Source organism: Canis aureus, chromosome 36 (assembly GCF_053574225.1).
Source record: "Canis aureus isolate CA01 chromosome 36, VMU_Caureus_v.1.0, whole genome shotgun sequence".
In the NCBI taxonomy this organism is placed as follows: domain Eukaryota; kingdom Metazoa; phylum Chordata; class Mammalia; order Carnivora; family Canidae; genus Canis; species Canis aureus.
Window position 1 is genome coordinate 12,171,194 of NC_135646.1, and position 144,179 is coordinate 12,315,372.

At 36.0% G+C, this 144,179-nt stretch overlaps 2 long non-coding RNA genes and 1 pseudogene across 4 annotated transcripts; 2 read left to right on the forward strand and 1 right to left on the reverse strand.

Moving 5' to 3' along the window:
- Positions 1-18,492: 18,492 nt before the first annotated feature.
- LOC144305906 (uncharacterized) lies at positions 18,493-58,802 on the reverse strand. Of its 3 annotated transcripts, none has more exons than XR_013372930.1 (4): positions 58,724-58,802; positions 50,042-50,226; positions 48,633-48,728; positions 18,493-18,632 (listed from the first exon to the last, which is right to left on the reverse strand). It is a non-coding gene; the product is annotated as an uncharacterized LOC144305906 (long non-coding RNA). The 3 variants fall into 3 exon arrangements; XR_013372928.1 differs by lacking the exon at positions 18,493-18,632 and adding an exon at positions 30,733-31,450; XR_013372929.1 differs by lacking the exons at positions 18,493-18,632; positions 58,724-58,802 and adding exons at positions 30,733-31,450; positions 51,156-51,311.
- Positions 26,245-29,633, forward strand: LOC144305907 (uncharacterized). Its single transcript, XR_013372931.1, has 3 exons — positions 26,245-26,356; positions 26,961-27,141; positions 29,388-29,633. It is a non-coding gene; the product is annotated as an uncharacterized LOC144305907 (long non-coding RNA).
- A 1,425-nt stretch (positions 58,803-60,227) lies between the features above and the next one.
- On the forward strand, positions 60,228-62,311 carry LOC144306257 (60 kDa heat shock protein, mitochondrial pseudogene; annotated as a pseudogene).
- Positions 62,312-144,179: the final 81,868 nt, after the last annotated feature.

Genomic DNA, 144,179 nt, shown 5'->3' on the forward strand with positions numbered 1-144,179 from the left:
TCTAAGGAATTTTCTGTAGTAAAATTCCCTCCCCTGAACTTCAGCGTGGATGGGATGCCTGTTAAACTAACCCAGGCCTAATTTTTTATTAATAAAACTATTTATTGCTGGGTTTATGTACCCAATGTCCATAGCCACAGACCATTTAAAAACATTAGCCTCTACTACTGTCAATGGCAAATCTTTCCACTTACACAGCCTTCTTTTTTGTTCTAATTTTCGTTACCACTTCCTATGTGTCGGATTGTTGACTTGTTCTTTTAATTTGGTATTTTAAGGAAGACATTGATTAACATACAATGAAGCACAGGTATGGCAACGATGCCTCTGTTGCATCACTTCTTCCTGTCTCCGATTCCCCCACCCTATCCCATAGCTCTCAGTGTATTTTTCATCCTGCCATGATTGTTTCTCATAACATCAAAGATAATAATAAGAAGAAATAACCTTAACATAAAGTGACATGCAATTGATAAACTTTAATAAATGACATCCACACACTTGGTGTTTATGTGCCAGAGAGCCCTAAGATAAAGAAATAGGAAAACTGCTGTCATCCACAGAGACCTCTCTAGGCTGTTAGGCACCTTCAAATGATGATATATATATTTTTTAATACGGAACATATTTATGTTGTCCCTCACTCCATATCCCTAGTCACTCTCATTATTTGAGTATTAGCTGTAACATAAGTATATAGAAAAATAGTCACTCCTGTGGTCCTGCTCTTGTCCTCAGCCATCCCTACCCTCAAAACAGAACAGGAAGAGGGGTGCCTGAGTGGCTCAGTCAGTTTAGCTTCCAACTCTTGATTTCGGCTCAGGGTCCTGAGATCTATCCCACTGGGCTCCACAGCTCAACATGGAGTCAGCTTGAGATTCTCTCCCTCTGCCTCTGCCCCTCCCCTTCCTTGGATGTGCTGTCTCACTCTCTCAAAATAAATAAAATGTTTAGAAAAAAAAGAAAGAAAGAAAGAAAGAAAGAAAGAAAGAAAGAAAGAAAGAAAGAAAAGGAAGAGAGGCAACAGTGAGGTTCAGCCTCCACTTAACTTCATCGTATCTCTAATAAATATCATAATTCATCTATCCATAGTGGTCCATAAAATAAAGGTGTACCTTGTAACCAATGGCATGTGAAATTCAACAAAATACAGCGTTGGATCTATTATTTCCTCCTCTTTTCTCTCTCCACCTACATCTCCCCAGTGACATTAACTGCAAAGCAACCTCACATTGGATGGAGGAGCTGTGTAAGTGAGCAGTGCACTGATTCAAGAAAAACGCATGTTGGAAAAAAAATGATACAGCAACATTTAAAATATATATAAATATGTAAGTTAGCTTCAATTTAAATAGTAGATCTGATTGGAATCTAACATGTGCTTCTTTATAAACACTGAGTTTGGTTAAGATGCAGTTTTGAAATGTTTCCCCAGATTATGTATTTCTAAGAGTTTCTGAAAGGGCGGTTCAACAAGTCCTATACGGTGGTACTGCCTTAATATGTGAAGGGCTTTGGGGTAAAAGATGAATTATTCTGGGGAGTTCCATAAATGTAACTGAGAGAGAGAGGCACATTAGCTATGAGTAAGCAGATTGCCGATCAATATAAAATGGAACTTTCTAGCTTTCTAGACAAGGCAGTATAGAGTGATCTTGTGAAACTGCGGGGTCCTTATCTCCTCAGGCATTTGTAGCAGAAGCTGTCTGTGCTTCTCTCAGAGATTACGATGAGCCGATTCCTGCTCCCGTGATGAAAGTAGGACTAGAGGGACTATCCCTTCCAACCTCAGAATCAAAGATTGTGTAGCATGACACTAGGTAAAAGGTCATACATTCCATATTTAAAAAGCAAGTCCAGACCATGAAAGCTATGCGTTTGCCATTTCCGGAAGGAAAAACTAAAGAACACAATCAACATTTTTTATTTTTTTATTTTTTTGCTATCTATGTCACTCTGTTTTACATTCAAATATGGCCTGTTTCCTCCATATCTAACAAGAGAAAACAGTAAAGTGTTAAAATGTACACCATCAAAGATGGGTCTTTAAAAATAGCTTTAGGGTACTCTGTAGAAACTGTTGACTTCACCAAAATAAAAATAAAAGTAAAAACTATGACTCCTGAAGTAGGAGCAACTACTGTTCAGAATACTGCCTTGATGTGGTTGGGGAAAAATTTAAAGTGTGTATTACTGTGAAGAAAACCCAGTAATACCAAGATATAGAAGAGTATATAACTCTAGTGGCTAATAAAATTCTCCCAAATCCTGACCTGCATTTACAGCCTCATTCACAGTTTTCCTGGTTCATTTCGTTCAATATAACAGGTGAACTGAGCTCTTCTGTATCCTACCTTTCTAGCTTCTGTGCTGTTTGTATTCGTATATACTCCTCCCACCCCACCTCCTGCCTTCCGTGCTTAGATTCCTGTGTTTATCAAACGTCTGCCACCGGATTTGCTCTCTGAAACTTGTCTTATTGAATACACCTTATTGCTACACCTTCAGATTTTTAACTTGACCTATTCAAGTGGAAATGTGATGCTGCTCAGTGTGGGAAGAAAGCACCTGGATGAAGACAGCTGGCCACGCCCACAGGTCAAGCACCATTTCCAGAAAATCCCAGTTTTGTTAGCAGATGCAACATAGGGGAGCTGAGTCACACTGACCAGCCCCCGAGGAATCTGGCCTATGCACTCCAATGTGAGTATCTGTATTTATAAGGTCATGCGTGGTTGTAACCTAAATCCCTGCTAAGAAGTTAGAATGTTCTATTCTGTTTTCTGTAGAATGCCCAAAGGGCAAAATACCTATCCTGAAGGGTTTGTTTGTCTTTCTTGATAGGATCTATAAAAAACAAAACAAAACAAAACAAAAAAACATGATCTATCTACACCAAATTTGTAGTAAGTGTCATCAGCCCATTTTGTGGATCTCTAGATCCATTTTTCTTTCTTCTTTTCTCTCAACTTTTTACTGCTTCTCCAACATCTTGTACTGAATCTGATTGGTTGCAGGATTCTCTCTAGGATTTCCAAGCTGAAACTTCCCTGATTTTGCTGAAAGGATCAGCCCAGTCCACCACCAAGCATGCTGCCAATAACTGAATGCAACTAAATCCCCTCCACTGTACCCCAACTACTGGTTCATCCAAAACCTTGCTTCTCTGTCTCCAGAACAAGTCCTCAGAGTGGTTTGTTTACAAACTAGATCACAATATGAATGGGATGATTGACAAATTTTTTTAAAAATTTTTAAAAATTTTTTTAATTTAAAATAAATAAAGAAATTAATTAATTTAATTTAATTTAATTTAAATTTTCTAAAATTTTAAATTTTTTTTAAAAAAATTTAAAAAAAAATATGCTTTAAAAGCATGGAATTCAGGTGTTTCTGAGCCCCTGTAGGGGAGTCTGATGCTTACCCACAGAGTGCCGTATCTGGGGTCAAGGTGAGATGTCTTCCCAGGCATTGGTGTGTGTAAGGACAGTAGAAGCCCACCCATGGGAGGGTGGCCGTCCCGCTAGAGATCCATAAAGGGTAGGCATGTCTGGCTTGTGTTAAATCCTGACTATATTTGGCTCAGGATGGACTGATACGGTGGGCTTTCCTGCATTTGCATTTTACTAACTTGTGGGGCCTCCTTGAGGGGCTAAGAACCTAATACTGACTAGGGGTGGAGTGTGGTTGCTTTGGAGCAAGAAGTCATTTATGGTTTCCTTGAAGGTGTGGTGAGCCTGGCCCAAGTCTGCTGATAGCAGCAGCCAGATCTTGGTTTTTTGGTTCTTTTCTTTCTTTCTTTCTTTCTTTCTTTCTTTCTTTCTTTCTTTCTTTCTTTCTTTCTTTCTTTCTTTCTTCTTCTTTCTTCTTTTTTTAACGTTATGCATTTGGGAGTCTTTGGAAATGCTGGTTAATTGTCTCATTTCTGTGGCAGTGAGTAGTAGTAGCTCAGCAGGTATTAAACACTCTCAATAACCGGTTGACTCCTTTTTTTCTCTCTTGCTATACAAAGCTTTTTTACAATGTTTTGAATCTTGAGATACTTAGATTCTTGCATTTGAGGTTTTAATTTTCTATTATCCCCCGCTGCTGATTTGACCTTACAAAATGTTACTGGAAAGATCTGAAGTGGATGCCCCCGATGGCTGGACTCCTAGACAGTGGCTTCATTCTCCAGGGAGTCAAACCGACCTCGCTGGCATTAGGGTCGGCTTCTACCAGTGCAGTGGTGGCCTGACCATCGCAATGGGCCCTAAACCCCTGTAGCGGTTTGGCAGTTGGTGCTCTACAGTGCTGAGAGCTCCTAGGCCATGTCTATGGGTGGTCTACATTCAGTGAAGAGCTTGTTAATTTCTTTGGGTGTTTTAAGAGGTACTAGCAATAGGTGCTCACGCTGTGGAAATCAGGCCATTAGATCTTGTGCTACTACATGTGGGACCCATAACATCTCCAAGAATATGAAGATACAGTGTGACAACAGCAAGGTGTGTGACAACAGAGGGACTGTGGGCACAGGCTGCAGTTGCCTTTGCCAGGAGCCTAAGCTTCTGCAGCAAGGGTTCCCTTAGCAGACAGGTTAGAACTCAGAGTCCTGGTGCCACCTGCACCAGTCAGGGAAGGGGAGTCTTCCTCTTCTCCTTCCAAAGGCACTGTCCTAAATGTTTATTTGGTGGCCCACCCTTGAGTAGGAGTTGCCATTTGCATGTTCCAGGCTGTTGACTAATTCAATGGGACCTTGTACAGATCTTAGCCAGTTTGGCTAATGGTCAGCTCCAGGGGCTGTGCTTAGTTAGAACATCACACCAGAAAGTCTAGCACACACTGGGAAAATTTACCTCCCATGAGGTGTTAGCAGGTGGAAGACACATCTGCAGCACCACAGTGTGCAGAGTTCGGAGGTTCTGGAGGACTCTGGTGGCTTTCTTAGCAGCTGCACTTTGGGATGGGAAGCTATGGGGTGCTGTGCATAGACAGTACGCTGCAGCACAAAGTAGCACAGAGGAATGCCAGCAAGCAGTGGACCCCTTCCATGTAGAATGGTCCACCTGGGAGAGCCAGGTAGTCAGCTATTTACAGCTAAAAGGCATTTATTTCCCCAGGTCAACTGCAAGCATGACTCTACCAATCAGCTCAACACCAGTTATTACGACTTTGTTAATATTTGTTAAGTAGAAATGGGATGCTGGATGGTGAGCCTCCTTCAACAAAAGACCGTAAGAGAAATTGAAATAAAGAGATTTATTACTCGCAAGTCCTTAGAAGAAGTATGGGCAAACCTGGAGGGCTCGCGTGGAGAGGTCAAGGCAGAGTGGAGAAAAAGAAAGAGCCTGGGGCACATGCCTTTATTAAGGTTTGTAGGAGGAGTGCTTTGGGCTTCCTACTATGGCCAGACTGATCAATTCAGACCAAAAAGAGCAGTTTTGGTAAGCGTCACAGGGTCTTATGAAAGGAGTGTATATGTTGGGAAAGGGCTGTGAGGGACTGTGGCTCACAAGGGTTTATGGGGGAGTCATATCAGGAGCTGTTTGCTTTTTGCTTATGATTCTGCGGGCTTTTTGCAGGGCACGAAGTTGCATGGAGCACTAGTGTCCACTTAAATTCTCACAGGCCACTCGGCCAGACAAAATTCATGCCGAGGCAGCAATACCATGGAGCAGCTTAGCAAAACTCTGGACACACCTGTTTTTATAAAGTTGCATTGTAACACAATCTTGTTCATTGGTTTACCTACTGCCTATGGATGCTTCGGTGCTACAGAGAAGAACCCAACAGTTGTGAACGGTTTGCTAAATCCAAAATAGTTACTATGAGGCTCTTTCCAGAAAAAGTTTAGCAACTCCTGCTCTACAAGTAGGGCATGAGACTCACACCACGAGCAGAGTGGGTGACACAAAGCAGCTGTCAGCCAGCAGAGTTGTCCAAGCCAGCAGCTGAAGAGCCACTAGCATCAATCCAGCAACAGCAGCCAATCTTCTTGTCCACATCTTGCACCAATTTGCCTTCCTGTTCATTTTTCACCCTCGATCTGCTCTGCTCTGGATTGCGGCACCCCTGCCAGCTTCTGAGTCAGCTAGCTCTCAGCTGGGTTAAGACAATGAAAACAACTAGGGGGGAGGTTAGAGGTAGACAAAGAAGCTTGGGTGTTTCTCTACTTCGACTCTGCTTCTGGAAGATTCTTGAGCAGTGGCTGTACTCTTCCATGGATCCAGCTCCTGACGGAGGCTCCTGTGGTTGCAGTTTTCACTTCTTAGCTTCTTTCTCCTGCCTCCATTTAGACGTACACTAACTTCTTGTTCTTGCTAATCTTAGGGTTGTTCATGGTCCCTTGTTGGATTCTCAGCCCTTATGTCACCTAAGGAGCCCCTCCCTTACATTAGATTCCCTTTGTTGTTAATAATTGAAGTGATAGATCTACTTTTCTTGACGAGGGTCAGCAGCTGAGAGGAAACAAAGCAGGTCTGTTTCGGTGCTCGTGCTCCCTTTGTGGTGCTGCCAGGATTCTAGCAGCTTCGGGGATCTGACTCAGCTACTGGGGATGGTGAGTGATAACCAGGCTCAGTATAGGATACATTGAAGTCACCTCTCAAGGACTCTCAGAAACACTTGTGGAATAATAACATCCCCGAATGAGCAGGTGGGAGATCGGTTTCAGTGAAACTCAGGCACGAGTATTAATGCCACCTCAGTTATGTTTATGGAGTGGAAAAAACTGGGATGTTAAGGTTACAAAAACTTTCCATCCTGCACTGTAGTGCTATAGATTTGTCGTTATGTCTAATGCCCGTCAACATCTTCCTTGAAGATAATTAACAGGGATACCATTTCTTCTGTGAAAAACAAGAGGAGAAACAGAAGGGATTTCAATCTGATGGTATTTTTCATTATTGTCATTAAAGATAGACGTGAACTTTCAGACACCAAAGTCTATTCGTAGTTCTCCGAGTCTAGAGAAGTCTGGAGACCTGCAGAGGCCGCTGTAATTTCAATTCATAGTTTGATAGGAACAGTCAGCCCTAGTTAAATGCCATCAATAGCTAATGCAGTTTGGACAGTTTAATTATGTACTTGTCTGAACACTTGTCACACTTCTGGTGACTTCAAAGCAGCGTAGTTGTCTTTGGCACTAAAATTTGCAAAGTGTTTTATAATCATTTTATTAGTGCTTCCTCACATTAGATGGCTGGACAAAAAAAAATGATATATGAAGAGGTTAAGTAACTTGACCACGACCAGACTGAATTGACAAGAAAAAAAGTCGAGAATTGAAACGATTAGCTAAATGGCTCACCTAATATTAAAAGCACATCTTTTGGTTTTGGGGAGGGAGAGGTGGGAGGAGTTTAAATTACTAAGCTAATTATCTGGTAATCACTGAACTCTCAGATCTAAGGATAAAATTCATGATCTCCAGTCATTGTTAAAATACTTAGTGTATTGCTTAATGCTCTGTTTTTTGTTAAAATTATGAGCTTTGTATTTTTAGAGTCAGATGCCTTCTTCTGGAAGTGTAACATATTTATATCGCCACCTAGTGGGCTCGTTTATGAGAAGGCAGGCATATGGCTCAGGGAGAAAAGGGGAGGAACAGATGCTTCTCCAGTCATTCATCCCTTGTGGACCCCTTATCTCTCAGTTGCTTCACCTCTAATGTTGAACCTGAAAATTTTGTCTGAATATCGACTCCCAGAGAAAGAAATTCAGAATCATGTTATTAACAGACATGTCTTGCCTCCTCAAGGAGAAACAGATGAATGAAGTTCCCAGTGGCCAGGAAAACATGAACATATGTTAAAGTCATTAATGGCTGTGTTGCTTCTGTTTAGCAGCAAGGTATAATGACACAACTAATTTGCCTTTTCCTCATTATGAGGTGTTAACAAGGAGAGTAATTATGACAGAGAAGATAGAAATGGTGGTATTCTTTAAATTAGAGGTAAAGGGTAAATCTAATATACAACACATTTTCTTTTGCTAGAAACAAGACATTTTACTTAAAAAGTGGATTTCGTATTACCATTATGAGATATATCTATTATGTCCTTAGAGGTTAATTGGGATTCTGTTTTTGTGTATCCTTTCTCATTTTCCTATGAGCACTTTAGGGCAGTGGCTTTTACTTAAATAGCTGGCTTGTATCGGCCTGTTTCCACTTTAGACAATTTTTCAGGTCATTTCTGTAGGATACTTTTTTAAAATGCAATACTTCTTGTAAGACAGTTTTTCAGGGTCATTTCTGTAGTATAGTTTTTGAAATGTAATATTCCTCCCATGTTCAAGGTACTAAGAGTTTATGCCTTTGCCTTTAGAGACAATAATGTTCTTGTAACTGATAGTCATCTTTAAAGGAAACAAACCTCTTTCCTTTGAATCAGCCCCTCTACATCTGTTCCACTCCTTTAGGTTGTAACAAGAATGACTAAGGGTATCCTACGTATCATGTAAAATTTCCCAGTAATTATGAGAGCCAATAAAGGAGCCCAATCCTCAACATTTACGTTGTGATTGTTAGGTTAGTACAAAATTTTGTCTTAAAAATGAAATCTATTTTGCCTCATTACATTACCATTTTACACACCTTTTAAGAAAGATTTTATTTATTCATTTGGAGGGGGAGCATGAGCAGGAGGAGGGGCAGAAGAAGAAGTAGGCTCCCCGCTGAGCCGAGAGCCCAATGTGGGGCTGGATCCCAGGCCCCTGGGATCATGACCTGAGCCGAAGGCAGATGCTTTAGCTTAACCCACTGAGCCACCCAGATGCCCCTACACATATTTTTTTCTCCTATATTTTTCACTCCTTTTCTAATTATTAAAAATTAACTAAGAAGTATCTGGTAATTACAAGTTATATAGAATATTGAAAATTTTAAATTGGTTGAGACATCAGGCAAAGATTTCATACCCAGCAGTTTCCTTCAGCGTGCTGGCATGAGATAAATACAAAAAGTGTGCATTTGCATTTGGAAGTACTGGCATTTGCTACTAAGTAAATGACTTTTTAAAAGGATTGAAGTCTGACAATGCATCTACTTACAGAGGTATCTACTTAGAGATATATCATTAATTTTAGTCTCACCCATGAAGACATATCTTGGATAATCTCACATTTACTATTAGAGTGAAAACAGTTCTTTGGGCAATATATTTTTTAAAAATATATGTTTATAACAAAGAATTCCACAGGATGTGAGACATTTAAAAGAAAGTTGGAATACATAAAATAAATGTTTGATACTATTATTTGGCATCCTACTAACTCACACTCTGGTGATATTATATTTTTCCCTTTTTATCTAAAACCTTTAATTTTAGCCTTAACTTCAAACAAAATTATAGCTGTGAATAATTTAAAACAATGAAAAGGATTTTTTAAAAGATTTTATTTATTTATTTATTTGAAAGAGAGATTGAGAGCACAGTGGGGAGGACAGAGGGAGAGGGAGAAGCAGCCTCCCTCCTGAGCAGGTTGCTCAATGCAGGGCTCAATCCCAGGACCCCAACACCATGATCTGAGCCAAAGTCAGACACTTAACCGATTGAGCCACCCAGTTGCCCTCAAAAGGATTTTTTAAACCAAAATATGACACTCCCCTACTTGCTTGCTTCTATTTCCTTTTCTCCAGACCACAACCAGTTGATCTCCTGTAGATGATAGTTTTGATATTTACATTAATGTCTTCAAATACTGTAAGGTTGTATAGGAGCAGGTCATCGACAAGATGGTCAGAATATATGGAAAGACATTTGAGTCCATCTGCAAGAATCTGAGACAGTCTTCACTGTCTTGCACATCCCAGATAAGACACAGACACTGTCTGGCAATCAGGAAGCTGATGCCCTGCCTTGGATATGAGCCCTGGCAAATGACCCTTCAGTAGATAGAGCAGACTGAGTGCATACAAAGAGTGGCCATCCTAGTGTCCAGGTGCAATGACATATTGCCAAAAATCCTGGACTGCCCTTGAAATACAGTGACTTGATTAATGCAGTAACAGCATGTCTTGTGTGCTCTAAACGAGTCCAGGACAACTGCCAAAAGGAATCAGGGGCCATCCACTGGAGTTCCCAACTGATAAGGGATTAGTAAATTGATTATATTGGTCCCCTCCCTGTAAATGAAGTTTCTAAACATGTTCTGGTTTGTTGGACACTGCATCTGGTTTAACCCAAGCTTTTTCCTATTGCTGTGCAAACCAGGCTGCCACCATTAGGGGATTAGAGAAGCTGAACAGCATGTACAGATACCCTCATGGAACAGCGATCAGGGGTCACAGTCAAAGGTCATGACGTATAAGACTGGGGGAAAGAACATGACATTGAATACAAGTTCTCTCTCCCCTGTAATCCTCAACAGTTTGGTTAGTACAAAAGAAAAATGAAATATTAAAGGAACAGAGTAAATAACTAACATGTAAAACCACCTTGACTGTGTGGACTAAAGTCCTGAGTCACTGTCTCAGGCTTTACCACAAATGAATGCCCAACTGTTAAGGAATGTTGCCCCATATACCAACCTGGGGCATCCAATACTGTAAAGGGGTAGAAGTCTTGGGAAAGAATCATTGGTCCGACTCACCATAGATCAACATACGATGCTGCTGAGAACATGCATCATGCCTAGGCAAGGAATTATCTACTGGAATTTGCAAGGTGATGCCCCTTGGGTATAGGTGACCTACTTTACACCTTTGGGTGAGAGGGAACGACTCAATCTCCACTGAGACCTCTGTCTTACTGCCAGGTGAACCTGCTGAAATATACTATACCTGGAAGGGAGCACGCACCATTGAAAGAGGGGAGAAGGTGGGCACCCTGGTCTGGCATATCCCATCCTCAGTCCCTCTCCTCACACCTGATGGTGCTGCCTGTCCCAGCCATCTGGCATGGTGTACACAACCAGATCAAGTTCCTAACGCTGCCCACCTCCCTCTCCTCAAGGCCGGGTGATCAGGTTCTGTTTCCCACGGTCTTTGCTCCCTCCAATGGCCTGGAGGATATCATAACATACCTAGAAGCCCTTAATAAATTCACCCAGCGAGCCTTAAATGATAACCAAGAAAACCTGTTTTTCCTGAACACTGAAATGTCTCTAAACAATAAAACTGTCCTCCAAAATAGAATGGCCCTTGGTCACGACGACCGCCATGAAAGGAGGCACCTGTGCCATTATTCAACTAGAATGTTGTGTGTTAGGGCAGCCAGGGTGGCTCAGTGCTTTAGTGCCGCCATCAGCCTGAGGTGTGATCCTGGAAACCCAGGATCGAGTCCCATATCGGGCTTCTTGCATGGAGCCTGCTTCTCCCTTTACCTGTGTCTCTGCCTCTCTCTCTCTCTCTCTCTCTCTCTCTCTGTCTCTTATGAATGAACAAATAAAATCTTAAAAAAAAAAAAGTTGTGTGTTCATACTTGATGAGTCTGTTAACTTGCCATCTTTATCAAATCCCATGAAGACCCAAGTGAATGCCTTGAGCTATCTGCCTCAAGGGGACTTGGTAAATCAATGGTTCAGATCATGCAGCTCTGGGTGGAAAAATTTGTCACTGATTTGAGGAATTATTGTCTTAACCTATGCTTTCTCTTGCATGTACCTGTATTTTTGCTATAGCATCTGCCTCCAGTGTAGCCAGATAACTGCCACAGGAGCCACTTCCCTATGAGTGTAACCCCTTGCTGACTACACAGGGCACATTTTGGAAGAGGGTGGTCATGAAGGATGTCATCAAAATGATGTGACCACCCATTGACCCATAACCCAGACCTGGGCATTTGGAGGCCCTCTACCCCCTTTCCTGTTCCTGAAATGTGTGTTCTGCTTGTCTTCTCTGCTCCCAAAGGCTGCCCCAAGAACACAACCTTGAGATAGTAATGTACCATTGAGATGACCTGGACAGTGTATGTATCTAACTCAGTTAAGGCCTCTATATGAACTTTTAAGATTTGGTAGGCCGGTGCAGAGATCTATTTGTTTTGTGGCTGCCTAAGACAATCCTTTCACAAAAGTTCCCTTGCTTTTACTAAAACCTGCCACCTACCAATCTGGAATAGTCTGGCTTTCTTTAGTCTCTTCCTGCCCTCCATGTAACGGCAGTTTCATCTTACACCTGGAAACCTCCGGAGGTTGCAAACCCACAAATTGATCTCCTGCTATGGAAGCGAGAAATCTGTCCTTTCCTTCTCTCAACCCCACAGCCTGGACTTCCTTCCCATACTCTACATGCACATTCATAATATCCGAACATTGTCATTTTGTATAGATCATTTTCCAAGCTCACATTATGCTATCTTAATTATAATTACAGCTGAGCAATGTGGTAAGAGATGATGACATTTATTTTCCTGAACAATTTTTTTTATCTCTCTCCAGAGAGAGATTAGTGATTGCCTTATTTCTTATTAGTTTAATTTTCTATGATTTTTAAAATAATCCACCTCAAAGCCTTTAGCCAATTGCCTATATATTCTCTCAAAAGCCCATATGCATCAGGCATTCTACTGAGTGCATCTTCCTAAAGAATTCTCTCCAGAACCTTGGGCCCTGCCTCAATCTAGCATCCTGAAATTTCCCTTCATCGCCTCCCCAGGCTTGGATCTTGAGCTTTATCTAACCCTGGCTTTCTTCCTGGATTACTCTATTTTGTGTAGTGTGCTCTAAGAAAGGATACCGGGAGGTAAAATTTGGAGGCCTTGCCTGTCAAAATACTTTATTGTTCTCTCACATTTGATTGATAGTTTGGCTGTGTGTATAATTCAAGTTTGAAAATGAATTTTTCTCAGAATATTGAAAGCATTCTTCCATTGCCTTCTGGCTTCCACTGTCCCTAGCGAGAGGTCCAAAGGCATTATGACTCCTGATCTCTTGTATAAACTTGTAGAAACTTCTTGTTCTGAATACTCTGGATTTATATGAAAGTAGGCTTTGTTGGATGCCAGTTTTAATCTGCTGGGTGGACATTTACAAGGCCTTTAAATCTGAGAAGTTATTTCCTTCTGGGAGAGTTTTCTTGAACTATTTTATTAATGTTTCCTTCCACTTTTTCTCTTATGTTTTGATGTTAAACTTCCTGAATTGATATTCTGACTTCCTTATATTTTTTAAGTTTTCTATCTTCGTTCTTTTGTTCTATTTCAAGGTGATTACTTCCATTTTATCTCCCCAAACTTTTATGTTCTCAGAAGAAATCTTTACTGTGTTCTTCTGTTCTCATATTACAGCTGCAAAATCTGTTCTCATCACTCTAAGAATATTAGTGACTTACTATTTTTTCCTATGCATAGCCTTCATTTTTGTCTAATGTTTTATTTTTTCCCTCTACTTTTAATGTTAAAGGATTTCCTCAAATATCCAGTAATCATTGGTTGCCTGTTTATATATAACACTGGGACACCAATTGATGAGAAGGTCACAAGTGGAGCTTGCAATGTATGCTTTGCTGTGGGATGACTTAAATGAGCCTTTTAGCTGAGGAATTTTGATGTCAAACTTTGGCTGATTAGATTCCTCAGAAAAGAATCTTCGTGTCTCTTGCTGAGAGGATATACTGCACCCTGTGTTTTGGAAGTTAAGGGGGAAGGGAGGGCGGAGGAATGTCAGCATCCAGGGCATATGCATTTACTTAATCTTCAGTTTTCCCTCTCATACCTTTGTTCCTAATTGTGTTGATGTTTTCTAGACAAGTGAAGAGATGTTTTACTCTTTCCAGAAAATAAAGCTCTACTCTTTTTTTATAGTAAGGGAGAGGCAACATCCTAGCGTGTGGAACAGTGGAGAGTTATCTTCTCCATAAACAGATCTTTTTTTTTTTTTTTTAAGGTTTTACTTACTCATGAGACATGAGGCAGAGAGAGAGAGAGAGGCAGAGACACAGGCAGAGGGAGAAGCAGGCTCCATGCAAGGAGCCTCATGTGGGACTCGATCCTGGGTCTGCAGGATCAGGCCCTGGACTGAAGGTGGCACTAAACTGCTGAGCCACTGGGGCTGCCCAGATCCCCTCCCCCCTTTTTTTTTTAAAGCAGTCCCCTCATTTCCACTTTTAGAAGTATCTGATATGGCAGGCCTCCCACTGAGAGATGAAGCTCATAGGCTCTCTCTGAATCTGAGTGGATTTGTGATTGATTCAACCAGTAGAGTATGAGAGATCTGAGAGCTATGTGATTTCCTAGTCTAGATCACAAAAGGCTTTGCAGCTTCCATTCTGCTGGCAAAAAACTATTCACTCTTGTAGTCCTAAATCATATAAAAAAAGTCGAACTTCCTTGAGAACACTCAAGAGGCCATTTGTAGACATTCTAATCAAATACCCAAGCTGAATCTGTCTTTGTCTAATCCAGCTCAGTCATTAGGCTGTAAGTGAAGAAGTCATCTTGAAAGCAGATTCTCTAGCCCTGGCTGTTGTGACTTGCAGCCATTCAAGTCATCCTCCTTTTGGTCCCAGACAACATGGAACAGAAAACAGCCATCCTCACTGCACACTTTCTGAATTCCTCATCCACAGAATTTGTGAGCATAATGAAATGGTTATTGTTTTCTACTACTATGTTTTAGAGCTGTTTGCCAGGCAGCAATATATAACCTGCATGCCCAGGACTTCTGATTCATGAGCCCTTGAGAATTCTCGTCCAAGACAAATGGATTCTTGGAATTCTTCACACAGGCTTAGATTCTGTTTGCTTAGGTCTGTTAAGTTCTTTGCCACTAGTGTAAGTATGGTTTCCAAAGTCTCTTTTCTTGTACTCTCAGTCTTTGTGGGTATAGGCTTTTAAAAATAAAATTCTTCACTCTTACTTTAGAAGAAGGTCTAAAGAAAGGATACATATAAGGTACATACATCCACACTGGCATCTCACCCAAGAGTCTACTATATTTTTATCTATAAATATCTAATCTGGCTCAGAAATAGTCTACCTAGTTGAGCTGCGCACGTAAAGCCTACCATGAGATTTATTCTCTGTCCTATTTGTGGGATTGGGTGCATTTGGTACCAAAGTAATTCCCTATGTTCCTGGTAGGTGTTGCTGCTGATAATCCTGATTCCCTACTTACTATTGTGAATAACCAGGGCTTTCTTTATTTGAATTATGTCTGAAAGTTAGAGATATATTATGCCTTATAAAATTATTTTAATTTTGAAAAAAATTATTTTAATTTTGAAATAACCATCTGAAAGTGTATCAGAAAATAGTATCATTGAGATGATACTATGAGGTGTCCCCTTGTTTGTTCTTTTTCACTAAGACCGTAAAACACCTTAAGCGGTATGTATATTGATTTCATTATAACTTTCTTGTAAAAGAGAATCTTAAAAGCAGTGCGTAGATGCCACCATTTCATTTTCTGGAAACTTCCATAAGATCTTTTTCTCTCAGGTAACGCTTCAGCTTGATAACCAAGTTCTACATCAGCTAAGTTCATTCATGAGATTTAACCTGAAATTTCACTTCTGGTCAGATTGTGTCATAACTCACCTATAAATAGAAACAGTGATCCCTTCTTCAATGTGTGTGTGTGTGTGTGAGAGAGAGAGAGAGAGAGAGAGAGAGAGAGAGAGAATATAGTGGAAAGGATAGGGCTATTAAAACATTTGTATGCATGTGTAATGAATTATTTCATTTTAAACCAAATACGAGGTGACCAGTAGTAAGTGTCTAGATCAGTATGCTATGTATATCTATCTCACATCTGGCTCCATTTCATATTTTCACATTTGTTTTACTTTCTTGCCTCAAAAAATTCATGTAAACATGTTTTATTTGATATGTCCTTGGAAGAGTTTTGATTAAAGATGGATGTAAATTTTAAAATGTATTAAATTCTTTAAAGAAACATATTTCTAGACCCTAACTAGGCATATTTAAGAGAATGAATACATTTTAATGTCTGTTGTGTATCATGACATGTATTTATTACATGGTCTCAGAATTATTTCCTAAATGTATTGTATGAGTATTGTATTCCCAAATTAATTATGATCAATTTGAAGATAGAGAAATTGCCTCGTGGACGTTGTTTTGTCTTTCTTCCAAATCCAACTGGTTTCAGATGGGCAATAAACAATTTTTAAATGCACACAAAAAGTTATTTGGCAAAGCATTTCCCAGCAAAATGCCAGGTAGGGAATTCTAGGTAGAGAAAATCGTTTATCTTACACTTCCTACATATGACTCAATTTTACACCAATCAGGGTTTTACCATTTTCAGTTAGTGCAGTTTCTCCAACTTTCTTACCAAAATATATTTTCTACTAAATACATTCTAGTTTTATATACAAATATTTACTCTGGCCTCAAGTGAGTCATTTTCAACTGGTCTGTATTTGCTTGAACATTTGCTTGTTGATTCCAAAACAACATCCACCACAACTATCTGAGTCTGTCCATATTTTTTTCCACTGAATTTGAAGCTGAGTATTGACACTGGTCTGTAAATTTGAAACAAAATGGTAGCTGGCAGAAGTTTGCAAATCAACCACAAAATACTATAAAAAGGAAGAAGTGATCCTAATATTTCAAGATAGTTAACATCTAGCCTTATCAGCATAATGATGCATTGTCTAGATAGCTTTAAAGTGGGTTATCCATCCAAGTTAGATTTTCCAAGCTGGAGATTTTCCTTGGAGCAAATTCGCAGTCAAGAATTGACAAGAAATGCTTCCATAATCTTATTTATGAAAGAGAATAGAGCTACGAATCTCAACAATCACAGAAGCTTAATATACGATGCATATTGGTTCACTTTCTGGGTGGCCAGCCTTAAAAAGTGTTTTCTTCTCCCAAAACATGTTCTATTTTTCTGACTCCAACTTTCAGAATGGAGAGTTTCAACCTCAAAACAAAGGCTATTTGAGAAAGCATCTCTAATTATTATGTATCTTGTGAAAGGCCCAGTCTACTCTTATTTTAGGAATGTAATTTTGATATTCACACATTTTTTTTTGGGCAATAGGTGACATGCAAATACAAAGAAGCATGAACTGCATGGCATAGATCCATTGTTAGTGCCCTGCTACACCACTCATCTTCATCGTGGAAGCCTCCAGGCTTAAGTGGATTATAGTACAATAATCTAATTCAATTAAAAGTGCATCTGGAGAACAATGTAAATTTACATTTAGTGTTCCTAACTTGTTATGTAGCTTTCAATATTTCGTATCATGTACTATTCATGACCCTCTTTGTACTCTACCGCTCAATATTTTGCTGTTTCTCACATCGGTCATTCAATCTAAATTTTTAGCCAAGTGTTTATTTCTTGTTTGTAGCATTGAATGTGAAGAAAACAAACCACATACCTATCTCGCTACCCAGATTAGATTTAAGCTTTTTCCAGATCAATCCTTGTATAAGATTAATATTTAGTTAGTGAAAGGTATGATTTTTTTCTATCAATAATTAAAAGAAAAGAATTTGACTCTGCATTCTATTCCCTGATAATTAACACTCACTTTGATATTGTAGACGAAAGGATTTTGTATTCATTTTGTCGACAGGATGATTTGAGACCAAGGAGGAAATGCCGGTTGACAACCTCTGCATATTCTTCATTCTGGGGAGAAATGCATTCTGCTAGCTGTCCAATCAATTATGTAGACAGAATGAATTTCATCATAATTCTGTCAACAAAATGCTAACTTGGTTAAATTATTCTCTCCACAAAATGAATTAACTTAAAAATCCTTTTGTCCACAAAATAGATTTAAGCATTTAGTGGAGCCTTGTAAATACTATCGTCTGTTAGTTTAGTATGTGTAATGCAAATATGTGGACTGGCTATGTCAGCATTTCTAGTTCTTTAGAGGTTATGGACCTGTGTGTTGTAGCTTCCCTTTTCATTGAAGGTCAAGTGGAGAGCAAAGTCAATTATCCAGAGAATAGCATATGGTAGATAAATGTAGCACTGTCCAAAACTACTATAAGTTAGATCCATTTCAACACCATGCATTTTTATAAAGTATAATTTAACAAGCTTGCCAACTAATTAAGTCTTTAATTAGGGCTTCAAATTCAACAAGTCATTTCAGGGATAATTCTTCATAAAGAAAAGAAACTGATCGTTCAACTTCTTGACATGTTGCTGCTAAAGAAAATAAACTGTTAAATGTATTACAATATATCATTTAAAAATTATTCAGTATCATCTTCTATGCTTTTGTTCTCCTCTTTAGGCATATAAATATTTTTAAATAAATGCTTTGGTAAATGTATGAGATGTGGATGGTGCAATGTATTCCTTTTAAATAAAATTATTAGTTGGCTTCAGCTTACATTACTTGATAGCAAGTTTTTAAAAGCACTTCATCAATGTGATGTCGAAGAACATATGACACTCATTTATTTTAAAGCATTAACTTTTTCATTAAAATGTGAAATAGTAGTATAAGAGTAATAGTTTTCCTTTTGATTACTCTATTTAACCAATCATATGAAGTGACGTGCTGCACCAAACCTAAATCCAATTAGAATACAGAGTTTTAAAACTATTAAATTTTGTCTTTGATTTCTATAAATATTTTATTAGCTTTGGAAAGATAGTATTGTCTTGTCTCATTCCAGTATTAGTCAAATTATTTAATTTGAAAGATGATCATATTTCACATCACATCTTCATAAGATTCTTCTTTTATTCAATTGGAATAGAATGAACTAGGCAGAAAAAGAGAGGTAATAGGAAAATTAATAAGGTAGTTTCTTTTTTAAAAAAAATATTTTATTTATTAGAGAGAGAGTGCACAAGCAAGGGGAGAGAGAGGGAGAGGGAGAGGCAGGCTCAATTCCAGGACCCTGGGATCATGCCTGAGCAAAAGCAGAGGCTTAACCAATTGACCACTCAGGTACTCCAATATAAGATAGTTTCTTACACAAAATATTGTTCATCATCAAGAAGCATAAGGCTTAGGGGAATTCTAATTTGTGACAATATGAAAAAGAAGCAACTTTCCTGAACAATGCTTTTTTAAATAAATTAATACAGTCATGCTGTTTTTAAAAGCAAAAAATGGTATCAAGGTTTCATTGTCAGAGTCAAGTAGACATATTGCTAATAAATGGTGTAGGGACCAGTAGATTTTTTTCCTGATTAACAAATAAGTCATAGAGCCATTTAAACAGAAAAATGAACTGAATTTTCCCACCGAGTGTAGAGTAGGAGCAAAATGAAAATCAATACGGGAGATTTTTAAAAAAAAATAAACAACTCCATTGCTCTATGCCTAACGTGAGAAGAGTGGCTGGCACTTAGATGATCAGCCATATTTGTTTAATAATCAAATAAAGTCTCATAAATCTCCCTTCCTCAAAGTACACAAGATTTTATGTAGCTTAATCAAGATATATAATATTTTGCTTTTCCCTTAAGATGTTGATCTCTTGTCATAAATGGCAGCAATGTGTGAAGAAAAAGTAACATAAAAAAAAATGTATTGCTGTACTTGTCTATTTTTGACAGAAGTGGCAAAATTCTCATTTACAGAAATAGAGGCTGGAGTTCTAATGTGATTTGCTCCTGTTTGGGTCATATGTGTGTATCTGAATAAAGGTCTCCTTAGTTTTCAGTGACATCCTTTTGTAATCTGTTTTGTATAGAAGACACACACTTCCTGAACTATTGGATTTTTTTCTTTATTATTTTTTTTATTGGTGTTCAATTTGCCAACATATAGCATAACACCCAGTTCTCATCCCACCAAGTGCCCCCCTTAGTGCCTGTCACCCAGTCACCCCAACCCCCCGCCCACCTCCCTTTCCACTACCCTTTGTTCATGTCCCATATTTAGGTGTCTCTCAGGTTTTGTCACCCTCACTGATATTTTTTTTTTTCTCACTGATATTTTCACTCATTTTCTCTCCTTTCCCCTTTATGCCCTTTCACTATTTTTTATATTCCCCAAATGAATGAGACCATATAATGTTTGTCCTTCTCCCATTGACTTACTTCACTTAGCATAATACCCTCCAGTTCCATCCACTTCGAAGCAAATGATGGGTATTCATCGTTTCTAATGGCTGAGGAATATTCCACTGTATACATAGACCACAGCTTCTTTATCCATTCATCTTTTGAGGGACACCAAGGCTCCTTCCACAGTTTGGCTATTGTGGACATTGCTGCTATAAACATCGGGGTGCAGGTGCCCTGGCGTTTCACTGCATCTGTATCTTTGGGGTAAATCCCCAGCAGTGTAATTGCTGAGTCGTAGGGCAGTTCTGTTTTTAACTCTTTGAGGAACCTCCACACAGTTTTCCAGAGTGGCTGCACCAGTTCACATTCCCACCAACAGTGCAAGAGGGTTCCCTTTTCTCCGCATCCTCTCCAGCATTTGTTGTTTCCTGTCTTGTTAATTTTCCCCATTCTCACTGGTGTGAGGTGGGATCTCATTGTGGTTTTGATTTGTATCTCCCTGATGGCAAGTGATGCAGAGCATTTTCTCATGTGCTTGTTGGCCATATCTATGTCTTCCTCTGTGAGATTTCTCTTCATGTCTTTTGCCCATTTCATGATTGGATTGTGTGTTTCTTTGGTTGTTGAGTTTAATAAGTTCTTTATAGATCTTGGAAACTAGCCCTTTATCTGATAGGTCATTTGCAAATATCTTCTCCCACTCTGTAGGTTGTCTTTTAGTTTTATTGACTGTTTCTTTTGCTGTGCAGAAGCTTTTCATCTTGATTAGGTCCCAATAATTCACTTTTGCTTTTGTTTCCCTTACCTTCATAGATGTATCTTGCAAGAAGTTGCTGTGGCCAAGTTCAAAAAGGATGTTGCCTGTGTTCTCCTCTAGGATTTTGATGGATTCTTGTCTCACCTTTAGATCTTTCATCCATTTTGAGTTTATCTTTGTGTTTGGTGTAAGAGAATGGTCTAGTTTCATTCTTCTGCACATGGCTGTCTATTTTTCCCAACACCATTTATTGAAGAGACTATCTTTTTTCCAGTGGATAGTCTTAAAGCTATTGGATTTAAGAGAGTTCCAGAGGATACATAATCCAAGTCATACCACGAAGGGTAGCAAAGTTAAGGGACATTGACAGAGAAAAATATGCAAGTGTTTGGTAAAGCACAGACCATAACAATGGGCCAGTTGAGTCAAGTCTTATAACACAGTTCATAAATTCTAGCAAGAAAGAATGACCAGCTAGAAGGTCATGGGCAAGGTCTAGATGTACATGGAATAGCATCGTCCTCAAACTTGAATACTTTGAAACACTGTTAATTCTAAACTATTATTGTGACTCTCAAAATCTTTGCTAGAAAGACCGTATCCTCTTTTATTATTTATAGCCACAAGTTAAGAATTAATGAACTGTATAATACAGATCTTCCTCAACTTATGATGGGTTTACATCTCAACTGAAATCATACTTAGCCTCATTTGCCTTCAAGATGCACAGAACATTTACATTAGCCTACTATTGGGCAAAATCATCTAAAACAAAGCCTATTTTATAATAAAGTGCTGAATATCTCATGTAATTTATTGAATACTGTACTGAAGGTGAAAACCAGACTGGTTATATGGGTACAGATTGATTATAAGTATATTTATTGGTTGTTTACCCTCATAAACACTGGCTGACGGGGAGCTGCAGCTGGCTACTGCTGCCCAGCATATGAGAGAGTATCATACCACATATCACAAGCCTGGAAAAAGATCAAAATTCAAAAATTTGAAACACAGTTTCCACAGAATGTATATGGTTTTTGCCCCATAGTAAAGCTGGAAAATTGTAAGTCGAATCAGTAAATCAGGGGCTGTCACGAAGTACAAATGTAATACTAATTAACTACCTTCAGTAATTAATACATAATTAATATGCAATATATAATCCATGGCGATATCTAATTAATTAATGTATAATAATATACAACATAATATATACTATGTGTTCTATATATAATTTTGTCTATACCCAGAAACAAAGCACAATATAAATATATAATTACACAAAAATAGATAGATGATAGATAGATAGATAACCAAAAGTCTATGAGCCACTAATGATTAAATGGAATTATATGGTCCAGAGGCTGATTCAAAACATATCACATAAAAATTCATAATATTTTATCTTAATTTTAAACCATAGATGATCAGCATTGTGAAAACGATTGTATGATAATAGTCCTGTTTTTTGTTTAATTTTCCTCATATATTCTGTTCCCTTACAATAGTACATATTGCTTTTTAATTTTAAATAGCATTCAAAAATAAGATATATATTTTAATTAAAATATGTTTTAATAGACACATTATAGTAATATATATACAAATATAATAATACATATTTTAATGAATGACATTAACAATAAATTATTTTTCCAAGCTCTTATTTTATAGTACACACAAGTTTATGTGAGTATTTTTGTGAATGTGTTGCAGCAAGTACAATCTGGAGCACTCTGCATGCTTTTGTGTTCCATGGAATACAAAATATTGATCACCATTTTACATAGGAATAAAACCAAAATGCTTGTAAATTTTAAGGGCCACATATGTTTAATTTGTGGCTATATTAACCCCTAATGCAGGGTCTTTAATATAGTGGATGGAATGATAACACCTGAGTCTCTCTTCCCCTGTACGTACATATGTGTATTAGGGACAATACAGATCGGCACTCCTTCACCCTTGATTCAGCCACTTGGCTGCTGTTTCTCATGGTCATGTGCTTTGCTCCTTCCCCCTCACTCTCAGCTCTACTCTAGCCAGCTCCTAATTTCTTTTTGGAACTCAAGAACTTTTGTCCCCCTTTGGTGTGACTTGTTTCTGCTCTGTTAGTGTTCAGCATAAAAGTGATATTGAAAAGGTCACTCTTCTACCATTTTAATTTCTTACTTCCTCTCAAATCACCTTCTACGGCTATTTTGGCAAAGTGCAATTTATCAAGGTGTGGAATTACCGAAGGCAAAAACAACATAGGGAAAAACATACCCGAGTGTAAGCTAAACACAACTGTGACAATAGTCCCAGAGAATGGAACAAAGGCTAAAGTTACATTATCCCCCAGCCTTGTTCTTCTGTATTAAGGCCAATAAATTCTTTGGAATTGAAGAGAGGCAAAAAAAAAAAAAAAAAAAAGTCTTTGTTACAAAGCTTTTGCCCTTCCTCAGGAGTTCTTTCTCATTATATGGCTTAGTCTTAATAAAGGATTGTTGTAGGTCAGTTCCCTGGAAATCAGACTCTGAGGTAGAATTTTGCACATAGGATACTTGTGAAGAGATGCCTTTTAGAAATCAGCTTCCATAGATGAAAGGGGAGGAAGGAGGAGTGGGCAGAAGGAGGAGTGAATCTGTGAAGCAGACCTGAAGACTGGCCAACCCCACAGGAGGCTATGGAGCCAGAATGTCCTTTCAGCGTGGTGTCAAGTAGGGTCAGGACAAACTTCTCTATAATAACTTATACTTGGGCATTAGTTATTGAGGATGGGCCTCCCAGGGTAGAGACATAAACATGAGCAAAGTTGCTCTCTGAACTCAAGAAAATCCCTGATAGGACTGTCTGCTGACAGAACTCCCAGTACCTGGGGAAACTAGACCTTTAATGATTGAGGACCAGGAAGAGGCAACACAAAGTCCATAATGGATTTACCCTAAGCAATTCAATCTTTAACTATAACAATATAGAACAATAAATGTTCTAAGGACCAACCACCTTAGTCTAAAAGGAAATACACAGAACTGTGTTTGTTTGTATATGAGAAAATGTGAAGAGCAGGAGGGAGGTTGGGGTCTTTAAATATTTTAAATATGCATTCTTGAACAGGTTTGAGTACTTCAAGACCCCATACTGTCTGAGGTTTCCCAAGTTTGATGTAAAAAAAAAAGTTTCTCTTCATTTTTCCTAGGCTTCTGGGCCATAATTATTCAATTAATGATGCTTTCACACACAGTTCCCCAAACCAATAATTCATAGAGATGGTAAAGTCTAAATCCATACTGAGAAAGGGAAATATTTTTCCTAACTGTAGTATTAGCTACACCTGTTTCCACCCAAAAAATAATAAAAAAATTATATTACCATGCTCACCAGGTTTGGTGCCTTATGTTTACTTTTCTTCTTTGAGACTGTGCCTTAGAATTGATGCATAATAAATTATGTCTCCTCACCTTTATGTCCCTGGAAAAATTATATTCCTTTTCCGGGACTCAGCCTAGGTACCATGCTCTCCAGTGAGCTTTCCTTAATTTTCAACATGAATTGAAGCTCTGTCCTTTGTGTTCATACAGTAGTCAGTGAATAACTCCAATCATTTACCTCATCAGCTAAAATTGCCAGTTTGTGTGAATTTGTTACTCACTGAAATTAAAATTCCTTGAATGTAGATTCTGTATTTTATGTCTTTTTTGGCTTAATAGTAACTAGATCACTAGTTGTCACAAAGTAGGCACTGAGTCAATAGGTATTTGTTATTGAAGGAGAGAATGGTAGATCCTGCACTACCTCACTCCTGGCTGAAAAATATGCTTCCAAATAGAGGATTTTGGGGGAAAAATTGTTGTGTAATATCCAGTGTCCATTAGTTGAAAGCTTACTACTAGATAACGGGCTGGGAAATGGTGTTATATCATCATTTTGCATCCATAGGTCAATTCTATGATAGATCTGCACAACAAATGTAGAAACTGATTCTTAAAAAGGTTTTAAAAAGTTGAGGATAATATTGCAAATGAAGGGCAGATACAAAGCCAAATGACCTGACATTACATGAGGCAAGACCTGAATGGAGCTACTCAGCTACCCAAGATTGGTGAATTTTATTGTTGATTCTTTAGCCAATATGAAGGTCAAATGAAATATTGCATGTGGAACTGGTCAACCAGTGAAATTTTAAAGCTCTAAAATTCCTAGTTGAAAAAAAAATAAAATAAAATAAAATTCCTAGTTGTCATAATTATTTTTGTTATATTATTATTATGGGAAGCTTTGCACTTAAGGCTTTTATTATTGAAATAGCTTCCATAACTAATGTCCTGTTCTGTAAGAAAGGGAAATCTTGATTAGAAAACCTATTTCTATTATACTTTCTGTCTTCATCAGAAAAAGAAGCAAAAAGTGTTTCTACACCAGTGTTCTCTATTTTGTATTACAATTACATCCATTCCAGCAATTGTGTCTTTGAAAGGAGTAATAGAAAAGAAGCATGCTATGGTAAGCAAAGAAGCGTACTGGTGATAACTTCATGTGAATAGTGTCAGTCTTTTGAGTTGCTAGCATTACACAATAAATAGCATGTGGGAGCTAATATGATAACTTGAGATTGGCTACATTATATCACTAAATACCATTTCTCATCTACATCTTTACTTGTATAAGCTGAGAAGTTAATGCTTAGCAGAAGTGAAAGTGAACAATAACAGGAGCAAAATGTTGCATTAATATTTAATGTAATGCTTTTTCAGAGTATAAAGGGAATAAAACCATTCAAATGCAAAGCAATCTGCAAGGATGCTTTCAATTTAAACGTTTTGCTAGGAATACTTTTATTTTGCTGGAGTTTTGCTTGTGAGAAATAAGAACACAGTAAATAACTGTAAGCTTAGCTTCTAACATTTCAATATGAATCTATGATGGTGTCCTCACTTTTCCTATGTTTCTCTGAAACCATAGTTCCTAGAACTTTTGGATTCACATATAAATTGTAGGTTTGCAAACTTTTCATTTTGACAAATAAAAATGCTTTTTTAAAGAGCTATCATATAATTCCAAACATAGTTTTATTAAATAAAAGAAATTTTAACCCAATATTTATCCAAAACAGATAGTCCTGTAATTGAATATATCTGCTTTTATAAAACATTATTCAAATAATTATCTTTTTTCCCCTCTTATTAAAAGACACAATATCTCGGTTTGACACATAGAATAATTCATTTTCATCTCCATGGGAAAAAAAAAAGACTCACAGTTTGACTCTGGACCTGAGATGAGTGTGTTTCTATGACCTAGTCCATTTTCAGTGGTAATTTATGTTATATTTTAATTAAAAAGTTAAATACCCGAGAGATTTCACTTTGCTTGATGTTTCCCAGACTTTACTTAAATCAATATATTCTATGCCCCATCTTCCTTGATTGCGTATTTCAAAAAGTGGATCCTTACTGAAATGTTAAATTTCAATGAGAAACCAATGCTCTGTAGAAGAAATCAATCAGACATTTTGTAACTTAGGAAAATGAACTATTCTTTTAAGGGATTTGAACCAGAGGGTGCTTTTTAATGACAACATCATTGTATCTTTTTCTTGTTATTTACAGAACGAAATGAAAAAGGATGCCCAATTCCCCAAGCTATTGTATCACAACATCTGAATTTATTCATATGTTCAAAATGGCTTCACAGGCTTGCAGAGAAGGACATTAATGCCAGTGGGAGGTATGATTCACTACTTTAATATGTTCTCTGTATGGATTTCAAGACAAATAAAACATATATGATTTCCAGTAAGCAACTGGGTAAATAACACTTGAAATAAAATGGTTAATTTTCTCCCTATTCTCTGTGATTCTGTTAAACCCACTGCTGGAAACTGTGTTCATTCTGAGAACAATGAAAAACAAATAAGAAAGAATCCGAGAGATAAGCAGAAATAATAATTAAAGATTTTGATGAAAAAAAAGAGATGAAGTAAAACACACTTGGTCAAATGGTAACCAAGCAGAGGCGTGTGTTAACAATTATGATTTCTTAACAGACACACACACCAAAGAGGAAAACAAATGATTTGTCAGAGTACATGGAATCATAGGTGGAGACAGCTAAATTCTAAATGGTTTCTGAAGAAGATTGGAAAGATGAATTTTTTTCTCCAAGACCATAGAAGTAGCTAATCAATACTGAACCCTGAATCAAGCATTTCTGTTCCAGGAGATTCTGATTTCTCATTATTCACATAACACCAGCCAGGAAAAGAGAAGTCAAAGAAGTCTTTGAGCTCTTCCTATCCAAAGTTCTGAGCTGCAGTATTTATACATTGCAGGTTGCTTGCAAAGCCACTCTGGTGAGGACGTAGGCATCCAAGACCTTGCCCTTCTGCCTTTTACAAATAACTTCAGGACCAGGTCATGCTAATTGTGGTCAGTAAGTAGCAGAACTAGCTTTTCCTGGAATGAATGGGATCCAGAGAGCAGACAGCTGAAGGAACACGTCAGAAGTAACAGGTATTTGAAGGGCATGGGGATGTCAAGCTATAGAGAAAGGAAATGATATAGTCAAGGTGGAAGGTCATCCATATTTGAGATGAACAGTAGATAATGGCATAAACAGTGTTAATGGAGCAGAACACAAGATTATGACTTTTAGATCCAAGCAGGAAAACTGGTATCAGAGAAATGAAATTCCTATAAAGACACCTGATCTTGTAAGAATATAAAAAAGACTTGGGGTGGGGTGCCTGGGGGACTCAGTCAGTTAAGTGTCTGCCTTTGACTCAGGTCATGATCTAGGGATTCTGGGGTCGGGTTCCCTGCTCAGTGGGGAAGTCTGCTTCCGCCTCTGCCTCCCCCTTCTGTTCGTTCCTACTATCTCTCTCTCTATTATAAATAAATAAATAAATAAATAAATAAATAAATAATCTTAAGAAAAAAGAAAAAATATATATCTGGGAACCAAAGGAGCTGAGACAGATTTTAGGAAACCAAAGCAGTGAACTGAGGACACAAATATAGACTGGAAGTGCATTGCTGGGGATATGGGAAAGAAAACTGGGGCTTAGTCATAGGAGAATAATGCAAAAACTCAGAGAACTAGTCACAGTAATCAACAGTGGCTGAAAGAGACAAGGCTGATTCATAAGCTATTAAAATATTATTCTGAGTTCTCCTACTTGCTACCCTTCCTCCAATCCAAACTGAGCTCAGATCTGTGGTAACTATGAACCAGAAAATGAGACTTAACTGGCTCCATCTTTGAAGATTTTAATCTTTGTGTCAGTAGTGCAAAAGCTCTGTAATATTCCCCATCAATCCAGAGAAACAGTCTTCCTTCTAGCATTCGAGCTATCTATCAGCAAAGTAAATTAGACATTATCCAATTCTTCCCAGAGATCTATTGGAGGAAGGGGAAACTGGTCATAGGTAGTATGAGTAGTACTAGCATAGAAAGTACCATATAAGCAGCCTTATTTTCTAAAGCATCTATAGTAGCATGAATTGATATAACAGCTACAAGTTACCTGGTAAGTATACTGTTTATATTGGCAATATTCTTACCTCTAAAGAAAATATTAAAGAGAAATGAATTTAACTCATTTTATTCAATTTGCATTTATTTGATTATTATTATGTGATAGGCATTGCATTAGGGCTGGGAAATATAATATGAATAAAACAAAATCATAGTTCTCAAGAAGCTTGAGTCTAGCAAAGAAATACACATAAACACACATTTCAAAGCAAATGTTTATGAATCAGTTATAAATGCAGCAATAGGACTATGCACACAGTAACAAACTCATTAGCAAGCACAAAAGTACAGAACGGAAATGGTTAATTCTGTGTGAGGAATATTGACAAAGGGTCAACAATGAACTTCATCATTTGACATAAAAAATGTCCTAATCTCCTAAAAAGGCAAAGTTGAGCAGAGTCTTAATATCATAGGTTTTATTATTAATTTCTTAACCAGGTTAAGGGGTTAGGGGGACTTGAGAATAGGATGAATTATTTTGTTAAGTTTTAGAAGTCAAGAAGAACTCACTAGCATTTCCAGACTATTGCTTTCTTATTCCCTTTTCCTATCCACTCTGGTGCTATAAGTCATGATACCATTTCATCCAGAGCAAATGCACAAAAAGCTCATAGTTCATTTCTAGTGTCTAATCATAGCCCTCAGCTATGGAATAGAAAGTTTCAGGAAACAAACGAGATATTTCATGGACAAAGAAGGCAAAGCAGAAAAGGAAATCCTGAAATCCCTCAATTCTTGAGACAAAAAGAACTGATTTGAAATTCTGTTTTTCCTTTTTTCTTTAAATAAGTACAATTCAAAACTAAAAGCAAATATGATTTAAATTTGTAAGAATTTATTTATTTATTTGTTTGTTTATGTGAGAGAGGGAGAACTGGCATGAATGGGAGAGGGGCAGAGGAAGAAGCACATTCCCTGCCGAGCAGGGAGCCAGATGAGGGACTTGCCAGGATGGTGACCTGAGCCAAAGGCAGACGCTTAACCAACTGAGACACCCAAGCACCCCTGTAAGGATCTTTAATTAGAGATCTGTAAAGCTGACTAGGACCAAGTGCAGTGTTTGGTATATGATATCTCTTAATAAATATTCATTGAATTAGTTAATGGGTGAATGAGTTGAGGAAAGATTTACACTGGATAACACACACGAAAAAGTGGAGATCAAAAGGATTATTTTAATATCCCTAACCCACGTTAATGGGATTATTTTTGACCTTAGGAACACCATCAAAGTGGGGTGTGACTACAGCATTTTTAACAGCGGAAGAAAGAGCCTTCTTTAATTCGAGGAGGTGAAAGAGACGATTATGCTTGCCAACCTGTTGAAATGAAGAATGCAGAATTATACTCTGACCTGTTGCTGCATTGTTTTGCAAACTTGTTCAAATCGCTTCATCCCAGTTTCCTCACTGGGGAAAGTATAATAGAATTGACAAACAGTTTAATATTCGGGTAGTTTCAGATCTCAGTATCTATGCCTAAATAAATAAATAAATAAATAAGTTGTCAGTGTTTTAAGAACCTCTGATGGAAAGGTATTAATAATGGCCCCTTATATCTAATTCATTATCAGTTTTTAGTTGTAAAATATGGAATTTGTTTATAAGTTCAGTATGAAGGTATAACAGTGCCAAACAACAGAATTGGTATCACCGTTTAGAAATTTTCCTCCACAAAGACTTTAACGGGGCTGTCATTTGAAGTTCATGGAGAAGTAGTCTATTTCAAACAAAAAATATTGACCTTTTGGAGGTTCAGATTAAACCTTAGAGTGAAAAAGAAGCAAACTTAAGTTACTGATGACACACTGTCACTAAAAGGTTATTTGCAATTTCTGCAAATGGACAGTGATAAGGCAAAGCATGTGTTCCACTGAAGCAGCGGTGTCTGGTGTTCAGGCAGAGATTCTCATCTCATCTTGCACTCTGCTGTTGATTGCTATTCTTCGTGTTGTGGCTACAAAACCCCAGAATAGCAGTTACAGGATGAAAGATGCCATCAGAGATTTTAAAAATGAATCTGACTTTATATAGCATCCTTCGTGCGCCCTGTGTTTTAAAAATGGAAAAGAGAGCTCATGAAAGATACTTTGAATGAAAGAAACAGAAATGAACACTATTTGTGGAACGGATATAGTCCAGTCCCATGGCAGTGGAAAACTTTCCCCGCAAGGATAAGTGAAGCATAGGCAACTCCAGAGTCATTTGTACGCATTGAAAGACCTCAGTCTCCATGAACACAGCCTTTGGCTACATTCTAAAACTGCTAATAAGAATGCTGAGATCACTTCTGCTTTATTTTTATGTGGGCAGAGTTCCACAGAATTGTTTAGAAAACACTGTTTTATTGACATCCTCATTTTCAATCAGTAGATGAAAATAATATCCAAGCTGGTTTCTAGGACTCACGACAGGACAACAGGGAGACTAAGGCAGCACTCATTCTTTGAGAGTTAAAGAATCCCAGTGACATTCTTTGGGAGTTAAAGTTTAATTGCTCATCATTGAGCCAATTATGTTAATACTTTGTAATACCCAACCATAACATTTTTAATTCTTCAGCAGGCTAGAGAGGGGTTTGGGAAGTCCCAGTATAAACTGGCTTCTCTTGTCCTTGTCTTGTAACCTATCATAGAAGGTACCTTGAGAGTAAAGAAAAACATAATTAGATGACAAATAGCCTTTTGCTAAAAAACAATGAGATAATATTGACCTACTCATATGTATATTCTTCAGGATAACCTTCTCTAGACACCACCTTCCCTCTAATGAGGTCAGGACGCCTGCTGTAGACTCTCACAACATTGTACTTCATGGCACTTGAAATGATTGTAATATTACATCTGATCAGTCTGTCTTGCTATTAGACTGTAACTTCCAGGCTTTGCTTGCCATCGTGTCACTAGTAATTAGTATAGAGTACATTCAGTTAATATTTATTGAAATGTTGAATAAATTATTTAAGAAACAAGCACCCTTTACTCCCCCCCCAAAAAACACAATTATCTGGATCTTATTTTTAAATATATCTATTTCAACAAGAAACTATCTTCATTTTAGATCCTAGAAATTTAGCCATGTTCATTAGAACAAATTCAGAACAAAGGTATCTAAGACTTTAAGAGAGAATTTCCAGTCAGTTCACTTCCCTTTCCTTTCAGATCTTTATTGTCGATTCGTGCATACGCAATTCAGAAAGGTCAAGTGCCCCTAATCCAGCTGCTTTCCAAAGGGAGACACTCTGCTTCACTGAGAGACCATATTCAGCTCATTTAAAACATTTCTAGACAGAAGGGGAAGAAGCAGTCAGTATAGCTAGGGGGATTCACCTACAAAAAGATTTCCCTGTAAGTAACAAAAATTTTAGGACAGAGCTGTGGTAATAATATTTTAAAGATGTAATTATAATTATACGGTGCTTTTCTGCCTAGGGGTTCGAGACATTATTACATTTGTCCTCCCAGGTAGCTTTTTAAAAAATTATAAATGGCTCATCACACAAAAGCCAAAGAAAAAGAACAATATTAACACTCAAGGACCATTTTCTTGATTCATGTAGGTTATTTTTCCTCCCATTAAAGCTTCATCACCCAAAAGATACCAGTTGAAAAACCACACTTGTTCCCACTGTTTCTTAAATAAAAATTATTGGAATCCATAGCTCGTTTATCCTAATAGTGATTTGTCATAATTTTCTTTATTCTTTGTCTCAGATTCTGTGTCAAAAAATGATACTGACAAAAATTATCTAGAGACTTAAGCGTATGTATGTTTTTATTCATGTTTTAAGGAGAGATCGGAAGAGAGGTAGAGACAGATGTTAGAGAGAGAGAGAGATCAATCAGTTGATCAATCTTTTAGGATTCATCTTTGAGAAAGCTTCATCTATTATAAGGTTTAGTTAGAGCAGCATAAAAAGACCTCATTTTAATGTGGCCCTCCCTGGTATAGACACTGAGTAAAGATTATAGAGAGATCAGGGTGTTTCAATTTCCCAGTGAAAAAATTAATTAAGAGTTTAAACTTCTCTTGTAGTATTCACAAAGAGCTCTTTTACCTAGATAAGGCCTCCAAGTCCTGTTTATTTGTTATTCATGTCCTGAATCTCCGTAACTTTTCTAAAGTCTTCATTGTTCTGAATGCTTCACAGTAGAGAGATCTTCTATTGCCCTTTGTTCCACTCTCCCACTTTTGCAAACTTTATGTACTTTATTCAGAAGGTTAAAATGTTTCAGAAAATTCTACTTACATATTTATTTGGAATAGTAAGAGCAGGGACATTGGTTAGGCCTTAATTGGTTAGGAACATTTTGACTTATTATTCTCCAGTTGGAAATACGCAGTTTGTTACTATGATTATAAGCAAAGTCTTTGCCAAATTTTGAAAGTGAATATATTGGCTTCTGACATCATTTTCCTTCGGAAACTTCACACCTGTTCAGCTCTTCTACTACTGAAATCATCAATGCAGAAAGTATCTGGTTCTTCCACAAATGAAGGAATGAGCAAAGTGACTAAAATTTAAAAATAGGCAAAGTTGGGACTCTTGGGTGGCTCAGTGGTTGAGCACCTGCCTTCGGCCCAGGGTGTGGAGCACCTGCCTTTGGCCTGGAGTCCCAGGATTGAGTCTCACATCCCACATCGGGCTCCCTGCATGGAGCCTGCTTCGCCCTCTGCCTGTGTCTCTGCCGCTCTCTCTCTGTGTGTGTCTCATGAATAAATAAATAAAATCTTTAAAAAATAATAGGCATTGATAATCTTTGTTTCCACAGTATGTCTACTCAGCTGGATTTTTTCTTTTCTATTCCTTAGAACTGCTACCCAATATCCTAATTATATCCTCTCGTGATCCTGATATTTTCTCCATGCTCAAAATAGAGAAGTGTACAAAATCTGTCATTCCCCTTTGATTAATATGTTGTCAAACATATTTGAAAGATTAATATTTAATTGTGTGACAAAAGCAAGAAGATAATCAAGAAGGAGATAAAACAAACAAGATCCTTGATTTAACATTAATGAAAAAGCGACACTATCTAAGTGGCAGCCACTGTGTTATGAACTTGACATCCATGATTATGTTGAATATCTACAGTAACCATGTGCAGTAACTATAATCATCTGTATTTTGCAGATGAGAAAACTGAAGTCCAGTGAGGATAAGTAAATTTGCTCAGATTACAGAGCTGTAAAATGGTTGTAAATTGTGAAATCTGTTGAAAACCTAGCATTGTGATTTCAAAGCCTGTACTTTTAGTCACTGTTTTATGCTAAATGACCCAGAGAAAGCAGGACTCCCTGTTATCTATCTAGCTGCTACTTTTTCAGTTAAAAAGAAAGCTCTTCAGGATATAAAGCTCAGAACTACATTGATACTACAGAACTGAAACCCAAGACCAGAGAATGGATCCTAAGAAGAGAGGGCTGCCTGAAATAGGCTTGTCTTCTAGGTCCAGACTATTTACTTTCTTAGGATACCAATAAATTCCAATCAAAATCACTGAATTATTTTTTATGATATTGGGTAATTTAGGATATTGACAAACACTGAAAAAAAATGAACGTAGAATGACAAGCTTTGTATTTCTAAACTTTGGCTTTGATGCTAAGCAAGATTATCTAACACTAATAGAAGGATAGTTTGTGAACAGCAAGGTAAGTAATCAGTAATTGACAGGATGCAGTAGAGGTCACATCCATTTCTACTTTTTTTCTTTTTTTTTCCTTAAGCAAACACATTGTTAGACCTGAAAAAACATGATGGGGAAGGTGTATTTTGAGCTCAGCTACATACTTGTTAAAATATGTAATATCTTTTCAGCCAAGATGGAATGATATGAGATGTTTGAAGAAAACATTCGAAAGATAAATACTTGGATGAAATAATAATTGTATGTTAGTTGAAAGAGTGTCCTATGGCTTGTCATGGCTCTGGAGTGAGCACTGCCATAATCAAAATTATCTGGGTGTTCACTGAGAATATATATATATATATATATATATATATATATATATATATATATCAAACTTAGATATGAAATAATGCTGAGATGGTTTTACAAGAGATTGAGAGAAAATTTTTATAGACTGTACTGATGAAAGGAATCCAAAAAAATGACGATTACAAGAATAAAATGGTTCTTAAAATAGAACACTACAAGTATAGAATTATACAGGTATGGCATAGCAATAGAACATGTAGGAAAAAAGAAACTCAGGGATTTTTACCCATATTAAGTTCAGTATGATTAAATAATAAAGGAGGACAGCAAATACTGATAGAGTAATTAATAGGATGCATTAAAAGAAATACCTAGATATCTAGAATGAGTCAGGTAAGAGTTCTCTTTTCTGTGTGATTCTAGCTTTGCCTGGAATATTGGGTTCAACTCAGGGTCCTACACTTGAAATAGGATTTAGATAAACCAGAAAGCCTTAAGAGAGACAAAAGCAGAATAAGGAGAACAGAACAATTATATTTAAAAAAAATTGAAACAAGAGTTTGTTTAGTTAGGAATGCAGGAAATTTAGATAGAAATTTGCAGCTATCTTTGAATGCCTTGATGAAGTGCCATACAAATGGATTAATGAAGAATTAGGAAACTATTCTATTTATGGATGTGCTGAATGCTAAGCAAGATTAGCGCCCCCCAACCAAGTTTCTAAAGATGAAGATCATGAAGCAGGGAGGAGCAGAGTGAAAGAACCCCAAGCCAACTCCCACCGCGCATGCAGAGCCCAATGTGGGCTGGATCTCATGACCCTGAGATCACAGCCTGAGCTGAAATCAAGAGCCAGATGCTTCACAGATAGAGCCACTTGGGTGCCCCTAGATATTATTTTTATTACTGATACTGTTACTATTAAATAACACTCTATTTAGTAACATCACTATAAATAGCTAGTGTTGAATTACTTTTTCTTTTATCCCTAAAAATATTTTTATATTTTCTTTGTGCTTAATTTCTAAAAGCCACATCTTCCTTATAAATCTACTACACTACTTTCAAGACTTAGTTCAACATCACCTCTTCATGCAAGCTTCCCTGATTTGCCATAAATCCTTTAATTTCACAACTATTTAGCCCTTATATATGTATTCTCATTATAAATGGTTTAACATGTTTAAAAAACAAACTGCACACTGGTTTTTGAACAAGGGGGTCAAAGAGAGACTGAAGAGATTGGTAGAAGAACATTCCAGATTGGTAGGTGGTAGGTTCAATAAACAGGGAAACTTACTTATGAGGCTTGTCCCATGAGGCCAAAGGATGAACCACACCTGCCTGCCAAAATCTTAAGTGTTTATATAGGAACTTTACCTGGGTTTAATCGCATAGAGCATCCACATAGTCTCAATGACACAGGGCTCTCTCAGAGCTCTAAGTTTGAAAACAGCTCCCACTGTGAGAATAGTGCGTAGAATATACCTTCCAAAAGAAGGGGAGGGGATGACGGGGGTAAGGACCCTCTGAGGAGCCCAGTTCCAGCTCCAGGGTCAATTGGCAGTCCTATTCTCTCAATAACCTCCTCCAATCAAGCTTAAAAAATATATATTTTATTTATTATTTATTTGAGAGAGAGAGAATGAACGGGGGAAAGGACAGGTAGGGACAGAGGGAAAGGGAGGAGCAAGGACCCTGATGTGTGGCTGAACTCTAGGACCCTGAGATGATGACCTGAGCCAAAGACAGACGCTTAATCAACTGAACCGCCCAGGCGCCCCCCAACCAAGTTTCTAAAGATGAAGATCATATCTGTATCTCTTTTGAACTTTTTCCACAAGTATTTTTTTTTCTTCACAGAAGACATCCAACAAATGTCTGTTGATTAAAATTTATATCAAGCAATTTTTTTAATAATAAATTTATTTTTATTGGTGTTCAATTTGCCAACATACAGAATAACACCCAGTGTTCATCCCGTCAAGTGCCCCCCTCAGTGCCTGTCACCCATTCACCCCCACACCCCACCCACTTCCCCTTCCACCACCCCTAGTTTGTTTCCCAGAGTTAGGAGTCTCTCACGTTCTGTCTCCCTTTCTGATATTTCCTACCCATTTCTTATCCCTTCCCTTATATTCCCTTTCACTATTATTTATATTCCCCAAATGAATGAGAACATATAATGTTTGTCCTTCTCCGACTGACTTACTTCACTCAGCATAATACCCTCCAGTTCCATCCACGTCGAAGCAAATGGTGGGTATTTGTCATTTCTAATGGCTGAGGAATATTCCATTGTATACATAAACCACATCTTCTTTATCCATTCATCTTTCGATGGACACCGAGGCTCCTTCCACAGTTTGGCTATTGTGGACATTGCTGCTAGAAACATCGGGGTGCAGGTGTCCCGGCATTTCACTGCATCTGTATCTTTGGGGTAAATCCCCAGCAGTGCAATTGCTGGGTCGTAGGGCAGGTCTATTTTTAACTCTTTGAGGAACCTCCACACAGTTTTCCAGAGTGGCTGCACCAGTTCACATTCCCATCAACAGTGTAAGAGGGTTCCCTTTTCTCCGCATCCTCTCCAACATTTGTTGTTTCCTGCCTTGTTAATATTCCCCATTCTCACTGGTGTGAGGTGGGATCTCATTGTGGTTTTGATTTGTATTTCCCTGATGGCAAGTGATGCAGAGCATTTTCTCATGTGCTTGTTGGCCGTGCAATTTTATACTGGAATTGTAGACCTTACATTTTTTCTTCATAAGATTCTTTTTTTTAATATTTTATTTATTTATTCATGAGAGACACAGACTGAGAGAGAGGCAGAGACACAGGCAGAGGGAGAAGCAGGCTCCATGCAGGGAGTCCGACATAGGACTCAATCCCGGGACTCCAGGATCACACCCTGGACCGAAGGCAGGCACTAAACCGCTGAGCCACTCAGGGATCCCCATCTTCATAATATTCTTTATTAAGAATACTATATCAACTCCCCAGATAATTGAATGGTTTGCTTTTCAAAGAAGCAGAGGAAAAAAAAAACAAAGAAGCAGAAAAATAGTTGCAGATGAGTGGAAAAATTTACCAATAATAAGACAAATAAAATTAATTTCAGAGTAAGATTGTATGCAGTCAAGCAGTAAGTTGTCTTGACATGAGCAAAAGAAAAAAAAAAAGGAAGAAGAAAAGAAAAAAAAAAGCTTGAGGAATTAGATCTGTTGAATGATAATCCTTAAACTAAAACAAAAATTTAAAGTTATCGATATTCTTTTATTAAATTCTAGAATTTATTTTTTCAATATTCAACAGTTATTGAATTCCCACTCGTTTTCAACTCTATTTTGCTGCTCTTGTGATTTACAGCCCTTAATCTCAAGTTTCTCATGTTTTAAGACATAAGAATCATAATAAGTAATATTTTGGCATGTAATTTAATTTGGGAAGTTTTTATTAAGGGCTTAATAAAAACCTAATATCAGCCTAACTCTATGCTAAGTATATTGGAGATAGAAAAGAATTAGAGTCCGTAATACCAAGAACTTTATTGTATTTTGGAAAAGTAAGTCTCACATAAAGTAATTATAGTAAAACAAATAGAAATATTGACAAATTATGATATAAGGCAAACTTTAGCAAAATTTCATATCTGAGATATAAATTGGTTGCTTATGAAAGAGAGTTAGCCACGCTGATAAGTAGAAGCGAGGTGTCCTATCGATGACAAAACCAGACATATAGTTCTAAGTTTCGTTAAGATTTGAAAAAGCAGAAACAAGTGAATATGTTAGAGGTAGGCTAATTCCACACGCTAAGCACAAAGACCCAAATGACGTTGATGTATCTGGGAAAATGCAAGGAGTTTAGACTGACCGCAGACGTGGTAGTGATAGGAAGGAGCTGGTTCACCTGGTGGGTGGGTAACCTGGGTCAGAATATGAGGGAGAGATCTATTGCTGTAGTAAAGGCCCCGCACAGTCTGGGGGCAACGAGAAGCGAATGGAAAGATTAAACCTTTCAATTCCCCCACCTCCCCAATTGCCAGTAGTTTAATTGGGGATTTCTGTAATAAAGGGGGAGTAGCCATAAAGAGATTTATGATTTAGGGATGAATATTTTTGTTATTCCCAGGAGATCTAAAGGGAGGGAGTGAGCTCTAGGACAGGTGGGATTAAATTTTCTTGGGATAAAATACAACATACTAACCCCATTGTTTAAGAGATGGCTTTAAAAATACCAGAACACATATGAAAAGTTTCTCTTCCTTATTAGGGATTTATGTGTTGTATCTGAAAATTAGTTTTGTCCTTGTGAGGCATGTGCAGTGACAAAAAAGGGGAGGGTAGCCTTGGAAATGTGGGTACAACACATTAAGAACACCCCAGGAGGAGTTACCTCTCTCCGTGCAGTGCTGGACCTGACTTATTAGCTGGTCAAAGCCCACTGGTGGCGAGTTGTCTCTTTCCAACTCGCATTAAGTGTTAGCACAGTGGTAGGTTAAAAACAGTCACAGTGGGAGGATTTGGACCACAGATATGGACAAGTCCAGCAAATCTGGGTTTTTTTTATTTGGAAATGAGTTGTTAAACATTTGCCATCATAACACTATCTCTCGGGACTTTTCTCTTGGACCAGGTCGGCGAAAGTCATATATTGTGGATTCCTTTGCACATTGTAATTCGGCCACTGTCCTTAACATTCTTGTATAACATTTGATAACGTCCAAAAAACGTGGAGGCTGTGTTGTGGATATAAACGAGGAAAAGGGCAATGCAGGTAAAGCCTATGACAACCAATATTAAAAGAATCAAGAAAAACACCTTTGTAGCTGTTCATTCTGGTATATCGTCTGTGTACCTCAATGCTGGAATGATTACATGAACCCTTAGGCAATAAATAGTCTTTTCCTCATCTGCTTCTTCTTCCACCAGCTGTCAGTGTCTGCTGTTTGCTTCAGGGTACAAAAGGAAAGGGCACATATGGAAAAAAAAAAAAATAACATGCTTTTTCTGCTCCTTGGAGCACTTGGTCACAAAAACTGAGGTAGTCATTATCACTCTTTCTGGATCTTCACTATCCCATTTTGTGTTGGGATTGCATTTCCCTGTTTTTTTTTTTTTTTTTTTTTAAGATTTTATTTATTTATTCAGGAGAGACACAGAGAGAGGCAGAGACATAGGCAGAGGGAGAAGCAGGCTCAATGCAGAGAGCCCGATGTGGGACTCGATCCAAGGACCCTGGGATCATGACCTGAGCCAAAGGCAGACGCTCAACCACTGAGCCACACAGGTGTCCCTTCCCTTGTCCCTTGTGATTAGGAGTAGACAGGTCATTGCTTGTGTGACTAGTTCTGGGCAATGACATGTAAACAAAAGTGGCTTGTATCACTTCCATGTTAGCACACATCATTGTTAATGTGGTACTCTCTAGAGATTTCTATCCCAGTGGCAATGTTCAAGATGGTAGATGTTCCATTACCCTGGATCCCTAAGGGGATTTAATGTATATTTCCTTTCATGATTGATAAGATATCATCTTTGGCTCCAAATTGGGAAATATCTTGATAAAACAATGGGCTTTTAAAAAAATATGACTTCAGTAGCTAAATGACAATTTCAATTATATATAGAAACATTTGAACTTGGAAAATTTTCTAAAAGTCAAGATATTTGGTCTTCTGCAGCTCTTGCTATAAACACAAATGGACAAGACTGTTCTGAGTGCATTGAATAAGAGTCAGGGCTTCAAGATTTCAGCAAGCACAGTTCATTTTAAAAAGAGAGAATTTTTTCTAAGTGCTTTATAAAAACTCAAACCTGTTGAGTGGTCTTAAATTATGCAGTTTATAGCTGATAATTGAGACAGCACATCAACATTTACTCTCAAAAGTTGTTTAGTCAGCCTCAAAAAAACAGCTTAAAAAATCACAGGTTAATAGTTAACAGACTCCCTAGAGTAAAAAAAGAAATACGAAATATAGACATAGGAAATATAGTTTAAGGTCTCTTGGCTATAACTCTCACATTTAAGAAAAGCTTAATTAAGGAAATGACCACATCATTAAATAACAATAGCTCCTGCTTCTAGGCCCCTGGCTTCAGGGATTTCCCAGAATTTGACATATTTTTGAGTCAAGAAACTACCGTGAATGATATCAAGGGCAATAATTATTTTGTTTAGTTTGAAGAAATCAATGTACTTGACATTGACAGAACTATGTGTATGTATATATGTACGTGTGTATGGATAAATGTATATTGTACTTACAAATTAAGAGATGCTAGATAGATGGATGAATAAATTGATCTCCCCATGACAATTTGATTGTCCAGACATAGCAGATGCGTTTTCTAAAGAGTAGATCCTTTTATTCTCATTTTATAAAAATGAAAACAGAAAAAAAAAATTTGCCTAAGATCAAACAATGAAGTAAATGTCCCTACGTGGAGTTGAACTAAAATCTGTCTCCAAAGTATAATGGTAGTTGTCAGGGGCTGAAAGAAGGGGTTGATGAAGAGTTATTGGTTAATGGGTACAGAGTTTCAGTTTTTCAAGATGATGAGTTCTGGAGATGGATATTGGGGATGGGTTGCATAACAATGTGAATGCACTTAATGCCACTGAAGTGTACACTCAGAAATGATTGAAATGATGAATTATATGCTCTGTATATTTCATCATGACTTAAATAAATACAAAAAGAGACAACACACAAATCTCCCTCTAATTCTAGTGATTTTCCACTAGATTCCACAGAGCACCACTAACAAATTTAGCTTGCCTCTGATTCCATGATATCTAAATAGAAAAAAAAAAAAGGGATTGCCTAGTCTATGCCCCCTCATGCATGAGAATGACACTTTGCTCTTGTATTTGATGGTAATAACCAGATCTGAACACACACACACACACACACACGGTGTGATGAGGTAGGCAGTTTTAGAGAGCACCAGGTTCCTATTTGCATGCCACCTTTGTAATTCCTTTTTACTGAGACATGGAATGGAAACATACACTTTGTATTGAAAGTATCATCAGATTAATAAAGATGGCAAATAAAGAGATAGAAGGAGAAAGGCACACATCCCTAACTTAACATAATGACTGACATACCCCTGATGCATAGACCATTCTGGCTGAAAGAGAATGTTGACATCATTTAGTCCATTCCAAAAGAACCCTCTGAGTTCTGTCATCAAATACATGTAGAGAAATATTTGCATAATTTACTCACCTTTCATCTCTTGGAGATTCATATTAAAAATTACATAGCCAAATATTTGGGAAAATGCTCTTGACAAAAACAAAAATGCAAAGCATGTTAAACTGGCCCTTTCCCAACTTTCTTTTCTTTTTCTTTTTAAATAAATGTTTACAAAGCTCCAGGTAGCCCAGTTATAAAATGCTTTCTAGTAGAATCCTCACACTTTCTAGATGAGATTAATTGACAGAGGTTTCCTGTTGTTCAAGGCAAAATATTCATTTACACTAGAATCTAATTTCCTAAGTTACAATCCATGTTATTTTTATTGGACAACACATAATCTTATGTTTTATGCCTGATGGCAGAAAAATCTAATTTTAGCAGGATTTAAGGTAAATGCAGAGAATTTGTGTTTTCACTTTCAAAAAAGTATATAATATACTTAACTGCTGTTTTACAGGATACATATCAAATAGTAACTTGTAATATTTTTTTCACTGGCAAAGATGTCTCTATACACTCTTATTTTCATTAAAATCATTAATAGAATGATCACTAGACACTCAAGAACATCATAAAATCACTAGTCCTTTTCCAGAAAGTTTCATTTTCACTAGCCTATAACAAAGTTTAAAAGATTCAATTTGTATTAATTATTAGTAAGATCATTATTATTTTTAAAGTTTTTATTTATTCATGAGAGACAGAGAGACAGATCATTATTAATATCAATTATAAAATTACTGATTTCAATTTTCATTTACTTTTACAGTATGCTACACTAAAAAGTCATAACAATTGTCAAAGGGTAAGCAGGCTTTCTTTAAGAAAGACTTTGCAAAATAGGTCAACTCTCCCCTCTGTGGGATGCTTTCTTATGGTAAAAAAAATAATAATAACAAATGTGTATAGTATAAAAAATGTAAACCTTTCTTGAATTACATAGCTCCACTGTTGTATAATACTAAGGCAGTAATTTCTGTTGGCACCTTGGTTTGGAGTTTTTCATACTGTTTTTCTGCCCTTAAATATATACATAAAGACATGCATTTTTGTGTTTATTCATGTTTTATACATACTTTTACATTTTAATGTATTTTATACATATACTTATCTATATATATTTTCTGCAATCTGTTTTTTAAATTATTTTGAAATAATCATAGATTCATTTACTTTTTAGTTTTTTATTGTTATTGTTTTTTGGCTTAAAACAATAGAAATTTATTCTCTCATAGTTCTGGAGTGTAAAAGTCAAATTATGGTGATGGCAGGGCCATGCTCCCTCTGAAATCTGTAAAAGAGAATCTTTGTTTGCCTCTTCTAACTCCCAGTGTTTGCTAGCAATCTTTGGTGTTCCTTGGCTTATGGATGCTCACTCCAATCTCTGTCTTTTGTCCACGGTTTGTGTGTTTCTTCCCTGTGTGTCTCCATCTCCATGTTCCTTCTTCTCTTTTTAGAAGTCTACCAGTCATACTGGATTAAGGTTCACAGTAATAACTTCATTTTTAAAAATTTATTTTGTTTTTAGATTTATTTTTTAAAGATTTTATTTATTTACTTGAAAGAGAGAGAGAGAGAGCAAGAGAGAGAGCAAGCAAACATGAGCAGTGGGAGGAGCAACGGGAGAGAGAGAAGCAGATTCCCCCTGCTGAGTTGGGAGCTGGATGCAGGACCTGAGAAAACCCAGAAACCCAGGATCATGACCTGAGCCAAAGGCAGATGCTTAACCAACTGAGCCACCCCAGCACCCCAACATCTTTTTTTTTTAAATTAGAATATAGTTGACACAGAATATTATATTAGTTTCAGTTACACAATATAGTGATTTGATGAATCTATACACTATGCTGGGCTCGTCACAAGTGGAGCTCCCATCTGCCCCCATACAACACTGTTACAGTACCACTGACTATTTTCTATGCTGTACCTTTCATCCCTGTGATGCACTCTTTCCATAATCGGAAGTCTGTATCTCCACTCCCCTTCACCCATTTTGCCCATCCCTCTACCCCCAACCCCTCTGGCAACCATGTCACAAATGGCAAGATCTCATCATTTTTTTTTGGCTGGGTAACACTCTAGAATGTGTGTGTGTATGTGTGTGAACCATATCTTCTTTATCCATTCATCTATTGGCAGACACTTGAGTTGCTTCTGCATCTTGGCTATTGCAAATAATGTTGCAATGAACACAGGATACATACATCTTTTTGAATTAGAAACAAACTACTTTTTAAATTTAACAGTGTGATTGGAGATTTTTCCTTAAATATATAAAATTCTACATCATCCTTATAATAGCTGAATACTTGTTAATAATTGAATTGGCTATGATTTATTTAATTGTTTTCAGTCCTTCATGTGAGAAAGACCTGAGGAATAGCACCCCTGGTAGATTAAACCATGGATACAAGGGATTGCATGCCTTGAGCTGGTGAAGGGAATGGGACATTTTAGGAACTGACCAAAGGCCATGAGACAGAAAGTAAAATACCATAAGGAGCAGAGAGGTATAAGATGAGAAGGGGAGCTGAAGCAGGGGACAGATCACACAGAGCCTTGGAGACCTTGGCAACAAATTATTCTAAGGGCAATGGGAAACCATTCAAGAATTTTAATCAGTACTGCAGCACAATCTCCTATGAACTAATTAATACATAGATATGGCTTGAACATGAAGAATAGACTGGAGGGGGGCAGGGGTAAAAGAGGAACACAAGTTTAGAAGGTATTCCTGTGACTCAAGCAATGGATGATGGATTACACTCAGGTGATAGTAGTAGAGACGTTCACAGATCAGACACATGTGCTTTGAAGGCACAACTGGTATAAATAGATTAAATGCGGAGGACCAGAAAAGGTAAAGGTCAAGAATCATTCCCGGTTTCTAACATAAGTAATGGTGGCAATAGTGCCATTTATTTGAAATATAGAAACAGTGGGAATTATTAGTTTGTGTGAATGGAATGGATGTGTCTTGTGTTCAGTGTACAAATTTGGAAGTTCCTCTGGTACATTCAAATAGGCAAGTTAGTTGTGTATATAAATTTAGAGCTCAGAAAAAAAGTCTGGGTAAGAAATATAAATCTGAGTCACTAGCATATAAATGATTCTGAAAGTCACAGAAATGAATGAGATCACCTAGCCAGAATATCATAAAAAAAGGAAAATGCAGCCCAGAACTGAGCTTAGAGTAATCTTAATGTGGTTAGTTAAGTAAGGAAGACAGCAAAGGAAACTTAGAAGGAGAAAGGTAATAGGAATAAAAAATAAGAAAGCATGCTATCTTTGAGAGAGGGAAATGAGAGAGGGAATGTTTCAAGGAGGAAATAGTGATTTGTGTGAATCATTGCTGAAAATCTAGCAGGTTGATGTCAGAAAGCATTCACTGAATTTGTAGGTCGTTAGTGATTTTAACAAGGGTGTTAGTTGAGATATGGGCATGGATACCAACAGAAAAGAAGATTAAGAGAAAATGAGAAAGAAAGAAATGGAAATTGTGTGTGTGTGTGTGTGTGTGTGTGTGTGTGTGTGTGTGTGTGGGTTTCTCATTTTAAGAAAGAGCCTAGAACTGCACCTGAAGGGGGAATTTTTTTTTAAGTTAGGAAATGTGCTAGAACACATGTTTATGATGATAGAAGTGTTATAGAGTGAGAAGGGGTAAGGATTGATGTTGGAAAGAGAGAAGATGTCTCAGGAAATAGTCTTTTGGTAAGTTAGAAGGAAAGGCATCAAAATAGGATGGCCATGCATTCTGGTTTCCCTGGAATTGTTCCAGCTTCTACTTGCTGAACTATTATTAATAACGTTCCCCACCCAACTCCCGCTATGCAATTGGAGAAATCAGTTTCCTCTGGTATGCAAGGAGAAAACGGGTAAAGGAGAAGATAAAAGCATAGATTTCATGGTGGGGAATCATGGTTTTTGATGTTGGGAAATGATGTCTCAATCATAAGACATATAACAAAAGCTGAACTTGAGGTCTGATGCCTAAGAATCTTTCCTTCATAACATCCTACCCTGTAGAAATCTGTGGACTTTATGGATTCTTAGTCTGAAAACCAGTGTAAGCATGCAAAACACAGCCACATAACCAATAGAGCCCCTGGTTATGGTGACCAGAGAAAAATGATCACTCTCTGTGTTCTGGCCCTGGTGAAGTTTCCAAACATTGTGGCAGGCAAAGACAAAAGATTCTAGAGAAATAGATACTCCAATGATTCTATTGTTTTGTAATCTCCCAGGAGTTCAATCCTCAGTGCTAGTCAAACCTATACCCTGAATCTTGAATATGTTTTTTCCAGAACACTTTTCATAGTGGTGCTTACTAATGAGACTTCACGTGACCCATGTGAGCTCTTATGAGTATATCTCCATTGATGCATAGACAGTGTAGAGGATACTTTTCCTACATTCAGCCTACCTTCTTGCAAGTCTATCTTATATATGATATAGGGATATAATTTTATTCATAGCTGCTACTTTAATTTTTGTAATATGTAGTAATATCAGTGCACTAAGTAGAGCCATTTCCAATCCACTATACATAATAAATGTGTGCTTTATCAGATATAGTTTTGGGCCACTCCATGAGGAGTCCACAATGCATTCCCTCAACGGCATCCAAAAGATCACCAACTACCATGCTGCTACGTATGGCTCAGCTCAATAGCATAAGCAGCATTATCTTTTTCAGGCTGTCGTTTCCATTCATGAACAGTCAATCTCTAAACCACAATTGAGGACTTGGGAAAAGTAGTTTTTCAAAATTGCCAAGTCTATGTGTTGCCTTAAGATAGAAAGGAGATGAAAGATAAAACAAGCTATTAGGATATCTTGCTGATACATGTTCCAGTTATCTGTCGCCGTGTAACAAAACCACCCCAGAATATAGTGGGTTGATAGAATAAAGTGACAATTTATAGTCTTGTAGTTCTGCGAGTTGAAACAAGTGGTTCTCATTTTTGGTTTTTGAAGCAAAAGCTTTCATACAGCAGCCAGATCTGGAACTAACTAAAGGCTTGACTGGGCGAGCATGACTGAGACTGCTTATTTGCATGGTGGACCAGTTCTAAATTTCTTGACTCGGTCCCAAATTCTCCCTTTTTGCCTGCTCTGAGAAATTGGATCTGAGTCTTATAAATATTTTTTGTTTGCCGGCTAGCATTGAAGCTTTGTCAGTGGAAGTCACTGGAGAGACATTGCAGGAGGAATGGGTTTTGCTTCCATTTTCTGTGTGCTTGCTCAATAGGCTTATGTAGTGTGTCCAGCTCCTCCAACATCTGGCTCCTGTAATACATGGTGGTCAGCAGCACCCAGCAAAAGCAGCTGTGTCCAGCACACCTCTTGAGTAGTTTTTTAGCAGAGCACTTCTGGCAAGACATTTCCTTGTGAAGTTTTCCCTGGCTCCCTAGAGGACAGATTTCTGGCAATTTACAGAAATTCTCTGCCATTCAGTAATTGCACATTCTCCAACAAAGTGTGGAGGTCTCAAACCAGGCCAGGGTTGGGGGGGGGCGGGGAGAGGAGAGCTGGCTCTACTTTGGGCACTTTTCCCAAACCCTAGTGGTAATTATTATTACATATATCACACTGAATAGTCAATCTGCTATTGTATTATATGTTGTCTCTGATATACTTTCTTTTTTCCTTGTTTCATACTAAATCAACCGCTCATATTGCCAATATTTTGTTATAATTTATAATTCTTTTAAAAATACTTTATTTATTTATTTGAGAGACTGAGAGAATGAGTAGGGGAGGGGCAGAAGGAGAGAGTATTCAAGCAGATTCCCACTGAATGGGGAGCCCGCCGCAGGGCTTGATCTCATGACCCATGGGCTGAAATGAGACTTGGCTGCTTAACTGACTGAGCCTCCCAGGTGCCTCATAATTCATAATTCATTATGTTAAACTTTCCCTTTTCAAATGCTTGTATGTGTGTGTGTTTCCTCTCCTGATTGGCCAGAAAGTGATGCTGCTTGTTTTTTTTTTTTTTTTTTTTTTTACTTGGGGGCTCAGTTGGGGTTACCAAAGACAGCCAGTACATGGTATCTTCATGTGTTTAGGTTTCTTGTGGCATGGTAACTGAGCTCTAGAAAAGAATATTCCAGGAAAACCAGGCAGGATATGCAATGCTTCTTATTAGCTAGCCGAGAAGTCCAAGAATATCACTTCAGCATTCTATTGATCAAGCAAATCACTAAGATGAGAGTTTCATCACATCGTGACAGAGTTTCAATGGTAAAGAAGTAGCAAAGAGTTGGTAGTCACCTCATTTGTATCTACTATTCCATCTGAGTTTACCTATGGTAGCTATTTGTTCAAGCATACATCAAGTTAATAAATTAGTTCATTCCCTTGTTGTTATTTGGTTCACGTTTCCTCTGATTCTTTAATGCATTCAATAATCTTCATCATGTGTCTTCTTCAGGCCCAGTTTTGGAGAGACTTTTCCCAAAGTAAGGATCCCCCGTCATCCCTGACCTACCCTGAGTGAGCTTTTAAAAGTGTCGGGCAGGTGAAATTCCTGCATAATTAGACCCCAAACAATAAAGTGTACCACAAAGTGTTAAATTGAATGCAATAAAGTGTCCAATGCATAAAATTGCAGTGAGACCAAGAACAGATCCCGGGAGTCCTGACTTGCAGCCCAGTGTTTGATTTACCAAAAACAAAACAAAACAAAAAACGGTACCTAATTGAAAATAAAAGGTCTGGTCGCTGAAATATTTCAGAATGGACATCCATCATTTTTGCATGTCAGAACCATGTCAAGAAGTCCCAGGAGAAATTTTTTTCTGTGGAAACATTGATTTTCTTGCCTTTGCTAAAAATTGTGTCACCATCTCAATCAACAAATACAAGAACTGTTGTGATTAGAAGCTTCTCTTGTAATCAACTGGCATCCAAGTCATGTCCATTTTTGGCAGACCATATTTTATTGACTTTATCATTTTTAGCTCAAAGGCCTGAAGGGACTAAGAACCACTATACTAGTTACAGCAATTTTAGAGATGCAGGAAAAGCAAACTGCAATGTACACCCAAACTGCAATGTATACCCAAAGACAAAATTCCAAGCATCAATAGGCACTTTTTTCACTAACAAAACTAGAATTAAAATGGGGGAGAAAGCTATTTAGTTTTGCTAAGGCCATTATTTTCTTTACATATATTTTAGAGAGTAATGAAATTCTAAGCAGCATTAGAGCTCTTTTCTCATATCAGTGATAAAAAGACTGGAAAAAATCCTATCATATGATCTGCGTCTAAGTGAGGAGATAAAAGTAAATTGTAAAATGAAAGCCTCACCTGAGACTCCTGCTAGAAATAAGGCTTCTCTGAGTGAAGAGCAGGAAATCATCTTCTACTAAGGAAGCTACCTGAATTCCACTCAGGGAATTTGTTCTAGGAAACAGTTGTAAGAAAGACACATTAGCATTTAAAGAAGGCCTTTTGAGTCGGAGTGCACAATGCTACCAAAGAATGATTAAATTTCTCTGCTATACATTTTTGTGAGTGTGGGTGATGAAGAAAAGAATTTCCCAATATACTAGAGTAGCACTGAACTCCCCAAATGTATCCTGAAACCTTGGCCAACTTCAGATTGCTACAAAAGCTCTTTCTATCTCACTTCCTTCATCTCTCCCCACTCCCTACCTTCTGAGTATCTTAAAATACCAAATGCATTTAGAAACACTACAGCAGTCATTTATTATGTATTTCCCCCTCCATCATTAAGGGTGGCACAATTCTCAGAAATAAGCCTGAATTTTGGCTTCAAATAAGCATTCATTCAAATTCTAATTGAATTACTTCACTGAAACCAATTTGAAACAATTAGTTGCCGGAGCCAGTCGTAATCAGAGTTACATACACTGAATTTTCATGCAGGTCAGGATTTTGAATAGGTTGTACAATATAATAAAGAGGACTACATAAGAGGCATTACAAAAAATCAAATGTTTCCCCTTCTAAACTGGTATTTATAGTGAATATGATTTCAAATATGATCAGATCTCGTGTGTGTGTGTGTGTGTGTGTGTGTGTGTGTGTTGGGAGCTGGAGTGTACAGCTGAAAGACGTTTGGATGGGCAGGAAGAAAAAGAATGGAATGAAAAAAAAAGTCTGTGCGCTGTGCTTAAGGGAGAATGGAAGTGGTATGGTCAACTGAAAGCAAGAATGTGCCTGTGACAAAATGACATTTGTCAAGAGGCAATAAAACCTGGAGCAGGGAAGTGTTTCCATGATCCCACTGGAGTTTAACCATGGCTCGCTGAGAATATTGGAGTCATCCATGTTCTCAATCAGAATGGCTGCAGAACTAACCTGATGGTCTATTTTTACTTTGATAATGATAATAAAGAATGTCATCAACTCTTCCCTTCCTTCATTCTTTGGGCTCTCCAGTACTTGTTTGAGTAAGTTTTCTTAGCCGTATCAGTTCTTATAGGCCAAATTGACTCTGAGTATTGAGAGAATGAGAAGCCATTCTTTTTGTAAGAATTCAAATACGCAACTCTTCCTGACAAGAATAAGCTCTGAACTAGATATTGAAGAGTTGAGAAGATGAAATATAAGAGGGCATTTTTAGAAAGGACGTTAAAAATGAGTGAAGATAGAAAACACAGGTCTTTTGTCAAACTATTAAGATAAACTAGCTCCTTTATTAAAGATTTTATTATTTTATTTTCAAATATCCCCTCATTTCCCAAACTTACCCTCTTCATTAGTAGAGCTACCTACATGGAATCAGTTTGCCTCTCGAATGGCTAGGATACTTAATGACCACATTTGAAAATAGTCTCCCTTCTTGCTCTTGCTTGTAGCCTCTGCATTCATCTTCACTGGGCCTGTCTGTCCGATAGCTCTAGATGTCTCTGAATTTATCCAGAAAGATGTAAATCTGATTGAGATAAAATCAGAGTTACTTATTATGGGTCAATGATATCCCACAATGATGAGGTGTCATAAGACGAAATTTTGTTATCATAGAATTTTTCACCACTGTTACAGTCACATTTTTATAAAAATCCTATATTTTAGCTAGCTAATCCCATATGTAAGTGGAGAGAGAGATTGAGGGAGGGAGGGAAAGAAACACTCTCTTTAACATAGTGATTCCTTGAGACACTTTCTGTGAAATACATCTCTATGCATCTTCCATCATGTTTGCTGTTACCTGTGTAATATTCTTTTTCTTTTAACAAGTGGTCAAGTACTTCTTTGCTCTAGTAAGTTCCTTCCTTTAAATAAGCTTTGCTTTTTTTTAATAAAAATATGGTCATGTGTAATGCGTTTTGAGATTTTGCTGCATCATTTCTCTGATGTATTCTTTGGTTAAGACACTCCTGGACTTTCTGAGAATTGCACTTTTGAAAGAAACAACTGTCAACTAAAGGCTCCAACTGAAACTTTTCTGCCAGCAATGGGAATCGAATACAATCTAAGAAACATGATAAAGTCAAAAATAGTGGGAAATTACTGCTACAAACGTCACAGAGATTGCACAATCAGAGTGCTTTCTGTGAAACCCTCACATATAAAGATGTTTGCTAAAAGTCCAGAAAATGATGAGACAATGATTTGTGGGACACCCTCAGTACAGCTATTTTCAAGAATAACCTTATCGGCGAGCTTCACCCCTATGTCTCCTCATTCACTGGTTGTGGCTTTTCCTTCCTTCAGACTCAAAAGTGAAAAGAGAAAGCCAACTCAAAATTCCAACTGTTCAAGGCTCAAGATCATGAAAATGCACTGAGTCAGCAATTAGTAAACAGATTATGTAAATACAACTCCTGAACCAAGTGCTGACATTCAGGTACCGAAGCTTACCTAGCCTTGGGCTCTTCAATTAATTGCAGCAAACTGAAAGGTAGCCTGCTAAAACTTCTCATTTCAGAGTGCCTCATTGGTTTATCCAGAGACGATATTAACTTGTCCATGAAATTATTTATGTCTCTCCATTGAAAATGTTTGTGTCACTCCGTATGGCCTGGCCAAAAAAAAAAAAAAAAAAAAGAGAGAGAGAGAGAGAGAGAAAGGAAAGGAAAAAAAGTGGAAAAAAGAATAGCCTTTCATTGAAACATTAATATCAGAGGCTCCCTACAGACAGCATAAAAGCAGTCGGCTTTTTAAAGGCAATTTAAAGGTGACCTGTTCTTAAAACACTTTCTTTGCACATTTCATACAGATTTCTGCCATTTCAGGAGTTACTTTTTCTGGGGTTATAGTATTCAGCTGTGACTCTTTGTCATCTGGAGCATGCAAATCTCTTCCCTTAACACTATTTTCGGTCCATGAATAATTATAAATCATCCACCAGGAACCTGCACCATGCCTGCATCATAGGAAAGAAAGACATTGTTTTACACCATTAAGAGCCCTCACTTTTTCTCTTTGAAATCCTAGAAGATTCTATATTAAGGATGGAAAACATATTCCTTAGCTACAGAAGAAAGCCCTATTTCTTAACAAATGATGATTTATCATTTTTGAACAGAAAGCTGCATTAGCAAACCAATGAAAATGGCTAAGAGTGTAACCACTTTGCCTGGCAATTATATATGTGACAGATTCATTTATCTACCTGTATAGAGCCTTAATTTACGCCGGCACTTAACAGCTAATTGTTGAAGTGCACTTTTCTGCAATAATAATGGAATTTTTAGAGTATCCCAAAACAGAAAACACTTTTAAATAAACACCTATGCTATTAATTATCCGATCAAAACAGCACTGAAAACTGCCAGAGAAAAGAGATAACAGAAATAAAAGAGGTAAAATACCATTTGTGTAAGGAAATTAAAACGTCAATTATTGAATGAGTAAATGATATCATCATGTTATTTCTGGACCAATGGATAATGAAGTTTACCAACAAACACCCTTGCAAGAAACTTCTTAAAAAGTCTTTATAACAATGGTATTATTTTTCTTGCTCATATTAATTCAGGATTAAAACATTACTAAAATCTTTAAATACAAACCAAACCTTATCAGCATTTTCAATATTCTATATTCTTCTTTAGATTTCTATGTACATTTTTTATATATACTTTTTCCATATATTTTATGTTTTTTTTTTGCTGTTACTCAATGAAACTCCCTTACATAAATAGATGAATGATAAGAAAGGTATTCCATCAATATTAGCAGCTTTTATGCTGCTTGCCTGGTGAACATAAAATATGGGGCAAGAATTTTATAAATTCTAAAATTGTTTATGTATCAAGTCAGTAAAAATTATAATCAGAAGAATTTGAATAAGATAAATATTTAGAAGTTTTTCATCATATTCAGAAGCTTCATTATGAATTTTAAATAACACATTCCCTGGGTATTTAACGAATACCTTGGAAGAAGAAGAGGGATTCCCAAGGTGATAAAGGATGGTCATGGGGTGCCTGGGTGGCTTAGTTGGTTAAGTGTCTGTTGTGGCCTCAGGTCATGATCTCGGGGTCCTCAGATCAAACCCCAGCTGAGCAGGGAGCCTGCTTCTCCCTACCCCCCCACCCCTGGTCTTGCTTTTTCTCACTCTTTCTCTCACTCTCTCTTTCTTGAATAAATAAATAAAATCTTAAAAAAAGGAAAAGGGAAAGAGTGGCCTGAAAAACCTGCGGCCAGACAACGTTGAACATAAATGCTGACTTCAACTTACTTTCTGAGTAGCCATAGGCAAATAACTTAAACTCCACAAGCTTCAATTTCCTCAACTCTAAAAAGAAGTTAATAATGCTTTCCTCAAAAGTTATGTGAATGTGTGTGTATGTGTGTGTCTGTGTGTCTGTGTGAGAGAGAGAGAGAGAGATAGAGGGATGAGCTCTAATACTGCAAACCTCCCATTACAGTCTCAGCTGCTGCTCAATACAGACAATAACCATGGCCTCCCCCTACCACGTCCCTCAGATTTCCTTCCTTTAAGATTATCAAGAATTCAAGCAACAGATAGAAAATGACACCTATGAGCCAGGAGTCTATTAAGTGTTACAAAGATTAATAAACCATTAAAAACACCATCATTTCTGTACACAAAAGACCCTCAAATTTTGTCCCCTGCTCGTTTACCTTTTTCCCTCCTTCTTTGCTACCACTTCTGAATGTACTTTCCCCACATCTTTCCAAACTGTCAATTACTCCTACTGTTTTGACTGTCAGTGAGGAAGAAGTGGCCTCACTGCTTCTTCAAATACTTGAGGTCCTCTTCTCTTGATCTAGTGCTTTACAAGCACAGTCTCCACACTACCATTCAGTTGTTGCCTTTGTGAGTCATGCTTCACTCTGATCCCTCCTCCTCTAGGGGCATATGGATGTACCAAGTGCCCCAAGGATCAGAGATGCATTTTTCTTGCCCAGAGCCATTATATCAAAAGCAGAATCCAAAGCCCTATCTAAGGAAGACAGATGGAAACTGTGAATGGCCCACTTGGGGATTTAAAAGAGCACTAAATTTTCCTGCTCTTGAATATACCTCTTTCCCTAAAGCAAGCTTTTAATATGGGTCCCAAGAACGCAATAGATTTGTATATCCATAGAGACTGAGCTCTCTTATTGATTTTTTCTACCATCTTTTGATCTACATATTTACTAAATTGTTCTTGGGTTTTAAATCAGGATATTCAAACTAGATAGAACTTTATATGTCATCTGAAATACATGCTCATTGTACAGTTTTAATTTTACTGTGAGGAGACTGAGCTCAAAGAGATAAGAGAGAAAGAAGCTAATATTTTTTAAATACCTAATTTGTATAAAGCATTAGAAGTCTGACTTATAGAAACCTTCATTTTACAGATAAGAAAACTGAGGTTAGGGCACCTGGGTGGCTCAGTCAGTTAAGAATCTGCCTTCAGCACAGGTCATGATCTCAGTGTCCTGGAATGGAGCCCATGTTGGGTGCCCTGCTCAGTGGGGAGTCTGCTTCTCCCTCTCCCTTTGCCTGTCCCCCTGCTCGTGCACAAGCTCTCTCTTTCTTTCTCAAATAAATAAAATCTTAAAAAGAAAAGAAAAGAAAAGAAAACCAAAGTTCATAGATTGAGCTTCTGGGACATCTCTAAAGTCATACAACTTAAACCAATAAATACAAGAATTGGAATTGCACAGAGTGATATTCAAGTATTTTTGAGATTGCCTTTTGACATAGGAGAAATTTGCTAACTAGACAAGTAAACATGACTTGTCCTCATACTCTAACTAGTTATGTTAAGAGATAAAATCCATAAATTCAATCTGCTCTTCTCCATTGCAGAACATGCCAAAGTGCCTGAAACTTTTTTTTTTTTTTTCTGAAACTTTTAATCCGGAAATAATTCAAAAGCCACAATCACCATACTATAAACTCTAATAAATCTCTTTATTTTTTTTCTTTTCGGGATTTTCTTTACTTGATTTATTTTATACAAGTTTTAGAGCATAATTTTTCAATGTTAATTTGTTTTTAGGTTTTGTAAAAAGGATTACTTAAAAATTCAATTACGACTAACTTTTATTAGACCTTGAGTTTTCGACATGAAGAAAGCTACAAAATATGCTAATTTTGGGGATCTATGGTCCTTATATATCTTTTGTTGAGGCTAGAAACATATTACAATTGTCTAGACAAAAATGACTATTAATGAGGTATTTACATACATTCCACTAACTTATTTTTTTTTTAATTTAAATAGCTCTAAGTAACAAAAGTCTTTTTAAAATGAATTCTATTGCAATGGAGAATTTTGAGGATTTTTATTTCTGATTTTCTGTTTATCCAATGTCTTATAGATTTATTTGAGGAATAAATGAGAATATGTAAAGCTTTTAACACATTGGCATGTCTATGGTGCTCAGGAAAGTTTGGTTTCATTCATTTATTGGCTTACAAAATATCCAGGATACCAAATTATGATAACACAATTTATTAAAAGTGAAATAAATGTAAAAATCAAGCCATACAAAAGAACAAAGCTGTCTGCATCATTATCTCACTTCATATGCAACAATTAAGTCAAGGGGCACCTGGATGGCTCAGTGGTTAAGCATCTGCCTTTGGCTCAGGTCATCATCCCAGGGTCCTGGGATTGAGTCCTGCATTAGGTTCCCCACAGGGAGCCTGCTTCTCCCTCTGCCTGTGTCTCTGCCCCTCTCTCTGTGTCTCTTGTGAATAAATAAATATTTTTAAAAATTAAGTCAAAATGGATCAAATACCAAACTGTAAGAGCTAAAACGATAAAGAAGTTATGGGAAGAAGCAAACAAAAACAAATCTCCATGATCTTGAATTTGGCAATGTCACTGTTAAGTACAAACAGCAAAAACCCAAATAGATAAATTGGATCAAAATTTAAAACTGTGTATATTAAAAGGCACTATCATAAGAGAAAAAGGATAACTCACAGAAAGAAAATCGTTTACAAATCATATATCTGAGAACATGATTTACAAATAATATACCTAATAAGACTGTAGTATCCAGAATATATAAAAACTCTTATAATTCATCAACAAAAATATAAGCAATCCTATTTTAAAATGGGCATAGGATTTGAATATATATTTCCCCCAAAAAAATGATATACAAATTGCCAAGCATGTGTCAAAATGCTCAATGTCACTAGTCATTAAGGAAGTGCAAATCAAAATCACAATGAGATGGATGCTACATCCACTAGGATGACTATAAACAAACAAAACAAAAGCAGGAAAAAATAAATATTGACAAAGTTTTGGAGAAACTGAAACCTACCTAACATTGTTGGTGGGAATGTGAAATGGTGTAGCCACCGTAGAAAAACAATTTGACAGTCCCTCAATAAGTTAAGCATGGAATTACCATATGACCCAACAATTCTACTTCTAGGTATATACCTCTAAGAATAAAAAATTTTAAAAAAAAAAGGAAAAGAAAAGAAGAGAAAAACAATCGTAAAGAAAAGATTTGTATACATACATTGAGAGCGCAATATTCAGGATAGCCAAAAGGTAGAAATAACTCCTATGTCCCTCAACTGACAAATGGATGAACAAAATCTGGCATCTATGTACAATGGAACATTATACAGGCTCCAACAAACTATAGCATCAACACATGCTACAACGTGGATAAACTTTGGAAAGATTGTGCTAAGTAAGAGAAGGGATCAAACGCCACATATTGTATGATTCCATTTACTTGAAATCTCCAGAATAAATAAATGCATGGGAACGGAACACAAATCAGTGGTTGCCCGAGGCTGGGGGAGAGGGAATGAGGATCACTGTTTAATGGGTACAAGTTCTTCCTTTGAGCTGATGAATATGTTCTGGAAATAAATCGTGGTGATGGTTGCATGACATTGTGAATGTATTAACCACCATCGAATTCTACACTTTAGAATAGTTAAAATTATATATTTTATGTTTTGTATTTTACCGCAATTTTAAAGCACACACACATGCACCTCTTTATGTATGTAATATACATAATATAAATTATATATACTTTCTGTGTGCATATGTGTGTGAATGCAATCCCCTATGATAGTTACTGATAATTTGATAAGGCTATTTTATCATAACAGTTCATTATTTCTCCATTTAATTGATGACATGCTGTGATTACTGACCTTTCCAGTATAGCTAATCTAAGGATTCAGTTATGAGTTATAACGTCCTGTTAATACACTTATTTACATTTAAATACATGTCTCAGCTAAGTACCAAAGGCAACAGCAGAGTTTTGAGAATTTTTTTTAATTTTTAAATAAATACTTATTCCTGCCATTTTATTAATAGAGACATACAAAAAGGAATATTGATAAATTGAATATCCACAAATAAAACTTTGTTTTCATCTATTCCTCACCTGATATTTTTCCTCAGGTAGTTTTACCAAATATTATCTGCTAATATTCTGTTAGGAGTCAAACACATGCAACATAGTACCCTATTTTAAAATATGTGAGTATATTTTATACCATAAAAGCACAGCTCATGACTGTAGTTTTATTAACTTAATCTTAAACAGGTATATAGGGAAAATCTGTAAATGCATTGCTTTTGACACTCATCCAGCTAGATATTTTTATTATTAGATTAAGAAAAAATAAAAGCAGTGCATGCTTAAAAATATCTTAAATACAGAAGTGTTTGTAGTAAAAAAATAAAATAAAATGATGTAATGAGCACTGAGTATTATATAAGCCTGATGAATCACTGACCTCTACTTCTGAAACTAATAATACATTATATGTTAATTAATTTAATGTAAATAAAAATAAATTAAAAATTTAATAATTTAAAATAAAACATTTTTAAAATAAAATGTACTTCCATAAATATACACCCATCCACATGTAATATTTTTAAGCAATCATTGTAATAATGATGAATATCTATCATTTATTACGAACCAAGCACTGTTCTAAGAACTTAATATAACTATCTGACTTAATCTTTATAACAATTCTATGAAGTACTTAGCATTATTTTCACTTAATTTACAGGCAAATAGAGTCAAAAGAAAGTCATGATACAAACAAATTTCTGAAAACTGCTGTTTTTTTGGACTCAATTATATTTCAATATTATTATTCCAAGTAGTATACCAATAGCTATTTTCACTATGTTTGGCAAAGGTTGTTAGACATTCACCAGTATCAAAAATCCCTTTGTTTAAAGTAATACAAATTTTAATTGGTCAACTGACCATCAAGAATATTGACTACACTCTTGGCCATGTGACTAACTTCTGACCAGGAAGATGTGAACAGACATATTTTCCTGTAGCTTCTAGATCATTCCTAAGACAAGCCTTGATCCCTTACCCTTTTTCCTCTTCACACATTACTCCAGTCTACGTATGGAATGTAGTTATTTCCAAGCCAAACCATGAGGGTGAGAGGCAACACCATGTGGATAATGGCAGTGAAATAGATAGAGTTTGTCACACTGGGCAATTAATAATTGATATATAGATATATATGTAGCAAATATGACACATATATATACACACACACATATACATACACACATATATGACAGAGGAATCCATTTCTAACTTGTCCATCCATTCTAATTTTATTTTTGTTTCGTGTTCTTGCTTTTTTGTTTCCTTCTACTTGCAGTGGAATTCAATTTTAAACAATATGAAGGTATCAAACTTTTATTCAAGGGACATCTTGGTGGCTTAATTGGTTAAGCAGCTGACTTTGGATTTCAGGTCAGGTCATGATCTCAGGGTTCTGGGATTGAGCCCCACGTCAGGCTCTGCCCTCAGCAGGGAGTCTACTTTAGGTTTGCTCTCTCTCCCTCTGCCCCTTCACTCTCTCTCTAAAATAAATGAATAAATCCTTTTTAGGATTTATTCCTAAAGGCTCCTCATTAAAAAAACAAAAAACAAAAAACAAAAAACTTTATTCAACATTCCTCTGCTCCTGAATATGTTACCTTAAGTCTTCTTTTTTTCTGCTAGAACATACTTGGAGTGAATTTTTTTCACTTACATACTAATACAATAGAATTCTAGTAGTCTACTATTGCCATTATCTAGTGTTCCAGAATGGATTCTCAGAAGCAGAACTACTAGGGTAAACAGAGGGCAATTTTTAACAATGTAATAGGTCTGTTCTTTGAAAGGCAGTACCAGTTCCAACAGTATATGAGATAAATCCACTTCCCAGGCTTTATATATTTTTAAATTTTGTTTTCATTTCTGTGACTGACAGATAAAAATCTATTTTGTTTGTTATTTTAAAATACTAAATACTAAATTAGAAACACTCAAATTACTTGTAAAAATTAAGATTTCCTATATTGATACACATTTTTATTTCTTACTCTATTTGCCTATTCACCTCTATGACTATTTTTATATGGAATTGCATTTTTTGAGATAAAGTTATTAAAGTTTATTTTTTTACTTATGTGTGAAATTTTTATATTTTTAAGCTTTCTTTATATATCTCTTACCATGTTAATGTCTTGGATTTGTATTTGTATTTTTTTCCTTTATAGCTTTCTGTCAGGCTTAGTAGAAAGAGAATTATAATGTTCTCCTACATATCTCTCAGTACATTAAATTTATTTTTAAATGTAGACTTTATTGAATGGGGGGGGGGGGTAAAAGAGCAAGACTATGATCTATTTTTTCCCTTCATTAGGTAGACACTTACTCCAGCACAATTTAGTGACCAGTACCTTTGTCCCTACAGATTTAAAGACCTCACATATATCATTGTACAATGATTTATTACTCTGAACAACGCCATGTTTATGGATCCTTATAATATGTTTTGAAATCTAGTGAAAGAAAAAAAGCTTCTTCCTTGTGAATCTTCTCATTCCATTCTTTCTTGGTAATTCTTGAATAATAATAAAATGTAAATATATTAATTATTCTCCATGATCATCTACATTTTGTACTTTTCTTTATTTTAAAAAAAAAGTACATTAAAAATATCTCATTACAATCTATTAACTTCCAGAGTCCAGAACTTACTCCTCAGTCTTGGCTTATTGATCTTGTAGTTCTTACCATATGTAATTATTTTCCATAGATATGCCAAAATATATGTAAGAGAAGCCTCTCAATTTACTCCTTCATCTGGCCATGGTGGTTCTTACAAGAAGGGCCACAGTTTAAATAGAAAAGCATTTGATCCAAGGTTCTCCTCTTCTTTGACCTCTTCTCAATTTCCAGATCCACATCCTTCTAGAGAGACTATAGCAGGAACGAGGATCCTGGCCAACATCTCTGAAAAAAACTTTGGCTTTACATGGACACTCAATATCAGCACAATACTAATACTCAATACTAATACTAATATTAATACTAATACTTCATAATACTCAATAATAGAACAGTTTTTTCATATTATAATGAAAAAATAGCCCTCAGTTTCCTCCAACGGCCTGCCTTGCCACCCGCACGCTCTGCCACTGTCCCACAGAAATGCTTCAATTACCCGCAGTCCTCCACCAAATTAGGCCAGTGTCCAGAGCACTGGCTCTTCATCTCACTCGGGCCTATGCCAAGGATATAAAATTTGGTGCCGATGCCCAAGCCTTAATGCTTCAAGGTGTAGATCTTTTAGCCGATGCCATGGCCGTTACTATGGGGCCAAAGGGAAGAACAGTGATTATTGAACAGAGTTGGGGAAGTCCCAAAAGTAACAAAGGATGGTGTGACCGTAGCAAAGTCAATTGACTTAAAAGACAATACAAACTTGTTCAAGATGTTGCCAATAACACTAACGAAGAGGCTGGGGATGGTACCACTACTGCTACTGTCTTGGCACACTCTATTGCCAAGAAAGGCTTTGAGAAGATTAGCAACGGTGCTAATCCTGTGGAAATCAGGAGAGGTGTGAGGTTAGCTGTTGATTGTGTAATTGGTGAACTTAAGAAGCAGTCTAAACCTGTGACAACCCATGAAGAAATTTCTCAGGTTGCTACGATTTCTGCAAATGGAGACAAAGAAATTGGCAACATCATTTCTGATGCAATGAAAGGGTTGGAAGAAAGGGTGTCATCACAGTAAAGGATGGGAAAACACTGAATGATGAATTAGAAATTATTGAGGGCATGAAGTTTGAAGTTCGAGGTTATAATTCTCCATACTTTATTAATACATCGAAAGGTCAGAAATGTGAATTCCAAGATGCCTATGTTCTATAGAGTGAAAGGAAAATTTCTAGGATCCAGTCCATTTGTACCTGCTCTTGAAATTGCCAATGCTCACCATAAGCCCTCCGTCATAATTGCTGAAGATGTTGATAGAGAAGCTCTGAGTACACTTGTTTTAAATAGGCTAAAAGTTGGTCTTCAGGTTATGGCAGTCAAAGCTCCAGGTTTTGGTGACAATAGAAAGAACCAGCTTAAAGATTGGGCTATTGCTACTGGTGGTGCATTTAGGGAAGGATTGACTCTAAATCTCAAAGATGTTCAGCCTCACGACTTAGGAAAAGTTGGAGAGGTCATTGTGACCAAAGATGATGCTATGCTTTTAAAAGGAAAAGGTGACAAGGCTCAAATTGAAAAACATATTCAAGAAATCATTGAGCAGTTAGATATCACAACTAGTGAATATGAAAAGGAAAAGCTGAATGAACGTCTGGCAAAACTCTCAGATGGAGTAGCTTCGTTGAAGGTTGGTGGGACAAGTGATGTTGAAGTGAATGGAAAGACAGTTACAGATGCCCTCAATGCCACAAGAGCTGCTGTTGTTCTGGGAGGGGGTTGTGCCCTGCTTCGGTGCATTCCAGCCTTGGATTCAATAACTCCAGCTAATGAAGATCAAAGAATCGGTATCGAAATTATTAAGAGAACACTCAAAATTCCTGCAATGACCATTGCTAAGAATGCAGGTGTTGAAAGATCATTAATAGTTGAGAAAATTATGCAGAGTTCCTCAGAAGTTGGTTATGATGCTATGCTTGGAGATTTTGTGAATATGGTGGAAAAAGGAATCATTGATCCAACTAAGGTGGTAAGAACTACTTTATTGGATGCTGCTGGAGTGGCCTCTCTGTTAAGTACAGCAGAAGTAGTCACCGAAATTCCTAAAGAAGAGAAGGACCCAGGAATGGGTGGAATGGGTGGAATGGGAGGTGGTATGGGAGGCGGCATGTTCTGATTCCTAGAATAGTGCTTTACCATTCTTAATGAACTGTGAGAGGAAGCTCAGGCTGTGTTCCTCAACCAAAACTTCAGAGAAGTCAGTTGAAGGAAATGACTGAAGAAAAGGCTGGCTGATGTTTAAGAAAATCACTATAACCATCAGTTACTGGTTTCAGTTGACAACATATAATGGTTTACTTCTGCCATTGTCCATGCCTACAGATAATTTATTTTGCGTTTCTGAATAAAAAGACATTTGTACATTCCTGATAACTGAGTGCAAGAGCCATGTACCAATGTACTACTTTCAACTTAAATCACTGAGGCATTTTTACTACTATTCTGTTAAAATCAGGATTTTAGTGTTTGCCATCACCAGATGAAAAGTCAAGAAGCCTTCCTGTGGAGAGTAAGAAAAATCGTTACAAAGTAGAAAAATATCCAATTATGTGACAACCTTTGTGTAATAAAAATTTGTTTAAAGTTAAAAAAAAAGAAAAAAGAATATCTGGGTTTCATTCCTGGTTCTGTCACTTGCTAGTTAAGTGAACTTGTAAATACTCAAGACTCCTTAGAGCTTCAGTTTACTTATCTATAAAATGAGAATGATAATGCCACTTTGTCAGGCTGAAAGTGTGCTAGATGAAACAAAAAGCATAATTGCCCACTGTAGTGCCGGGCATATGTCACACTCAATGGTTATAAACACTGATATTATTGTGCACTTCTTCCCAATTCTATGTCTCATATATAAGTTTGGACATAGAATCCCAGTACTAGTCTCCAGGAAAAATAAGTTAAACAATTTTATTATCACAATAAATAAAATATACATATAACATCTATAAGCTATAAGCAAAAACTTGAATTTTCAAAGCAAGTATAACTTTTAAGTCAGAATTCTGTTAATTTCTAAAGAAGATTTTAAACTCTCAAGGTTTATGAAGATCTAAACGGTTTGAATTCAACACCTAGTAGCAAAGAATAAAGCTTAGCTATGGAACTGATAACTGTACTATACAAAATTTCACAGAAAAGAAGCAAAATATATATTTTTTATTGTGATGGTGGGGCAGAGTACAGATTTTCCAGAAATTGATATTGATTTGGAAACAGCAAGAGATCCTAAATTGAAAAATTTAGCTTCAAATAAAAATGTACAGGTTAAAATACAATGTATAGGTTAGAAAATTTGAAGCAACTGAACCCTTCTGAGATTTGAAAAGGTGAACTTAAATGATTTGCTTTACATCATTCAAAATGATTCTCCTAAGGATTTTTTTTTTTTAAAGGGAAACTTGGAACTTCTTTTTTTTTTTTTTTTTTTTTTAAGATTTTTGTTTATCTGTTTGAGAGAAAGAGCATGAGCAGAGGGAGGAGCGGGAGAGGCAGAGGGAGAAGCAGACGCCCTGCTGAGGAGTCTGATTTGGCTCAACCCCAGGGCCCTGGGAGCATGACCTGAACCGAAGGCACTTAACTGACAGAGCCACCCAGGCACCCCAGAAACTTGGGACTTCTAACCAAATATATGTTTATAGGGGACTAAACAGTTATTCCAATTCCATTGTGCATACTGGATAGAAGATACACAATGAATAGATTATAATAATCTAAGCAAGTTTATAGAAACTAAATCAAGTGCCTAATGAAGGGTTCCCAATATTTCTTAAAAAGAAAAGAACATTGGTGCAACATTCAGACAATGGAATATTAGTCAGCACTAAAAAGAAATGAGCTATGGAGCCCTGAAAAGACATGCAGGAAACTCAAATGCATGTTCCTAAGTGAAAGAAGCCAATCTGGAAACACTGCATATGCTGTATGATTCCGGCTATGTAACATTCTGGAAAAGGCGACACATGGAGACAATGAAAAGGTCAGGGGTTGGCAGGGCTTGAAGCTGAGGGGAGATGAATGGACAGAGCACAGAGGATTTTTAGGGCAGTGAAAATACTCTGTAGGATATTATAATGATGGATAGATGTCATTACACATTTCACCAAAGCCATGAAATGTAAAATATCAAGAGTGAACCATAAGGTACATCATGGACTTTGTGTGATTATAACATATCAGTAAGCGATGCATCATTCTGGCGAGTGCTGTAGGGGAGGCTTTGCCTTGGGGAGGGGGGCAGAGTTATATGGGGAATCTCTATACTTTCTCCTCAATTTTGTTATAAATCTACAACTTCTTAAAAAATAATATTGGGAAAATGCTATAGAAATAGAAGGCGAAGGAAGAAATCACATTTATTTCTTAAATATATCAGTGGGAGGTTTTTTTTGTTGTTGTATGTGGGAGATACAAACAACTTGGGTTTTCAGATTTTCACAGAAAAAGAAAAAAATACTCACAAAACAATAACCTTGAGAGACAGGCATCAAAGCTTGTGTTTTTCTTTTAGCTCTGGCATAATATAAATAATTAGTGTATTCCCAAGGAAATGGGATTTTGTTTCTACTTGTTTGTTTTGTCTTGTTCAATTTCCTCAGTTGAACAAAAAGCCTTCAAAAATCTTTTCATTTTCACTACTTACAAAAAGAATAATCACCTATAATTTTGCCCCTGTTCTCCATAATAAGGTTAAGTTCAGTTCAAAATACTTATATAAGCAAAGTCGGTATTTCATTGTCCAGCTTTTGCCCATAAAATCGACCTGGATAGTCTCTTTTGTAACACATGTCAGACCAAAAAAAAAAAAAAAATTTACTAACATTCCACTGATTATCATGACCAAGTCTTTACTTTTAATGAGATGTTTTTACAAACATCTTCATTTTGCTTTGCAGAATTACATAGAGTATCTGTATTTGAAAAAATGATCCTATTAACATTTTCTTAGTAGATCTTAAACCCCCTCAAATATTCTCCACCTCTCCTTTCATCATGCTTTTGTTTTATTTTAGTTTTGCATTACCCATTTTTTTTAACTGTGAAATGAACATTAGTGAGGGCTTGTTGTCTTAGAAATTGCTTGTTCCTCTCTTTCCCTCCCTCCCTCCCTCCCACTTGCTGCCAGATGATCTTTCTAAAACCTTGTTCAAACTCTTTCATTGCTGTTGAACCTAAAAACTCCTGATTTCTTCACCTCCCCTGGCAACACACACACACACACACACACACACACACACACACACACACTGTCTAAAAGATAGTCAAGAATTCTTAGTGTGGCAGAAAATGCACTTTTAGCCACATTTCCCATAACTGCCTCAGAGGCAAGTCTTTGCTCCAATCAAGTTGATTTGCTCATTTTTTTCTCCAAACACAGCTGGAATTTTCAAATCACTGAGCCTTTCTACATCTTGTTCCTATGTCCTGGAAGTTTCCCTTTTCCTCATGACAATCGCTTTTTCTATGGAAGTATCACAGACTCCGGCAGGCAGTTTTCTGTGTCCTTTCTTATCTTCCCTAGTTGTATTGCTTTTATCATACACCTTAGATGGTTTTATATCAAAACATTTGTTGCCTCTTGCCGATGAGATGGTTTCTGAGGGACTCCCTATTACACTGATCACACATTTGGCCATAGTATCTGCTTTATCCAATGGAATGAGAGGGGCATGGGCACTTGGCACTTCTAAAGCAGAACTTTGGCCAAAGGCAAATAACTTTCTCTAATTCTCAATTTTCCCATCAGTAATATGAGACAGTGAAAGATAATATGGATAAACTGTTTAAGATAGTTCTCAGACCATAGTGGTTGCTTCACAAATTCCTAAAATATTTTAATCATTACATAATGACCATCATTGTTCTCTAACTTTACAAGATGAAAAGAAGCATAAAAGGCATACATTCAGTCAACAGTAGAATAATAATGATCTATGACCACTTATCATTTTCAATGCAAGTTCTGTGCTCCTAATAATTTCTAGCTAGGATATCTCATCAGGCTTTATGGGAATTATGAAAGCCCTAACAGGGCAGTAAGGATAGTGGATTGTGTCTCTAGTGATTCTGTAGAACAGCAGCATAGAAACTGGGTGATCTCCTAGCTCTACACTCTAGTATTGTACATGTGAAGATATAAAGAAAGAGCTATCCTTTGGTAACAATACAATCTGGTATTTACCTTTAACATTAATCCTATTTGTTCACTGAGTGCCAACATTTGTGGAAGGGGGAAAATGAAAACCAATACCAGTTGGCCAGCTCTCAAATTCACTGCCCAAAAAAACTTTCAGATCCATCAGAACATTCACACAATGACATGTTATTCAACATCTCCCATAGAGTATGCATCGTCTACTCTCCTTCAAGCAAAAAGAATGATGAAAAGGAAGTAAAAGCAGACTTGTTCAGGTTCTATAATAGAATCCATCTTCTGAACCAAGGTCATGCTTGGCAAGAACAATCATTGTCCAGAAAACAATAAAGCCAACTTATGAAAAATGTTCTTGGTTTCCAGCATACACTGAACTGTAAATCACTATTTATGAAGTATCCAATTTACACTGGTATTCCATATGATCACCACAGTCAATAACAAATAAAATAGTTTGAGAAACTAATTTAAGTTTTTAGCACCAAGAGATGTGATTCCTATTTTTTAATGGAAGAGTCACTGACAAAGTTTATATATGTAACTAATCTACAAGATGGATACACATACTTTTGTTTTGTCACATAATAAATTGAAATTTATTTCGTGCATTCAAACAGGTATTTAGAACTGATTGGAATCTGGATTGAAAGATTAGTTTGGGTAAAACTAGCTTTGTTTCCCTTCAAATAGGAAGAGTGCACTCATTGGTTATAATAATAAATTTATTGAAAATCTATTAATCTGTACTCCAAATTCAGTAGGGCATACCGAAATCACAAAAATATTCTTCTTTTCCTTCTCTCTTTTTAGAGAGCCCATAAATAGCATTTTATTTATGTATATTTTTATCTTAACAGTATTATGTCATATGTATTTGCTGGATCTTGGTCTTCCAAGGGCATGAATCAGTCTAGGGAAACTCTCTCTCTCTCTCTCTCTCTCCCTCTCTCATCTTGAAGGACATGGGTGGGAAAATTAGGCTATCTGAGCAGAATGAGTTAGGAGCAAATGAAGCTGTGGCAGTGTGACTGTGGTAAGAGAACCCCGTTAATGACATACTCTGAGATTCAGTCTAAGAATGCCACTAGGATAAGGTTATTCTGGACAAGAGAACTCATGTTAAATCATTAGCATTCACTCTCTGCCCTCTTGTGGTAGGTATTGCCAGCCACTTATTATGGGCTTAAGGTTATGAATCAATCAGCAATATTGATAATGTGTAATGTTCCCAACACAGTGCTTATTAAAATGAATGTGTATTTGTATTAAAGATTTTTTTTCATTTTCTCTTAATGATACTTTAATATAATTTTAAATATAACTACTTTAATTTTGCAATTGTATTATTCAAACCCCAAACATAAAAGTGCCTGATTGGAAATAAACCAGATCTAATTACAACCCCCAGATGCTGAAGCAGTCTTCCACTTTTCTGTTCCCTGTAATCAGATGGCTTTGTCGTGCTCATATAGCAATACAAAGAATTTGAGGAAACCAGTGTGTTACATAATCGCTGCATTTATCTACACTTATTGGTTGTATTTTGAAATACTTTAATGCCTGACAATTCTGCTTTGAGGGATAGATTTATTTTTCAGACATTGCTTTTGTTCAAACATTAATTGAATGTCTACATTTCTTTGCATACAACACATGTAATTAGTAGCACTTTGCCAGCCTCCCTTTAGAGAGGCCTCATATGAGAACTTTATGAAGCTGGTTATGTGATATGATTACAGGAGTAATGAGAACTATGTTTTAGAGGCTTCTGTCATAAAACACCTTTCTTGCCTGTGTATTGGTGAGTCACATGCCACAACTGTAGATTAAATTTCCTGATGCATCTCCAACATTTAAGAGGCTATATTCCCAGGAGTGGCGGGGGCAGACTGCAGGTGAAATCACACGCTCTCTTGCCCCACCTCTTGCTCTCACTCTCTCTCCTGCTCTCTTGCTGTCATCCCCCTTTTGCTCTCCACACCCACGACCTTCCTGAACATTGTATGATTCGATTTGTACACACAATCTTTGTGTGAAATGACTCCTCTCTACAACGGACAGGACAGGCTGAGGGCTGTGAATATTGTTGCCTGTGGCCTTTCCAGCAGCAAGGAGAGGAAAGAAGTTCCCCTTCCCAGCTGGGGCAAAATGTAGCTAATGGTGCTTGCAATTTATTAAATACGGATAAAATAAAATCAGACTTAAGCAGTTTATGGTAAAGCTTGCTAACTTAAATCTAGTTTGTGACTTTGTTCATTTCTTCTCTGCCCTTTTTACTGGCCATCCCATGCTGTTTCTTTTTTCTTTTCTTTTCTTTTCTTTTTTCTTTTCTTCCTTCTTTTCTTTTCTTTTCTGTTGGTAAATTGAACAACAATAAAAAATAAATTTATTAAAAATAATAATAATAAAATAAAATAAAAGAGGAAAAGAAAAAGAAAAGCCCAAGATTCTATTTACTTATTCATGAGAGACACAGAGAGAGGCAGAGACACAGGCAGAGGGCGAAGCAGGCTCTCTCTCTGGGGAGCCTATGCAGGACTTGATCCCAGGACCCCAGGATCACAACCTGAGCTGAAGGCAGATACTCAACCACTGAGCCACCCAGAAACCCCCATCCCATGCTGCTTCTATTTGCTTGGTTTCATTTAGGAGAAACCAGGATAGGATGGGTAGTGCTTTGCTAACAAGCACTTCCAGAATCTCAGCAATGATTTATGTCTCTCTCATAGCACATACCCACTAGGTGTCTGCTAATCACAGTTATCCAAGCTGACACAGCAGTCTCCTTCCCTATCGTTGCCAAAACCAGAGTGAGAAAGAGCCATGGAGGCTCCGGCTCTTGCAATGAACTGCTCTGCCCTAGAAGTGGCATAAATAACTTCTATTCACACCTCATTGGCCAAAAGCATGAGGACCCTAGGAAGTACAGTTTTTTCATATGCCTGGGAGGGGAACAACCTAGAAATACTTGGTAAATAATATTAATAACTACCTCATATGCCTCCTCCAAAAGTACCTCCCAATCCTGGAAGACAGCTGCTATGGTTTGCTGCACCTTCTGGAAACTGTTAGCACACTGTAGTTCTGTCTCCTACTGCGTATTCAGTTTTCTTATTTTCCTAATTTGCCACTGAGCTCATAATGTTTCTTCTATTTCCTTGCACTTCCAATACTCCCTATTTTCAAGGAGCTAACATTCTGGAGGAGGATAGGGGCACGTAAGTTAGAAATAGTATATAGAGATTTCAATCCAGTGAAAGGAAAAATGGAGGGATGGGAGGGAGCATTAAGAAAACTTCCAAACTATTTGAATTGAAGTAGAGAGATGAGAGATTATTCCATTAAGAGTGAAAACAGGTTCAACTACAAAGAGACGTGATAAATGCAGGAACTTGCCAATTGTTCAACATAGCCATCTAAAAATCACATTTTCAGAAAGAGTCTGATTGTGTCTCTTCTGGATCACATGCCTATCACTTAGTCAAAGAGAGCAGACTATCCTGATTGGCAATAACATGAATTCTATTTGCAGTAAAGAGGATTAGTTGTTACCAAATCGATAGATAGATAGATAGATAGATAGATAGATATGGATAAATGAGGGGGAGAGAAAGACAAAGATAAGTAATATTAATATTGGTCAAGAAAAAAATATGTAGTTGTCCGCTATAGCGAAGTGGTAACAGAAATGACTAAGATTTTGTATGTACCATCAAAGTGTCTGGAATTCATTCTTAAGGTGATATAGGACCAACTAAAGCAATCCTAGAATTGAGTGACGAATTCAGGCTGCAGTGTAGCAAGGTCTCTCTTTCTCCCACAGTATTGCAGAAGATAAATTCAGTGGGACTTGAAGTTATTGTTCTAATTTAATTGAGATATGGGGAGGCCAAAAAAAAAAAAAGACACCTGTAATAGAAATAGAGACAAGGAGGCCAAAGATCCAGGGTAAGTAGTGAATATATTAGAAGTAGCATATAAGGATTTGTAGCATGATGTTAGTACACAGGAGAAATGCAAGATGACTTGGTTTTCTGCCTCTTGCAGATGGATAGTGCCCGCTGCTATAGTGGGCAGAGGAAGGAGGGCAGGTTTTCATGGATGGTGAGGGTGGTACTGAGCTCAGGCCTTCACAGACAGCCTTCTCTCCACGGTCTTTGCATCCTGGAAGGAAATATCTCAAACGGTAAAATTATTTTATTATGAGTGATATCTTACAAACAAGACATTAACCTGACTCATACCATTCCCAGGATGGGGGACAGGGGTTCCATGTTGCATATTTTATTGTGTTGGATTGGTTTGGTTTTGCTTAAGATTTATTTATTTATTTTAGAGGAGTAGGGGGAGAAGTAGAGGGAGAGAAATCCTCAGACAGACTCCCCACTGAGCTTGGAGCCCATTGTGGGGCTCCGTCCTAGACACTGAGTTTATGAGCTGGGCTTAAATCAAGAGTCAGACACTCAACCCCCTAAGCCACCTCCAGGTGCCCCTGTGTCAGTTAGTTTTTAAAGAATATATAGTTTTCACCTACTATAAGATTTAGAAGAATATTTTCAAAGAAATAATCTGTGGAAACAGGTTAAAACCCCCCAAATATTGAGTGTTGATATATAAAATAGTAATTGATTAGTAAAAAGCATAATTTTCAAAAAGGAAAGAAAAAAAAATCTTTCATCTGTATCCCTACCATGAAAGGCAGAGCAGTGTGTTTCATCCATCACAGTATTCATTATGTGTACCTGCAGGCACCGCCAGTGTCAAACATTTTCATTCTTCCTTTTTACTAATTTCATAAATTAACATAAATCCTAGACTTCATAACGAATTCTTACCTTTCTTTTTTATGGTCATGCTTGGCCACAACACCGTAAAACTGGTTTTAACTGTCTATGCTGAGAGACAGTGTAAGACTTTCCTACATTTTCCTATATGTCATGGCTGGGTACCCAATCCTCATAGCCACCTTAATTCTATTTTAAGGCACCCTAGGGTATTCAGAAATAATCACTTCCTAACAAATTCAAACATAAAAGAATTAAACTTCATCTTGAATCTAAGTTTCAATTATGATAATTTGAGTTGAATTTAGAAAAATAAATTCATCTTTCATTCATGTATTCATGCATACATTATTTCGGAAAATATTGAGACCTCTCTATGTGTAAAACACTGGGCAATAAAAATACGATTCAGAAAGTGAAATATAATATACTTGAGTGATAAAAATATAACATAAAATGTATACCAAGTAACAACAACTTGAGATAGCAAGAGTAAATTCTGTTATATCAGTACCTATCCCCCAAAGAGCAAGTCACTCTTTCAATTTACTGAAGATACCATGCAGTAAAATTTGTTTTGTTTTTTTGGAGAAATTTTTAAAATGAGGGAGGAAGTGAGAGGATAATTTAATTGTGGTGAGGTCTTGGGTAAAATAAATGTAAAGCCTTTTTTTTTTTTCTTTTAATGTAAAGCTTTAAGACATGGTTCATGTGACCCCTTATAACAGTCCACAAGCACACTTGCACAAGTGCCTTACTTTAGCCAGGAAGTACTCAAGTTACCGTAGTCAGGTCAGGCAGGTATAACAAAATACTACAGGCTAGGGGACTTAAACAACAGACATTTATTTCTCATAGATCTGGAGAATGGGAAGTCCAAGATTAAAGTGCCAGCAGATTCAGTTCTTGATGAGGGACCCCTTCCGGGAATGTCTGCTCACCTTGTCTCTGTATGCTCACATAGCCTTTCATTGATGTGTGTTTTTTTTTTAATTTTTTTTAATTTTTATTTATTTATGATAGGCACACAGTGAGAGAGAGAGGCAGAGACACAGGCAGAGGGAGAAGCAGAATCCATGCACCGGGAGCCTGACGTGGGATTTGATCCTGGGTCTCCAGGATCGTGCCCTGGGCCAAAGGCAGGCGCTAAACCACTGTGCCACCCAGGGATCCCCATTGATGTGTGTTGAGAAGAAAGGTCTCTCTGGTTGTTTTTTTCTTTTTATAAGAGCAGTAATTCCATCATAGGGGCTTTACTCTCATGACCTCATCTAAACATACGTATCTCCCAAAGCCCTACTTCCAAATATCATCGCACTAGAGATTAGGGTTTTAACACAGGAATCTGGTGGGGTGAGGGGGGACACAAATATTTGATCCATTGTACAAGTCAAATAATTCCCCATTAGACAAGAATAAAAATGAAAAGATGACTTCAGTGTTTGCATCTAGTCTTAATTTGGAATTATGCAAGTCTTTAAGAAGCAAGGGAGCTTTGGTCAAATGAGATATAATTTATCATATAACGCTACCTGTACAACACAAAACATTTTTAATAAATTCCTATTTTGACATCAATTCCATGTACAGGAAAATTGCAAGAATAATATAAGAGGGTGCCTGGGTGGCTTACTCAGCTAAGTGTCTGCTTTTGGCTCAGGTTATAATCTCAGGATCCTAGGATCTAGCCCCATGTTGGGCTCCCTGCTCAGCAAGGAGACTGCTTCTCTTCCTCTGCTTCTCTACTCAAGCTCTCTCTCTCTCTCTCACACACACACACTCTCTCTTTCTATCTCAAATAAATAAGTAAAAATATTTTTAAAATTAAAAAAGATATCCTGAACAGATTATAATTTAGTAGGGAGCAAAACAGATTTATGAATATCTACTCTGCCTCATGCCTAAGTGCTTCAGGAAGTTACAAATAAACATTATAAATAATTTTATAAGAAGATATTTAATCAAGGTAGGATGAAATTATGTTGTTAAAAATTTGAGGTGTAGGAGAAAAGCATTTCAAATGTGGTAGAACACAGTAGCAAAAATAAATAAATAGATAGTAGACAGATAGATAAAATGAGGTCTTAAGATATTTACAAAAGAGATAAATCCAGTTAAAGATGTATATATATATGTTCTATAGCAAACTTGGAAAGGTCGGTTAGGAAGATACAGGTAGAGAACTTTGGCTAATCACCATCATCATCATCTACACTTTTTCACTAAGCAATGGAGAGTCATTGAAAGCATTTGACCAGAACAAAATTGTGATTAGTGTTGTGTTTAGAAATAGGAATGTGTTTAGAAGAAACTAATTAGGGGAAATCAGTTTTTAGAGTATGACACAAGCCCAGGGGATATATGATCGGTGTCATTACTATGGTGATAGCAGTGGGAATAATAAACATCATACCCACTGTGCAGCTAGACAATTGAGGAAGGATGTGTGGATGTGGGTATAGTAGACAGTGTAGTGCTCACACACATCCCATTTACATGGCCAGTACACCCATCAGCTGCTATAAATACCATCTCCTAAAAGCTCAAAACTGCCTTATGTCTCAGAGGGCTTGCCTTCCACTGAATGAGAGAGAGCATTCATGGGAAGTTACCCACTCCATTTTTGGAAGTGCCTATAGTCATTTACAGATTGATATTGGAACACAGAAGTCCAGTTCCTGTGCTCAAGGGGAAGCAACTCTATGATTTGGTTTATACTTCAGAGCCTCATCACCTCCTTTTGCTTAAACCACATTTTTGCTATACTCCTTTATCTTTTCTATTTTGCTTTTCTATTTTGCATGTCTTTACATATGTTCCCTGAAGAGCATCAAATCCCTGTCTCAGGCTCTGCTTCTCAGGATCCCAGTCTAATACAGTGGATGTGTGTCACCTTTGAGGATAAAGAGACTGGAATGCTGAGTAATATTGGGGCCTTCAATAGAAGTGGAAGTGGAAGGGATCCCTGGGTGTCTCAGCAGTTTGGCGCCTGCCTTTGGCCCTGGGCGTGATCCTGGGATCCTAGGATCGAGTCCCATGTCGGGCTCCCCATGTGGAGCCTGCTTCTCCCTCTGCCTATGTCTCTGCCTCTCTCTGTGTCTGTCATGAATAAATAAATAAAATCTTTTTAAAAAGGAGAAAGAAATGGAAGTGGAAGACTTGGAAAAAAAAAGATGTAGATATGTTGTATGGGAGTCTGGATATAGAAAGGTGGTAAAAAAGGAATAATAACAGAAGAAAGGATCTCAAGAGACTATTAAGAAAAAAAAGAGAGAGAGAGTAGATTTATGAGAGGAATCTTAAGGATGGAGAACAATTTGGAGATGTCAAGAGGAAAAGAAGCCTATGGAGGCAGTTCAGAAAATCAGTCTCCAAAAGAAATGGGATTTTCAAAAAGAAACAACATAATATATTTTGAATAGGAGGCAAAAAGAATAAAATCTGACAAAAGGTGAATACTTTGGGCAATGAAGAGGATGGTCAGTAGTTACGATGTGTTAGTGGAGAAAGAAACCAAGGCTGTGGGGGGTTGCATGCACCGTAAAGATGTAAGGCAGCTGTAGTGATCAGTTTTGCCAGAAATTTCCTTGGTTGCCAGTTTAGAAAAGTCTGTCATGTTTCTCTAGCAATTCCAGGACAAGAGAACTTGAAATTAAGCAGCAAATGGGCAGTTTATAGAAGTATTGGAAGGCTCATACTGATTTATTCCCTGGGGCTTCAGAGAGAACATCTCAGGAAGTCTTTATGTCCTGAGGGTTTGCCTCTCCAATTTATTTGTACCATCTTGATTCTTACTGTCTACTCTTGATTTTTCTTGTCTTTGAACAGTATCCAAAAAAGACACCATAAAGTTGTGCCTTGTCAGAGTCATTTCCTATATCCTTCATGTATAAGAAATGGAAATAATCTCATCTTTTTTCTTCAACCTCCTTATGCTACTCTGTAATTTAAGACTGAGCAAAAAAGGTTCATTTTAAAGTGACCTAGAACATGAATTTCAAACATTAAAATATAATCTCCTTAATGCACTAGTTCATCTTTAAACCAGCATAATTTCAAAAAGGTCAAAAAGGTGAAAGTCATGTGTTAAATTTTACCAGCAACACAAAGGCTTTTATAGATGAACAATTATGAAAAAATATCCAAAACATTTGCCTATGGTACAGAAGTAAATTAATTTGCCTTAAAATTCTACTTTAAAATGTACACTCTCTTCTGTCTCATTTCTAAAATTGATAGCTTTAAAGTTTCTGTGACCCAAGATGCTCATAGCATTAATATCGTCTTTAAATAACTATTAAACACATTTCAAATGATCCAAACCTTCAACAAAATCAGGTTTTTTTTTTTTTGTTTCAAGAGTTGTAGTAGTTATTTAAACAAAAAGCCATCCTCATTTTTAAAAAAGATTTTACTTATTTATTTGAGAGTCAGAGAGAAAGAGAGCACAAATGGGGCCAGGGGGACAGGGAGGAGCAGAGGGAGAGGGAGAAGCAGACCCCCCAATGAGCAGGGAACCCAGCACGGGGCTCAATCCCAGGACCTTGGGATCATGACCTGAGCTGAATGCAGATGCTTGATCAACTGAGCCACCCAGGCGCCCCTGCCATCCTCATTTTTTGAGGACAAATGGTTAATGGTTAATGGTCTCACTCCAAGCCGGCTTTTCCTAGAGCAGGGCTTCATTCAACATTTCTACCAAGAAGATGTGATAAAGAAAACGTACAACATGATTCTCAAGACATGGATTTGCTCACCTTTAAAAACTGATACCTACGAATAAAAAAAAATAAATTCCTCTTTTGCTCTACAAACAAGAGCACTGTTAGTTTTATTCCCCCAGGATCAATACTAATCATGCTATATAACCAACCCAGAGCACTTGGTAACAAGCAGGACATAGTGAATTCAATTCCATTTTTTTGTGAGAGAGCTACAGGTCAATATGTTCTGAAGACAAACGAAAAAAAAATCTAATTTTTAGGCAAGGCTATAATGGGAACATATTTATAATACATCAATCTCAATATGTAAACAAAGACATTGCATGGGTCTAGTTGATGCTAAAGTATTATACTCCCCACTGTCAAATGTAACGTATCTCTCATTGGTGAGAGTTATCACTCTATCTGGCATATTATTTCAAAACATGTTTTCATGGCCTTCGCGTGTGTGTGGGGGAACACTTGAGGTTTGAAAGGTTAAAGGGCTGCATGATCTCGGAGTAGAAACAGGAAGGTCATATGTTGTTTGGCAAATGCAGGAAAGAGAACAATAAAGAAGCAGTGGAGTTAGAAGGAAATAAAATGCAACTTAGGAAGACAAACCCGCTGGAGAAGAGCAGAGGGTGAATGGTGAATTGATTTTACAGAGAAGCATAGGTCTGCTCCCAAACCACCCTTACAGTATCAATGGAATCAGTGTTTACTGCTTTCTTTTCCACTTGGAACGGAAGAAGACACATTCATTAAACTATATGAGCTTTTCTGAGAACTTTAGCCACATGATCTCAACCAGCAAAGCAAGAGTGCTATGTGATTTTTTTTTATCAATAAAGCATATAATTTAATACACAATTTGACAAATGTTCTTATTGGGCTAACACTGAGCATTAGAACTGGAAGATGATTTATAACATCTTCTAGATCTTTTGTATTTTGTCCTTAAGTGGCAATTCTCTGGTTGTTTTCTTTTTTTAAATATTTTATTCATTCATTCATGAGAGACACAGAGAGAGAGAGAAAGAGAGAGAGAGAGAGAGAGAGAGAGACAGAGACACAGGCAGAGGGAGAAGCAGGCTCCATGCAGGGAGCCTGATCTGGGACTTGATCCCCAGGACCCCAGGATCATGCCCTGGGCCAAAGGCAGGTGCTAAACCACTGAGCCACCCAGGGATCCCCATCTGATTGTTTTCAATGTTTACATTTATTGCTCATTTTGTTAGTTAAGGTCAATTAATGATTGATATGAAACTTTATTCCAGATGCCTTTTTTCAATATTTTTGAAAATACATAAATTTTCTGATATTTCCTAAATTAATTCCACTTTTGGTTGTTTATTGTCTTTAAAAAGCTATCATTAGCTTTGCTGATTATTGATCCTGAAATTTTTTTGAATTTAAATTCAATCAGCCAACATATAGTGTAACACCCAGTGCTCATCCCCTCAAGTGCCCTCCTCAGTACTCGTCACCCAGTTACCCACAAATGTTATGTGACTTGATGCAGAATTAGTTTCCATTCTGTTTGATGTTCAGTGGGTACATTTAACATTTTTTAACTTTCCTCCTAAAATACAAATGGTTCTTAAACTTATAATATTGACCTAGTGAGTTTTTCTCCTTCCAGACTGTGAATAAAAACTAGGAATAAAATTATCTCTTGGCCCCAGTGTCCTCAGAGCAAGCAATATTTCACAAATTACTTCTGTTTTTCCTTGAAACTTTAATGGTCATCACTTCTAATCTCCTCTGGTATCATCACTTGGTCATTTAAAAGTTCTTACCTTTTCTTTGATTCCCTAGGTTTAACTGCTTTCAACTCTCTCCTGTTTAACTATCTCCTGTATGAGACTCTCCAAAATCATTAAAACTGACTTTTGGTCTATTTTGCATTCAAGGACCCTAGTGGATGGTTGGGGGAAAAATCCTATACATCTGACTATTCCCTGATGTGTTTCAGACACTGATTCTGGATTTTCTTTAGGAGGTAATCATTTGCTGGGTATATCAAGTGTAGGGGGACATGGGAGGGGGTCAGTCTGACTCAGAGGACTGATCAGTTGAAGCAATCATGCAATGGGTTTTCAGAAGCATTCAGAACAGATCGAAACAGTCATTTCCTGCCTAAAGCTGCTAAAGCACCATCCACACCACTGTTAATGTTCACCCTATGGTGAGCCCCTGCGACTTGTCTAGAAATAGCAGTATCATAGAATTTAGAACCAGAGTGAATATAAAGACAGGAAATAAGCAGAAACTTCCCTTGGATTTAAAACAAAACAAAACCCAGAAGAGAGAAATTGCTTTTAAAGAGAAATATATTGCTTAGTCTTTTTTTTTAAAGGTTAGTGTTATATGTGAATATAATGAAAAATATGCCGATATGATTTGCTTTGGAAAATCATGTCATAGTGTTTTATATGCATTAAGAACTTTTTTCTCTCTATTCTGGAGCTTTAAAGAAAGAGATTATTTTTAATATATATTGCATAAAAACAAATAACAGTCACAGTACAATTCGCCAGATCAATTTTCTGAAACTTTACCTTACTTTGTTTTTCCGAACAACCTGCAAAATTAAGGTTATCAGATCCATTCAATCTGAGTGATGATTTAGCTTAAACTCACATCCAAATACTTGTCCCACATGTGTACCCTATCACATCAAATGGAAAGTAAAGATAAATTATGTTCATTCTCCATTCACAAGAAAGTAGATGTACTCATTTTATGAAGATTGCCAACAATAAGGAATGAAATAAAAAGCTTTCCGATTTATTCTTATTTACCCAGAAAATAAACATAATCAGAGCACTTGTTCCACAAGCAAGCTAGCCAGCTGATATTATATTACACTACCTGGGATTTCAGTAGCTGCTACTGGATACCAGAACTACTGGAGACAGGAACTGCACTTCCTAAAGCAACACAAAACTTGAAGATCAAGACTTGCGTTCAAGAAGCAGGAGAACAAATATAAACTAGTGCATCTTCAAATTCTTCAGTACTGCGTCTTCATTGGACAGGAAAGCTCTTTTTCTGTCTTGTAAACCTATACAAAGCTCGCAAATATAAACTGAAACTTGCCTTGCAGAGATTACCAATGACCAATAATCATGCCTTAACAAATTGAATGATGCCTCCTCATATATTTCTCTGTCTTGCCAAAGACACTGCTGATTATATTCTGTTTAAAATTGGATTTTATATCAATAGACTAATTTAAAACTTCCTGGGTAAGACTAATTTAAAACTTCCTGGGTGGTTCGTCCTCTCTCAGGCTCAGTTCACCCATAAAGGGCCAGATTTCTTTTCAGTTCAAGACCTTATTCACATCCCACTCACATTCCAAACTTTTGGTTTACCAAAATGTGTAGTTTTTTTTTTTTTTTTTTTTTTTACCAAAATGTTTTTGGTTTATTCTTGACTTTCATTCTCCAACTCTAGCTCATCCTATATAATAATGCTAAATATATTCCAGACTCCCACATAGCTTCTCTGCATAGAATCATATCTGAAGGGGAGGAAAAAAAACTGATTGGGTGACAGGCACAGGGAGGGTTAATCAGATTAGAAACAGCTCACCAACATTCTTATAAGAACTCTTAGACTTAGAAACTCCCGTGACAACCCTCTTGCTCCTCCCTTTCTGGAGCCTCATACTGTTGCCCAATAAACTTCACTATCACTCAATAAACTTTGCTTTGCTGCCCACCTCTCTTCATTGGGTCTACTTCATTCTTCAAACGGGTGTGACCAAGAACCCAGGCATGGAAGAAAAAGAAATCCTGCAACACTGCCGTAACAAATTACCATAACTTCACACCCTTAAATGACATATATTTATTGCCTCATAATTCTATAGATCAGATGTCCAGGCTGAACCTGGGTTTCACAAGGCTGGAATCAAGGTGTCAGCCAAACTTATCAGGTGGTTGATAGAACCCAGTTCTTTAAGGATATAGAATTGAATTCACCATTTTCTTGCTGCCTGCTGACCAAAATTGGTTCTTCACAGGAAGAGGCACTAGGATCCTTGGTGTGGGGCCCACTCCATCTTCAAAGCCAGCTAAGACAGATCCTGCTAATGGAACAAGAGGGAAAACCTAAGCATACTAAATTCTTCTCATGCCTTGAATCTCTCTACCTATCCCTTCAGCCTCAACCATCTAATCGCTTTAGTTTTTAACTGATTGTGTGATTACGTTGTGCCCACCCTGATAATCCAGGATAATCTCCTTGTTTTAATCTCCCTATCTCCACCTGATTAGTAACATCTGCAATTACATCTGCAAAACTATTTCCCATGTAACCCTACATAGCCATGGGTATGTCACAGAAAGCCAAGGTCATGGGAACCAAAGATCTGCCTACCACACCTTCCATTACCAGAATACCTCACAGAAGAGGATCAAGTCAGTGAAGAGAATTATACTCTTTTCTTTTTGTGTCTCCACTTCTGTTTCTCTTCGCCTATTCTTTCAAGTCAGTATCAGGGTATGCCCCGGGGCCAGGACCGTTTAGATATGAGGAAAGAAAGATATAAATTGGCAGTGACATGTTTATCCTTAAACAGTGAGGAGACAAAGAAGGGAATCTTTCTGTAAATATTCACACACTATTTGTCTTTCTTATCACATTAATTATGTTGGCATACCTTTTTTAAAAATATTTTTTCTTCCTTTCCAACTTTACTATTTTTTAATCATAAAGCTCTGCCTGTGAATTAAAATTGAATCCAACTCTATCCTCCCCAGATAGTCAAATGACCTTGTTTCCATCGAGAGTGCCAAGTCTATTTCTGTTCTAGTTTTAAACACTGAAATCAGACAGGATAGTCCCAGGATAGTAGCATAGGGCAGATGGGATACGGAATGGAATCAAAACCTGGACAGAAACTCATCACCAGGGTGAGGTAGAAGTAAAGGATGGCTCCTGTCATTCTATATAGAACATGGCAATAAATCAATAAATGTTTAATAAACAAAAGTGAGGAAAATATGATTATAAAGTTTAGCTTGAAGTTTCAACAACTAAGAAAAAGCATTGTGCCTAAAGGACAGCAAGTATTTGAGAGGCCCTATTTGATGCTGATATTTCAGAGGTCTGACTCAAATCACAGAGGATTGAGTCAGAGAGAGCTGAGTCTGAGTCTCCAGGCTCACTCTGCCTAATTATTTACTTCCTGTGTATCTGTATTCACTTGCACAACGGGAATAACGCTGCATTAGCCAAATGTTTATTTGCAATAATGCAATTTAAGAAACAATCAAAAAAATCTCAGTGGCTTACAACAATAAGCATACATTCCTCAGCCATAAGTCTGCGGGTAACCTGAGTCAGTTCCTTTCCAACTGTGGGTTACATCTGGGACAGCTCTGTGGCTCTCATTCTGGGATGCAGGCTTGAAGGTATCAGTTACTCCGGGCATTTTCTTAGAGTAGAGGACAGAAGTTTCTCAAGAAGCCAACAGAAATGCAGGATGTCTAAGGTCAGAGAAAAGTCACAATGCAAACCCAACATCAATGGAGCCCTGGTGAATTTTGTTGAGAAGTCTTTTCATCATCTCCTTCTACAGAAGTTAAGAGAAAAGGAGACTAGTTGCTGAACTATAATATAGTCACCATAAACACTGACCTTGGCAGTTTGTCATTTGTAAGGCAAGGTGGCAGTAGACTTTTGTTCAGTCAAGTAGGTGGAACATAGTGGAGAACATGAGTGAGAAGCAGGTGGAGGTTGTTGTCCTCTGACAGATGTATCCTTGGATAGAATAAGAGAGGTGTGGGTGTAGGACAAGGACTCCAGGCCTAAGGGGAGGATAGGATACCAGGATAGGACAGTGTGACCAATGGGTTAAGTAGGGGAAATGTTCCACAAATAAGAGAAAATGGAAAAGAGTCAAGGGAATTGGTTGGAACTTTCTCCTTTGAGAGACTGAGGGTTGGAGACACATGCCAAAGTTTAGAATCAAAAGCAAGGCTGATTTATATGCTCCTGCAGCACCAGAGATATTAGTCTGATTCTCAATGATGAAAACTTGGAAAGTAGGTTCTGAAGAAGCAGCTGAATTTAACTTTGTCCCTTAGAAGGACGCCTGGGTGGCTCAGTGGTTGAGCATCTGCCTTTGGCTCAGGGTGTGATCCCGAGTTCCAGGATTGAGTCCCACATCGGGCTCCCCAAGGGGAGTCTACTTCTCCCTCTGCCTGTGTCTCTGCCTCTCTCTCTCTCTGTGTCTCTCATGAGTAATAATAATAATAAAATCTTAAAAAAAAAACTTTGTCCATTAGAGAGAAAAGAAGCTGAACTTGTAGATAAGTGTGTCATATGCACATTTAACTTAGGTAAATTAGGATATGCATGGTTACTAAGGAAAGGGGAAGGAAGAAAAAGGAAGCAAGTACAGGATGAGCAGTTGCTTCTAGCCATTTCCTTTATGGGTGTAAGATTCTGAGTGAGTAGAAGGCGCAGGTCAAGAATCTGCTGTTCCCTTGGACTGTCGGAGACCAGGTGGTTCTCCTAGAGTATTTGCCACACTATCTGGGATTCTAGTGTTGTAAAGTGCAGAGGTTTCATAAAATATGACTCTTAAATGTGAGCTAGTATTGTCTAGTGCTCAAATCAAGAAGCAGCAAGGTTTTCTAATGCTGCGGTAGAATTCTGTTTGTAGAAGAGACTGAGAATTTGTGCAATATGGCATGTTTCCAAGAGCTTTTCAAGGATAGTAATGGGCTGACGGTAGAGAGTGAACCTCATATAAAATCAAGTTACACAGTTCCTTTGCCAGTCAAGAAATAATTATCTTGAGTTACTGCCACTGGAGCTCAGTTCATGATCAACTGCTTCTCCACATCCAGAAAAAATAGAAATCTTGTTGGCTTTACCTTCAAAATATGTCAAGCTCATCTCCAACTTAGGTTCTCATTCTCTTGCCTAGACTACTGCAGTGAACTCTTAACTAGTCTCCCCGGAATCTTTTTAACCCATCCACCAGAGTTTTAAATTTCTTGTAATGGCTTAAAGCCTCCAGAAATCTATCCCTTAGCCTTCTCTAGGGTCCCATCTCTTACACTTTCACTTCTCCAGCCTCACTCACTCGGCTCCAGACACTAGTCTTCAGTTGTTCTTTGCACACACCAGAAATGCTCCTGTCTTAGGGTCTTTGGCACTCTTCCTGGAGGTTTGTCAACATTTTAGTAGTTTCAAAGAATTATATTTGATTCTAATAATTCTATTCTTATATATTAAAATATTCACTTTTTTAATCTTACTTTAGTTGATGCTATACAATTATTATTTTTCTAACTTCTTATATTGGATGCTTACTTTCTTTTCAACTTTTCCTTTCTTATTTATGGATTCCAGCTTATAAATTCTTCACAAGAACTATTTTTTGCATTCCCTAATTTTGCTAGAAAGTATTTTTTTTATCATCCAATTCTACATCTAATTTCTATTGAGCTTTTTTTCCTTTAGTCCATCACGTATTTAGAAGCACTTTTTAAATGTAAAACATATGATTTAAAAAAATATTCTTTTGGTATTGATTTCTAACAATGTCATTGTGCTTAGAAAATGTGGTTTGCATTTTACTGAGTCTTGGACATTTTTTTTAATTTGCTTTATGCTTAGAATGTGATCAAATTTTATAAATATTCCAAAGTGCTTGAAAAAGTTTTTGGGCTGCAATGTTCTTTAGATGTCCTATTTGACTAAGCTTGTTAATTGCGTTGTTCGAATCCATATTCTCATTGATTTTTTTTGTCTGCTTGATCTATCAATAAGTAAAAGAGGTGTGTTAAAATCAATTTTTTTCAGTTCTCCTTTTAATTCCTTCAATTTTACTTGATAGGTTTTAAAGCTATATTATTAGGTGCTAGAACATCAGGATTGGAATATCATCCTGATAAATTGAATCTTTATCAAATCAGAGTAGATCTCTTTATTTCAATTAGTGCTGTTCTGCACCTAAAGTCTTTTTGGTCTGATATTAATGCAGAAGCACTGGATTTCTTTTAGTTCTTATTTACTAATCATATATATTGCCCATATATGTTTGCCTATTATTAATGCTTGTTGGTTTGTCTCAAAATTCCTATGGCTTTAAAATTATTTGTGCCTCTTTTAAGGAACATATAAATAATTCTGAAAAAAAAAAATCCTATCCTTTTAGTTGGACTCTTCTAAGTGAAATTTTTTTTTCATTTATTTTATTCTGTTAGAGCATAAGCTCCATGGAATCTAAAATTTTTGTTGTTTTACTTATTGGAAGCTCTGCAATGGCTCAAATGGTATTTTGCAGAATAATGGTTTAATATAGATTTGTTGAATGAATGAGTGAACAAATGGTTATGGTCCATTTGGATTTATTTCTACCTTGCCTCATTTTTATAGAAAGGCAATGTTTTGGTGGTTAAGAGTATGCTCTGGAATCAGACTACAAGGGTTCAAATTCCATCTTTGGTATGTAGCAGTTCTATGACGTTGAGGGATTAACTTTTTCTCTATGTGCCTCAGTTACTTCGTGTGATGATGGAGATGGCAACAACACCCTCCTCCTATGATTGTTGTTTAAAATCAAGAATATGTTTCTTGCTTACTTTTGTGAGCCACATATTAGACATAATTTCTATTGATTTATATCATCAGCAGTTAGTTATACATGTACTTATTTTTATTAATGTCTAAGACAACTATTTCTTTCTTTCTTCTCTCTCTCTCTTTCTCCCCCCAAATTCTTTGAAGATCTCAATTTTTTGGTGCTTTGAATTTTTACTTTTATTGGATGTGTCTAATTCTAAATTTTTTTTTAAATTTTTCATACTTGGGCAACCCCGGTGGCCCAGCGGTTTAGTGCTGTGTTCAGCCCAAGGTGTGATCCTGGAGACCCAGGATCTAGTCCCACATCAGGCTCTCTGCCTGGAGCCTGCTTCTCCCTCTGCCTCTGTCTGTGCCTCTCTCTCTCTCTCCCTGTCATGAATAAATAAATAAATAAATAAATAAATAAATAAATAAATAAATCTTTAAAAAATTAAAAAAAATAAATTTTTCATACTTAGCTTTCATTGCATTTCCTGAAAGTAAAGAGAGATTCAAGTATTTCTTCTGCTTTGGAAAATTCTAAGTTGTTCTCCCTTAAAATATTGTCCTTCCTCCTCTTTCTACTCTTCTTCTAGGACTCTAATTAAATGTGTGTTTTACTTTCACTCAATCTTATTGATTGAGTGAAAGCCATTTTTATTATGTTCCTTCTTTTTGTCTGTGCAACTCTCTTAGATCTTTCTCCAAGTTTACTAATACCCTAAATGCTCTATCTAGTTATGCTCAACATGTTCATTCATTTAATTTCTTGTTTTTTTTATTTCTAAGAATTCTGTTTTATTGTAAACTCTGTTAATTGTTTTGTTTTATATCTCTTAGCACTTTTCACATTCTCTTTTACTTATGCAATAAAAAAGGCAAGTACTTTATACTAGAAATAGTTCCCCTAGATATTTCATTTACTTATTTCCAGAAAGAGACATTGTATTCAGTGTGTCCTTTATGGTGCCTGCCCTTCACTCTGTTGCCCTTCACATTGCTTGCGACAGCAATGACCTCATCATCATCTGGCCTATGGATCTGCCAGCATCTGCCTCCTTCTGGGTCCATGACTTTAGCCTTTGCATCCAAGACTCTGCTTCAGAGTCATTTCTCTTTTTCCTTGAAGAATAACAGCTGAATACTTGCATCAGCCTGCTTCCTGCCTGTAGAATTCTGAAAGTCTGACAGCCTATTTTAATTTCATCCAGACTTTGTCCCTTTCAGTCCAAGCTAGTAGTGTTTCTGCTGGTGTAACATTCTCAAAAACTCTGTGAGTCTCCCATGTATGTCATAAAAATCCACACTGTTAGACAAAGATTCCACAGATCTCTCCTGGATAACCCCATCTCTATTCCTGGCTTCTGCTGAGATGGATAATGGGATCCATTAATCACATATCATCTCTTCAGGAAAATCTTATTCAGCAACAACTTGGTTCTCTCTCTAGTTTATACTTTTCCAACAGTATGTTTCCTAATTTTAGCATTACTAGCAATCTGGGTAGATTGAGAATCTCCTAAGTCATTGAATACTGGTTCTTTTTTGGTCAACAATCCTTTATTCGATTTTTCTTTCCTCTCTCATTTTACACTAAGCACAAGGAGAAACCAGGCTGTACCTTCAACACTTTGCTTGAAAAGGTCCTCAGCTAAATATCCAAGTTTATTATTTACAAACTCAGCTTTCTACCCAACAGAATACAATTCAGCCAAGTTTTCTACCAATACACAACAAGGGTTGTCTTTCCTCCAGTTTCTGATTCATGTTTCTCATTCCTTTCTGAGACCTTACCAGAGGCACCTTGAATGTTCAAATTTCTGCCAACAGTCATTTCAAGACAATCTGGACGTTTTCAATCGCATGTTCCAAATTCTTCAAGCATCTACCTATTACTCAATTCCAGGCCATTGTAACATTTTTAGGTATTATTATAACAGCATCCCACTTTCATCAATAAAATCTGTATTAATTTCATAGGGATACATAATAAATATCCACAATGTGATGACTGAAAACAATAGAAATTTTTTCTCCTATAGTCTGGAGCTAGAAGATTGAAATCATTGTATCAATGGGAAAGCTCTAGAGGGAAAATCATCTTTGCTTCTTCCAACTTGTTTGGCTTATGGTAGTGCCAGTCTATCTCTGTCTTCATTGACCTTCTATCAGCTCTCCATGATCTCCTAAAAATATAGAGACATTTCTCATTGAATTTAGGGCCTACCCTACTCCAGGATGATCTTATCTTGAAATCCTTACCTTAATTATATCTACAAAGGTCCTTTTTCCAAATATGGCTACATTGTGAAGTCCTAGATAGACATGTCTTTACACCATTCAACCCATTGCAGATATTTTTTTAAGTTACTTTTATAAAAACACATTTCAGTGAGATATAAGCTCACTATTGTTGTAAATATCAAAGTCAAACCTATCTACATTTACTTCTTCTTTTTCTCTAGAACATTATGATAGAAAGACCAAGAATTAAAATTTAATAACAACCAATATATGAAAATTTAGGTCTGAAAATTGAAGTTAACTAGAATAAAACTTGAGGCGCTTTATGATTTCTATTTCCTTTCCAATATTGCAATAACATTTTTAATTACATCCCTAGGGGCACAGGTAGAAAAATATCCTAACAATATGACAAAGCACAGTAAACAGAAATGATTAAGTTCTAACAATGCAACTGCTTGAGGACACTGAAAACAACAAACCCCATGTCACCTATTTACACTGAGATACAGCATTCTTGAAAATAACTTAAAAAAAAAAAAAAAAGCTGCTACCGCTTCAAGGTATTGAAAAGGATTTCACAACTAACTCAGCTCAAAAGGATTATCTTACCCTTGAGATAATGAAAGGTTAAATAAAAGTCCCTTTTATGCCCATTTCAGTGCTTATAATGGGAATGACTGTCATAATGACCTTCAGTGATGAACCCTTGAAGCTTTATCTGGAATGTGCATATTAAGATCTTGCATTGTTGGTAGACATGGAATCCAAATGGGAATCACCTTGAACTAGAGAAACTTATATCAACTCTCATGCCAATGATAATTTACCTTACAAATAAGAAAATTCTTGCTAATTTAATAACTTTATAGTAAGAGCAGTGATTTTTCTATCCTGGAAGACAGAAGGATTACCATGGGGCACAAGGAAACTTTGGGAAGTAATATATATATCTATTATCTTAGTAATGGTAGTGGATTCACTACTATACACATGCACTCAAACTTATCATATTGCACACATTAACTATGCACGATCATATATCAATTGTAATCCAGTAAAATAAAAAATAATTTATATTAATTAAAATTATCAAAATACAGTAAAGTAAGAGATTAATTCCCCAGTCACATTAGTCATTTTCAAGTGTTCAAATGTATGACTAGGATCTAGTATATTAGACAAAACAGAGAGAACATTATCATCATTACAGAAAGTATTTCTGGAACATGGGTTTAAACAGGACAAGAGCCCCTATATAATGTATCAGCTTAACAGGGGACTATCAGCCAAAAACTATGAAGATGGCATAAAGAGGTGAGTGAGGATGAGAAATGTCAGAAGACTGAGTTAGAAGAGAAGTCTAATGGGAGGGAGGTGAAGAAAAGAGAAGATGACATTATAAAGATAATATTGAATGTTCTTGTCCATAGATATGTTATATCCTTCCACTTAATTAGATGCCCTCTAATTTTTGTTGATAATGGTTATAGTTTTTAATCTAGCAGTCTTGCACATATTTTGTTAGATTTATTACAGGTACTTTTTGCTTTTTGACACTATTTAAGCTATATCATTTCATTGAAGTTGTAGTTTCTATTTTAATATGGAAATAAAATTAATTTGCATCTTAATTATGTATCCACAATCTTGCTAAATTTGTTTATTTATTTATTTATTTATTTATTTGCTAAATTTGTTTATTAATTAAAATAGTTTTCTGCTATTCTTTTGGTTTTTCTCTAGCTTTCTTAGGCAGTTTTTGTGTGATATATGTTTTCCATCCTTTCCATTTAAACTACCTTATCATTAGGGGCATCTGAGGGGCTCAGTCGGTTAAGGGTGGCTCAATTGTTTAAGTGTCTTTGCCTTTGGCTCAGGTCAAGATCCCAGAGTTCTGGGATTGGGCCCCACGATGGGCTTTCTGCTCAGTGAGGAGTCGGCTTCTCCCTTCCCCTTACCCTTGCTCATGCTCTGTCTCTATCTCGATCTCAAATAAATAAAATCTTTTAAAAAGCTACTTTATTATTAAAGTGGATTTCTTACAAGTTACATCTCTTTATTTGATTTAATGATGATTATTTAGTTGGACAATCCTTTTCACATTCTAGTTCATAGTTCTTATATTCACAGGAATGCTGCTGAAATGAGGTGTAGTAGAGAGAAGAAATTATTCTAATAGTGCTTTTGGAACCAGTTTCCTGAGAAATTTTTGTAAGAGAAGACTGATACATGTGTTCTTTAAAATTCATAATTGTAAGAAATGTGATTTTTTGGTATTTTATTATAAAATATTAAGAATATTTTTTAAAAGCCCTGTAGGAGATAGTCTTTGATACCAAGAATATCTCTATCTTGGCACCAAATAAGAAGAGTTTCTCTAGAGGTTAAAACTTTGAACTCGGGCAGCCTGGGTGGCTCAGCAGTTTTGTGCCACCTTCAGCCCAGGGCCTGATCCTAGAGACCCAGGATCGAGTCACACGTCAGGCTCCCTGCATGGAGCCTGCTTCTCCCTCTGCCTGTGTCTCTGCCTCTCTCTCTCTCTCTCTTTCTGTGTGTGTCTCTCATGAATAAATAAATAAAGTCTTAAAAAAACTAAATACAAAAAAACTTTTAACTCCTAAAGAGTGATGGCACATCAGTTAGTAACATATTTTGGGTTTGTTGTGATTGTACCTAAAATCATACCTACATTTTAAGTTATCACAAGAAAAAAAAATCTGTAGCTATGTGTGGTGACAGGTGTTAACTAGACTTATTGTGGTAATCGTTTTGCAATAAAAGTGAATTATGTCATTTATCTGAAACAAATATAATGTTGTGCCAATTATACCTCAGGAAGAAACAAAAGCAAAAGTCACACATGTGACCATGTAATGAAGTCAGATATCCACATCAACACAGGGATTCAGCTTCAGGTATATTTCAGAGTAGTGTCTATAGTCATATTTACACTCAATGGTCAAACACTTCTGAAAGAGAAATCACAAGAGAATTACAGTGTAAATGAAAGCAAATGTATCACAATGGCCCAAACAATTTACTTGTTCCTACTTTTGATAGCTAATTGGTAATGAAGAGAAGAACAATATGGCTTTTTTTTTTTTTAAAGGACAGGGTTTGTTTGTTTTACTGGATTGGTATATCTATCTTAGAAGAAACTCTCACATTTCAAATCTTTAATGAATTCTATATCTGAGATTTGCTGCCTGTCTTCATAATCATTTTATACAAAATTTTCTAAAACTTTCAGCAACTTGTCTGAAAAAAAGCTTTAAAAGTAGGTTAGGACAATGTTGAAAGCTCAAATAGCAGAGTTTTTCGTAAGAATTTAAGTGATTAGAACTCTATGGGAAATTGATTTAGAAATCATGTAGAATGAATAAAAATGAGTTGAGACCAATGATGGGGAACCAGCTGAGAATTTATTGCAAATATTGAGGTATATTCAGGTGAGATGTAATGACATATGAACTATAATGATAGGTATGCAAATGAGACAGAAGAGAGTGAGAGAAGTGGGGGGAGGTTATAGAAATAAATGTCTGTGATTTACAAGATTTGGCAAAGAATTGAGGTAAAATCCTGGGAGCTTGGGAATATGATTGTGCAATTAAAGATAATTGGGAAATCAGAAGAAAGATACTATCTGGGGAAGCAAGTAATTATTTTCTTCCCCACATATATTAAGTACAGCTTTCTAGTATGTCATCCAAGGACTCAACTGCAGCTGGAACTGTGGAACAGGAAAAGAGACAGGGCCATGATTTGGGGGATTAGTTTTGAAGTCATGAAAGCCCATAGATACAGGTATAATACAGAGAAGAAGAGAATGGAAACAAATGTAAATGCTTGAAGCTTCCATCACTGTGGGTGCTAGAGATGAAAAAGAACCTGTAAAGGAGGCAACTAAATAAACTTACATGAAAAAAAGTAAAATCCTGTGTCTCAGAATTCCTGAAATAATTTTAAGTAGTGGATCAGCCCTTATTCTCCAGTATGATTTCAGCAGAGTGAAGAGCTTGCAAACAGACTTCAAAGATCACTAAAAAAGTGTGTAGAAGGGAGGTTGGAAACATAGATCTCTTTGTCAAATAATTTTGGCTGGAATCTGAGAAAGTATCAAGTCAAATCAAAGTGTTTTGTTTAGCTAAAATGGAACTGAGTGTATTTGTAAGCACAAAAGATACAGAATCTTTCAACAAATTGTGATGGAAAAATTGGACATCTACATGCAAAACTAAACAAAACAAAAACAAAGTACCTACATACACTTTTCACAAATTTAACTCATACTGTCACAAGTAGAATGAAAAAATTCTTAGAAAATAATATGAGAGAAAAACTAAATGACCTTGAATTTCATGATTAATTTTTAGATACAACCCTAAAGGCACAATTTATAAAATAAATGGATACAGGGAACTTCATTAAGATTAAAAACTTCTGCTCTGCAAAAAAAGAAAAAAAACACTGTCAAGTGAATGAGAAGAGAAATTACCAACTAGAAGAAAATATCAGCAGAAGACTTAGCTGATAGAGGATTATTATCCAAAATACACAAAGAACTTTTAAAAGTCAAGAAGAAAATGAAAAACTTGGTTAAAAAATGGGAAAAAGACCTGAACACACAAGTCGTCAATGAAAGTATACAGAAGGCAAATATACATATAGAAAGGTGCTCAACATCTTACGTCATTAGGGAATTGCAAATGAAGACAATGAGATATCACTACATATTAAAATGGTCAAATCCAGAACACTGACAACACCAGATGATGGCAAGGATGTCAAGCAGAAAAAAATTCATTCACTGCTGACATGAATGCAAAATGGCCACTTTGGAAAACGGTGTGGCAATTTCCTACAAAGTTAAACACCCCCTCACTATATAATCCAGCAGTTGTGCTTCTTGGTGTTTACCAAGAAGCCAAAAACTTATGTACACACAAAAAATGTCATGAGCAGTGTTTATAGCAGCTTTATTCATATCTGCCAAAACTTGAAAGCAACCAAGATATTTTTCAGTAGGTGAATGGATAAACTGTGGTACATCTAGACAACAGCACACTATTCAGCACTAAAAATAAATGATCTATCAAGTCATGAAAAGCCATGGCAGAGACTTAAATACACATAACTAAGTGAAAAAACTCAATCTGAAAGACTACATGCCATATGATTCCAGCTGTTTTGGAAAAAGACAAAACTTTGGAGACAGTGTAAATTCACAACCTCAGAAGCTTCCTGAGTATCATCTGAAACCTGGCCCCATACATGAAGGGCAGAGAGATACTGAAGAAAAAGTCAGACCACTCCATATTGGTAGATGGCAGGATTAATAAGCAAGGAAATTTCCAAAAGAGGTTTGCCCTGGGCCACTGCAAAAAGTAGATCTCTGTACCTGCCCTACAAATCTTAAAAGTTTATACAGAGGTCTTAAGTGAGTTCAGTCATATATACTGTCCAGATGTTTCCAACACCACGTTGCTATTTCACAGCTTCTGTGAGAGAGGAAGGCAAATGGAATGCACATTCCAAGGACAGGGCTGGGGAGTGAGGAGCATCTGATTACTGGGGTTCAGCTCACAGGTCAACTGGCAGTCACAAACTCATGATGATCTCCTCTAACAGGAAATAAAAAGATCATTGGTTGATAGCAGATGAGGGAGGAAAGAGAGATGAATAGGCAGAGAACAGAGGATGAACTACACTATATGATTATATAACAATGACACCATATCATATATATATTTGTCAAAACTCATAGGACAAACAATACCGAAAGTGAATGCTAATGTAAACTATGGACTTTAGATGATAATTATATGTCAATATAAGTTCATGGATTGTAAAAAATGTAGTGTTCAGCTGTGTGATGTTGATGGTGAGGGAGGATTTTTGGTGGGGGGTGGGGATGACAGGTCTAAGTCTGTGCTTTCTGCTCAATTTTGCTATGAATGTAAAACAGTTCTGAAAATAAAGTCTATTTTTTAAAAAAGGAAAAGAAGACAGAGACATGACAGTAGAAAAATAAAAGGAAGAAAGTGAATAATTGATGAAGTGACCTAAAGTATATGTGTGAAAACAACTAGAATCAAATCTGGCACAAGGTAGATGACAAAAGATAACACTAAAAATCTAGTGGTATCCATTACTGAGCAATGCTATAAATAAAATATTCAGCTATTTTTAAAGGAACTTATAAAAAATGTATGACATACAGTTCCTCCTAAATTTAGGCAAAAGTATCTGAAAAGCACTGTAATTATACTTGTGTTAAGGAATCATTTTAGAATACATATATATCTTGCCTTAAACAGCAAAAGATTATCAAATCAACTATATGCCTAATATATACCATAACATTGTCAAATAAAAGCAATTTTTAGACATTCAGCCCCAGAAGTAACTCCTAACCTCACCCCAATCCATTTCCTGGTATGACTTAATGTGTGAAGCAAAGGAAAACTAATCAAGCAAAGTTTGAATCCATCTAGGTAAGGGCATTGTACTTCACCTTCACAAAATCCTTTTTTAGAATAGAAAAAAAATTAGAGTCACCTGATTTTCCATGTGTATCAATTACACTGAAACACTATCTTATTAAAAATATATATAGAGAGAGGCACCTTGGTGGCACAATTAATTAAATATCCAACTCTTGATTTTGGCTCAGGTCATGATCTCAGGGTGGTGAGATCGAGCCCCACATCAAATTCTGTGTTTAGTGGGGAGTCTGCTGGAGATTCTCTCTCTCCCTCTCTTTCTGCTCCTTCCCCTACTTGCATACTCTCTCTCTCTAAAATAAATAAATCTTTTTTAAAAATATATAAATACATACATATTTTTAATATATACATATTTTATATATATATATATATATTTCAAAGATTGAACATGTAAAGGAAAAAGCATGGGAGGCAGATAGACCACTATCATAGAAGATAACAATAGTATTGAATAATCCTTTGTTGGGGAGTCTTAAAGATCCTTATCATAGGATTTAGCCATTTGGGATTAAAAATCAGAATTGTTACAGGGCGTATGTAATATGCACTGGGATCAAAAGCATCAAGTTTGAAATCAATGAGTTAATCAAATCTTCCCAGGGTCATCCTCCAGTTACTTAGAAATCATTCAACTGGGATTCAATATTCGCTGTACTGTAATTTCAATTATGTTCAAAATGTGAATAACTGTGGCTAAAATCATAACTGCTTAGATTTATCTGCACAAAATGTATAATATGCAAAATGCTTTTACATGTTTCTTTATATTCTTTACAAAAGATAATTGTCTTCTATCCAGTCCATTTTCCTGTCCTCCTGCTCTCTCTTATTTTAATACCTGTTCTCTATCTCTCTATCTCTGTCCTCCTTCCCTCACATGCATATACACACACAACAGTTATACAGACATATATTACACACCCTCAGGAACAATTATTTTCATTGTTATGGTTCTAAACTGGCTTCCTTACATGGATTTTTCTCTTTGGTTGTTTTGGTAATAATTGCATTATTTATCATTGTGAATATTCGTTTAGACAGGGCAAACAGGAGATCCTAGTCTGCTTTCTGGAGGACTTTATTTAAAAAAATAGAAACAAATATGTGTGTGTGTGTGTGTGTGTTTACTCAGTTGTCTATAAATAATTCAAGTAGACTTTATTAGGTGCATATAGTGATCCTATCACTATACTTTTTCCCATTTGAGCAAAAAAGAGGAGAGTGATGGATTTTAACCCCCCAAATTCTATAACCTAGGTCTACAAAAGCATAAATATTGTTATACTGAACCTAAGTACTCCTTTTCTCAATGATATTGTGCTTCTGACAGGTCACCAACTACTTGATAAGTGGAAACTAAAGATATGTATATGAAATACCTTTATAAAGCTACAGAACAATATATGCATAAACATTTTAAAATATAACTCTCTTTAAATTTTGATAAAAGACTAATCATAATAGTGATTTAATGGGAAGTTTCATAATTTTTTTTTTGGAAATGAATAGAACCTATTGGTTACTAATGAATGAGGTTAATGTATATAAAATAGGCATCAATTAAAAAGAGAAAGCAGCAGCAGAAGCAAAATAATAATAATTAATTGAATGTATTAGGTCCTACAAAAGCACAATGTATGTATCATATAATTAGAAAAAGGGCTATACATTGTTTTAGCTTTATTAATTTTGCTTTCTTTTTTGTGATTTATTAGTAAATCATATTTCATGTGAGCAACTGAGGCTGCCAAGAAAGATAATTAGAGAGATGATTGATACATGGCTAACTAGACAGATGACTGATAGATAGAAGATAAATAAATGGATAATAGTAAAATGTAAATGGTTTCAAGAGAAAAATTATAAAACATGATAGGAAATGTTTCAAACTTTAAATACATATTGGATAGGTTTATTACATTAGGCAGTTCTTGACTTAAATTTATATGATATGATTTCAGCTTGCAGCTATGATGCAATGACAGGGAATCTATCTTCAGCCTGGAAAGACTAAAAAACTAGAAACTGGATAAAGTATATGAAACAAAGGCTTTCAGACATTGTGCAACAGGCAGCAAAGGCCAATGGCACCAGAGAAAAATGAAAAGTCACCAATTTACTGCATTCAGAGAATCTCCAGAACACAGAGCATGAGGGGGAATCAAATCAAATCAATCTTAGCAGTTATTGTTCAGAATTTGGAGATGTTGGGATGCCTAGGTTGCTCAGGGGTTGAGCACCTTCCTTTGGCTCAGGTCATGATCCCAGAGTCCTGGATTGAGTCTTGCATTGGGCTTCCTGCAGGGAGCATGCTTCTCCCTCTGCCTCTCTCTGTGTCTCTCATGAATAAATAAATAAATAAATAAATAAATAAATAAATAAATAAATAAAAGCTTTAAAAAAAAGAATTTGGAGAAGTCAAGAGAGCTTTTATAATTCACTAGACCAAGCACTGGAGTGGAGAGTTTTCTAAGTAAAATGCTTTATTTTTCAGAGTTCTCCTAAAAATATCAGTTAAATACTCATCATGTCATGCATGACAATATCCAAAACCAAGGAAAAATTTTAAAAGGAGTACATAGAACAATCCCTAAACATCACACATGATAAGGAATAGTTTATGCTCTCAGTGGTTAGCGAGGAGAGGTCTCATAATAAATCTTTCAGTTGATTGTTCAGAAGAGTATTGCATAACATTATATAATATGTACATATGCATTTTATTTATACTTATAAGTATATATAATATATACAAATATAACCTATATATAGTAAAGAGAAAACAATATATAAACAATCTTCAGGTAGCTTTACAGTGTCTGACAGCAAAGCTGAAGTATAGTTAAAGAGAGACTAAAAAATAGAGTGCCCAGTGACATAAAATTTGTATGGCACCCATTCAAAAACTGACAACTATGTAGCAGGAAAATAGGACCAATGATGAGTAAGAAAAGAAATCAATGGAAAAGACCCTGAAATGGAAGAGGTGATAAAACTGTTAAAGAGTTTAGTACAACTATTATATATATATTTTTTATTTATTTATAATAGTCACAGAGAGAGAGAGAGAGGCAGAGACACAGGCAGAGGGAGAAGCAGGCTCCATGCACCGGGAGCCCGACGTGGGACTCGATCCCGGGTCTCCAGGATCGCGCCCCGGGCCAAAGGCAGGCGCTAAACCGCTGCGCCACCCAGGGATCCCTAGTACAACTATTATAAAAATATAGTTCAAAACTATAAGGAAAAGCATGATCTCATTAAAAAGACATAAAAGATATTAAAAAGACAAAACAATGAAAACATACAAAGCCTAAGTGAAAAATATATAGTATGTTATTAATAATGCATTAGATCCTATAGGAGGAAAGATTAGTGAACCTAAAGACTTAGCAATACACAGCTCTGAAATGAAATACAGAAAAAAACTGAAATGTATAAATTGAGTTGTAAGAAAATCTCATATAAATAATATTTGGCCTCATATAAATATATTTGGAAATACAGAAAGAGTGGAATATGGAGAAAAAAGTTAAAAAATAATAACAAAATATTTTCAAATATAATGAACACTACAGTCACAGAAGCAATAAGCACAATGAACTTCAAATAAAGCAAAATATGTATATCAAAATTAAATGACAAAATCAGTGATAAAGAGAAAATATTACAAGAAGCCAAAAAGAAAAGATACATTACATAGAAGCATTACAATGCAAACTATAACAGACTTCTCACAGGAAACAATGTAAACTAGAAAACAGTGAAATATCTTTAAAATCCTAAAGAGAAAAACAATTAACAACAGAGTTCTATGCCAATTAAAAATATCTTTCAAAAATAAAGGTGAAATAAAGATTTTCCCAGACATTTATAAGTATCAGAAATTTTCAGAACCAACAGACTAGAACTACATAAAATGTTAAAAGAAATTCTTCGGCCAGAAGGAAGATGATATGAAGGAGAAATCTGGATCCAATCAGAGAAATAAAAGCAATTGGAAAAATCAATGAAACTAAAAAACTGGTGTTTTTGAGAAAATCAATAATATTGATGAACCACTAGCTAATCAGAAGAAAAGGAGGCTAAACACAATTACCAATAACAGGAATGAGAGAGGGGCTATTACTACAGATTCTATAGATATTGAAATGTAATAAGAATGAATTAGAAACAATTATAAGTGAATATATCTGAAAACAGATGAAATTCACAAATTTCTTGAAGTTCACCCAAAAAGAAATAAATAACCTGTATGGCCCCCTTATCTTTTAAAGAAATTGAATTTGCTGCAGAAAATCTACCTAGAAAGTTAATGCCAAGAGCAAATGGCTTCATTGGTGAGATCTACCAAATGTTTAAAGAGGAAATAACAGTTTAATACAAACCTCTTTAAAAGTAGAAGAGGAGGCTAGCATTGCTCTGATGCCAAAGTCAGACAAAGACATCACCAGAAAAATAAACTATAGAACACTATAATTCATGAACACACATGAATTAATAAAATTTTAGCCAATTGGATTCAACAAACTATAAAAAGGACAATGCATCATGAATTTCCAGGTTCATGGTCTCTTAGCCTGCAAAACTGACCTTGGAGAAAAGTGGAACATACATACCGTCCTCTCAATTGCTTTCTGAGAAATTTTTCTGTCAAAATACTTCATGTTTTTGTATTTTCTTAAGACCTCTATGTGTGAACAGTTTTTCTCTTTTTTTCCCATTATTCAACTAGGAAAACACATATATAAAAGTATGTAAAAAAATCTTCAGAATTTTGTGTAAGAGAGGAGGATTTACATACACCCAATACATTTAAGTTGTTGGAACTGACCATGCCATTCTTCTCAAGTATACAAAGTTACTCTATCAAGTAGCCACATCATAAATCTGGTTTGTAATTCAGTGTCAACCTCTAGCCAGAAAGGAAAATTTGGGAGGAAAGAAAAGATGACAGAAAACTCAATGAGTACATCTTTGAGGAAGTAAAGAAGGCAACCAAATAATGTTGTTCTTCCTTCTTCATTTTCATTTTCCCCAGATTTATTGAGATGATATTGTCAAGTAACATACGTAAGCTTAAAGCATATATCATGATCTTTTGATACACATATAATATAGTCTGAAATGAATTCCACAATTTGGCTAGTTTTCTTCCATTTTTTATATAACAATAATGAATTTTGATGTAGAGTTGTTGAGAGGAAAAAAGTAGTTCTCCTGACTCACTGAATTTTCTGTAATCCTACCGATTGATAAGCATCTAAATACAGTGAACCAGAACACTATGTCAGCTAACATTTTCTTATGGATCCAGTCCTGCAAGGGACTAATATTAGACCTGACTAATTCCTGCCAGTGCCTTGTTTCAGCCAGTAACACTTCCCATGATTTCAGAAAGATACTCTCCTTAGCTGTTCTGGACCAAATTGCCCCACACTTTGTCACTCTGTAAAGCATCTCTGTTTCCAGGTAGTGGCAAATGCACATAAGGTTCAATATCTCTATTCATTTATATTTTGGCATTATAGGATTTTAAAAATCCAGAATGTAGCAAAAACATATTTTCTGTTTTTAATCAATGTCAAACTCAATTTTGTGACTTTTTAAAAACGTATTCCTCTAACATGTTGAAACTTTAAATAAATCAAAGGAAAGTTTATACATGGAAGAAAAAAGTAATGGAATCTAAGGAAGTATGCAAAAAAGACTTAAGTGGGTTCCCAAGTTTCTTTTTGGATCACAACTATAATAATATCACATGTTTACTAAGTACTACATTTTAGGTACTGGGCTAAACATTTGATGTAGTATTTTATTTAATCCCCAGACAATAACCCATTGATGATGTTATTATTCTCTTTGTGCTTGTAAGAAATCTGAGGTTCAGTGAAGTTAAGTTACTTGTCCATGGTTGTGCAGCAAATAAATGATGGATACAAATCCAGTCTGTCTGACTCCAAAAGCATGATCCTTAACCACTAGACTGTACTCTTTCTTAAGAAGATACCTAAACCGAATATGTCAATCATTAAAATTGTAACTGCAGGGACGCCTGGATGGCTCAGTGGTTAAGCATCTGCCTTCAGTTCAGGGCGTGATCCTGGAGTCCTGGGATCGAGTCCCACGTTGGGCTCCCTGCATGGAGCCTGCTTCTCCCTCTGCCTGTGTTTCTACCTCTCTCTCTCTCTCTCTCATGAACAAATAAAATCTTTTAAAAAATTACAAAATAAAATAAAATAAAATTGTAACTGCATAAATAAAAACAAGGTAGTGTGCTGAGAGGTGATGAAAGATTAGAATTGAAAAGATCTCTGTAAAAAAAAAAAAGAAAAAAATGATCTGTACCAATGAGCAACTTAAATTTTTCCTATCACATACATAAAAATAATTAATAAGCATTCAAAGTAAATTATATATAATTGATTTATAAAAATGACATGAGTATTATAAGAATAGTGGTGCTATATTTCTTATTATTTATGCATTATTCAGTATCCACTCTCTGATTTCATTACAGACATTTCTATTGAATTTACTAAAATACTATTTAATTTATTCACCTGAAAGTTTAACATCACTTAAGTCTTTCAAAGATGCATCTATGCTACACATATTTTCTTTTTGTTTACTTTATTTTATTTATTTATTTATTTGTTTGTTTGTTTATTTATTTATTTATTTATTTTTGCTACACATATTTTCTAAGGGAACTTTTAAACTATTTTGAATATTTTATTTTATTTTTTAAATTATTGTTTTATTGGAGTTCAATTTGCCAACATATAACATACCACCCAGTGCTCATCCTGTCAAATGCCCCACTTCAGTGCCCATCACCCAGTCACCCCAAACCCCCGCCCACCTCCCTTTCCACTCCCCCTTGTTCATTTCCCAGAGTTAGGTGTCTCTCATGTTATTTTGAATATTTTAAATGAAATGTTTAAAATGTTACTTCATGTGTGATATTTTTAACAAAACTAAAATTCTACTGTCCATGTTTATTCTTTATAGAATGTATCTCTGGAACCTACATCATAACTGCAATATAATGAGTTATAAACATAACTTAACTATTGAATAATAGCACTCAACATCCTCCATGAACTCTCCCTTATCTCTTTATTTCCCTCAAATATTCACACTTGTTTGGATTACAGCTCATGAACAAAAGAGGCCTAAGGACTGAGTTTTGGGGTATTCCAAATTTAGAAGTCAAGAAAACAAAGAAACATAAAAGCAGAATGGGAAGAAATGATAAAAAAAGACCATAGAAATTAAGTGTCTAGAAGCCAAGTAAAGAACATGTTTCAAAAGGAAGACTGATCAAGCTACCTGAAATGCAATTGACAGATGAAGTAAAATGATAACTGAAAATTGACCATTGAATTTAGCATCTAGACATTGTTGATTACTTTGATAAGAGCTTTTCCAGTAAAGTGGTTGGGATGAAAGCCTGTGTGCAGCAGAGAATGAAAGGAAAAGAATTAGAGTGCGTAAATATTAAAAACTCAATAAATGTTGTTGTAGCAAGGAACAGAAAATTGGGATGGTGCCTGGAGAGAAATGTGGCCTCAGATAGGGTGATCAACAGATCCTGTTTGCCCGAGACAGAAGAGGTCCTGGGATACTAGACTTTCAATGCAGTTGACAGTTGAGAGATAAAATACGTATTGTTTAATATTTTTCATTATGAGATTGGATATATCACAGATTGTTTGCAGTTTGATGGGAAAGAGACAGTGGAGAGGGAAAAACCATTGCTGGACTGATAAACCTGAGAAGGGGGAAAGAGATAAAATTTGGTACACAGTGACCTTCAGGGGCAATTAAAACAGAGATAGACGATATAATCATGGCTGTAGATGCAGACATGTTGGTGCAAATGTGGAAACTCTCTTCTGGTAGCTTTTATATGCCCAATGACATGGAAATCAAGGTCATCTGAGGAGAGTAAAAGGGTAAAGCTGTTGAAGGTTGAGGAGAGAGCAGAAAGAATGAAATCATAGTTTAGAAAAATGGAAAAGGCAAATGTAGTATGACTGTGGCTCAACATGAAGAGCCTCTTGATAGAGGTCATGATTTTAAAGTGAGGTTAGTTCACTTTGTTCATTTGTTGATTGTCCATTCTTTCCACTTGAAACTAGACACCATCAGGGAAGAGATTATTATGGATATGTTTTCTTATTATTATAGCCTTGTTGCCTAAGAGTGTGGCATAGTAGAAACTCAAATATTTGTAAAGATTTATTGATTGATCAATTGATTTGATAGAGAGAGAGAGAGAAAGCATGGAAGAAGGGGCAGAGGGAGAAAGTGAATCCTGAAGCAGACTCTCCTGAGTGAGGGGCCTGATCCAGAGCTACAACCCAGTACCCTAAGATCATGACCTGAGCCAAAATCAAGAGTCCACTGCTTAACCGATGGAGCCACCCAGGCACCCTGATACTCAAATATTTCTGATATTTTCTGACAAATAGATGTAAATTTTCATCATGTAATTTTAACTTAAAAGTATCTATCCTCAAAAAAAATCTATCTATATATATATACATATATGTATATATGATATGATATATGTATATATATCAAAATATATATATATAATGTATATATTCTCACAGATATATTCATTAAAAAAGTATAAAATTTAAAGGATGATAAATTAAAATCCTTATATACCACTTACATTATCTCACATATGCATCCTGGGTTGTTACTGAGGAATCCTTTGTTTTCATTGTTTCAAGTCCAATTACACTAGAAAGAAATTTTGAAATGTTTCTCTAAATGATTACTTTCATGAGAGGTCATTTTAGTACATCTGTCAACTCCTAAATGTTTATTTGATTGACATATTAGCACATATAATGACTTTGGAAGAGGGGCCTCTTTTGAGATGGAGCAATGGTATAGTAGTAGTTCTTAACTTTTGCTCCAATTAGAATCACCTAGAATTCTTTAAGGAAATTCTTTGAAAAATTCCAAGGCTTCAAGCCATACCAATTAAATCAGATTTTCTAGAGCTGGGGTCCCGATATGGGTATTTTAAAAGCATTCTAATATGCAGCTAGTGCTAAGAGTTTTCATAATTACTGTTATTATGTTCCCTGATTCAAATGGAAACGATGTATTTTATGTATTCAACTGGTTGTAGAAGATAGAGTTTAAAATCTAAAATTAATTTATTCCATCTATTGACTCAAGGTAAATCATCTTCTCTAAAAGGTAAATCAACTGTTAATGCATTAATCTCTTAAAATTTTGCTCCTTTGCTCTGGTTAATACAAAGAAAACACGGTGATCAAGTGGGTGTCAGATAACAATATAATTTTGCCTAAAGAGCTACTATTGGTGAGGTTCATCTTTTCTCTAGTCTAAAAGATGCGATAAGCATTTGGGAGCCCAAAATGCTAAGCCACAGGTCCCAAATGTCTCTACCTCTTTGGGCTAACACCTTAACTGTAACAATGTGCAATGTTATGTGCAGGTGTTAAAATCCTTCACCTTGTTTTTCAGAGTCTGAGTGTCAGATTTGGTGAGCCCTAACCATCAAAATATACATGGTTAAATTTCAATTTGGCAAGAGTGATTTCTTTGCAATGCTGCAATCTGTGAGACAGAGTGATTGGATTTGATATAGAGGAGATTTAAAACTTTATCTTCTTTTCCTTTGTGACAACTTTAAAACAATATATTGTTTGCCTCACTAGTTTTTTGAAGGATCAATTCTTTCTGGTAAAGTTGGAAGAGCCTCATCGAAGTCTTCTACTTCTTTAATGTCATATACTCCCCCTCACACATACACACCACAACTCCTAGTAAAAACGAATAAATGAGAATTTGATCATAAATGAAAGTGTGGGTGTAGAACAATCTGACTGAATTTATGGGCACCCTATGATGAAAATAATCTCAAATTATCAGCTACATTTTTGCTGAATTCTAGGCCAGTAACAGCCCATCTGCATTTCAGTCACTGGCACAAAATGCTAACTGGACATAGTACTATTTTTATCAAACTCCAGTTTTTTCATCATAGAACTTCAGAAAACTGGTCACTACTATTTAATTGAAGTTGGCAAGGAAGAATAAACTTATTTGTCATCTCAATATCAGAGGGATTTCCATAAATAACAAGATACAAGAAAAAGGTGTCCATTATTGTTACAAGCAATTAATATTCTCCTGACATTTAAGTGATTTGATATAAGAATAAGAAAAAGAGGTATAAATATTGGAAAGAAAAATTTAAATTGTTTCTGTAATAAAATAGAGTTGCCTAAAAATAGAAGAGACTCAAATTAAAACCTTTAGAATACACAAGCAAGTTTTTAAAAGTGGTCAGATATGATTATATATATATATTTTTCATTTTAGCAGTTTTCATAGAACCAAAGAGAACTAGCAATAAAATGCAATCATAAAAGATACCATTCCACAAAAATAATACAAATATAAATATTCTAGAATTAAATTTAATTACTGTGGAGAAACAAGGTAAATAATACAACTCTTCCAAGAAAGATAAAATAATACTTGAGTAAAGACAGAGAACTAGCATAGTCTATATAGCAATAAAATGTATTCTTCTTTTTAAGATTTATTTATTTATCCATTATATATATATGTATATGTATATATATATATATATACATATATATATATATATGCCTCAGGCCTTTGCATTTACTGTTGCTCTACCATGAATGCTCCTCTCCCAGAAAATCCCATGGCTAGCTCCCTTACTTTACTCTTTGCTCAAAAGTTGTTGTAACAGTGTAGATTTCCCTAACCATCTCTTTCTTGTAAGACAGCACCCTATACCCATCTCCCTTATTCTACTTTATTTTTTCTTTTATTACTGTCTGAGATGAATATTTATTCATAAATTATTTGTCCCAGCTCACTAAAATGTAAGCTCTATGAGGCTGGAATCTTGTCTTTCTTTCTTACAACTCTATGTCAACATACCCTGTAGTACCTGGTGCATATTAGACACTTAATCCTTATTTGTGGAATACGTAAATGAATGAGGTATGCCTGGGTGGCTCAGCAGCTGAGAGACTGCCTTTGGCTCAGGTCATGATCCCGGAGTCCTGGGATCATGTCCCACATTGGCCTCCCTGTGGGGAGCCTTATTCTCCCTCTGCCTATGTCTCTGCTTCTCTCTCTCTGTCTCTCATGAATAAATAAATAAAATCTTTTAAAAAATAAGTAAATGAATGAATAAGTGAATGAACTCCAACAGCTGATCCACAGCGAAATGCAATTAGCTCCCAACTTTACAGCTTAATCCAAACTAAATTCCAGATGAATGAGAATTTTAAATAAAAAAGGAATGATGATATTAGCAGAAAGTAATTAATATGCATACCATATTTGATATGATAAGGTCTTTTGAAGAAGACATCAACAGTAGAAACAAAAATAAAACCTCATAACTTGGTTGTTCAAAATCTTAAACTGATCCTCAAAACATTCTAAGCAAAATATAAAGGCAAATCAAATAATAAACCTATAAAGAATTATGAATTAACTTTTGGGTTAATATTTTCATAATCATTTTGAAAACTTTTAGGATTTATAAGAAGTAACTGAAAACTAAAATAGGAATCATGTAGGAAGGGTACTAACAGATAATTCATAAAAAGAGAAAAAAGTCAATAAATTTATTACAAAGCTTACCTTTAGAGGTAATGAAAAAATGTTAATTAAAATAGGAAAGCCATGTCTAACTACTAACCATTTCGAAAAAATCAGAAAACAGAATTAATAAGAAGCCAAGAAAAAAACACATGATGGGAATTCTAAAATGACCCAACATTCTTAGATGTCATTTCCTCCAAAGGGATTAAGATTTCTTCATACTTTTGGTCTACCAACACTACTTCTGGAAAAGCACTGGATTAGGGCCACAGCCCCACCCCCCCAGTCTCCTAGTGACTGGGAGGGATTCTAGACTGGCCATGGTGCTGGCAGTAGGGAAAATTCAGCTTTTCCCTAAATATAGAGCTTTATTATGCTACTATATTATGCGCCACTGGTATTACAAAAACTAATCCTCAAAACTGTTAAATAGCTACAAATCCATCAAGGATTAATGTTAGTTTTATTTTAATTGATTCATGCCTATGTCCCTCCATTATGTGTATCTAAATGTTAAAAGTGATCACTTGTGTGATGAAATCAAGGATGAGTTTTGCTTTCCTTTTATTTCTGTTTTCTACATCAAATGTGTGTTTGACTGATAATAACTTATTATCATACAAAATTATAATACCAATGAAAAAATAAGACATGAATTAATACTTGGAACCAAAGAAAGCATCATTTTAACATGGATCTCATCATAAGGACCTCCCCTACTTTATATTATATATAGAGAAAGGACAGAACAGAGGTGGTGGAATGAATTTGGAAATGATGCCGTGGCACTGGTACTATAACAGCAGGAACCCAAAAAGATGATGAGATGTTCATTTAGAAAATATGGTCAAATCATTTCATTTGCTGCTTGCATATATCCTTGACTACTTCTGACAAGTGGCCTGTTCCTTCTTGATATGATTATTTTGACTCTCTGTTTCTCATTTTTTTTCTTGTCTTCTGCTAGAATAAATCATTCTGCAACCATTGTCTTTTGTAACAAATGACTCAACAATATCAATACATGTGTCTTCACCATCCCATTCTTTTTTTACAATGGAAAACAGTGACAGTGTGAGGAGGACTATAAAGAAATTTTCTCTCTGTGAGGAAAAAAAAAAGACAGAAGCCCTAGACCAAGGACCAAAAGAAGGACTGATGGAAGAAATGTCACATTTGGGAGAAGGGATCTAGCTCATAGTCAAAAAACTTTTTTTTAAGATTGATTTATTTTTAGGAGGCAGAGGGGTAGAGAAAGAGGAAGAGTCTCAAGCAGACTCTATCCTGAGCAGAAGGCCCAGCTGGGGTCTCTGGGTTTGATCCCATGATACTAAGATCACAACCTAAGCATGAGCCAAAGTCAAGAGCCTGGGGGTTAACCAACTGCCACCCATGCACCCAGTTCCAGATCACACTTCAAAGACATAATCCTAAACAGAGAACTAAAGGCTGAAACAAACAAACAAAGGGGACAAACAAGCAACTAATTCAATTTCCATGCCTATGAATACCAGAAAAAAAAAAATTAATCTCATTCTGGTTGATTTCCAGCTTATTTGGGTAGCTTTGCTTCATACTTTTTTTTTTTTTTTTTGCTATCTTTACATCATTATTTTCCCTTCTAATAGTTAGCATTAAAAGAAATCTCACAATTAATGAGATAAATGTCATAAGAAATGTATGCTTGCTGTAGGGAACTAAAGAGGGAGGAACAGTCAGGCATGTACTTCTCAACCCTGGACTGAGCTATTTTCAGAGTTTCCTGCATCACAGTAGCAGCTTCTGCTTTGCATGATCTCTTCTTCCTTGGCCATCAGTATAGCAGAGATCATGTTTTACAGCTAGCAAAGAGACATGAGTCTGGCAACTCGAGGAAGAAGTCTAAATGAATTTCTAAGTATGTTTTTCTCATCATAAAGGCAATACATGTTCATAGTGGAAAGATGAGGAATATATAATGAAGAAAAGAAATAACACTAGTAATCTCAAAATCCACAGACAACCACGATTAACATTTCAGCACAATCTCTATTTCCTTTCCCTGCAAGCACAGATACATACTATACAATTGAGATACAATCTCAATTGCATTAGATATTGTATTATCTAACATTTTCCATTTAATATTTTTAGATTAACATTTTGATTAAATGCCTGATTTAGGTCCTGCCAAACTTAGCTGGTAGCCCCTTTCAGAGGTAGATCTTGGTTTAATTTTTCTTTCCTTTTTAAATTAAACTGAAAGAGAAATTGCGGGAGACCAAAAGACAGAAATTGTCAAAAGTTTCGCTCTCTTGGATGCATATGAAATACTCTGCTAGAGATGGAATTCTTAGATAATCCAAACATTCTTGGACATTGGAACTGTAGGAATTTGTCTATAGCCCACAAACATCCTTCAAGGACAGCAGGGCCATTACCTTCCCTACCAAAGAAATTGTGTGTCCTGAGGCATTCAATTATAACTTTCCTTTAAATTATTGGAATAGAAAGGGATCAGTTAAAATTAAGCAAGGAAAACCTTAAATCAAAGGATCATCAGGCAGGTGTTGCAAATTATCCTCTGATATCTCATGGATAATGGAGGTATCAGAGGATAGCACACAGCGTGGAGGTATAGGGAAAGGCAGAGGGAGAGAGAGAGACAAAATTCTAAGCGGACTCCACATCCAGTGTAGAGCCTGAGGCCAGGCTTGGTCTCACTACCTGAGATCATAACCTGAGCCAAAATCAAGAGTTGGACTCCTAACCAACTAAGGCATCCATGACCCCTATCCATCTTCTCTTTATTGAAAGGAAAAATGAAACTTAATAATCATAGCTTTAGAAGAATAAAAAAACTATGAACTAATTCTGCTCATAAAAAAAAAATAATTGCATGGTATTTTCAGGAGATGTCCCATGACAAATTCCTTGAAAATACAGACTGGCCATGTATATGTGATATTTTGTGATGTGACAATCATAACTTATTTGCTAATTCCTTTTTTTAGCTAAGTTTCAAATTTTTGTTACAGTTATGCAATAGTAATAACTAGATTTTATTTCTTGTTTACTATGTCCTAGGCACTGAGCCCTCACAATAGTCCTATAAGGTAAGATCTACTATTTATCCTCATTTTATAAATGAGAACACTGAGGCACAAAGCATTTGCTCAAGGTTGCGTGGTAGTGGTAAGACATGCTTCTAGGGTTTATATAACAATAGTTATGGAAAAAAATAAAAGCTTTAAGACTATTACTTTCAACTCAGTCTAGTTTTATGAACAAGTTATTTTTAATATTTATGCAAGCCTAGGCCCATATTTTAAAATTTGCTCCAAAATATTGGGTAAAGATGTAAGAAAATATTAGAATTTTGCTTTATAGGGGATCCCTGGGTGGCACAGCGGTTTGGCGCCTGCCTTTGGCCCAGGGCGCGATCCTGGAGACCCGGGATCGAGTCCCACGTCGGGCTCCAGGTGCATGGAGCCTGCTTCTCCCTCTGCCTATGTCTCTGCCTCTCTCTCTCTGTGACTATCTTAATAAATAAAAATTAAAAAAAAAGAATTTTGCTTTATAAAACTACTATAATTATATATTTATTTTTTCACTTTTAACGATTATTTATTTATTTATTTATTTATTTGACAGAGAAAGAAAGCATACAAGCAGGGGGAGCGGCAGACAGAGGGAGAGGAAGATGGGGGAGAGGGAGGCAGAGAAGTAGGCTCCTCACTGAGCAGGAAGCCTGACTCGGGGATCAATCCGAGGACCCGGAATCATGACCTAAGCCAAAGGCAGATACTTAACTGACTGAGCCACCCAGGCACCCCTATAATTATATGTTTAAAGTCTGATAAAAATAAATAAAGGGAAAACTATGGCTTAATATTCCTCATTATAAATATATAGGCAAAAATGCTAAATATAAGCAAATTGAATCGACCTCTTATCCAAAAAAAGGTTTATCTGTCAATTTACAAGGATGATTTAGGCTGTTATTAAAATAAACTAGAAGATCTTAGGCAGATGCATAATTTATTTGGACAGGATAGCACATGAGAGATAACCCTCCTCAACATTTGTCTGATCTACATTTCTGTTTACAACTCTTTTCTTAGGAGAAGAGAATTGAAAATGCACCTTTTAATTACCTCTCCTTCCTCTCATGTTTACTCTGGGAGTTATCTCTGAATAGATATATAGAAAGAGATAGAAAGGTTACAAACAGATCTTACATAGGACCTGAGATATGACAACAAGCTTTTCTAAACTTAGGACACTGTCCCTACCCATATAAATGAAGGTGCCATATTGCCCTACCCGTATAAATGAAGGTGCCATATACTGAGATATACATATTATATCTCATTATAACAACAAAACTGAGATGCAAATAACTTTTATATAACTTTTACTAGTCCCATTAGGTGGTTTCTTAACATAAGATCCTGTCTGAAAAAGAACCCGAAATAGGAATAGTTTCAGGAAACAGTAATAGTAGACTAGTAATAGTGAAAAACAGAAGGGAAAACCAATGTCTGGGTGCACTCTTTGGTTGATTTCCACTAGTAGAAGCTTAAGGCACTGTCCCCACCACTAGACTCTTTTAGGAATGGTATAAAATGTGCTTTAGACTTGTTCATCTAAAGAACAAAAGAAAGAAATGTTTACCCACTAATTTCAGTATCCCGTTGGTCAATGATTGTCCCACGGGGATTAACATCTTTCACTTCCAGTGTGTACATGAGTGAGTGCCAAGTATGATCCCTCAGGTGTCTATTCTGATGTCTGAGAAGCTGTGAGGTAGGAAACAGAGATAGAAGACTCTTCTGAGATGCATCTGCACAAAAATGGCTACCTCATTCATGGCCAGAATAAAAAGTATGTCATAGGCATTGTAGGTAGTAAGGGCTAGAATATAAAGGTGAACGAGATATAGTTTCTGTCATTGAGTAGTTTAGAGTCTAGTGCAGAAGACAACAAATAAAAATAAAACAACATGGAGGTATGAGTGCCACAATAATTATAAAATTCTAGATGCTGAGAGAACCAAAGAGGGATAACTAATTGAGACTTGTGGGAGTTGGGAGAGGCTCTCTAGATCACATTAAGTCCATATTAATAACTTCCTATGTCATGGGCCATTTTATTCCTAAATATTTCTGAACTTTGAAAATAGATGAAATGCCACCCATTTTAACCTATTTCAAACAGCATAAAACTCTGGTAGAATCACCTTTGCCTGGCACATCTCATCTCTAATGTGAAGAAAATGATAGATTTTACAAGTTGAACATGAAATACCTTTTGAAGTATAACTATCTGCCATTTTCTAATTATGTACATTTCAGATGAAAGAAAATGTTCTCATCCCTTTGGCATTTTCGTATGTTATCTAATCAATTTCACTTTCAAAATCTACTGATAAAAACTGTCCATGATACTGGTCTATAATCTTTAAATGTATTTTTATGCTACAAAAATGTCCAATGTAAAGTACCTTATCCACATTCAAAATCAAATATGAAATTATCAAAAGAATATCAAAATAATATCTTGGTTATCAAAATGACCATCTGTGATTATGTATTCTACTTTCTGAAAATAATGAAAATGACTTATCAAAATTATTCATCAATAAGGCAATGTATTTAGTGTGGAAAATCATTATATATATATATATATATATATATCTTATAAATAAAAAAAATAGATAGATATGCATATACCAGTGGCTGCAAACATTTTGTTCTTTCCCTCAAATACCCCCTTTACACTAGAATGTACTTCACTTAAATCTTCACTGTTGGGGCACCTGGATGAGTGTCTGCCTTCAGCTCAGAGCGTGATCCCAGGATCTGGGATTGAGTCCCACATCCGGCTCCCTGCGAGGAACCTGCTTCTCCCCCTGTCTATGTCTCTGCCCTCTCTCTGTGTCTCTCCTGAATAAATAAATAAAATCTTAAAAAAAATCCTCACTGTTATTATCCATACACAAGAAAAACCTCAAATGCATATATCTCTTTTAGAAAAAAACATTAGAGAAGCGTTTCTGTTTGACAGCATCCCTTTTAAAATATGTATGTTTTCTTCTAACACTATAAAGGTCTTAGTTCTGTAAATTGGCACCTGATAAATACAATGTAGAAGTTAAAATTATGATATAATTTATTGTTTCAAAATAGCTCTCTTTCTAAAATTCTTTCTATGGTTACTTCCAGAAAGGAAATAATTGGTAAAATTGCTCTAAATGAGAATATCTTACTGACAATGGGGTGAATTTGGCTTCACTCTATATGTCAGAACTTTGGTAACCCAAAGAGACACTAAGTTGAATGATTGATAGGAATTTTGATGAATTAACAAGATTTCATGGTAAAAGCAAAAACAAGCAAAAACAGTTGCTTCATATTATCAAATTGTGAATTTCCTAGTCTCCCACCTGGACTTAATGTCTAGAAGATTCTATGTGTCATTCTGGCTTTGTCCTATAGACTTCTGGTTTTACACTACGACCCTCTGTGCCAACATAAAAAATAGGAAAGCTTAAAGAAAGGTGGAACTTAGAACATAGAGATTATTGAATGTTTGTACTAAATCAGGTCTAGAAACACTATCTATGGATATACTCAGGCCTTGGTATCCGACCTCTTGTACTTAAAAGGAGATCTTCAAGAAGAGAAGTTCCAGGAGATAGGATTTTGGAAGCTGCTTCTTTCAGAGGTGGCACCAAAAACTTGAAGGCTGGACACATGCCCCCCCATTAGTTCAAAAATACCTCCCAAGTATTGGAAAGTTTGGATTCACACTCTGATTTGTCCCTTGGCTCCATGAATTCTATTCAGTAGTCAGAGTTATCCTTTTAAAAGGATCATCTCAATAAATAAATAGATAGATAGACGATAGATAGATAGATAGATGATAGATAGATAGATAGATAGATAGATAGATAGATAGATAGATGATAGATCATCTCTTAAGCCTATCCTGCAAAACATCAATCACTCTGGTCCCTTCCCACATTAAACAGGGAAAGCCTCAAAGTCTATAGACTAATGGCCCTAAGCTGCCTATCTAAATCTTATTTTCTACAATCCCCCCTTCATTCTCAACCTTGCTTAAAGAACAAAGGCACAAAGCAACTCATGTAGCATTTGCACTATTGTTCCTCTTCTTGGAATGTTCATTTCCCAGATACCTTCATGGCTTCTCCCTTCATTTATTCATCTGAGCTTATCTACTTCCTTACCTCTGGGAGCTTTCCTGCCCACAGATATAAAATGCCATCCTTTCCATCACTTCCTATGCTTTTCTCTGCTTTACTCTTTATAGCACTTATCACCTCACATAATAAATATCTATTTATTTTTTAGTGTCTTTTTGCCTTATATAAATGGGAAGAGCCTTGGGGACATTAACTTCATCTGTTTTGTTCAATGATATTAATACCACTAGCACTGACAACAGTGACTGCTCCATAGTTGGTGCTCAATAAATAGTTGCTGAAATACAGAAAAGCGTGGAAGGATGGGAGGGAGCTCTAATGAAGCTGCTCAATTTTAACACCATCAATAAGCTGATAGCTTCATTGGTCATAGCAAATACCATAATCATTATGAAAATTCCCTCCAGTGGGAAATGTGATCCACAGAGCTGTTTCAGTATGAATTTCATTTGCCAAAGCCATTATCTCCATTCAGGAGATAGGAGATTTTACTGAAGCATGATCAGAGCATCCTATCCTACATAAGCTTAGAAACAGCCATATCATGACTTCAATACACTCTTAATATTTTTCTGGGTCACTGGATGCTTGATGCTAAATGTAACACAATAAAACTTAGCTTTATGGAATTTTCTAGAACTGTGAGCCTCTGTCTAACTGGAACAATGCCAGTGATTAGAAATCCATTCATCATTCATCTATATAGGGCACTGACAGGAAAATGCCCTTGATTGCAAAATTGCCCACAGTTTCTCTGAAAGAATCCAGCAGTATAGATGTATCCTGTGTTTCCACTTCAGCAAACATTCTATCAGGAAGACAGAAATGGAATTCCTCATTCTGGACCCTGTACTTTATGCTCTGGAAGATGTATTATTTGTTAATACTCTAACAGCGTGTGTTCTAAATAAATAAGAAGAGAAAAATACTAGAATTACAAGGATGTTTGTTATGCATGCAGGACTTGGTCAAATATTTAAATTACCATCCAGCTACCTCCATTGGAGGCGTTAAGCATTACAGGAAAATAATTTGCAAACTTGTCTCTCAATTTCATTATTAATAATTTGTAAGATGGGGCTGAAATGAGACACCCTTTTTCTACCTTTGATCCAAAATTTAAATTCTGTACTCAACCAAACAAATAATCCCCAATAGAAAGAGCACTCATCTTTCAATCGGAAGTCTGAAATTTATATCGTGGTCCTGCCAATCTCCCTAACACCAGGTTACAATCTGGAAAGGAATAAACTCTTTTGGCCTATGAAAAAAATTAATTTCTGCCCTGTGGAGTGGTTGAGAAGGTCAGATTAGTGATGGTCACATAAATGATATGCCTGTGCCTGGCACAGTGCAAACCATTCCAATAATGTCAGCTAATTTTTTTCTCATTATTTAACATCACATTCTAAATTATTGCATGGAACCAGAAGGATTTTATTAAAAAAATAGGTGGTATAGAACTGAACAAACCCAGCTCCCCTATTATGTTCTCAGGTCAGCACTGCTGATGTGCTTTCTCTTTACTGATGTTTTATGCACCTGAGATTCATGGACAGCCCTGGTCTATTAATATGATCCATGATGAGGACAAATGCATTGTGAAATGAACTGTTCATAATACACAGTTATTCTGTGGCAGAGCTCTTCCCGAAACATATTTTTTATTCATTTGAAAAGGTCTGTAATGCAATTTATTATCTTTATTACAAAAAAATATATATTAGAAAATAATTCACTCTCTTCCTCCCTCTATCCTCTTCTCATCTCCAAAAGTCATTGGGACATGGTGAAGCTGTAAAGCTCTGGCAGTCTGTGGTTGATTTCTGAGGTGACCTGACTTTCTTTCTCATTTTTCTTTGTGGTGATTTGCCTAGAAGGTTGAAATTATTTTCATGTTCACAAATAAATGCGGTGACATGGAGCTCTGAGAACCTTTCTAACTGCTGTTGTCTCGGACTCATCTTAGAAGATCATTCTTTAGGCTTATTGCAATGTAAAACCATACCCTTTTCATGTTAGAACAATTGATGTGAATTAATGATTATCAATGAAATAGGCATCTATTACTTCTACTTGATATTTCCCAGGCAGTCATTTTTCTCATTAAAAGAGACCTTTTGACCCTCAAGGGGAAGTTGGATTGGGTATTATGTAGAAAATAATTTGTAAACTTAGCTCTAATTTCATTGTTAATAAATCCTAATGGGGTTAAAATATGGGCGCTTCAGTGCCCTACCTGCCATTCATCTTAGCCACAATCCATTTATTACCTATCTACTCATATATTTCACCTGATAAAGGAAGCTATTAGCTTCAAGAGTCCCTATCCTTAATAATGATAACTTATAGCTATTGATCTTAGTGGGTGCTCATATTTGTATAAAACTTTTTTGTGTTAAACATCTATGCAAAACACAATACAAATGTATTTATGTGTTACACACACACACACACACATATAAACAGTCCACTTAATTCAATAAGTTACAAATAAATTTTATTATCATAAGTCATAACACAGTGTGGTAATAGGTAGAGAAGGGGCGTCATGGTTAGAGGAACCCCAGAGGAGATTACAGTTGCCAGGTTGCCACCAGCCCCTATATTCAAATGTATATATTACTTCACCCTTTACTTTTCCCTGATAATTTCAGGGGTTTTGTTTACACATCCTTCAAAGCAAAGTTCAGGCAGACATCTATTCCCATTGATCAAAGAAAGCCCCCTTAAAGACAGATTGTGCAGTGCACATGGCTTGGCAGCTTGGAAAATGTAGTTTGCAAAGATCTATTAGTTACATATGCCAGATCTTTAGAACAAAAAATTCTCCATCCTAAGTCATCCAGAGGACAAAACGAGGGAAATTGGTACCTGGATGTTTTTCTCCTAGATGACTCAGGATGAAGAATTTATTTTTGCTATTTTGTTTTTTCCTAATCAAAATTATTTTTATCTGAACAATCTCATCTTTGTCAAGGTGCAAATCATTAATAGAGTGCTTAAACAGTTATATTTTCCATACTCCCCTAACACAGTTTAATCTTAACATAACCCCAAAGAATTCCTAAATGCTGAAATTTGAGATAGAAAAGAAAGTCAATGGAAAATGTATTTATCAAGAGTGCTTTTCTTCTAGCTGGATTTGTTGAGATGACTATCATTTCCATTTGTTTGCAATAATTTCCCTCCAAGACAGGTCAATAATGAGATTTTAATCTAACCATTCTGTCTTAGTTCATTCAAGATGCTATAACAAAATACTACAGACAGGATGGCTTACAAATAACAAAAGCTGAAGGTTCAAAATCAGGGTGCTGGCATGGTGGGGTGAGGGCCCTCTTTTGGATTGGATTGTAGACTTCTCGTATCCTCATGGAAAGGATAAGAAGTCTTTCTTGGGCCTCTCTTATATAGAGGCATTAATCTTACCTCCCAAAGGTCCATGTCCTAAAACCATCACATTGGGCATTAGGATTTTAATATGTGAATTGGGGGGTGACACAAATATTCAGCCTATAGCACCTTCTACAAATCGCTGTCATTGTTTCTATTCACTATTGAACTACAGGTTCTGGATAGTATATTGAAAAGTTAAAGGGATCCCTGGGTGGCGCAGCGGTTTAGCGCCTGCCTTTGGCCCAGGGCACGATCCTGGAGACCCGGGATGGAATCCCACATCAGGCTCCCAGTGCATGGAGCCTGCTTCTCCCTCTGCCCGTGTCTCTGCCTCTCTCTCCTCTCTCTCTCTCTCTCTGTGACTATCATAAAAAAAAAAAAAAAAAAGAAAATAAAAGTTAAATAAACAATAGTTTGAGATTCCATTTATAAAAACATCCAAAATATAAGGTGCCTAGTAACATACCTGCAAAAGAAGTGAAAGATCTTTACTGATATAAATTATAAAGCCTTGTTGAAAGGTTTAGAGAAGACATAAATAAATAAAGAGATACATTAGTTCCTGGATAGAAAAACTCAGAGGTCGTTCCTCTCCAGATTTATCTATTGATTCATTGCGATTCTAATACAAATTCCAATAGGAGTTTCTGTGGACTTTCACAAATTGTTTCTAAATATTATATGAAAAATCAAAAGGCCAAGTATAGACAAAGCTCTATGAAGAAGAGAAGCATTGTGGAAGGAATGGTTAAAACAGCTAACAAAGTTTACTTATAAAACTATAATAATTAAGGCAGTGTTCTAATTGTGTAGAGATTAAAGATTGCATACATGCAGAGAACTAATGAAATTTGACCAATATATATGAAACTTGGCTTATGGCCAAGTTGGCATTTAAGGTCACAGGAATAATGATAGATAATAAATGGTACTTGGACAGTTGGTTTTCTGTTTAGGAAACAAAAATGAATCTGTATTTCATACTATGTATGAAATTGATTCCAGGTTTATTAAAGTCTTAAATATGAAAAACAAACTTTTAAGAGTTTTCAATACAAGAGGAAATACTTTCTACTAAATATGATACAAAAAGCATATACCATAAAGAAAAAAAATACTCATATTTAAAAGACACCATGAGATAATAAAAAGACAAGTCACAAACTAAGAGAAAAATATCTTCAATGTGTATAACCAAAAAGGCTTAACAGCTTTGAATCAACAAGAAAAGACTAACAGCCCTATTGAAAATGAGCAACAGTGTAAGCAAATATTTCATGAAAGAAAACCAAATGTCCAATAAATATACAAAGATGCTAAAAAAAATACAAATATGCTCAAATTCATCCCTAATTAGAGAAATACAAACTAAAACCACAGTAAGACACCATTTTACACACACGAGACAGGGAGAAGTGAAAATATTTGACAATCCCAAACATTTGGGAGAAGTAGAGCAATAAGACTTCTTACACATGGCCAGTAAAAGTGTAAATCCGTTCCATCAATTAGGGAATTTGGCATTATCAGGTAAAACCCACACTGAGCATACTCCAGGATTCTTGTTTATATCCTAAGGTAAATACCAAAAAGCAAACCATGTACATATTCATGGTATCATTTTTTTCTATTACAGAAAAAAATCCTATATGCATCCAAATATCAATTAATAAGGAAGTGAAATGATAAAATGAAATTCATGCATAATATATAAATAAAATGAGATATATGTAATAAAAATAACACAACTATTGCTATAAGAATCAACATAGATGAATGTCAAAAACAATGATGAATGAGGAAAGCAAGTAGAAGAATATATAGAATGTAATATAATTTATATAGAAAATTAAAGAATGAAAAGTAAGTAAATTGCAGATTGTTTAGGATACATACAAGTGTAACAAAACTGTAATATCAATGAAGTTAATGTTGAAGACAAAGACCAGAAGTACAGAACTCCCAGAAGTGGGCGAAAGTGATGAAATCAGGAAGGAGCACACAGATAGTCCTATAAGATAATTCTACTCTAGAAAGACAGTGACACATAGGTGTTAATTTTAGTAGACTCTGTACTAGTTTTGTATGTTATATATATACTGATTTATGTAAATCAAATCTTTCATCATGATAAAAGCTTTGAAATTCTAAAATTTCAAGAAGCCACTTCAAAATATTTAGCCGATCATTATACATTGAACTATCTCATTAACATTCCTGCCTCACAAACTTTTACTTGCTCAGGTCCCCTTCCTTGTTGGAGGTTATGATAATACATCTGAAGAAAACTCAGTGCTTATTCTATTTTTGTTTTAATGGGTGAGTTACCTTGTGGATTGCATGGATCTAACTTACTAAATATCTTAAACTGCATTTTCTTCTTTTTGAAATTATATATTAGTAATAATTTTCAGTGATAATAATATTATTCAGTTTACACTTTTTAACCAGTGCCAGTTTTCCTCTTCTAAAGGAAATGTTCTCATTTTCTCAAGGTCAAGTTTACATTCAGACAACATGACATGTTTCAATGTGGCTAAGTAGAACCCTTTAATACTACGGAGATGGATGACATTTATTGAGAGATGTCAAGAATACAAAAGTGAATAATCTTACAGAGTAAAAATCCCATGACAAAATATCCATAGTGAATGTTTTACACGGATGCTTCAAATTATGGTGTTGTAACCCATAATCATTTAGGCTGTGTTAGACTTGAGTCAGTCAATAAGAAAGAGCTTAAAATATTCTGTGGCAGGGGTACCTGGGTGGCACAGTCAGTGAGGTGTCCAGCTCTTGGTTTTGCTCTCTTTCTAAAATAAATAAATAGATCTTAAAGAAAAGATTCTGACAAAATTCCACATAACAGCATCTTTCTCTTAGAAAGCAAGATTCAAAGAAGAGTAATTAGTAAATGGATACATGGTGAAAGACTATGGTTGGTGTAATCCCAGGCAACTCAGACCTGAAGGTAGCAAGTCAAATACTCTTTGAAAAACCAATCTGAGCATAACACAGATAACTCGCCAGATAACTCTAGGTCCATATATATGGTTACTGAGTCCAGAAATGCTTCTACTACTCACCAAACAACTTCTTAATGCTGCTGCAATGGTAGCAGATAATTCTTATGCAGAAAAGATCATTCCAATAAAAGTTGTTGTTTTGTCTATTTGAGATGTAGATTTAAATATACAGATACAGGCAGAAAGGTATAAGAGCCAAAAATATGGTCAAGGCAGTATGGGAACTTATATGGGAGTGCTCATGTATATGTCTATAAACTGGAGTATTTTTGAAAATTATTTATTCTTGGGAGGCCCACACAAAAGATACTCATGAGAGATTTATGGACACTAAGCATTGAAAATACCTTTAATCATTTATCATATAAAATCATGTATGTGTCACAGACTTATCTATTCTAGCACATTCTCCTTGAGGGGAGACCGTAGAAGCTCATTACCTTTGCTCAGTCTCTATGACTATGTATATAAGTGCGATATTTCCTGATATTTATGATTTCAAAATTATTATCGTGTCTCCTTTTTTTCTTTTTAAAAGATTTTATTTATTTATTCATGAGAGAGAGAGAGAGAGAGAGAGGCAGAGACACAGGCAGAGGGAGAAGCAGGCTCCATGCAGGGAGCCCGACGAGGGACTGGATCCTGGGTTTCCAGGATCAGGCCTGGGCCGAAGGTGGCGCTAAACCACTGAGCCACCAGGGCTGCCCTCTGCTTTATTCTTATAGGACTAAGTCCTTATTTGTACCTATTTCCTAAAACCAGTATCAAACATAGGCTTTTATTCTACCCAAACATATGTTTGTGTGTTTTCAATTACATGCTATTAATAAGAGAATATACCAATGATCTACTTGACTAGGTTGGTCTTTGATTTTTCCTTTGCCATGCAAATAATTAATCTCTTGTATAACTTTTTCTTCCTATTTTTTTCTTAATACAGCATAGAGTGTTTTGATGCTAATTTGAGGAAATAGGAAAATATTTAAATATAAATATAGCCATAATCTAAGTAATATACTTAATACTTTAGATTCTGCTTCTAAGTGGTTTTCAAGTGTCTCCCCAACATGTCATTTTAATCTAATCAGCAGGTCAGAATAGCATAAATAATTATTGAGAGGGTTATAACAGCAAGAATAAAAATGAGGTTCAGAAGTCAAGCATGTTTAAACAAAAACACAATAGGGTAAACACTGCAGACATAGGAAAAATACAGACAGTTTAAAAAGGCAGAAACTTTCAACCCTATATTAACTTCCACTTATACTCACTTCCATTTCATTCAACAAATGCCATACAGAAAACCAAGGACTTTGATTACAGCATTACTCATTATCAGGCAGGTATTTTTACTGTAGGCAATGAAATTTGAGGAAAAAAAATCAAACAGCAGCGAAAGCAATATAAGAGAGGCTTCTGAGAGATTTTGCTCTCATAGATTTTTCAATGTCATTCCCTCCACGCAAACAATTCACTTTTAAAATATGCTGTGATTTTCATAATAATTTCAGATGCTTTTATGTCCCTAAGACAAAGTGTAATTCCTTGTGGTAATATCTACCAAGTAAGAGGATTTTGTTTGTACACACTTTCGATTCAGAATGCTAAAAGATATATTTATATACAGAAGAGACTCTTCCCTGATTAGCGTGACTCAGAGGCCACACTATCTAAGAAGAAAGATTTATTTAGATGGAGTGACATTTCAAAGTCACTTTTTTAAGTTCCAGATGTTGTATGTGGATTCATATTGAGAGAAAAGCAATGGGTATAATATAGTGAGCCGTCAACTATGGGACACCTGTCACTGCCATTTACAAGAAGTGTGACCTGAGACAAGGAAAGCCTTCCTCAAGTCTCAAGTTCTTCATCTGTTCAGGATATCTCAGACAACAAATGAAATATTTTCAAACAGTTTTCGTAAATCACCAAGTGCTCACAAAAATCCACAGATAGGATGGGGTTTAATTTGGTAACAAACAACCCCGTACTCTCAGAGCTTATACTATAAAGGTTTATTTCTTACACATTCAAAGGTCCTTATGGACCTAGGTGACTTCACAGGGTACTTCTCTTCCATGCCATAACTCAGGAAACCATATTGCTTTCATGCTGTGTCTCCCACCATCCAACACAAAGCTTCCTACTTTGCAGGGCCAGAAGAAAGAGAGCTGAAATAGTCTACTGATCAGAACTAAATGTGGGGCCCTATCCAACTACAAGAGGGCTGGGAAACAAGAGAAAGGAAATGCAGTTTTAGAAAGCAACCAGTGTTTTTCATCCAGTTCAAAAATAAAGCAAAATAGCATTACCAGTTTCCTCTGTATCAAAAGTGACATGATGTATAGAAAATCTAAGGGAGTAGAACAAAAATAATTTCTGTTCTTCAGAAATGCATTTAAATTTAAATGTGTGTCACTTTTTGAGGGAAAATTGACACATACCAATGCTAATAATGAAGCTAAAATGACGAAGCAGAAGAGCTGCCTATCACCCAAAATAGGACCCTTCCTTGGATAGTCATTGGAAAGGTTTCTCTGTGGATTTTAGAGTAGTGTAGAAAAGAATTCCAGGGGCACCTGGGTGGCTAAGCATGTGCCTTCAGCTCAGGTCATGATCCCAGGGTGTTGGGATGGAGTCCCACATCATTGCTGGGATCCCTGTTTAGGGGGAGCCAGCTTTTCCTTCTGCTGTACTCTCTGCTTGTGCTTTCTTACTCTCATTCTCTCATAAATAAATAAATAAATAAATAAATAAATAAATAAATAAATAAAATCTTTAAAAAAAAGAATATCATCAGGAATGCAATATAATGGAGACTATGCTACAACATCCTTCTAAAACATTACTTTTTGTTAATGGTCCTATGTCTAGGAATATTCTAAGCTTCCTTCCATGTTGGGAAGAAACAACCTTTTCATTTATCAAGAAGGCAGAGTTAGTGCAGGCCAAAAGATAGGTATCATAGGTATAATATTAGATATATATTGTTTTCTTGAATATGAGAAGGAGAGGTTAGCAAACACTGTAAGAGTAAAAAATAATAATAATTAAAATGACAAAGCAAACAGAAAGAAAACTCATGGGATCATTCTAAACAGATCAACAACATTGTGTCATGACAATGGTGTGGTTGCCTTTGTTATTGTTTGGAGGTTTCCAGGAAGAGAGAAAATACTTCAAAATAATCCAGTCATAAGGTCATAGAAATTAGAAGCTTTTGCACTCTTGTCACATTGAGGGATAGTACTCATTATTGACTCTTAGGCAATAGAACTGGAACCTTCATGTGGTGGGACTGATTCTCATAGGTTTGGGATAGCTTTAGCTAATGGCTTATGGATTGTAAGATCATCAGGACTTGCTGAAAGAGCCTATTAAGTCTGGCAGTGGAAACAAAAGGTCAGTGGGCCAGGGCCAGGTGAATAGATTTCCTCAGTCAAGTAGAAACAGGTAGAAAAAGCACTCACTAACAAAGTTCCCTACTTCCTTAAACCCAGACAAATACAGACACCTGAGGATAAGGTGGTAAAGAATCCATGATCATTTTATATCACTGGGGCTCTGTGACTAAGGAAGTCTTAGATCATAGGGTGCTGACAGATGCTACTTGGGACATAAAACAGGACCTGCCCCAGTGAGTCAGGGCAATCTCAATGGATTCACACAAGAGCAAAGCTGACAAAATAAGCCTTGTACTTAAGTCTGTCTTTCTGTCATCTTCCTGCAACCACTCAGCTGGGAGAAATTGATAAATGTACAATATATACACAATGTATTTACCCTGATGGTTAAATGTAAAGGAATAGAGAAAATGAGGGGGAGGATGTAAAACATATATCTTATTTTAAGTTATTCCCTATATTAACATCAAGAATTCCAGTTATTGTTTCATTATTATAAAATGCATGCAAAGAATTCAGAATGCTAATTTTTATAAAAAGAGAACTTTCTTTTTCCCCAAGGATATCATGATAATAAATATCAGAACTCTCAGTTTAGCATTCTACACATTATTCTGTAGAAGGGTTTGAAAACAAATTGCTCTGATTTTAAGCTGTGGATTCAAAAGCTGATCTAAACACAACACTCAAAATGCTCAATATTAATTCTTGTCCTGTGACCATTAAAAGATTGAGAACACTCTGAAATTTACAAAGGCTCCGGTTTTCAGTGCTGCTATTGGGTCTGTGTGCTTGAATTGTCCGCGTGATGAAAGCTCCTAGTTTGGTCCAGTCTTAATCATTTTAAGACAATTTATTAAATCACAAAAATACACAGAAAAAAGACATAAATAACAAACATAAAGAAGTAGGCATATTGAATTAAACCATCCTTACTCATGCAAAATTGATCCCTAGATGTTCATAATCTAAATAGCTGAATATATTCCTTACTTAGTAGGGCCCTGGAATTATGACTTAAGCGCTATTCTAAAGTGATTGCTATAAAGACATGGGTCATACTCCTAAGACAAAATAAATTCACAGAAATGTATTTCTTGCAAGTTCTTGCATATTTATATAGTATTATTAAATGGGCCAAGCAAACACGAAATGTCAATGAATATAAAATTAGATGCTAACTGATAACCCAGGGTATCACCTATTAGAAGTCTGAGCATTGTCTTGATAATGTTACAGTGTTACATCTTTCCTCTTTTCAAGATTCATAAGAGATTATATACAGTCAAATAAGAAGGTAAATATCATTTCATTGACATTTGGGAAAATAATTAATATCCCCCACTTTAGGGGTTCTCTAGTAAACTATGCTCCATCACACAAATAAGTCTATTTCTCTTCCTTTCTTAGTGTTGAACAAAAAAAGGATGGTTGTTTCATCTCAAGTAATCTAATATTTGCTAATACTAATATAGAAAATATACTCTATAAAACATCACAAAATAATTATTCTTGCCCAACACATCTGGATTTGTAGATGAGACATATTATTGCTTAAGGAAATGAATAGTTTGTGGAAACATTACTTAGACTTTGGTATGTGGCTCTGAAAGAAATGTTGAATAAATGGAGAGCCCAAGAAATATCATGGAAAACCAGTTATAATCTTGGTAATTGGTGTGATCTCACTTCCATTGTTGAACAAGGTACAAGAGTGGTTGGTTGGCACCAATTCAGAAAGTGGTACTTCTAAGAGACACTTCAAGATTTCCATCTCAATAATAAATTATTGTATTGTGCACTAGGGCTTATTCTGCTGTAAATAGAACCATAAACATATACAACTTATATAAAAATACTGAACAATAATATCTATGATAGCAGGCCATTCTTGAATTTCCTTTGCCCAGGTCCTCAAGCAGATTAAAAAAAAAAAAGACACAAAAAGTAAATGAAATTTGTAGAAAAAGTCATATATAAAACAATGATTATCCACAATTTCATGTAGAGTTTAGTGAATCTGACTTGGCATACCAAGTCTCTAAAGCCCTTTTTCTTAGTCAAGCTCACTATCCATTAGTTCTGATTTAAGAATTAAGTGGAAAATACCTTGCATACTATTTAATTTAAATAGGGAGATACCAGTTTCAATGCACACACACGCATCCATATAAGAACTTGTCTTATATTTCTAGATTCTAAGGGGTTTAAAAATGCATAAAACATGTTTCTTATATTTAGCAGCTTTTACTACATTTAACAAGTCTGTATGCGTTTGTAATAATCTCCACTGGCCAAAGAGGAGACCTTGAGCAAAATGAATCGCAACACAGACATCTAGCTGGCTGGGTAATACCAGGGAGTCTAACGAGGCAATTCCAGTCTGGAGAGTATGGCAGTGGGAAAAAGAGGGAAGGACCAAGTTCAATGCACTGTATTAGATGCTCTGTAAAGAAAGCATTTCAGTGGCAATATTTTTGGAAAATGGTACATGCTTACCCATCATGACTCATACTTACTGCCATATTAAAATTCTGAGATGTCCTAAAGTAAATATACTGCATACCTCTGACCTAACATTTTCTAAGTTACTCGACTGCCTTTTTTCCATGTCAAGACACTCACTAATATCTGAAGGAAAGTTTCAAGACACTCGTTTGAGAAATCCTACTGCATGCCAGGTGTTTCATATGTAATGGTTTATTTACTCTTCCACATCACATTTTATAAAAATATTTATTTTTTATTTATTTATTTATTTATTTATTTATTTATTTATTTATTTGAGACAGAGACAGAGGGCAGGGCAGAGACATAGGAAGAGGGAGAAGCAGGCTCCCTGCAGGGAGCCCGATGCAGGACTTGATCCTGGACCCCAGGATCATGGCCTGAACTGAAGGCAGACGCTCAACCACTGAGCCACCCAGGCATCCCTCCACATCACATTTTTATATAAATAAAGTAACACACACTGAGTTTTACTAATTTGTTCTAATTTACACAGTAGCTATGCAACTGGAATGAAATTCCCTTATTCAAGCACATGATTAAAGTATTTCTGAGAGAAATATTAAAAGACAATCAACCAACCAACCATCAACAAAAGCAAGGCCAAATTCCAAAAGGACTAATAGTAATGCTCAAATCAAGTATGGTGGGAATACCTTATAAGGAATAACATGGAAGCCCACTTATGGTAGTTGGGGCACATGTGGGGATCAATTATTTTGAACAAGGTATTATCAAATTGTCAGCGGGAATATGAGATTAGTAATCAGCTCACTGCATTGCAGTAGAATCCCTGAAAATAAAGGTGCCTACTTTCTGGACTGTTCCAAGACACTAAGGTCAGAGTCAAGCTGATGAATCACTATAAATGGCATTGGATTTAGGAAATAGGAAAACAAAAGAAGTCTCCATAGGAATGGGCATTCGGGGTTAAGCAGTCTGAGGACAATTATGAGGGGACTTGTACATTCGTCAGAAGAAGTCAGTCTAAGAAGACTAGAAGGCTACATACTGTATGATTCCAACAGTAAGACATTCTGGAAAAGGTAAAACTACAGAGACAGTAAAATTACCAATGTTGCCAAAGTTGTGGGAAGGGTGAACACTTGGACCATAAAGGATTTGTAGGGCAGTGAAAACACTCCCTACAATGTCATAATGATGCACATATGCCATTATGCATTTGTTCAAACTCCCATATTGTATGACATCAAGACTGAATCCTAAGTAAGGTAAAGTATGGACTTCGGGTGATTACGATGTGTTCATCAATTGCTATAAATATACCACCTTGATAGGGATGTTGATTATGGAGGAGGCATGAATGTGGAGCTACAGGAGGGCATATGGGAAATTTCTGTACCTTTCTCTCAATTTCTTGTCAATTTAAACTGTTCCAAAAAATTTAAACCTTAAAAAATTTTGTCAGAGAATTAGGGACAAAAATATGGCATGTTCTAGAGTGATGGAGGAGTTTTAGGAAAATAAGCAGGGTCCAGGATGAGTAGAAAGGGAGAGAGACTAGAGTCCATTGAGAAGGACAGTAACTCAGGAAGAGGGAATGCAGATTAGGGCAAGATCTATGTAGACTCGGGAGGGTAGAAATAAAGAGAAGTGTCATTCATTGCATGAATGACAAGAATTTAAAAATACTGAATCCAGAAAATAGTGAAGAATTATAAACATGTTTCTTATAAATGGATATTAAATAAAATAACTCAAAAATTTCCTACAAAAATTTGGAATATTGCAATAGCTACCAAAAAAAAAAAAAAGCCAATTTGAAGAGAAGGAAGAAGTTGAATTTGATCTTGGGTACATTAAATTAGAGGTAACACAGGATACCTAAGAATTTTAAGTTTTTCACTGAGAGCTAAGAGTTGAATTTCTGAAAATTGGATGAATTCAGACTTAACTCAGGGAGAAATTGCAAGAAAATGAAGGATAAAAAATTTTTAATGTTGTTAGTTGTTCCGTTAGCAATTGTCATTTAAATCGTTTATTTACAAAAACCGAAAAATGAAAAGAGGCAGCATTTGGGGTAAAGTTTAGCTCAGAATCCTATTAATAAAGAGCACCAACATATTTTAGGCTGTTATCTCTGAAAATGAATCAAAATATACAATTTAACACCTGCCTTTGTGTTATTTTTTTGTAACAGAACCAGAGGTTTTTAAAATTCCCCCAACAACAACAAAATGCAAAATAAAAGCATAACACTCAAAACCTCCTGCTTTGAATTAGAATTCAATGTACATTTCTTCTAGTTATAATTTTCTTGTCTATCATTCTCTCCAGATCCCAAATTAGACTTATTTGGCACCATGCCAGAGGACGGGTCTTTAAAGCATAATGACACTCCGCTTTTACAGACAGCAGTATTGATGATAGGAACAGCAAAGCTGGGCAGCACTAGGATACATGGGTGACAGATGTAGTTCCAATTCTGGCAAAGGGACTTAAAAAAAAAAAGCCCTCAATTTTAAATACTGTTTAAAGAAATTAGATACACATTAACCATCAGTAAGAGAGGAGGGAACAAGTGTGATTCAGATAACGCCAAGTTAAAATATTTTGTGGAGGAACGATTAAAATTCTGTGCTTTTAAAAAAATTCTGTAAAATCGGTTTTATTGTAGTTAAATACTCCAAACACTTTCCGAAAGGGAGCTAACAGTTGAACTTATAAATGTGAATGTATTATATTGAATTGTGGATTAAGATAGCCCATAGGTTTTTAATAATAAAAATCTCATGCAACTTCTCCACACTCAGAAAAGAATCTTCCTCTCTGTTCAGTTTAAACTAGATGTCGAGATGAAATAAAGTGCCCTTAAAACCAAGTGTTGATATATGCTTGAACTATCAGGAACTGTAAAAAAGGAATATGAGAGACTGGTACCTCATTTTTTTGAAATTAAAAAAAAATGATTTTACCAAAAAGATGATTTCATATTTCAGAACAGCCTCATAACTAAAAGGCATTTCAATAATATCCGTAATTTTGATTAGTCTAACATAGAATTGATTTCATTTGACATTAAAAGTCATATCAGCCTAGTTCTATTCTTTACAGTTTTTGAAACTAGTATATACAAGCATGCATGTTGATCGTGTTATAAAGCCTCCCATAAATGAACTTAGTGTGGCAGATTTTCTGTGGTATTGATAAACATATTTGTGTTAAGACATAGCTAAATCATATGGACATTCACCGTAAAAACAAATAGAGACTGGTCTGCTATGGGTGCATCGATGACAAAATAGATTTAAAAAAATTCTTCTTAGGTCATCCTAGAAATGTTTACACTAATGATAAAAGGTTAATAGGGTATCTCCAAGAAACACAGCACAGAGATAGGAGAGTTTTAATTTTTGTTCTTGCATTTTAACCATATTTTTAGCCTTATTTCAGGGAGCGCTAGGGTCCAGACCCACATGTGTACAAGTCACTTGAGTCCTGGATTGGACCTTCCAAAAAAACAGCTTTTTGGGACTCAGTAGACAGTTTGTAATGTCATAATGATAAAGTCCTTGGCTTAAAATACTTTCTAAATTCTTTATTATTTGCCAGTGAAAAGAAGACTTCAGAATCATGGAAAAATATTCAGGATCGAGCAACACACCAGCGTTAACAATACAGCACATAAAGAGGTTGACTCATAAGCTACATTGTGGAGAATCACTCAGGTACAAATTTTCCTTGTATTATGTACATCTTGATTTGACTTCTAGGTTGTTCTGAAATTCTTTTCAAAAGGCACACAAGGATAACAGAAGACTGTAGCTTTGTCCGATAACCACAATCTCTACAAGTCCTACCAAAGAGGTTTAGGGAAGGTGATTCTAAAAACTGGAATATAAGAGGTGTAGTGTGGTGACAGCCAATAAAGTATGCGTGATTAAACCTGATACTACCAAGGGTGAATAAACCTTAATCCCACAGGGAAATTCTGAAAAATCTTGCAAAACACATGCGACAGACATCTCCCACCCAAACGACAAGGAAGCTGTATGATATTTATACAGCTTCCGAAAGTCATTTAAATAGGGTTTCTGGGAGAGGATGTTAATTCTTTGGCACTTTGAACTCACTGTCCACATGGGCAGTATGACTGTCCTAGGTGTACAAATCATGATGATTGGAAGGTGGCTGGAATATACTAAAAAATCTAAGGAATACAGATAAAGTGCTGACACCTCTACTAAATTTTCCAAAGTGAATAAAAAATACCCCTATGCTCTTTCTCAGTCTTTGCTCTTCTTCAGTTCTTCGGAAAAGTCAGAACAGAAACCACATCTGAAGATAGACTAATTTAATTTCATTGAACTTTAAAGCATAAGATATATAAAGCCAATTTTCTATTATAGAATAAATAAGGCAAATATAGCACAACTTTTTCATGGTTGCTTTCTCATGGAACCTAAATTCCACATTAAGATTGACAATCCTTAACCCAAGAAATCTTATGTTAATTCACAACAATTTTCTTTCCAAGATCATGAAAATACATGACTAACTTGATGAGAAAAAAAAAAAAAAGTTGGGAGTGGGGAATTCCATAAGTTTATTCTGAAACTGATTATTTTTCTTAATTTTATTTTAAAATTGAAAATGCACAGACTTTAAGTATATAGTCTGCTTGGGCAAATATATACATTTAAATAACCACCATTATAACTGAAGCATAAAATATTGCTACCACCTCAGAAAGCTTTTATGTCCATCCCCCTTCCCGGTACTCAGTGTTCTGAGTTCTATCATCTAATCTTCATTTTGCTTGTTCTAGAACTTGATAAATGGAGTTAGATCGTATGGCTTCTTTTGCTTATTGTTTTGAGACTCATCATATTGCATGTTTCAGTATTTTAAGCCTTTTTTTATTGCTCAGAAGAGTTCAACTGAGTAAATATATACCAATACTAGTTTATCTGTTATAGGCATTTAAGATATTTGCAGTCTTTGGTTATAGTGAATAAAAACTTCTATGAACATTTTGTCAAATCTTTGGTGGACATTTGATTTCCTTCTCTTGGGTAAATATTTAGAAATGAAATGGTTGAACCACAGAATAGGTGTGTTGGTCCTTTGATGTATTTCCCTATTTCTATCATAGTCATCAGGTAGGACAAATCCTCCAACTTTGTTGTATTTTCAAGATTGTTTTGATTGTCATAAGTTATTTACATTTCCATACATGTTTTTTTTTTTTTCTGGAGATTTCAAATGCTGCAACAAAACCTGCTGAGATTTTCATCGAAATGTCATTAAATCTGAGATCCATTTAAGAAATATTTGTATCTTAATAATATTGATTCTACAAATTATTAAAGATGATGTAGGGATCCCTGGGTGGCGCAGCGGTTTGGCGCCTGCCTTTGGCCCAGGGTGCGATCCTGGAGACCCGGGATTGAATCCCACGTCGGGCTCCCGGTGCATGGAGCCTGCTCTCCCTCTGCCTGTGACTCTGCCTCTCTCTCTCTCTCTCTCTCTCTCTCTCTCTGTGACTATCATAAATAAATAAAAATTTTAAAAAAAGATGATGTATCTCTCTTTTTTGGTAAGTCATCTTTAATTTTTCTTAGCGTTGTTTTGTAGTTTTTAGTATAATATTAATCATGTGCAGTTATATTTATTGCTTAATTTCCAAAAATGTGGGGCATATTCTGGATTCTTCCTAAATTGGTTTATGGGGTGCCTGGGTGGCTCAGTCAGTTAAACGTCTGCCTTTGGCTCAGGTCATGATCTCAGAGTCCTGAGATTGAGTCCTGCATTTGGCTCCTTGCTCAGCAGGGACTCTGCTTCTCTGTCTGCCTCGCCCATCCCTTCACCATGCTCATGCACTCCCTCAAATACATAAAATCTTTTTTAAAATTTGGTTTTTAATTTATTTCTATTGTGACCAGAGAACATGCTGTATATAACATTGATATTTTTAAATCTAAGACTTCTTTTATAGCTTAACCTATGATCTATTTTGGTGACTATTCCATGTACAGATGAAAAAGAGGTGCATTTTAAGGTTTTATAAAGGTCAATCTGGTCAGATTGGTGGTGGTTTTCAAATCTACTGTATATTTATAGCTGGTTTTGTTGTTTTGTTTTTTGCTGCTGTTGTTCTATCGATTATAGAGAAAGATTATAGAGAAACCTTCCACTTCTTTTGGTTCTGTTTTTTTTTTCCTTAATTCTGTTCACTTTTGTTTCATATATTTTGATAGTTTCTTATTAGATATGTGTAAATTTAGGATTATTCCTAATGAGTTGGCTTATTAAATAGTTCTTTGCCATTATGAAATTGGCTCTTTATCTTTGTAAATCCTCTGTCTGGAAATCACCTATGATATTAATATAGCTATGACAACTTTCATATACTTTCTATTTGCCAGATATATCTTATAACATTCTTTTATCTCAACCTCTTTGTCTTTATATTTATAAGCATCTGTAGCAAATAGCACATAGTTCAGTATCATTGTTACAGGATTTTTTCCCCTGTCGGTGCCCATGGTTCTTGGTCACACCACTTAAGAATAAAGAGGGTAGACCAGACAGACTAGAGGGCAGTACAGCAAGGTTTATTGAGTGACAGCAAAGTGATATTACAAAGCTCCCGAGGAAAGAAGGCAGCTGAGAGGGTTGCCACTCAAGTTTCTAAATCTAGGGGTTTTTATGGGTTTGTTAGTGGGCTGTTTTAATCCATTAACCCTCCTTGCACCTATTATCCAGTCAAGTTTTTGTCATCTATCTATTGCATGGGAAAGGGTGGAGGGCTCCTTCCAGAGTGGTATAAAATCCTTTTAAGGCTGATTTCCTCTTAGGGTGAGGGTCCTGACTGCCTGCCTGCCTTCTAACTATCCTTCATCAATATTGACGTGGCTTTGAGGCAGGGAAACTGAAAAGACCCCATGAAAGACTGCCTTTCTGCTGTCTCTATACTTACTAGGACCTACACCCCCACCTTACACATGCTTCATGGTACAAATATTGTACATCCTCCTTGTAAAAGTCAAGGAGTGAATGATTTCTTTGGAGTCTTGCAACATGATAGATAACACCTAAGGAGTGATTGGGAGGGGTCATCATGAATGTTTACCATGATCACTGGCTCACCAAGACTCTTCACTCCAGGGTGTAAGAGATTCATGGAGAATATTTAAACACTCATCTTTGTCTCTGGATTATTGAGAAGACTTGTCACAGGACCACAATCCTCAGTAAAAACCTGAGCCCCCAAGCAAATATTAGACTTACTCTTCTTTCCTTTCTGAGACTCCCAGATGCTCTATCCATATCTATATTCTCTCTATATCTTTAATAAATTCTGTTCTCACTTCCTCTCAGTTCATGTTTGTGTTCTATCTGCATGGCTTGTCTTGCTGTACCCTGTTCTGGGTCCTCAGACTCAGCCAGTCTACATCAGCTTTTACCCAGTATTTCTTTCTTCTTCTCAGTGAGTGAATTCCCAACAGTTTCTGCCTAATTTTGGTAACTCTCCAATGCCTCTAAGTAATACTCTGTGTGTGTGTGTGTATGTGTGTGTCTGTTTTACATATATTTTGTCTTAAAGAGATCATTGTTTTTGACAAAAAAAGTTGGTTCAATATAAACATTACATCAGAGTTTTGATGTTGTTGTTCTTTATGTGTATTTTTATTCTAGCTTCAGTTTGTTTTCTCTGTGTGTAGTGTATGTTTCAAAATGCGTCACCATGGTAATAGTACTACCTAGATAGAGCGTTAGGAAAATTCTGCATAGGGCAGCCCGGATGGCTCAGTGGTTGAGCACCTGCCTTCAGCCTAGGGCATGATCCTGGAGACCTGGAATTGAGTCCCACATCAGGCTGAGCCCGCTTCTCCTTCTGCCTGTCTCTCTGCCTCTCTCTCTCTCTATCATGAATAAATAAATAAAATCTTTAAAAAAAAGGAAAATTCTATACAAATATGTGTTAATCCAACATTTGCTTATCTATTTACATTCACAGAATTATCATTAGAACACATCAGTTTTTCACTGGAATTTATGGCTACAATCAATAGCCTACATATAAGTTATCATCAACAGATGATAACAAGGATAGCAAGGAGGATTCTCCCAACAATTGGCTTTTCTAACACAAAAGACACGTATAAACATTCACCCATTTGGGATTCTTGTTAGAAAAGCAGACATTAAGTGAATATAAATGATTGAATATCAATTTTTCAGTTGAGTAATGATGTATGCGACCTAGGAATTAAAGAAAAAGAAGTCTATTACTCAAAGAAAGGGAAATAGGCATGTGTTCCTATGTTGGAAGTTCAAGCAATCAAATTATGTATGCAGTTTAAAATATATATGATTGAAACTTACTACCATTAGAAATAAAAATGCATCTGCTACCGTAAAATATAAAGATGAAGTGAAATACATAAGATGGTGACTATGATGTTTGGCTAGAAAAAAATATATGTGCCTTAAGAAAAGTATTCACAAAGAAAAGGAATGCATGAAGCACAAAATGTATTATTTACTTAGGGATCCAATCACTCTAGAATCTCTGTTCTTGTAGTATAGCAGCCTCTAAGTTCGTATCTTTAAATTGTTTTCTTTTTTTTTTTTTAAGATTTATTTATTTATTCATGATAGACATAGAGAGAGAGAGAGGCAGAGACACAGGAAGAAGGAGAAGCAGGCTCCATGCCGGGAGCCCCACGTGGGACCTGATCCCGGGACTCCAGGATTGCGCCCCGGGCCAAAGGCAGGCACTAAACCGCTGAGCCACCCAGGGATTCCCAGTTCGTATCTTTAAAAAAAAAAATCCCACTTATTTCCCAACTAGACTTGTCTCTTAAGGGAATTACCAATTTCATTATATAAACTACAAAGAATGTTGTTCTTTCTATAAAGTAAATATACTTGATGTTCATTCTCATTTAGGGCTTAAAGTACATTCTATCAAAAGACTATTCAAAATCAAAAGTTAATTTATTATGGTAAAAAATCAAATTACCATATTGTCTTCTAACCATCTATCTAAGAAGAAAATACTAGAAATATTTTGAAAACAACAATCTCAGGAATGGATTATTCATTATTATCTTTAAAGAATACTTGTGGAGAAACTCTTCTACTCACATCTATTTCAAAGTTGATACTGGCCAGAGAATGTATTGTTGTCCCCCTGTATTCATGGTTTCACTTTCTGTGGTTTCAGCTACCCACAGTCTGAAGGCAGATGATCCTTTTTCTGTGTATCATCTGAAAGTCAATAGTAGCCTAATGTTAGGTCACAAGGCCTATGTTCTTCACCTCATTTCATCTCATCACATTGGCATTTTATCATCTCACACCATCACGAAAAGTAAAAGGGTGAATACAATACAACAAGATATTTTGAAAGAGAGAACATATTCACGTAACTTTATTATAGTATATTGTCATAATTTTTCTATTTTATTATTAGTTATTTTTGTTGATCTCTTACTATACTTAATTTATAAATTAAACTTTATCATAGGTATGTATGTATAGGAAAAAACACGGTATATATAGGATTCAGTTCTGTCCACAATTTCAGAGATTTACTGGTGATCTTAGAACATACATCCCCATGGATAAGGGGGGGACTACTATAATGAAACCTCAAAATACCCAATCCACACACACCAGACACATTGAATGCACAATGGAATTCCATTGATATTTCAAAGTTCCTTTCAGAAAGGCCAATAATCACAAAGCTTTGATTACAGTACTTTGCTTTCACTCCATGTCAATTTAGATTCCAAGCATCAGGGGTGTCATTAACATAAATTTGCATACAAGTAAAGATTACATAAATGTCACTGCAAAGCTAGTACAGAGCAAACAGGGAGAAATAGATGAGTTCTGAATTGAAACTCCTTTTAACACCCTTTTAATCAGTAGCAGGTTCTAACCCGGCACATGGATTCCTCTAATAAAAATTTTCAACTAGATGTTGCATCTACTTTGACATGGAATATACTTATGTACATGTATGTATAGCACTCTTAAGCAAACTCTCAGCATCTGGGGATCCCAAATGTCTTTTTCCCCACCTCCAATTTTCTTCTTACCCAGTACAGGGAATACAATATCTTACGATGATTCTGTGTAGGATGTAGTCCTGATTGCACAAATAAGTTATAGATTTACAGTAATGTAATTTCTGCCTTGATATATTAGCATAGCCAAGACATTTGTTCATCAAACTTGCCAACAATGGCAGGGCCCCTTTTTGGTTTTTTAACCTTGGCTTCTTCCTGAAGTTGTATTTTGGTCTTGCTTCCTGTTCAGATAGAGAAGACTCTCAACAATAATATACTGAGACTCTTTCCCATATTCACTATTACTTAAAACTATGCTAAAGGATCTACCAGTCAAAATTAATCCACTAGAATCTTAAAGATTGTGTCATATATTTATATATATATAACCCTTAGGATGGTTTCACCTTCCACTTTGGATTTTCATAGTACTATTAAATTTCCAATTATACCTAGGGAAATTATTCTGCTTCTCTCTGACACTCCACTGAACTTGCCTTTGTCATTGTCACCAAAAACATCCAATTCAATGGCTGTTTCTATTCTTTACCTCTATTATTATCATGGCCATATTCAAAAAAGTTGACTGCTTCTCCTTTTAAAAACTTCCTTTGGCATCTGAAGCACCATACCTAAGGTTCTATTCATCTTCCTGGCAATTATCTCTACTCTTTTCTGGCTTGCCTTCCTAAGATCTACATTTTGGATGTCCTGGGGCTCAATTCTTTATCCTAGCTCACCCATGTTCTCTGCCCTTGTAATATCTTCCACATCCATGTTTCCTATTAACATATACTTTCTCATGACTCTAAACTTATATCACCAGTCCTGACCACTCTCTTGAGCACCAGAATCCTATATACAAGATAGGACTCCTCCTTCTTAGCATATTCTCCTGCTCAAGAATCCACCTGAAATATTCAATATTAATGTGTTACCTCAATATTAATGTGTTCAGAACTGAATATTTGAATCCCCCCTGAAACATACATTTCATGAGTCTTTTTCCATTAGTTAATTATGTCACCATCTCCCCAGCTACTTAGGCTGATAACCTAGAAATAATGCATAATTTCCTGTTCGTTCCCTTACTGTTAATACATCAGCGAGTCCTGATGGATCAACTTCAAGTAGTTAAATCTATACACTTCTCAGTGTATCCATCACTACTATTCTAACCCAAGCTACTATTATTTCTCATGTAGACCACAATAATCCTGTCTATCGCAGTATTTCTGCTTTCCCTCTTGTGTCTTTTAATTTATTTTCTATCATCAAGTTTACTTTTATAAGTATAAATCAGATTACTTGACTGTTTTGCTTAAAAGCTTTCATTTGTTTTCTATTGTAGAAATTTGAAATATAGTGATTCATAAAGCCATAGGTGATCTAATCCTTGTCTAGCTTTCTCAGTTCATTTCCATCTTCCCTTCTCTGGTCCCGCTTATTATTTTCTGGCCACACTGAGCTTCTTTTTTCTAATCAAACACACTGAAACTCCTTCCTACCTCAGGACATTTGTACTGACTGTTCTCCCTCCTTGAATGATTTTCCCCAGATCATCTTATTATTGACACTTTATTATTATTCGGATCCCATCTGAAATATCAGGAGGCCTTCCCTGAGTCCTGAATCTAAAGTAATCACATAGAATCTCATTTCCCAAACACCTTAGGCAAAGTATGTCATCATGTCCTAACTTATTGTCTTCAGAGAACTTACAAGCATCTAAAATTATTGTACTTATTTTATTTTTACTTGTTTTATATTTGCCTTCCTTCACTGGAAAGTAAACTCTGCAATAGCAGAGATTTAGCACTATCACTACAGTACTTTGAACCATGATTGGCAAACAGTGGGGGTTTAATGAATAGTTGTTCATTAAATGGATGAATTATTTTATTAATTTAAAATCCTATAAAAATTAAATTTCTCAAAGTGAAATATCTAATAAATAGCAGAACAAATATATTACCTATAGTGCTGCCATGAAAATACTAATCTGGCAAAAATGTATGATTGGAATGGGGAGAGCTAGAACCTCGGTTATGAAATAAGGAGTAATTTTGTCCAGAAAGAGAAAATTCCAAGATGGCCCAGATGTAGCAAAAAGGAATGAAAAGTGGAAATGGATGCAAGAGCCATAGAAGAAGCAAGCCTAACGAGAATTGTTAATTTATTGCATATAGAGATGAGAGGATCAGCGTTAACTCAAAGCTTTCCAGTTCAAGAATACAAATACTAGTTTTCTCAGCAAAAGACAAAACCTAGACATGAGAGCTGTATATGAGATTTAATACGGCAATATGTTTAAGTACTTAGTAGTAATCCAAGATAGAGATAGATTGTCTTCAGTCAACTGAAAATATACTTCTGGCACCCCAAAGGAAAATTAAGATTGTATGTATATGAATTTTAGTTAAGATTGTTAAGATATAATTGAAATAAAATAAAATTCAGTTTTTTAAAATGCACCATTTAATGATCTTGAAAAACATGCATTCATGTAACCACCACATAATCAACATATAGAGCAGTTACATCATCTCAAAATTTTCCTTCGTCTACATTTATGGATAATTTCCTTCTTGATATACGAGTGATAGCAGCCACCCATATCAGATTTTTGGTCCTAGAATTTTGCCTTTTCTATTAAATCATGTAAATGGAATCAAATGATGCTCCAACTTTTTAATGTCTGAAATCTTACATTTTGTATAATGCCCTCATCATCCATCTATGTTGTTACATGTTTTTTTTTTACTGCTTAGTAGTAATTAATGGTATATCTGCATCACAATTAATTATTGATCATTTCCAATTTGAAGCTATTCTCAATAAAATTTTTAATAAGTATTAGTGTACAGGTTTTTGAGTAGACATGTTTTTATTTCTCTTGGGTAAATTTATATCAGTGGAATTGTTGGGATGTATAGAAAGTAAAGATTAACTTTCTATGAAACTGTCAAACTCTTTTGTAAAACAACTGTACATTCCCCCAGAATATATGAGAGTTCAAGTTTTTCTACATTCTGCTATGACTTTATATTTTTGTATTTTTTATTATGGCCATCCGAGTAGTTTGTAGTAGTACTGCATTGTAATTTTAAATTTTTGTTTGTTTGTTTTTTAATTTATTAATGATAGAAAGAGAGAGAGAGAGAGAGAGAGGGAGAGAGAGAGAAAGAGAGAGGAGGGAGAAGCAGGCTCCATGGCTCCATGCTGGGAGCCCGACACGGGACTCGATCCCGGGTCCCCAGGGTCATGCCCTGGGCCAAAGGCGGTGCTAAACCGCTGAGCCACCCAGGGATCCCTGAATTGTAATTTTAACTTGCTCCTCCCATGTTTTATGCACTTTTTTGCTCTTTGTATCTCTCCTTTGGTGAAGTGGCTGTTCAAATCTTTTACCCATTTTTATTGAGTTGCAAGAGCTCTTTAATATATTCTGATTACAAGTGTTTTATAAGATATATGTTTTACAAATATCTTTCCCCGTCATGACTTACTTCTCCAGTTTTCTAACAGAATTTTTCAAAGAACTGGAGTTTCTAATTCTAATTAAAACCAATGTATCAAACTTGTTTTAATGGTTTGTATTTTTGTGTTCTATATATGAAATCTATCCATAATTCAAGGTCGCAATATTTTTATTCTACAGTCTATTTGAGAATTTTTATAACTTGCCTCTTATATTGAGTACTATGATCCACTTTGAGTTAACTTCTATATGTGGTGAGAGGTAAGAATAAAAGTGGTTCTTATTTGTTTAGTTTTTTTACACGAGGGTATCCAATTGTTCAAATACTATTTGTTAGAAACAATATCCTTTCTCCACTGAAAGACCTTGGCATTTTTGTTGAGAATCAAGTTGCCATCTATATGTGTTTTTATGTATGGGTTCTCTTTTCTTGTCCATTGACCTACATGTCTATCTTTATGCCAGTATGCTATGATTACTATATACTTATAGTAAGAATTAAATTCTGATAATGTAAATCTTCGCTTTTTATTTCTATTTTTCAACATTGCTGTAGCAATTTCAGATCCTTCACACTTGTATATCAATTTTAGAATTAGTTTGTCAATGTCTATTTTTAAAAGTTTTCTAGTGTTCAGATAGGGATTGAATTGACTCTGTAGACCAGTTTGGGGAAAAAATGGCATCATAACAATATTGAGTCCTCAGAGACATGAACATAGTCTATCTTTTCATTGTTAGCTCTTCTTGAAATGTTCTCATCAGTGTGTTGTCATTTTCATCGTGAATATCTTGCATGCTTTGTCAGATTTATCCTTAAGCATTTCATGTTTTTATAATAATATAAACCATAGTTTCTACTTCAATGCATTTATATTTCCAGTTTTTCATGGCATATGGGTCTTAAAAACTCTGATAGGTTCAATATCTGCACTATCTCTTAGCTTGATTCTGTTGATTTCTCTATATTGTCTTTGTTTCTTTATGTTTTTTTTTCCTATTTCATTGTTTTTTTTTCTATTATTATTAGTAGTAGTATTATGGCTTTTTGGTGTATCTGGTGATATTTAACTAATAACCATGTTTGAAATAACAGTAGAAACTGAGGCAAATAGGAATTGTAGCTGCAAGCAAATTTTGCAGACCTTTTATGAGCCTGTTAGTGTAGGAGGCTACATCAATTTAGATAGTTGAATGGAATTTGTGCTTGGATGTTGCTATATTCAATTTCGGTGTCCAATAGGCTGCAGACTTCTCCAATGCGGGGTGCATTACCTTGTGTTTAGTAAGCAACCTGTGGTACTAGAAGCTTTTCCTCAATATACCTGCTCTGCTCCAATTCTGCTTTTAGCAAAATCATGAAGTTGGTGCCACACTCTTACCTTTATTCAGCAGTAAATTGTTGTTGTCTATTACCCAGTGCTAAACTTGTGGTGAGATCAAGGAGTTTCTCTATTCTCCTGGTCCAGCTTCAGTTGTAGGCAGACTCCTACATCTGCAACCTTGGGGTAAAGATTTTTCACTCTTCATGTATCTTAGCCCCAGTCTCTGTTTGTATCTGGGGAGTTCCTGCACAGAAGAGTGTTGCTTGCCTTTATCCAATTTGGCAGAAAACTTATATTTCACAACAATTCAATATCCTAGACCCAAGAGTCTTTCCTGTCCCTTCCCTAGGATCACACATTTTGCTTTTACCATCTCCCTCAGATATAATGAATTTTTACGTATATTCTGGTGGCCAGACAATTTTCTACCCCTTTCCAGAGGCAGCTGAATTTTGTTTCTACTCCATTAAAAGCAGTCCTAAGGTTTTATGTGGGTCCTGAGGATGGGAGGATTTCCTGCCCATCCCCAGAAAATTAAAGTTTTGCATTATATGAGAGGAAGGTCCAGGGTAGGGTTTTGACTCCGACTCCAGTGTCAATTAGTTATCAGTAAAACCTAATTTTAAAACACACATACAACACAACACAACAACACAACACAAAACAAAACAAAACAAAACAAAACAAAACAAAACATTTAGACTGTGGGCTTTAATTTGCCAACCTTTGTCTTAAAGAACTCCGAGCGATGTGAGATAAAATAAAAAGGAAAAGAGATGAGAAAAAGGGCCTTATGCTCTTTTCTATGTGCTTTCTTTACAATATATAAAAGCCTATTCCCACCTTCCCCCAAAATCACCTCACAAGATTCTAATAAATAACCAAGTATATTGTGAAGCCTCCCTTTCTGAATCATGCATCCCTCTATTGACATTTACTTTCCTGTATTATAATTATGTGCAGTGCACATCCACTGCACCTAACCTATTCTGAAGTCCTTGAGAGAGGCAACATGTCTCATTCATCTTTGTATAGGTATTTTTAGGAATGTAATCATAAGTCTGGAAAGAAAACTGAAAAACCATATGGGCTAAAATGACTTACCTGATGTCAAACCATACTCAATCAGTTGTGACCAAATCAGCCTCATTTTATTATATCCTTGAGTGATTCATGGTTATGAGAAAAGTAAAAGAATATCCAGGAGGCAGATAATGAAAAAAGGAATCTGTAAGTTGATAACTCCATGAGCCCAAGAAAGTAGACTTTCAAGTGGTAAGTGTCTAGTGGTGGCAAAGATGGTGAGGACAGGGAGAAGAGAAGTACATTTTAGATAATGTGTAAGAAGGAAAGAAAATGGGATTAAAAAATCAAAGATCATCCATGTAAATTTAGTTATTTTTATACATTAACACAGTCCATTAATTTTGTTCATTCTAAATGGAAGATGCAAATATGGTTGAAGTTCATGGTGAAGTGACAAGGTTTCTAACTCCTCAGGGGTGGAGAAAGTTGTCTCTACTAGACAGAGTGCAAGGTATTTAGAAGATGTTCAATAAAGATGTCGATTGATGGGCAAAGAGTCTCCTCCCTTAGGTATTTCTAATTATTTCATCTGGTCTGTGCCAGTTGAAGGGATAAAAAGGCAGGAAAAGCAAGACAGAATGTTTCTGCTACAGTAACAATTGACAACGCTATTGCTACTGACAAGAGAAGAATATGGGTAAAACCTGTCAAGTTCTTCAAATTTAGAAAAGGTGTTCAATATAAAGTGAGATACATATTTCACGAAGCGTTTTTTTGTATTTCCTTTGAGCAATTCATGGTAAATAGATTCAAGCTTTTTTAGTCTGTGTCTCAAAATTCCAATTCCAATGTGGCTTTTTATATTCTCTAGTGTTGCCATGTTTCCAGACCTTTCATTTTTCTTCCATCTTATCTCAAGGCTGAAAGAAGTTTATCATATTATTAGACAACAGAGCAGAACAAAACAATACATCAAGCCCCAGCACTCAGTATTGCTTTGCAGAGAAAATCAGGTGAATTCTCTTACTGTGTGGTTAGAGAAACAGAAGAGAATGTCCTAGATCCTATATTTCAGAAATTGAACAGAGTTGATGTGCCTAATTAATGTTAGGGGGAAAAAGTATAGCAGATAGATTAGGAAGCAAGAAATTAAAAGAAATACTGAAAGCCTATGTCTTGACAGAAGAGTTTTATTAAACCAACCTCAGAGCTATGTAGGGCAGAATGAAATTCTGATGTAACATCTGAATTAGACACATAATAAAAATCCCATTTAAAGAGTAGGACTTTGAATCCAGTTGTCATTATTTTAAATGTCAAATGCTATCACTTTTATTAACATAAAAATATGTTACAATTTAAACCCAGAAGCTCACCTATGTTGATCATTAAATTGTACTATTAATTTATAAAGTTGAGATTATGCCTGGGTGGCTCAGTGGTTGAGCATTTGCCTTTGGCTCAGGTTGTGATCCCAGGGTCCTGGGATCGAGTCCCACATCAGGTTCCCTGCTGGGAGCCTGCTTCTCCCTCTGCCTAAGTCTCTGCCCCTCTCTTTCTGTGTCTCTCATGAAAAAATAAATAAAATCTTTAAATAAATTTTATAAAACTGGGTCTTCTCTGAAAATAGATATCTAAAATATCCATAACTGCACAATTTTTAACGAGTAACCATACAGTGTTACCATTTGTGATCTAAAATCTCTTTGATTAAAAACAAACATAATGAAAACTATTTTTTATTACCACTTAGATAAGTTTCAAGAGAAACTAGGATCAGTATTATTAAATCTTTGGGAATGGATATTGGGTTTGTTTCATCTTCAATTTTGGAAACGAATGCATTTTAAGCTATGATACATGAGCTCAATTTGCCACATCTGGCTTTAAATGTGTGAGAAAGATTGTCCTGTGGTATTTACAGTAATAAAACACAGCTGATGTGATCATTCAGCTACATGTTCTGGACGATTCTTGCATGCCTCAAGTGAGCCATATCAGGCACCAGAGACGTAAACCCCATGAGAAGTGTAGTCATTTTCCCCACATGCAGGACTTAAAGCACCACTCGATTATAAAATGCAGTGTACAGATGACAGAAGCAGCCACGTCATGAGCCAAGGCTCTGCAAACTAGCAAAGCACCACCAGCAAGTGTCTGCTAAACCAGAGCCACGCTTCCAGCAACCCAACTACCCTCAGTTTTTACCTTTAAACTTACATTTTGGGCCGGTGATAAATTCCTACCTCTTACGTTTTTCATAAAAATTTTTAAAACATCATCATAATTCTCTAAGGCATCTTGCTTTTTCTTCTCTAGCTTTAGATTAACTTTTTTCCTTGCATATGCTATTATGAGGAAATTTAAAGAGGAATTTCTTTTAATTGAACTCAACTAAACTTTTGTAGATCAATGACATCAAACCCTGGAAAGTCACTTTCATGGAGCTTATTATCTAATAGGGAAACGGAATGGAGCTTGACATTAACAATAAATTCAAATTCAGATTAGCTATCAAAAATTTTTGAATTGATAAAATAATAGAATTTCAAGTATTTATTAAAAGGTAATGTAGTGTGTTACTTTGGAGCACAGGCATTGTCGGGAGGAAAATAAATGTTTATTATGCTACAGGCCAGTTTGGTTTAATGAATAGAGATTAGTACATTATACTTAGATCACTTTTTTTTAGAATTTAAAAATGAATGTTCTGAGAGATTCAAAGCATTTTAAAAGTTTATTCTTTTTATGTTACCGGCATTAAATATTTAGCAAGCCGAAGCTATTTGAGAAATTGTGTTTGCATTGCTAATCTACATAGCCATTCTTTTTTTCTTGAATCTGTGCATTTCCAGATAAGATAAAGGAAAGAAGCCAATAGGCGGAAGTGGGGGGAAAATTGGTATTTTTCTCAGTTTGGCTGATGTGAATTCCCGAAAGAGAGAAGGGGGAGCAGCAATGAGTGGGCTACCTACAAGCGTCATCACAGTTATAAAGATGTAAAACATAGAAATTAAGAATAAAGAAGGAGTCTATTGTGGCTGGAGAATTAGGAGTACTTTATGCAGTATTTTAAATAAAAGTTATTTTTTTTTCCCCAGAGATACAAAGTTTTGTCCCAGTTTCTTTGACACAAAGCTTACAGAGTCAAGCCAAACTGTTCAAGACAAGAAGAAAAGCTTTGTGATACTGACAGAAGCCAAAGTCCTTTAAAATCCTTCCAGTGTGTGGAATACATTTTGGGCTGCTTCTCCTGGAGTCAGCCAGCTTATGCATGCTGCAATTGTCCAGCCTTATTGTCCACACCAAAAGTCTGAGAAATCCTTGACCACACTGTACACAGTATTAAAGTAGAATAGGACTCAAAGTAGCCTTATATTTTGTTCATATTGCCCTTGAAGTTTAAATGACAAAAGTAAACGGAAAGTTTAAATCAAGTTTTCATACGAGAATTTTCGAAGGCACAAAATTTTATTGTTCTGTGGCATGGTCCATATGTTTAAACTAGAGCTTTTAATGGGTCAGCCAAAAGACAGTAGAATAGACACTCGTATTTTACTTTCTTTCACAACTTTAAATTGTTTACTTCTGCGTTGCCTCCAGTTAACTACACTTACTATAGGAAATAAATCATACTTACTGCTCATCTTATGTTCTTGCTGAATTTCACATCGAAGTTTCAGTTTCTACAGAAATATGGTGCTACTAAACTTAGGATTCCCTGTGTAGTTAAATCAGACTTTATCACATAATCAGGGCTGAAGCAGTAGCATCCAGGTTTCATTTAATCCTGTCATATATTTAATTATTATATCCTTTAAAACTGGTGTAGGATGAAATGTGTCCAAAAGGAACTTGTTATGACTTCAAACATTGAAATTAGGACCTTTGAGTTGGAGTTTTATATTATTCATTTTTCCTCCAAATTTTCACCGTAAAAATAATCCTGTGGCGAATTTGAACTTTAGTAAGATGTAGAAATCAGATCACATTGCTGGAACTTCTTCATGTCTAAGGTCAATATGGGGAAAAGCAGGTCTCTTTCATCGGGCTTAAAAGTGGGATTTCCAACCCACATGCAGAAAGTGGCATTTATATAAACTGAAAGACATGAACTTTTAGTAGAAACTTTTGTGGGCAATATCAATGTAGAGTACAGTCATTGCCACGGGGAAATCTTCTATCACTTTAAGCAGTGAGTAAAATAAAAGACTTTTACAAAGTAAGGAGTTCTGGTTTCATCTCCTCTAGTAATTTATTATTGCATACCAATTTCTGGTTCCAGGGAAAGAAACTGAATTTGAGAACTCCCTTCCCCTCATAAC